Consider the following 144,179-nt stretch of genomic DNA (forward strand, 5'->3'; position numbering starts at 1 on the left):
TTTTCTGGTAGTGATATAAAACGAATTCTTTTTGTTAGCACTTGTAGTATTGTTATTACATACACAATGAACTCCCCTTGCGAAGAGATTATTACAATACCACTTTCAGGTTTTTAGTAAAATATCTGCTGCTGGGTTTAAAAGACAACATTGGTTTAAAAACATAGTAGGTATTTTGGTGAATAAAATCATATTGTTATGCATAATTAATACCACATATTAATGTCACATATACCCTAGGGATAACGTAAAATTCCGTATGTGCCTCAAAAGATATACCAACCCACACAAATAATATGTTTGCATCATAGGTCTTTATCCGGCGTCCAAAAAAATGTTGATTAATAGCAAGAGAAAAATTTGTTAACAGCTTAAGGGTGTCTAGTCGGACAAACTTTCATGTATGGGACACTGGAACAGGGGAAGTTTTAATTGTGGAACAGGTTAAAAATTTGGAACGTCAGACTACGAAAATGTCTCATGTATTTTGTCGGACAGAACTTCCAATTGATTTGTTGCCCTTTCTATAAATTCTCACGCAAAAATCAGACTGCTATTTATAACCAACGTAATTCCTGTTATCTGATATCCTCTAATTGAAAGTTCTGTCCGACAAAATACATGGAACGTTTTCGTAGTCTGACGTTCCAAATTTTTAACCTGGTGCGGGAGCACGCCAAATAGAATTTTATTTTACTATCATCACGTTGCCCAGCAACCGTCGATCCTCCCATTATGAAATTCTATTTTGTGACGTCAGCAAAATAGAATTCTATTTGGCGTGCTCTGGGCCCTGTTCCACAATTTAAACTTTCCCTGTTCCAGTATTCCCATACATCAAAGTTTGTCCGTGTAGACAACCTTAAGCTATTAACAAATTTTCAGCTTGCTAATATTTAACTGTTTTTTGGTACGCGGGATCCAGACCTATTAATTTAGCGGTAAAAACCACTCGAAACTCCATAAGATAACGTCCCATAGTAGTGACCCTGGCAACCAAATGCTTCAGAGGATCAGTTTTGATAGTGTTTTCATCAGAAAATGACGGCCTTAGCAGTAACCCTGGGCACCAGGTGCACTAGAGGTCGGTTCTGAATTCGTATTCATGTTCAGCGACCCCAAAAACCCACCGATTTTAACATGTTTATGCAGTTTTTGATTGAATTAAATTGCACTATAAATACAATTATTGATTTCCCTCCATGTTTCTATTGTAGACTTTTTTCCTGACGTCATCCCGAACACAATGCTAAAATAGTCCAGGGCCCATCTGTTTTGAGATGGACGTTGAGAGGTGACTCAAATTTTTTTGCAGAAATTGCTTGAAAATAACTCAAACAATAATTATTGAGTTATCCTCCCTCTCAAAAAGGTCCGGAACATTGTTTAAATAATCAAAATGTCAAAAAATGAAAGAAAAATTCGATTTTTTTCTTCGTTTTTTGATTATAACTTTAAAGTATTCATTTTCGAGAAAAGATATACTGACATAAAAGTTGCGTAATTAAATTTCCTACAATATAGAATTGGTTAAAAATTTAAAAAATAGTCACCCTTGTTGCAAAATAGCAATAATTGCGAAAAAACCATACAAAAACAAGTATTCGCATTTTACGTTTTTCAACAATTTTTGCTACACTTAGGACCTTCATATTTCACCCAGAAAAACTTTATGATACAGTTAAACAATACTGTAAATTTCATTAAGATCGGTTAAAAAGATTTTGCAAAATAAATTTTGCAATCCAGCTTTCGCAAAAAAATCCATTTTTTCAAAATATTACAGGACTGAAAATAAAGCAGATAGCACGTTGAAATTTTTATTGCTTATAGAAGTGTACACTGTACCTTTCATTTGCAATTTGCAAAATTAAAATCGATGAACTACCACAGCGTCAGGAATTTTTTTAAATAAACATTAATTATTGGTGCTACGCGCAGGACAGCGGTGTTCGATTCACACAAGTTGATTTCCACCAAAATTTCTTCCAATCTTTATCTAATCTATTATTTTCTTACTCTATATTTTGTTGTATTTTAATATTTTAATTTTACAAAAATCAAACTAATTTTATTATTGTTTGTGAAATATTGTTTAAACAATTAAATATGTTTAAAAATAATAAACTTTTATTCTCTAAATTAAAATAAATGAACAAAGAAAATGTTTGCTAAAAAAAGTGTTATTTCAAAGGATAGAGTATGGGTTTTTATTTTGCAATAAACAAATTTATTTATTTATATCGAAATGTAATAAAAATTAAAATGTATCAATAATTATCAAAGGTCATTGGAATGTCCAATCAGAGCAAACTATCCGCTGTCCTGCGCGCAGCACCAATAATTATTGTTTATTTAAAAAAATTGCTGACGCCGTGGTAGTTCATCCATTTTAATTTTGAAAATTGCGGATGAAAGGTACGGTGCACTACTATAAGCAAAAAAAAACTCAACTTGCTATCTGCTTTATTCTCAGTCCTGTAACATTTTGAAAAAATGAGTTATTTTGCGAAAGCTGGATTGCAAAATTTATTTTGCAAAATCTATTGCACCGATCTTAATGAAATTTACAGTATTGTTTAACTGTATCATAAAGCTTTTCTGGGTGAAAGAAAAAGGTCCTAACTGCAGCATAAATGGTTAAAAAACGTAAAATGCAAATACTTGTTTTTGTATGTTTTTTTCGCAATTATTGCTATTTTGCAACACGGGTGACTATTTTTTAAATTTTTAACCGATTCTATATTGTGGGAAATTTAATTACGCAACTTTCATGTCAATGCAACTTTTGTCGGAAATGAATACTTTTAAAGTTATAATCAAAAAACGAAGAAAAAAATCGAATTTTTCCTTCATTTTTTGACATTTTGATTATTTAAACAATGTTCCGGACCTTTTTGAGAGGGAGGATAACTCAAATATTATTATTTGAGTTATTTTCAAGCAATTTCTGCAAAAAAATTTGAGTCACCTCTCAACGTCCAAATGTACTATGTAATATTTTTACATATGCGCCCTGGTCTAAAAGTGGCAAGCCGATAGGTGCTGTATTTAAAATTCAATTTATTCCAGTGTTTTTAGTTATAAATGTCCTGGTTTATAGACTATGTTCATTGTTTGCCTTTATAAAAAAACCCGAAAACAAATGGTCAGATATTATATGGGTGGCCGTTTTTCGTACCGGTGGGTGTTTATTCAGATAAAAGGTAAACAAACATGTTGATGTTAGGACACCATATTTAAATATTTAAGAAAACATTTATGTAGTTTTAATAGTAATATAAAGTATCGTTTATCAAATAGGCATTATGGTATTATGTAATTACGTACATAATAACTTAATTTTTTTCGATAACTTGTGTTTACATTCTTTTTTTTGTGGTTATTTTTGTAATGTAGTTTATGTTGGCCCGAATATTACAATTTTCCAAATAGAATAAAGATAAAATTACAAATCTTGTTAGGCTTGTGTATAGGAACATTTTATCAGTCAAAGCTTTTATTATTCTCCTCTAATTGTTTGGTTCGTTAGGGTAAATTTTGACCTGCCTCTTGTTAAGAACTTTTCTTTTGTATCTCTTTTTGCCTGTCCTTCGGTATTGATGTAAGTGAGGTTGTATTTTCTACCGTTTTTGCTTTAATTTTTGTCGTTTCCTTTACCTTTTCATTCGTAGTATGTGACGTTATTAAATCTTTTTAATAAATGCACATTTTGGGAATTTGTAATATTTTTGTAATATTTGTAATACTTTTTAAATATATCGTTTTATAAAAAACAAGCTGAAAATGCGAGCATTATCATAACGAAAACTTTGTTTATTTACGTATTTAAATTCATAATATGGAAAATTACTATTACGAAAAGTTGTTTGGAATTGAAAATTATGTTTCAATTTGCAACTATATCATTCTAATTTAAATGTTGTGAACTATAAAGATACTTTACCCAAAATTCATATTTTTTATATACCTGATGAAAATGATGATTTAAATAAACCTTATTTCCGTTTTCAGCACCATCAAAACCTAAGGTTAGACGAAAATTAGCCATTTACCACACCGTGGTCAGTATCTTGAGAAATAAGCGTTATTTTACGAGTGCCATTCGTATATAAAGTCACATTACTTTTTTCTTATTGCATACTTTGATTTGAAATTTTCCAAATAACTTCTTCATGAACTCTACTTTATTCCTGCGTTGATGAAAATTATAAACTAAAAAGTTCGTCACTCAACTTTTTTAAGTAAACATGAAACTAATGAAATCTGACGCCAAAATATTTAAAAATTAACAACTCCTTTTTTGGTTTGTTTAAACAGTTTGAATAAAGCACATTGTTATTTAAATACTTCAAAGATGACACAGTCAAATTTTCAAAAGGAAATATTTACAGCGACCAAAGATACAGCGAGGTAAAATCTAAAAATCATTAAAATTGATTTTTCGCATTTTTGCATAAAATTTTATTTTTTAACATGTACCACCAAGTCTATACTCCATCTATAATTTACTTACCGTTGCACGTAATCCGCGTCATAGCCCGTGACGTCACATGATACCAACACGAAATATTTAGGCGGTAGGTGTGTTCTTTTTTAGAATCCTTTTGCCAAGTACACTGGAATTACAGCTACTAGACACATTTTATTATACAGGGTGCGCCAAACGTCTGGTCTTCTTTGATTACGGCTAAACTATGAGATATACAAAAAAATGTTTATAACAAAACTAATGTGTATCAAAGAGGTCTATAATTTAAAATTATTTTCAATTATACAGGGTGAGTCAGAATGACGGTATGAACCAAAGTTTTATTTTTTTAAATGGAACACCCTGTATATTAAATCATTTTTGAATATATTATTTAAAGATATGAAAAATTTGTATAAGGTCTTATAGGCCTAAAGTTAATAATTTTCGAAATATTTACATTTTTATTGAGAAAAATGGTAATATTTATAGGGTTGTGGATTATGTTTCCAAGGAAATAAAAATTTAGGTGATAGGTCAGAGTTTTTAAAATATAGTGTTATTTTTAAATAATTTAATATTTTTTACTTTTAGCCATAAAATATACAGTGTGATCACTATTTACAAATACAAAATTTTCTCATTTTTTTTAAATGGGACACCCTGTATATTAGTTTTGCGTTTGGTAGTAAATATTACAACCTTTCTTTTGGTATAAGGTTGTATGTACCTAGCATGTTTCGTTTTGAAGATATTTTTAAAAAACTATAGATTTTACGTTTTTGCGGATTTTTTATTTAAAAATTTTTTTGCAAAAAAAATAATTATAATCTGGTTTTAGAAACATACACTAAAATATAAAATATGAAAGTAAAAACGTAATTAAAGATTAAAATAAATCGTATGCTAGTACAATTCAATTGAATTTAATAACTTTAAATTATTTTACAAAAAATATTTTACCATATTAATGAATACATAAATTAGTTACTAAATTAAATAAACAACCAAATTTTAAATCAATCGTAGTAATTCTTCTACCGCGGCAACTTTCCTATACCAAATTAATTGTTAGTTATATTGTATTTACGAGTAAGATCAGTTAATAACTTTTTAATTTACCTATATCTTGAGAACGTATACAGTATGCTTTGAAACAAATGAACGTTATGGAAGTATATTAAGAAGTAAATAGTATCTATGTACCTACTCGTGTCACAAAATCTGGTAATAATTTCTAATGGTTTCGCCCAAAACAAATGTCATATTCAAAAATGTTTCGGTTAAAAAATTAAAACTTAAAATAAAAAAAAATTGTTACAAAAATTTCAACTACAAAAGTATTCCCAATTTTTGTGACACCAGTAAATACTATTTATATTAATAAATAATTTGGATGATACATTTAACATTCATTTGTTTCAAAGCATACTTTATAATAATTTTTATATTCTCAAGATGTATGTAAGTAAATTTAAAAGGTAAATTAAAAGTTTAACTAAATACAATTTAACTAACAATTAATTTGGTACAGGAAAGTTGCTGTAGTAGAAAAATTACTACGGTTGATTTAAAATTTGGTTGTTTATTTAATTTAGTAACTAATTTATGCATTCATTAATATGGTAAAATATTTTTTGTAAAATAATTTAAAGTTATTAAATTAAATTGAATTGTACTAGCATACGATTTATTTTAATCTTTAATTACGTTTTTAGCTTCATATTTTATATTTTAGTGTGTGTTTCTAAAACTAGATTATAATTATTTTTTTTGCAAAAAAATTTTTAAATAAAAAATCCGCAAACACGTAAAATCTATAGTTTTTTTTTAAATATCTACAAAACGAAACATGCTAGGTACATACAACCTTATACCAAAAGAAAGGTTGTAATATTTACTACAAAACGCAAAAGTAATATACAGGGTGTCCTATTTAAAAAAAATGAGAAAATTTTGTATTTGCAAATAGTGATAACACTGTATATTTTATGGCTAAAAGTGAAAAATATTAAATTATTTAAAAATAACACTATATTTTAAAAACTTTGACCTATCACCAAAATTTTTATTTCCTTGGAAACATAATCCACAACCCTATAAATATTACCATTTTTCTCAATAAAAATGTAAATATTTCAAAAATTATTAACTTTAGACCTATAAGACGTTATACAAATTTTTCATATTTTTAAATAATATATTCAAAAATGATTTAATATACAGGGTGTTCCATTTAAAAAAATAAAACTTTGGTTCATACCGTCGTTCTGACTCACCCTGTATAATTGAAAATAATTTTAAATTATAGACCTCTTTGATACACATTAGTTTTGTTATAAACATTTTTTTGTATATCTCATAATTTAGCCGTAATCAAAGAAGACCAGAGGTTTGGCGCACCCTGTATATGCGTAGAAATAATATTTGAAAATTTCTATTAATGTTAACTTAAAGAAATACACAATAATATGTTTTGTTTAATTGGTATAAATGTATTATAAAGCTTTTTTATAAAGCACATTTGTTTTGAATACACTGTAACTATAATCGAGCGAAGGTGACATTTTGGCATAAATTGGTAACAGATTTCTGACATAGATAATGACGTGCAACGGTAAGTACATTAGACAAACTGTAGATAAAAATAAACTTCATATTCAGATTCAGCGATATCGAAAATATAAAGAATCACCAAAATTGGTCATTCATCTTAAAGTTGATTTTCGTGGTCGGTATAAAGTAATTTTAGGAGTTGCTACCGCTCGCCTAACAATAGAACAGTCTGTTTATCATTAAAGGGGAGGCCATATACTCGTACAAACCTTTGTTGTTAATACATTATTGCTTTCAAAATATCCTCAAATTGTATTTTTGAACATCTTTTTATTTTATATAATAATTAAATTCACAATAAAATGTCATTTATATTTTATTAATAGCTAATTTAAAATTTAGTTTGATATTCACGAAGTGTCAAACTTAAATGTAAATACCAAATATCCTATGCTTTGCTTAACAAATTCAGATTAAAACTAGCCTACTTACTAATAGCAACGATTTCAGATGACGTTTAGTGAGTCGGAAGAAAATAACAGGATTGTGAGACGTCACCTTTTAGATTTTGAGGTCGGTTATCTCGAAGATGGTTAGAGATATTGAAATGCCGTTTTCAGATTTGAATTCTGTGAATCTGTTCTAGGTATTAGAGGAGCGGAGACGCAATAACATACACTTTGCGAATTTATAAACGAAAAGATTTCGTTGAAAGGTGTTGCTTTATTGTTACTTTTTAAAAAGTATTTAATTACAGGTAAATAAATTTTTACTTTTAAATAAATATCGCCAGTTCAGCCAGTAAAAATCTCTTTTTGTTGGGAAGAATACGACAAAAACTTATGTCCTCCATCATGTAGACCTTATATTTATCTACTATTCTGGTATGAAACTCTATTATCGCTGATTTTCTTAGCTCTCTATCTGTTTCATCGTCCTCAAAATAATGTCTACAATAATATAATGTTTTTCGCTAATAAATGTAACCAGGACCTGCACTGTGATCCTCTCACCTAATTCTTCTCTTAACTAGATAACTTCTCTTGAAACTATAGACCAACCTTGGTCCAATTATCCAAAAAGATAATATTTTGAACCTTACTGCTCATAAAATCAGGATGTTCTTTAAATATTAAAATAGTAATAACAATTGAAGTTAATATACTCACGGACCAAAATACTTCATATGCATGTGGAACGAAATCTTTTGTGCTGCTATCCTTAGCTCCCATGTATCATAGGAATTTGATTTTTTTGCAAATGCGATATTTTAAGGTATCACATAAATGCTATAATCGGATTTAAATCTGATTTGGGCTACGTACTGGCCAGTATAATTTTTTAATTGAATCTCATCAAGGCAAGTATTAACTACTATGCTAGCGATATGAAGACGTGCATTAGCACTAACATGTTATATCCAGTATGGCTTTTAAATGGCAAAATATGATGTAAAATGTTTTCAACGTCCATATCAGTTTACTTTCACCTAATCACCTTCACGTGTTCGGTAGGTCCTTTCAAAGCAATACCACTCCTTAGCACTATGCCGCCGCCCACCACCAAAACTAACGATCTGTATGAGATTACAACTGACATACTGTTCGCCAACTCTTCTATGACAAAGTTTTGTAAATCTGGCTTCCATATCGTGAACAGTATGCCAGATCTAACCTCATATAGAGTGTTAATTTTGGTAGTGGCTTCATAGTGCTATGGAGTGGTATTTCTTGGAAAGGAGATACCTAACTTGTGGACGTTATTGGGAGAATGACAGTGGATATCTACATTAGAAACATCTTAAAAGGTCATGTTTTGCCATTTGCCAGGCATATTGGATAACAAATTCGTGTTAATGAACCATGACGTAAGTGTTCACGTCGGTAGACCTGAGTGTGAACAAATGTTTTTTTTTCAGCCTCAGTGCACGAGATTTATAGCAATCGCCATAAAACCGGTTTCGGCACGAAACTAATGATTGCCAATTAAGATTAAGCATGAATTGTAATTTCGATGACCAAATTTGGATTTCCAATTATATGCTTAAAACTTCAAATTTTATATGTAAAAAGTGTGTAAAGAGTTTTTTCAAAAACCGTGGAAGATATGGGGAATGAGCTAAGGCTGTGGGAATCATGTAATTATTCGCTGAAATCTTTTGCTCACTTTGCTTTGAATAACTATGTTCAAAACATTGAAAACAATAATTTTTTTTGTAATGCTAAAACATGTTCCTTTTTGTAAAGGACACCGCACACATCTTATGGAAAATATTACAATGTTACTCAAATGCAATAAAATTGCTCTACTACTAAAATATCATTGCACCAAGTATAATTTTTTTTATAATAACGGAGTAAATTGTAAATTTTCGATAAACTTAATTCCAATTTATGCCGTTATTATATTTATCGACAGGGAATTTGAATTCGAAGTTTCGAAATCGAAATTACAATTCATGCTTAATCCTAATTCATAATCGTTATTTTAGTGACGAAACGCGGTTTTATGGCGACTGGAAAAGTTTTAGACAACTGTTTGGCAGCAAATATTTCTTGGGGATTTTTTGTCCGGAATTTTTTGTGGGGATATTTTGTCCAAAAAAGTTTGTGGGGATTATTTGTCCGGGATTTTTTGTGGACATTTTTTTCCCCAGGAGTTATTTGTCTGGGGAATATTTGTGGGGTTTAATTGATGGAATTGTTTGTTGGGATTTTTCGTCTGGTGAATTTTGTCCAGGGATAATTTGTGAGGATTTTTTGTCCGGGGAGTATTTGTCCGAACCCCGAGATGTGTTATCTGATTTATCGGTTTCATTGTATTTGTTGAAAAATACATGCTGATTACATTATATTATGTGTAATCACCATGTATTTATGAACAAACATATATTTATTTTATATATATTATTATATTATATGTAATCACCATGTATTTTTAAACAAACATATATTTATTTTTTTTGAAAAAACTTAAAAACAAAATAATTATATGTTTTTTCAAAAATACATGCTGATAACATATATTATATTGTAATCACCATGTATTTTTGAACAAGCGTATATTTATTTTATATGTATTATTATATTATATGAAATCGCCCTGTATTTTTGAACAAAAATATTTTTTTTTGAAAAACTTGCTATTTTTAAAATAAGAAAATCTACGGTTTCGTTTTAATTAAAATCTGTCTTATTTCATCCCCTGATAGTACTATTTCTAGGTCTACCTGTTGTCAAAGAGGCTCTGAGGAAGACAGATTTTTACCATCACGACCGTAGATTTTCGATATAAATTAAAACAATTTATATAGCAGTATGTTTAGAACGCTTTCTAACGGGGAATAATCGAGTCGTAATTCATTTTGCTATTTTTACTTTAAGTAAGTTGGATTATGTATATGTTATAGTCAAAGCCCGAATTTCAGGCACTCCTAGGTTTGACTAGGCAATCCTCAGGTCTGACTGACGGTCTTAGTCAAAGCCCGAAATAAATTATAGTTTCGGCCTTTGACTAGTCAAACCTAGGAGAGACTACGTTGGTCAGGCAAAGGTCGAAATTTAATTTTATGAAATCGGGGTTTGACTAGTCAAACCCCGATCAGCTATTAAAATGTCGTAATAAGTTAGACTAGGTTTAATAGAACGTCATTTTTAATTGTAATGTTTCTCATTTTTATATTCGCGTCATTAAAATAAAGAAATTAGTGTTTATTCTCGCATGTTGAGGCATTATGGCATTTAGAGTTGCATAATACGTTAGACCTTTTACATTTACATGGTTTTGAAGAGCAATTCTTATTGCAGTGGTATTTTATAAATCCTTGTCCTTCAAATTTAGAATCTTTTGTACTAAATTCTCTTAGAGACAGCTTAACGTCTGGAACATCTTCGAAATTAGGAAAATTCTCTTTGCATTCTCTTATTTGATTTCTTGAAAAAAGTGTGTTTATTGTTCCGTATTTCGTACCAACTCTATATAAACCGTCAATTATTGTTTTATCTTGTATGATATCCAAAATTTCGAGCATCTCCTTGGCACGCGTTCAAGCATGCGTTGTGCACAGACAGAAAAGATTAAAATAAATAAGGGAAATGCGATTGAAGGTCTTCATGCCCAGGCTAATGCTATGAAACAATTAAGTGATAAAAATATCCTCCAATTTCGACCGGAAAAACTGTAACAATACCTATCCCCAGCTTTGATAGAGCCAAAGAGGATGCTCGAACTATTTTGAGTAGCATACAAGATAAAATAATTGACGGTTTGTATAGATTTTATACGAAATACGGAACAATAAACACACTTTTTTCAAAAAATCAAATAAGAGAATGCAAAGAGAAATTTCCCAATTTCGAAGATGTTCCAGACCTTAAGCTGTCTCTGTCTCTAACAGAAATTAGTACAAAAGAATCTAAATTTGGAGGACAAGAATTTATAAAATGCTACTGTAATAAGAAATACTCTTTCAAATTACGTAAGTGTAAAAGGTCTAAAGTATTTTGCAACTCTAAATGTCATAATGCCTCAACATGTTAGAATAAACACTAATGTTCTTATTTTATTTACGATAATATAAAAATAATAAACATTAAAATTAAAAAACTACGTTTTCTTAAACCTAATCTAACAAATTACGACATTTTAATAGCTGATCGGGGTGTGACTAGTCAAACCCCGATTTCATAAAATTAGATTTCGACCTTTGCCTGACCAACTTAGTCTCTCCTAGGTTTGACTAGTCAAAGGCCGAAACTCTAATTTATTTCGGGCTTTGACTAAGACCGTCAGTCAGACCTGAGGATTGCCTAGTCAAACCTAGGAGTGCCTGAAATTCGGGCTTTGACTATAACATATACATCTATCATATGAACTGTGGACAGACGTACGGTACATTCAAGGTGGTGGGTTAATTTTGGAGAGAAGTGTATAATATATATATATATATATATATATATATATATATATATATATATATATATATATATATATATATATATATATATATATATATATATATTACTCCCAGCGTATGAAGTGAGCCACATATCAAAAGAAACTGCGGTTGAAGTGAGGTCCTGTACAAAGTGAGGTCCAGTATACGGACCTCACTTAGTCAATCAATGTAAGACTTTTTCGTAGACATGTACTGATAGCAAACACTGTTTTTTTACAAAAAAAAGTGGGACCTCACTTTGTATGGTCCACATCAATTTTTAGTTCAGAGATTTTCCGCATAGAGGCGCTGACTTTGGCGTATATTTTCTAACCATGTATATTCTATGCCCTGTTGAATAACTTACGATACACATAGTGAGGACCATACAACTGGCAACATCTGTTCAACCAATCTTTAAAACAGTGGATCGTCAATCGTCGCATAAATTCAAACAGTACAAAAATGTTTAATACTTTAATCCTTTTTGAGAGCGTAGGCGCAAAATTTCGGTCGAGTTCTTTTTAAACGCATTTATTTTTTTCGAATCCTGAGATAACTAATAGGTATTTTTAAAAAATTTAAACGCAAAATAGAAGACTACATTATTCCCGAGGGCAGAAAGTCCCTTATAATGAACACAAAGTTTCTTTTGTAATATATATTTAAAATTAAAAATCAGACTATTTTTTTCACTCCTGTGACTTATTAAAATAAATATTATAGAAGTTCTCAAGGACTTTCGACCATGGATAATACAGTAATATTTCTTTCTGCGTTTAAATTTTTTAAAAATAATTAAGGTTTTCTCAGTATTCGAAAAAAATGAACGCATTTAAAAATAATTCGAGCGAAATTTTTGCGCATATGCTCTCAGAAAGGCTTAAAATACTATAAATTTTTGTAATCAGTATTTCAATAGTTATTTATGATATAAGTGTTAAAAGTACACGTTTAAGGCACGCATGTGAAAGTTTGCAGAATGAGCGACAGCGAGTTCTGCAATTCACATGAGTGCCTTAAAAATGCACTTTTTAACACGCATATCATGCAATATTTTTTCTACAAACGTAATTACAGGACAATATCTACAAAAAATTTTACTTGAGCTTGACTGACATTCCATTTTTATATTTTTTTGATATTACATCAAAATTGCCTATACGATCAATACGAATTGCAGTGCCATAAAAATTTTAAAGCACTAGTGCCTTAAAGCAGCGCCGGATAAAGGGGCGGGCGAGCCGGGCGACCGCCCGGGGCGCCAGAATTTGGGGGCGCCAAATTTTGAGAGACGCTGATATATAAATATAATATTTGCCCCTATCCGTGGCTCAGTGGTAAGAGCGCCTGCCTTTGGATCGAAAAAATCCGAAAGGTTGTGGGTTCGAATCTCACCAGGGTCGGAAATTTTTCATTTATTATAAATTAATAAATGAATAGTTTCTGTCCTCGTGGGATCGGTTCTCACCGGAGGGACAGCAGACGTTCGGATACAATTAGCGTCTCTTTGCAAAGACAATGACGTCGACATTGCAAAGTAACAAGCCACTTACTCAACACACACACTACTTACACATGAAACTAGGTACCTAACTGTTCAAAATTACCGTACCTACCATGCCAATGGCCATTAGTTGCCGAGGCATTAGCTAAACAAAAAAAAATATAATATTTTTTACATTCACTATTTTTTTGGACTTTATAGATTATCTTTGGGCTAATATTACTCCTAAGACAATTAATATTAAATAATTGTAACAATAAGAAAACTATTTCTAGCTCACAAAAATTCTGTAATAAAAATAATGCAACCTAAAAATTGTTATGGCTTTTAAAGGTCATTTGTCAGGTAATACCTATCACTTTTATGGTATTACAATGTTATACATACATACTTAAAATACACGAAGATCAGATTTACGAAGTATCAACAAATTTATGAATAGTCAGTGATATTATTATACTGCTGCTTGTCATTATAGCCTCAATGGTTAAATAGTTTTGTCTTCCTGTTCTGTAAACTTTGCTTTATCAACATTGTCGTGTGTCCGTGGGTGTGTAATTTGAAATAAAAAAAAAACAAACCAGGTATATCTATATGAATTAGAATTGACAAGTTCTTTTTCATAATATGAATATATAGAAATTTATTTCGAATACTTTGTACGCGTTAAGATGTTTCACTTTTTGCATAAAAACGGCACGAACGACGTATGAAAAAAAGGAATAATAAATTTTTGTATATATCATAAATTGAACGAGTAATTCCAAAATGATTTGTTATTTGAAATATCTCAGTGGCATACTACGTTTTTGTTTAAAAAAATTCACACCATTTCAACAGTAGATATAAAATTATTAATTTTATGTCAAAAAATGCGCAATAATTACCTCTCAAAACACATCAAATTTCATTTGCATATCTGAACCGGTTTTAGAACAATAAAGAAATCGTCAGTTTGTAAGAAAAATGTCAACACCCCATATCTCGGAAACGAAGTATTCGCTGACATATGCTTATAGAGCAAACTGTCATTATTTTTTCATATAGAATTACCCTTTAAAGTTTGTCGCATTTATTTAGAAACATCCTGTTTTTTCTTGACCACCCTGGATTTCCATAGTTTTTCCTGTATTATTTCACTTGACCGTTATTTTCAGTTCTTTCTGTTTTTCCAGTCCTGCAGGTTTCTTTTCTAATATTGCTTCGTCCATTTTATCTCTAAACGATTTTCGGGGTCTGTCTCTCTTCCTTCTTCCTATCGGGCTCCAATCTGTTATTCTGTTTATCAACGATTTTGGTCTGCTCTTCTGCCATATCCGTACCAGGTTAATCTCTTTTGTCCTATGTTGTCTATTATCCCTTGAATTCATTGCCATTATTTTCTTAATCTCTATGTTATTTATTCTATCCCTTCTACAGCTTCTACTTAGGTATTCGATCTCTGTTGCTCTTATTTTGCATTTGGTTTTCGTATTTTTTATTCAATTTTCACACCCATTATTCACATTCAGAATACTTTTTGTCATGGTGTTATATTATATTATTCTTTTTGTTTTTATACTGATGTTCTTATCCCACAGTACCGGGTTTAATTTTAGTATGCAGCATATTGTTTGTCCTAGTAACTCGATGCCTAAAACCATAGCTTGGTTCTATAGGTATCGAGTCATAGAGATAATAAAAAGCTCATGAGATAATAAAAAAAAATAATGAATGATTTTATTTGAATTTGCATAGATGATTGTAAGGCCAAGGATATCACAACGGCTCTAAAAGGAAGAGAAAAAATAAAGATGTACAAGCTCGCGTTTGCAAAGAATATCCGCATGCTATTTTATGCTAAGTGGATGCCACTCCCTCAATTTAGTTACTGGGGATGCAGCTATATCTTGCGCACAATCAACATGTTTTTTGGTCTTGTAGAAGATTTTTACACACTAAATGATATAAATGAGTCAGATTAAATAAATTATTAGACGAATTTTTTACTAAGCCAGAACATTTTTGTTTAATTTAGTAGTATTTTATATTTTGACAACGACACCCGATTTGGGCGTTGAAACGATAATAAAATTATTTTTTTCAATTTAATTGTGGCTTATTTTCCATCTAAATAGTTATTTATACACATTTTTTACTGGTTGTTGATAATGTGCATTTATCTTTTACCTCGCTTCTTCGTCGCTTGAACTTAAAATGTGCTCGCTATGCTATGCCCTATGTTGGATAAGTTATAAGTAATAACTATCCTACTATTTTTTAAATAAATATATTTTTACATAGTTCTTCATGGTAAAATTTTGATTTTTTCCTATTTTTTTATATTTGCAGTAAATTTGTATATTCTTATATGAAGGGGCGCCAAATTTTATTTTGCCAGGGGCGCTCAGAACCCTAAAACCGGCCCTGCCTTAAAGTAGCATTTTTAACGCACGTATGGAGTTCTAAAAATTGCATTTTTAACACGGTTGTAGAAAAAAGCCTTTAAATGAGGTGTCACATGATGTACTTACTTTCCTATTTAAAAAAATAAAAGTTGTGCCTGTCACCTGAAGAAGAGGGATCGCGTAAAGTTCGAAACATTGACGCTATAATATACTATGATTATTTTAAAAATCGACCTATCCGAGCGTTTTTCTTATGTGCTAAAAATAAATAAGTTAATAAGGGGGGTAAAACTTATTCCAGCGAACTGTATTTGTAACAACCAAGGTAGGGATGGCGGTTGTTGAACAAAAAACCGGTTTTCGGTTATACCGGTTTTTTACTTACGGTTTAACCTGGCGGTTATAACTGGTCAAAAAAAGCGGTTGTTCCAAAAACCATTTTTCGGTTTTTTTTTAATCAGAAGCAAATACTCGATAGGTTATAATGTTAATATAATGTTATATGTTACATACATTTATATTGCAATTCAGTTTGCTCAATTTTCCTCCCGAAAAATTCCCCAACCAATTCAACCTATAAAAATTTTCCCATGTGCTTTCAAATTAGCCTAAAAATGGGCGAAAGTACACCAATCTGGCATCTCTGATTCGTCGGTCGTTGTAGACGGCGTCGGTGTATATTGCGTTGTCAATTGGGATATTCCCAAAACTCCCAAAAGTGATGATCCTACCGATCTACCGACATGTCCCTAGGATCTATCGAGTTTAAAAAAATATCCAAATGACATATTTTACTTAAGAGGAAACAGTAGCGATCAACAGGTAGCGAAAACGCGTTCCAAGATTGCGGCTGTAATTTTGAATATTTTTTCGAGATATGTGGCACACCTATTCGTAATATAATAAAGAATGGCGGTACAGAGCCCAATTTAAAAAATATATTAATATGTGGAAATTACTCTGTAATTAAATATAATATTAAAAAAACGAGCCTGTACCGCCACTAAGAAGAACAAAAAAATACATTTTCTTCAAATAAACTTTTTTATCCGATGCCTAGATTTTGTGTCATTTTGGAACTACTAAAATTTTTTATTTTATTAGTAGTTCCAAAATGACACAAAATCTAGGCATCTGATAAAAAAGTTTATTTGAAGAAAGTGTATTTTTTTTGTTCTTCTTAATGGCGGTACAGACTCGTTTTTTTAATATTGTATTTATTTACAGAGTAATTTCCACATATTAATATATTTTTCAAATTGGGCTCTGTACCGCCATTCTTTATTATATTACAAATACGTGTGCCAAATATCTCGAAAAAATATTCAAAATTACAGCCTCAATCTTGGAACGCGTTTTGGCTACCTGTTGATCGCTACTGTATCACCTTAAAAATAAATTCGATAAACCAATTCATCATTTATTGCCATCAAAAAATTTCAGTAGGTAGTATTTTTTAACACGTTTGTATAATACCTTTCATTTCCTAAGAATTATGTATTATTTAAAAATTACATAATGGAGATTCCTAATCGTATTTCGGTATTCACATTTCATACAAGTCTCAAAGTACAAGTATAAACAATTTTTAGATGATTTTGGGAATATCGATTTCAAGCAGATCACTTACCTTTTTAGGGAAATATTCATGTGTTTCATAAAAGCTGATGTGACACTTTCGTCCAGTTCTTTATTAGTAAATAAAAGTTGAATTATGGTTGTTTGGGTTAATAATTACTTCGCATATTATTTATAATAGGTACATATATAGTAGGGGAGCAAAGTATGCTAAATGTGCAGTCACTCGAGCGCTTTGAGGACCTATTGGGTTGTGATTATTAGGTTCTAAAACCAAAAAAGTTAAGTAAAATTTTCCATTTTAGTGGGGACTTTCCATATTTTAATTTAATTTTCCATTTCCAACACCCGTTTTCTCCGATTATAGCGCCACCTATCCGTAATTAGAAAAAACGTTTCGAATAAAAGTTGCTTATTTTTACGCAAAGAATCCAAATCTGAAATAAAAAAAAGGAGTTCCTATTTAAGATTTTAAAGTACCCCCCCCCACCTCTGTGGGGGTCGTGTTTGGTACCATTCGATAGATTTCAGAAAAAATATTCAGAAATTGTAGTGTATTACCTATAAGAAGTTACCGTTAAGCCGGGTCCAGACTATGTAACAAAACATGTTAAATAACAAAGTTTTGTAACTTGTTACAAAATTTTAAATAAACAAGTTTTAAAACACAGTGTTGTATAACATTTTTCTGGTTATATAGCATGTTTTATGTTATCCAACAGATGTTGGTAAACATCAAAGAAAGTTATAAAACCGCACCGCGACTGATCTACACCTAAAAACATGTTATTGAAACATTTCTCTGGCATAGTACCTACGCGAGCAGCAACCGTTGGAGTCATATCGCCTTGTTCATTCTGGAGTGATTGTGCTAGATTTTTCTTTGCTCTGTTCACGTAGGGTTATTTACGCGATGAAATTTTCGAAAGAACTGACTACTCATTTAATTGAGCTATTTCGTAAGTAGGTAACGAGTATTATGGGACTGCTATGGGATGAGCTACATTTATTGATTTAAAAAACAAATAAAAAACACGATGAATAGAGTGAAATAGAGGTGAAAATAGATACAGAAACTGTAGTTAAAACTAATGCACGTACGCCTATAACTCAAGCCAACAAAAGAAAAGCAGTACGCGGAACCTTAACAGCAAATCGGTGCAAATCAACTCTAAATTTGAAATAAATACCATTCTCTACAGAGCACAGTGTTCAGACATAAAACCTGTAACATTCACTTCATTCGCTACACAGATGCAGACTGTTTCATCAGCTACTCAATCATACAATATATCTGAGCCTTTCTATTCCGTCTACTACACCTACATCCGCTACTTCTCCAGCTACACCAATTCAAACAGACAGTGACACTCAATCATGAACAGGTGAAGACGATAATACTGAGGAATTAAATTTTACAGAAATGTTATACTTTCTCTCTGAAACAATGAGTAAAAAGGTTAAAAAATATACTTTGCTAATAATATAACTGTTAATCTTTCTCTTACTGGAATTGCATCTCGAAATGTCTTTCCTGCCTATTTTATGGCCGATTTCATTTATAAGAAATTCAAAATCAGAACTTTCTATTCTTAAGAAGTTTTTAAAACTGCCATCACATTTAATGTCTCCTGTCGATGGGTCTATGTTATCTCTTTCCAGATCAGCTAAAAGAGCTGTACCACTACCTATATTTTGCTCGAGCTGCTAATGAAGGACACATCCAAAATATTAATTTAACACGCCGGTGTCGCCTCCACAATATTACACAAGCTGCTGTTGCTATGAAGAGATCCTCCATACTTATATGACGCAATTTTATATACTACCTAACCTACCAGCTATCCATCTAAAATGCTGCAAAATTTATGCGCATGTTGTTGTTTTGTTTTTTGTTATATAGTCTGGATACTCATGCTATATTATAACAAGTTACATAACAAAGTTGTACAACAAATTTGTTGTACAACTTTGTTATTAGCATGTTTTGTTACATAGTCTAGACCCGGCTTTAAAAGTTCCCCGTTTCAGGAAAAAATATTGTCTAAGAGCGATAGCCTAGTGACCTAGTGGGTAGACCTCGTATCTCGGATTCGTAAAGCAGAGGTTTCGATTTCAAATCCGGGGTGTGGATCTCCGATTTTTTTATTTATTGTTACTGCAGTCATGTCTGTAGACAATGTTGCAATCTATTATGAGCACAATAAAAAAATATAGTAATAAAATAATAAATAAATATTTAAAAAAAAAACAAGAAAAAAAATACAATCACTGGAAGCGAAACTAAACAATACGGAAGAAATATAACCACTGGATTCGGAACTGGATATGGAACTGGATAATATTAGAAAACTGATATTATAATATGTAAGCACTACGAGCCTAGTAGGCCCATGGCTTGATGTACTATTCTTTTCCACTTCCTTTTGTCAGTCGCTTTTGTTTCCCAGTTCCTTAAGTTAATTCTTCTCATATCTTCTCTAACTCCATTACTCCATCGTGACCTCGGTCTTCCTCTTCGTCTTTTCCCTGCCAATGCACTAGATAGTACCATTCTGGGAATTCTAGATGGAATCATCCTCTGCACATGGCCCAACCATCTAAGTCTTTGCGCCTTAATTACTGCTAGTATGTTAGGATCTTGATAGAGCTCAGTTAGTTCCTTATTTGTTCTTCTTACCCATTGTCCATTTAAGTTTTTCCCACCGAAGATTTTGCGCAGTATTTTCCTCTCCCAAACTAATAACAACTCTTGATGTTTTTTTGTTGTGACCCATGTTTCAGAAGCATACGTTACTATCGGCCTTATTACGGTCTTGTAAGTTCTTAGTTTTGCTCTTCGTGATATATGTTTACTTCTTAACAACCCATTAAAAGCAAATATAGCGCGGTTGCCCGACATAATTCTCTTTTGTATTTTTTCTTCACAGTTAGGATCTCTTGTGAAGACAGTTCCTAAGTACTCAAATCTCTCAACTTCTTCGAATTTATACTGTGTTCCCTTCGCTGTTGTCATTGTTATGTATTGCCCCCGAACGAATTGCTTATTTGTCCATTCCATATACTTTGTTTTTGCTTCATTTATATACAATCCTTTGGTTGCTGCCCTCTCCTCGAGTTTCATGAGTGTTTCTATAAGTTCTATTTTGCTCCTAGCCAAGATTACCAAATCGTCTGCGAATGCCAAGCACTGATGTTTTTTGTGGTAGATCAGACCTGTTCTATTAATGTTTGCTTCCTGTATAACCTTTTCTAGTAATATGCTAAACATTATAGACGATAATGGATCACCCTGTCGCAGTCCTTGTTTGACCTCAAAGCTTTCTGTTATAGTATTGTTTATCTTGACTTTATCATACTGATAGATCATACTGATATTGTTTAAAAACACTAATAATATTGATATAAAATGTTAATCAATTTTATTTATTGTTATAAGAATCAAAGGTAAATATGATTAGGCGAATGAAGCCTTAGGTTTCGCAGTCAATATCCCAACCACACACACATGTTGCAATCTATTTCAATACGGTTTATAGTACAAACTATACATTTAATATCAAAATAATGGGATATATTTTTTTAGTTGAGGACACTTGGTCACATTGCATTGTTTCAGGATAAGGTGAAATATCTTCAATAAATGGAAAAAAGCATGTATGTCATATATTATAATACTTTCTATACTCTTAATATGCAGTCTCGTATAAATTTGTAGTGACATGATTTTAAGTATAAGAACAAGAAGCTTGCAACAATTTTCAGAGAAAATAGAAAACTAAAACTATTTTAAAATGATTATTCGAAATAAAACATATGCACATATTCACTGTATTTGCCATCTAGTGGAATAACTGTAAAATTAAGTCAGTAAAAAAGGTACATTAAGTTTAATTAAATTAAGTAAATCATCTTGTATACTAAAATTAAGGTTGGAAAATTGTCATTTCAAAATGAAAATCGACAGGGGCAACAGTACCTATACTAAAATACACTCTGTATAGATAATTATGTCAATGTTAATAATACTGGATAGAGAATTGAATATCCTTTTAAATCAGCTAGCACACGCCCCTCTTCCCTATTTAAAAATAAGGGGTGGGGGAAATGGAAGGGAGGGGGTTGACAAATGACAGATATGTATGTACCGTAAAAACTGTGTTCCCCTTAGATCAAAAGTCGGGCTTTTATATTTATATATTAAGTTCAGTATAAATTTCACATAACTGAACTATCACTGTATCCTCCATTTTGATTATTATTGTTCTCAACTAACGCTATTTTCAAAATTCTTGCTTTCCTATCCATCTTTAACGTAAATTATTAAAAAATATAAAACTATTTCTTTATTAACGCTAGTCTCCGATAAGGCTACCGTGATTTAATGATGAGGTACTAAAATGTTATAAAATTAACAAACAGTACGAGCAAGAACAAAGAGTCCACATCCTTCTTATAACTACGTGACTGAAACATCGAAACAATAATAATTCTTACTGTGTTATACAGAAAAAGGCAGTAGAAACGATTAATCTCATATTTATCGACAACACTGTATGGTCCTCACTTGATGAGTTGTAAGGAAATATACACGTAAAGTTGTCCTCACTTTGTGCGCATAACGAAAAAGTATATACAGTCTCACTTTAATAGCTGCGTATAATGGCCTCACTTGGGTGGCAATATACTTGAACCATACGGGGCACACATACGTAATTTTTTTTGTGTATACTCGTCATTTTTTAATTGCTATTTACTTGTCAAGGTCACTATGAAGAGTTGAAACGATTATGTCTACGTTTTCTACCGGTCCTCACTAAGTGCGCGTAATGTCAGGACCTCACTTTGATATCTGTGCATAAATATATATATATATATATATATATATATATATATATATATATATATATATATATATAACTTAAATATTATATTTTTACAATTAATTTAAAACAAGAACAGTCACACTTTTTAAAATATTCTTTGTGCGGACAAAAGAAATCCAGCATCGATGTTGTTTACGCAGATACAACAATGAAGTTTTGTAGTGGGTGTGGTAGTGTTTGTGGGGTAATCTCATAACCTAGCTTGAATTACTTTTGTGAAGCTGTCGCATTCCCATGTGTGCGCTATAATTTCAGAAATAGACTATGAATATAAAAAGAGAATGCATGCCAACTTTTTAATAATGGCTAAAAGCGTATGACGAAATACGGCACAAAACATCATATTATTATGGTAGAGTTCTAAAAGAGAGTTGATGAGACAGAGGCGATGAGAATCTTTCAGGAAGTCAGACAAAAACGTTCTGGTTGTAAATCGTAAAATATATGTCAAGTTGATCAAAGGACAGTAAATATACTAATACAGTGTAATACAAAGAACCGATTTATGCACTTAATAACATATTCAAAAATATAATTTCTTGTATTCTATTTCTGTTGCCTACGGAATAATTAATTTTGAATTTTATAAAAATAAAAAGAATTAAAATAAAATAAAACATACATAATATACAGTCCCTGACCTCCTTGATATCCAATCATATCAATTTTTACAAAAACCAGATATCCAATGGTTTTTGTTAAAAATTTATTTTTAATTTTTACCTTTTTTTAATATTTATTACAATATGTTTGATGAAAACCAGTAAAACATTATATGTTCCTCTTCTTTTTCTTATTGTGTAGACATATCTGTTTTTCAATGTGTCTCCAATAAGGTGTCATTCCATAGTTTTCGTGATCTTCCCACTGGTCGTCTTTCTATTGGTGAACCGTCTCGTCCTTACTAATCTATTTATTGCCGCCGTTCGGCTAATGTGATCGTTTCATTTTAGTCTAATGTTTTTTACCCAGTTATTAATGTTGTCCACCTGGCATCTACGTTGTATATCTGCACTTCTAGCTCTATCCCATAGTGTCTTACCATCGATTTTCGAAGTATTTACCATATTATCTGCTGTTTATAACATTCTTTTTGTCCTTTCTGTATCAGATCGTGTTTCTGCCGTTTATGTCATTATTGGTCTGATGACTGTTTTGGTAGTTTCTGACTTTCACTTCTCTTTCGCTATTTTAGAATTGATCCAGAAGATGGCATAACCCAGACATCCAAAGTGAAAGTTATCCTCCTACACCAAATTGTTCTATATGGTCCACATAATGTTTAGAAAAAAGTCGGTAAATTAGTAGTTTTTTTAAGTTTTTCGTCAATATTTATAAAACTATACTTTAGCGTAAATAATGTTCTATACAAAAATATTCTCCATAAAATTTAAAACAAAAAAGATCCGATATAAAATTGTTCTAAAATCAACGGTTCCAGAGTTACGAAGGTGAAAAGTGGAGGTTTTCGATACTTTTTGTATTTTTTGGGCAATTGATGATAATTTTGGGTGGTGAGGTTGACGTTTCTTCAAGGGCTTATCACTAACCATCGCCACTGAAATAGCAAATTTGATTTATAAAACACAATCCTGTTAAAGAAAATCAGTAGGGAATCGCCCATAAAATATAAAAAGTATCGAAAACCTCCACTTTCACCCTCCATAACTCTGGAACTGTTGATTTTATAACAATTATGTGTAAGACCTTTTTTGTTTTAAATTTTATGTAGAACATTTTTGTTTAGAACATTGTTTACGCTAAAGCATAATTTTAGAAACATTAACGAAAAACTTAAAAAAACTACTTTTTACCGATTTCTCCCTCATCTCCCCCCCAAACCGGACGCTCAAAGTGGTGTAACCTTTTACTGACCAATATGTGGACCATATCGAAAAATTTGGTGTTGGAGGAAAACTTTTACTTTGGATTTTTAGGTTAGGTCTTTTTTTGGACCAATTATACTATACTACCTCAGTAACTTTGAAACCGTTTATTTTAGAAGGATTGTGCATAGGGTCTTTTTTATTTCAAATTTAATGTAGAACATTTTTGTATAGAAGATTGTTTATGCTAAATCGTATAGTTTCAAAAATATTTACGAAAAACGTAAAAAACTACGAATTGACCGATTTCTCCCCCCTCTCCCCCAAACCCGACGTTCAAAATTTGTGACTTTTTTCTGAACATTATGTGGACCATATAGAATAATTTGGTGTTGGAGGATAACTTTCACTTTGGATGTCTGGGTTTGGGTCTAGTTATACCATAATAATATTTTTTCATTCAGAAAACCTGCGGCCCTGTTTGCTTTATTCACTTGATCTTCCACTTCTGTTTCTAGATTTCTGTATTTAAATTCCATGACTTTATCTATTATCAGACCCTCCAGCTCTAATTTACACCTTATAAGATTTGCTGTTATAACCATGCATTTAGTCTTTTCTGGGGAATTTAACATGTTTAATTCTCTAGCGGTTATATTAAATTGGTGCAGCATACGTTGTAAATCATCTTCACTTTGAGAGATTAGTATCGCGTCGTCTGCATAGCAGATTATTTTAAGTTGTTTTTCTTCCATTTGGTATCCTTTTTTGTTCTTACTTTTTTATTATTTCATGATCAGGTTATGTCTCCCTGTCTAATCCCATAGCCAGTTTCAATTTGGTCAGTTAGTTCTCCACCTACTTTTACATTTATTTTGTTGTTCTGGTAGATATTTTTCATTATTTTATTTATTCCTATGGGTACCTTTCTTGCGTACAATAAATGGATAACGACCTGTAATTTGACCCTCACAAATGCCTTTATAAGGTCCAAGAAACATAAGCATGCCGGTTTACACTTAAGGTGCACGAAACATTTTATACTAGATTTATATTTTTAATGTATTTTTGAGCTCTCTGTAGTTTCAATTACTGGTTATACACGTCTTGGCATAATTTGAATGTACTGAAAGGTACTTTTGTTCCATTTGCCGTTGTAGTTTAAATGATATATTAGGTTTTCAATTATCCACTTTTACAAATTTAGCATTCCAGTCTCCCATTATTAGTTTGATAGCAGATTTGGTGGTTTCCCAAATTATCTTTCTAGTTCTTTATATAATACATATTTGTCTTTGTTTGTGGCATCTTCTATAGATACATCACCATTCATTATGCTTATGTTTTATTGATTCTCTCTTAACTTGATTATATACATTCTATCTGATGTTGGTTTGAGGTTCACAACTCTGTTTTTCTATCTTTTTTTTTGTCATAAAGCCTGTTCCTAAAAATCTCTTTTTCTCACTACTTTAAAAAAAATTCTTAATAACCTCTTTCTACTATTTCTTTATCTAATTTTTTTGTTTCTTGTAAAGTTATGACGTCTGTTTCATATTTTTTTATTTCTTATATAGCTCTCTGCGTTCCATGTATACCAGATAGTTTTAATTTCCTTTTTGTCTTTAGTCCAAATCATTGTCTTTGTATGTGTTAATTTCGTGTCATTGGTCTCTGTTAGTTTATTTATCTTCTGCTTTGGTTTTCTCATCTCATACATCATAATTTATTTTTATGTTTTGAAATCCTATGTTGATATTTTTCCTTTCGTTTTGACTTGTTTGTTGTATGTTTCTTTTCCTTCAATTTCTCTCCATTTAATTTTTTCAGTATTGTCTGTTTATCCGTTGCGTGTAGGTGTCCAACTAAAAAAAATGATTTTCAATTTTCCTTGCGCCAATTGTCTATGTATCCATACCTATCAATTTTTAGGGCATTGCTTAACACATTTTTTGTTTTATTAGATTTTGGTCTGCTGTATCAATTTCTACTTTCTGTAGTATTATATTCTTTTATCATTTTTCATTCTATCTATTTTCTTTTTTAGCTCTTCCAATTTGTGTTTAGTACCTATCTTTGTTTTCGTGTTTCAGCTTTTTCTTTTGTTGTCTGAATTTCTTCATTTCAGCTCTATACTTTTTTTGCTCTTTTGCCGTAGTTTTCTTATTTTTATTAGTAGCATGTTTAAACTTTCCAGTGTTTTTCAATTAAGTATATTATTTTCCATGTTATAATTGTCGCTGTCAATTTTATTGCGTAGCGTTAATTAGGCACACCCGTTTCAACCACTTACAGCTATGCCTACGAATCCAAGTAGAGCTATTCCATGTCAAATCAACACACTTTGAATTAATTATTTTTTTTCCTGACCTATTTAGATTTTGCTAATATTTAGAGTACTCACAGTGGATGATTAGGTAAAGAAAAAGTAAATTTTTATCTCAAGCCCTTTCCGAAATATCGTTATGTAAAATTTTTCAAACAAATCTAAAAAACCTCGACCGTACTTTTTTCGAATTTTTTGGAATGGTTGTAGAAGCTTGTAAAATTTTCATAATATTCCTACAAATCAATAATACTATTGTTAATATATCAAAACTTTATTATGGGCTGGTGATGGGTTCAACATAAAAAAATTAATTTCACACACACATTATGGTGCAAATGAAAGAAATAAATTCGTTATTTCTACTAACAACTTTATGGAAAAATTATGGACTATTTATAGAATATTTATGGACATATTAATGGATTAAACAACTATTAAAATTTTGTATGGTTTAATGCATATGTTCATTAGAATAAAAGAATAAATAAAAAAAATAATATAAATACGTTGTACAAATTGAAGTATAATTTTAGTGTAGATGTAATTAGACTTAATTAATTATTTATATTTTATGTAACATTATTCTATCTTTCTAATGTATTACACGATATACACACTATTCCCGTGCTCGACCATTTTGGTTTTAACGGATAGTGCCAGATGTTTTTTGTTTTATGTGTAAATAACATAATTATTGTAAAATTCTTATACAGATACATGTACATGAAAACTAATAAACATATCCAGATTTAGCCATACGGCTCACACTCACTCTAAGGGGAAAATTGACTCATCCCAGATACCTACGGTATCAAAAGGATTGAGCTCTGGTGGGACTCTTTCCGTGTTATCGAGCCCTAGGTGAGTTGGTATGCTGGTGTATCTCCCAAGAATTTTCGTACACATCTAGCCGTTGCGAGTAGTACAGCTTTCTGCATGGTCTTGTAAATATGTTCATTTAGACCCAGCCTTTTTATGCTTTCAAGGAGGTTCTTCGGAATGACTCCAGTAGTAGACATAATAATAGGTATCGTCTGGGTAGTTTGCATTCTCCATTGTCTTCGTATTTGAATTTCCAGATCTCTGTACTTGGCGATCTTTTCAGTAAATTTACTACGTAGGTCATTGTTGTTAGGTATCGCCACATCAATTAGTGTTGTTTGTCTTGTTAATTTATTAACTCGTACGAGATATGGTCTATTATGTGCCACTGTTTGGTCTGTGAGCACAGTACGGTCCCAGTATAGCTTGTAGTTGCCATCCACAAGCATACTCTCAGGGACGTATTGATAATATGGGAGATGGTCCGTTTGGAGAAGTCCCAGCTTGATAGCTATTTCTTGATGAAGAATTTTTCCCACTGCGTCATGCCGTTCCTTGTATTCAGTTACAGCAAATGCCTGACAGCCCCCTGTAAGATGTTGGATAGTTTCTTGGGCTTGACATCCATATCGGCATCTGTCATTTTGAACCTGAGGGTCTTTGACGATATATTTCAGGTAATTTCTGGTTGGTATGACCTGATCCTGAATGGCCAGTAATGAACCTTCCGTTTCAGGGAACATCTTTCCTGATGTCAACCAATAGTTCGACGCTGTATTGTCGACATAGTCTTGGCTGACCTAATTGAGATATCGCCCGTGTAGAGGTTTACCCATCCAGGTGCGCATTTTTTCGTCTTTAGTGAGGTGGTTTATGCGCATTTCTGGTTGCTCATGATGTCTCAGCCTGCATCTGAAAATAAGTTCTTAAATTAGCAATCTGTTTGTCTAACTACTCACCTATATCCATAAGACTCCTTTATTCTAAATACCGCGGTAATGTCGTTCGTTCTACTGCACTTTTAGGGTGGTGTTTTTGTGCCTTTGTGAGGTGTGTTCGTACTTTTCGCTGAAGATTTTCTATATCCGTTTTTGTCCACTTAAAAATACCAAATGAATAGCTAAGCTCGGAACAAGCGTAGATGTTTAATAGTGCCTTAAACAAATTTTTACTGTTAAGCTGTGAACGAAGCAGCTGTTTCACCCTTCGCGTAAACTCAGTAGTTATCTCAGTTTTCATTTGCTTATGGTCAATTTTCCGCGCCTGCTTTACTCCAAGATATTTGTACATATCTTTTTCGTCCATGGCCTCAATGTTCTGGCCATTTTGCATATCGAATCCACCGGGCTGTACCTTTCCTCTGACTATATTCAAAACACGGCACTTGCCTAGACCGAATTGCATACTAATATTATTAGAGAATGTTTCTACAGTTTTTAGCATCTCTTCTAGGTGTTCTAGAGTGGAAGCCATTCATTTCAAATCATCCATGTAGGTACAATAGGTGATTGAGCTTCGCTATCACAGTATTATTGTTTTTAATACTAAAACCTGAGTAAGTGGAGTTTAATAGTTGGGAAAGGGGGTTCACTGCTAAACAGAACCACAATGGACTCAACGAGTCTCCTTGAAACAAGCCCCGGTTGATTGCGATATTTTCGGTTTCGATATTGTTTTCACCAGGTTTTTGGAGGTGAATTTTAGTTTTCCAATCTCTCATTATATGCCTTAAAAAGGTCACTATGTTATCATTGACTTTGTATATTTTTAATATATCTATTAGCCATCTATGCGGTACTGAATCAAAGGCCTTTTTGTAGTCAATAAAGGCAGTAAAATGGTTCCTTTTTTTAGTGAATGCCTGGTTAGAAATAGATGATAAGTTGTTTTTTGCAACCCATGGAACCCGTAGCGCATCCTTTCTGTTGAGGCTCTATGATATTGTTTAGAGCACAGTGTTGGTAGGTAAGCAGGGTTACACAGGATGTGACAAATTTATACAAAGTTGGAAGACAAGTAATTGGGCGTTACTTGGATGGATCTTGGGTGTTATTTTGATCCTTTGGTATTAAATAAGTAGTTCCCTGAGTTAGAAATGATGGTATATCTTGCGGATTAGAAATAACATGATTGATTAATGTTGATAAGCACTCATGAATACACCAAAACTTTTTAAGCCAGAAGTTCTGAATTCCGTCTGGTCCAGACGATTTCCAGTTATGAAGCTCTTTGATGACATTTGAGACCTCTTCAGCCGGGAATGGTTCGTAGTTAACAGTGACGTAGTGGTCATAGTTGTGCGTCGTATTTTCTATCCAGCCAGCATTGTTTTTAAAAGCAACCGGTGTGGAAAGTTGATTTCCCCAAAACTCATGAATTTCTTCTTGGCTTGGGTAAGACCTGTCGACACTTTCTACGGTGGAATTGAGTTTTCGGTAGAACGCCTTCTCGGAATTTTCAAAAAGTTCATTGTCACATTTTCGATTGTTACTAACTTTGTACCTCCTTAGTCGCCCTGAATAGACGGAGAGTTTTTGTTTTAATTTATCCAGACACTGTTGGGCTGTGTTATTTTCTGGATCGTATCTCGAGTGTCTTGCAGTGCTCTGTATTATTTCTTCAGCTCTCCTAATGACTTTTCTACTTGGTACTCCTCGTTAAATATTCTGTGACTTGTCCAATATCCCTACGCAGTAATTCAATCTTCCCTAGCAGTCTCTTTTCCCAGGGTGCAATTCTGTTACCAGTTTGTCCGTTATTACTACCTCGTCGTGTTCTGATCTTAACGCCCATTACATTATCAATTGCTGTTGCTGCAACAGTAGACGAGCATATGCAAAACTCTAATGTGTGAGCTTCTACGATGTAATTCGGTAGGACTTCAGTGTTCACAATTTGTAACAGCGCACCTAGTTTCTTACAAGAAATTCTTCTTGGTAGCGGTGGTCTGCTAAGTGGGTTTGTTCCATTAAACTCTTGTACGGCGCGAGACATTTCGTTTACTAGGCTATCACGTAACTCGTTGTTTTCCGGCGGTGTATTATCAATTTGAGTTTCCTGTATGGGAAGCTCAGGAATCTGCTCATCAAGGATTTCATTAGGGACTTGATCTAATACTAGCCCTTGGTTGTTAATCTACCGTTCGACTTCGCTTTTGATGGCATCGCGTCTAGTCTCTGGGATAAGATTATTTCTTATGATTACCCGGTATTGATCTGATACTCGTTGCTCCGATACTTGAATATCTGGGTACTCTCTGCAAAATTCGGCATACAGCTGTTGTCGGTAGCCCATCGTTTCTTGACCGAGGTGTGTCACCTTATAGTAGAAGCGCAAAATGTTTTCATTAATAGACACAGTCCATTTCATGCGCTGCCTCGGTCGTCCCGCTTGAGTGAGCGCCGGCTGATTTTCCAGCGCAGCACCTTCAGCGGGTGGAGCTCTTGCTGTTGTTTGGCTCGCTTGTGGTTGTTGTTGTTGGGCTGTAGCTGATTGTGTGACAGGGGCACGCCTCCTCAACACCCTGCCACTGACATCCCGCATGCTGCTACGTCCAGCGTCAGCTCCAGACGTGCCCTGGCGATCCCCAGGCAGCGGCCCTAAACATAAATTATGATTATTCACCATTTTCATGGGTATGAATTTTATACCTACTGCCAGGTGTCAGTTTTTGTTCCACGCCAAGTATTCCTGCTACCCTCTGGGTATTGGCACTACGAACATTCTCAGGGGCGCGCCTGATAGAAGAATTGACAAAAACTCCCACAGGATAAACATATTATTATTATATCATGTTATTTAAAATGCTGTAGAATTATACCTCTCGCAGCTGTACCTATATCTCAATTAGAACAGCTTCTACAACCATTAAAAAAAAGTAAGGTCGCAGTTTTAAGGAGTTTTTTCAAACTTTACAACAATATTTCAGGAAGGACTCGAGGTAAAAACTTCAAATTTTGTATTTTTGTTTCCCTTATTAGCAATTATGACTATTCCAAATTATAACCAAATCTGAAGAGGGGTTTATATCTAATGTACCTATAATTTCTGTTTAAATTAGATTTCGATTTTTGCTTCACTGTAGGGGAGCAAGGTATGCTAAATGTGCAGTCACTCGAGCGCTTTGTGGAACTATTGGGTTGTGAAGATTAGGTCCTAAACCAAAAAAGTTAAGCAAAGTTTTCCATTTTAGTGGGAACTTTCCATTTTTTTTATGTAAATTTTCCATTTCCAACAATCGTTTTTTCCGATTATAGCACATCTATCCATACTTCGAAAAAATGTTTCGAATAAAAGTTTCTTATTTTTACATAAGGAATCCAAATCTGCAATAAAAAATGGGAGTTCTCATTTAATATTTTAAAGTAACCCCCCACCCCACCTCCATGGGGGGTCGTGTTTGGTGCCAATCGATAGATTTTTCAAAAATATTGAACAAGTGTAGTTTTGAGCTTTTCGAGCTAATGTTCATTTCGCGAGATGTCTCTCCGTGGGAAGTCGTGTTTGGTATCATTCGATAGTTTTTTGAAAAATATTTAGTTTTTTAGTTTCGCGAAATTCATTTCGCGAAGTATTCGCTTTTTTCTTGTGAAACTTTGGGACTCACCCGTTTCCTTACGCCCCGCTCAAATCGTCAGATTTTTGAAATATACACTGTTTTGCATGTACTTAACTTACCTTATCTTAATCTGACGATTTCGAGTTTTTCTAACGATAGAATTTTTCGGCCTCCCTTAACGAACTCCCCTGCATTAAGAGCTAAATATATGGTAGATGTACATTTTCAGGGTACAAGGTTTCTCCCCATGTAATAATCTGACGCGCTCGAGTAACTGCAAAAATGCCCGCTTGGCTCCCCTACCATAATTTAAATCTTGACTTCTGCACTTAGTTTATATTTAATTTTTGATACATCGCGCAATACTGAGGGAAAAAGGAGAAAATTAAACACTTTGTGTACTACCTAATGCCTATTTTGTTTTAATAATAATATTTTATGGTAACAATGGAGGAAAACTTTCTTTATTTACCTAATTTGTCCCCTTATAATTTACGTATTTGCTTTGAAGCTATTTTACCTTACATGTCGAGGTAAGTGGAGAAATCACACGTCCCATTCCATGCTTTTCGGTGAGAAGCTAGTCTCCCTGCCTTTCTCCATCCAATATTCCTTTTTGGGCAACTCTTTCCAATATCCGCGTTCCATATTCTTGCTGGCCTACTTTTTCTTTATTTTTTTGTTGGATGCAGTTGTCCATACCCTCTTTACAGTTCTACCTTCACTCATTCTGGCCATATGTTCCACGATAACTGTTTCGTTTCAAGTATGTCTGAGGTCATTCCGATACCACACTTTTCACGTATCTCTCTGTTTCTTATACGATCACTTCTGGTCACCTCTGTTTTCGAAAATATCGCATTTAGCATGCTTGAATTTTATACAAATTTTGTCATTCACTAACAACGTTTCGCTACTGTAGACTAGCAACGGATCGTATAGAGTTTTAAGGTGATTCAGTAGCGATCAACAGGTAGCCAAAACGCGTTCCAAGATTGCGGCTGTAATTTTGAATATTTTTTCGAGATATTTGGCACACGTGATCGTAATATAATAAAGAATGGCGGTACAGATCCCAATTTGAAAAATATATTAATATATGGAAATTACTCTGTAATTAAATACAATATTAAAAAAACGAGCCTGTACCGCCATCAAGAAGAACAAAAAAAAAATACACTTTCTTCAAATAAACTTTTTTATCTGATGCCTAGATTTTGTGTCATTTTGGAACTACTATGAATAAAAAATTTTAGTAGTTCCAAAATGACACAAAATCTAGGCATCAGATAAAAAAGTTTATTTGAAGAAAGTGTATTTTTTTCTTCTTCTTAATGGCGATACAGGCTCGTTTTTTTAATATTGTATTTAATTAAAGAGTAATTTCCACATACTAATATATTTTTCAAATTGGGCTCTGTACCGCCATTCTTTATTATATTACGAATACGTGTGCCAAATATCTCGAAAAAATATTCAAAATTACAGCCGCAATCTTGGAACGCCTTTTGGCTACCTGTTGATCGCTACTGTTTCCTCTTAATTAAATACTTTCATTTTTGTTTCATGCTTATTTACTTCTTACTAACAAAACTCTTATTTTGTGCATAGTATAAGTTTGTTGCACTTATTACCCTGCTATTTATTTCGGGTTCTATATTACCTTGTCCATTAATTGTTGATCCTATGTAGATACTTAAAGACCTCTACTTTTGTGACGGTTTCATTATTTTTTAGCTTTAAATTATTTATATTTTCTTGAGTTTTCGATATTACTAAAGCTTTTGTTTTTTCGATCTTCATTTTCATCTAGAATTGTTTAAAGCTTCATTCGAAATATTCACATTCACTTGTAAGTATTTTTCTGATTTTGCCAAAATTACTAGGTCATCTGCATAGAGAAAGGAAAACCCTTGTCTATTATTAATCAAGTAAACCATGTAAAAAAATTTCTTTCACACCGATATCTACAAAAGATAATTACTAATAAAGTTCTATTACTAACAGTCTTATCAAATATAATGATTAACAAAAAATTGTCAAACTGTCGTAACCATCACTAAAATCATTCATCACTAAATCATCTGTCAATAAAATCATTCATTATTGTACTCATTTGCGGCAGTAAAGTAACACTTTATTGTACTCAAAGAATCGATTTGACCGAGATTTAATATTAGTGGTCGATGGCAGTAATCGATTATTTATTTGAGTGAACATAAAATTTATTTACTTGAATTATTAAAATGTTGCACAAAATTTATGGCATTTTTAATTAAATTTATGTCTAAAAGTGCAATTCTGTAGTATTTTGTAATTATTATATTCATATAAAATAAATCAAAACTTTATCGATTTAGTAATTATTCAATATTGATATCTATCGACTAAAAATTGAAAGCGACCATTATGTAAAAGTTTGCCATAAAAAATAAAAAGATTAAACCAAATATGACTATTTGTTAATGTTTTTTATGGTTGGTCAATAAAGACTCTTTATCGAACTTGTCTGTTACTTGCCTTGCTCGCACTGCTCGTCATATCAGGCTCGTTCGATAAAGAGCAATTTTTCTGACTTGCTACATAAGTAACTATTTCTTTACGCATGTTGCATTTATTCTGAGTAAAAGAGTTGACGCGCTTCTCGAGTATCGCATAAAAATTGCTATAACTTTTTGTTCAATTTAAAAATCTGAAAATGTGCAGAAAACTTCTTTAAATGTTATATTCTAATGTAAAATTGGTTAGATATTACAATTTAAAAATTTATAACACAAATTTTAAATTAGAAAAATATTCGACAAGTATCATATTTCTTTATCGTCATTTTGATTATACAGTCAAACCCGCTCATTGGAATAGTCTTTCTGCCATACAAAAGTATTCCTATAACAGGGATATTCTAATAACCGATCATATCTACCTATTAAAAACGTTTCGGGACCTCAAATTTCTATTCCTTAAGCGGGGATATTCCTATAACTGGTATTCTAATAAGCGGGTTCAACTGCAAATTAAGAGTTTCGATGCACCTCTAGCAAATGAGTCAGTTAGGCTCATATAACCTTACACTAAAAATTAAGAACAAAAGAGCTAGGCTTAATACTTACTTAGTTTTTGGCTGCATAGACTAATCCTAAAGAAAAAATAAAACAAAAATAAAACAAAAAATTCATCTCATTGTTTGCAGAAATCTCAATGGTATATTGTGTTAAGCTGGTCACTCACGATACTGCGGTGTCGTTCGACAAAATCGTCGATAATATCAATTCTGCAGTATTGCAGCATAAAAACCAGTTTCTCTCTGGTAAAATCGTAACGATTTTGTTGGATGCACGGTTACACGATCAAAATTTTTGTTAATTAGACGATTTCAACAAAATTGAACAACGCCGCAATATCGTAAGTGGCCGGCTTTCAAATTAAAAATTAAACTATTTAAATCGATCCTAAATATCGTCAGTAAAAAAAATGTTTTTTAAAATTCACAAATCCAAATATTAGTTATTTTCTTGTTTACTTATATCTGGCTCCACTTCAGCTTTAAATATTTTATTTAGAAAAATTTTGCAGATTTGTGTTCGAAATATATTTTTGTAACAAATTTGCCCGATGGCCAGTTATGGGTTTTTTGAAAACTAAAGCACTTTATAGGTTCGCCGCTCGATAATCACTCCTCCTCTATCTTTTCTGCTTCGTAAGGATGTAGTGGCGTCATGTAAGTCGTTTGACTATTTCTGAAAATTCTCTCTCTCCTGCGCGTGTTGTTTTGCTTCGGAGAATGAGTAATCCGTCATGTCCTTTATTTGGTCCGACCATCGTAATGGAGAACTTCCTCCGGATCTTATGCCCTCTACGTTGCCTGCAACTATCATTTGTTTCATGCCTTCTCTTCTTCTAGTTATATGTCCAAAGTATCTCAGTATATATATTTTGGTTGATAGTTGTGGTGAGTCTTTATGTCAAGTTCGGCTAATATTGAATTATTTGGGCGATCTGCGGTCCATGGTATGTGCAACATTCTCCGGTAGAGCCACATTTCAAATGCCATTATACGTTTGAATCTGCTTTTTTGATGGCCCAAGTTTCTGAAGCGTACAAGGCGTAATTTTGTGTTTTTTGTAATGTCAGTATTGTTCCATATTTTTGTGAGTTTAGCTGTTACTGATCTGGTCATTACCATGCATCTACGGATCCCGTCTTCGCATCTTCCACTGTTAGTAATAACGGAGCCTAAGTAATTAAATTGACCACTTCGTAACCTGCCAAGTCTCTTATCTCCGGTTGGTTGTTTCTGATTCTATCGATGATCATTACTTTGGTTTTCTGTATATTTATTTTCAAACTATATTCCGTACTCACTGTTCCTAGCCTATTCATAATTTTTTCCAGTTCTTCTGGTGAAGACGCCAATATAACAGAGTCATCAGCATAACGGAGGTTTTTGATTTTTCTTCCTCCTATAGTTGCTCCACCTTGCCATTCCTCAAAAACTTGACGCATAATGTGTTCACTATATATATTAAATAGAATTGGCGATATTATACATCCCTGTCGCACTCCAGATTTCAATTTGAAGTTTTTCGAAAATACATTAACAACTCTTACATTAGCGGTGTTATTTATATAAAGTTCTTGTAATAAATAGATTACTCTGGCGTACTCTGATTATATTGTTCTGTCGTACCCAGTTCTCTAAGCACATGCCACATTTTATCCCATTTTACGTTATAGAAGGCCTTGGAGTAGTCGACAAAGCACAAATAAGTTTCTATGTTGAACTCTCGAAATTTTTCGATAATATGACGAATATTAAGAATGTGTTCTCTTGTTTCTTTACATGGGACGAATTCGTATTGTTCTTGGGAAATTTGCGGCAGGAGAATTGATTTTAATCTTTCATTAATGTACTGTACGCTAATTACTGCAATCTGTCGGAGGAGCTTTTTTATATATGGGAATAAACGAGAGTTTACCCCAGTCATTTGGCCACTTTTCGATATTCCAGAATTCTAAGTATTACTTCCGTCCCTAATTCTCCCATTTCTTTGAGTATTTCAGCTGTTATTCCATCTTCTCCTTGTGCTTTTCTACATTTTAGGTTTTTTTATCGCCGACCCAATTTTTGTTTTCAATATTTGAGGTTCTTTTTCATAACTCATTTAATCTGTATATGGTCCGGGTCGTTGTTAGAAATATTATTTCACAATATTGTTTCCACACCTCTGCGATACCGTCTGGGTTTGTTATGGTATTTCCACTATTATTTTTGATGATCTGTGTCTGTGGTTTGAATTCTCTCGCTAGATATTTGACTTTTGAGAAAAGTTCTCTAGATTCTTGGCGGTCAGCATGTTCCCCTGGTTGTTCACATACGTTTTTTATATAATTATTTTTGTCCCTTTTGCGCAAGTGTTTTAGAGTTGTATTTATGGCGCTTATCTCTATTTCTTTTTGTATTGAGTTTGATGTGCCGTTTCTAAGTTTTCGTCTTTCTTCTACAAGGTTGAGAGTTTTTTCAGTCATCCAATGTTTTCTCCTACCTATTTTTTCTTATTTCTTCTTTATACAGGGTGTTTCATTAATAATTGTCCATATAGTAACTGGAGAAACCGTAGCACAAAATACAAAGATTTAACCTAAAACACTTAAATAAAATGTGGTCCCTTACTGAGTTACAGGGAGTTTTACCTAAAAATTTAAAAACCATTTTTGCTCAGCCTTTTTGAAACTATTTGACGTATCCTTTTCATAATTGACAAGAAGTATAGGTACTGTATAAACTGCTAAATTATGTTAAACAAACGTTTCTGGCTATTACCAGAGGCGTACGGCGGGGGAAAGTGAATGGTTAACCCTTTTCAAAATCTACACCATTGGCGGAATTGCTATTTTAGTTCAATTTTTGGATTATCCAATACTTTCTATGAAAATAGTATACTCTTCATTCGTAAAGATAAAGTCATTAGTTTTCGAGATCTTTGAAGTTAAAAATGAAACGACATGGTTATTTTGATTAATGTATTGTGTCGCTTCATTTTTAATTTCAAATATCTCGAAAACCAATCATTTTATAGTTACGAATGAAGAGTATATTATTAACATAAACGAGATTGTAAAATCAAAAAATTACACTAAAATAGCAATTTTGTCAGTGGCGTAGAATTTGGGAAGGGTCAACCAGCCACTATCCCCTGTCGTACGCCTCTGGTAGTAGCTAGAAACGTTTATTTATCTTAATTTAGTAGGGTGTACAGTACTTACACTTTCTGACAAATATGATAAGGATACGCCAAATAGTTTTAAAGTACTGGGTACAAATAATTTTTAAATTGTAATGATATGAATCATATCATACTGTTATCAAAATAACTGTGTCGTTTTATATTTAACTTCAAATATCTCGAAAACTAATAACTTTATCGTTACCAATGAAGAGTATATTATTTACGTAGAAAGTATTGGAGAATCTTAAAATGGCACTAAAATAGTAATTCCTCCAGTGGCGTAGAATTTGAGAAGGGTCAACCATTTACTATCCCCTGTCGTACGCTTCTGGTAGTAGCTAGAAACGTTTGTTTATCATAATTTAATAAAGTGTATAGTAGTCGCACTTTCTGCCAAGTATGAAAAGAATAAGTCGAATAGTTTTAAAGTACTGAGCAAAAATAATTTTTCAATTTTTTGATAAAACACCCAGTAAATCAGTAAGGAACCACATTTTATTTAAGTGTTTTACGTTAAACCTTCGTATTTTGTGCTAAGGATTTCCAGTTACTGTATTGACAATTATTACTGAAACACCCTGTATAATCACTACTCGCTGTTTAGTTATGATTTACAGTAGATAAAAACTGCAAATCAATCCCAAAATACATCTAGGCGTTCAATGTATTATTCTCATATTATATAATTTTAAATTTCCCAACCGTTAGCATTATATTTACTCCAACACTGGCATCATGTACACAAGTACTTATCGAAATAAGCCCTACCCTTATATAAATATTGTTTGAACGTAAGATTTTCTCCCAAATACCATTTATAAATAAAGCCGACCCTGGACAAGTGGCGAAGGAAACAAGGCACAGCGCTTATACAGTTTGTTTTGTTGATATTATCCTCCTTAATGGTTCGCAACGCTTCGCGCGTTTTTATTTTCAACATAGAGGACAATGTTTGCTTTTAGTCAAGATATATGATATTTGTATACGGTTTTTATAAGAAAAGCTTGCTATTGTGCTTTACTATGATATGAAAATCGGTTATTGTATCACGTAACCGAAAGAGTAACTCTAAGTGTAAGTGTCACTGGAAAATTCTGGAGAATTGATGTCTAGTTTAGGCGAAATAGGAACTAAAAGTGTAAATTTAGTTTTATAAACTTAATTTATTATACCTAATTTTATAAAAAATAAATTTTTTTGAAGTTTTACTTCTTTAGGCGCGATTGGGAAAATTGTTGAGAGTGAATTTTTATAAATATAACAGTATGAAGTATGCGCCCACTGACATTAGTTGTTAAATCTTTCAAGGTACGTATGAATCACATCAAATAAAGTGTGAAAAAATATATTGGTGTTTGTAGTAAATATAGTTATAGTATGATACAGTTGATCCAAAAAACGGCGCAACCCAGACATCCAAAGTGAAAGTTATCCTTCAACACCAAATTGTTCTATATGGTCCACATATTATTCAGTAAAAAGTCATACCATTTTGAGAGTCGGGTTTGGGGGGTAGGTGGGGGAGAAGTCGGTAAATTAGGAGTTTATTACGTTTTTCGTCAATATTTCGAAAACTATGCGGTTTAGCGTAAACAATGTTTTATAAAACAATGTTCTTCACTTAATTTTAAACAAAAAAGGTCCTATGCGTAATCCTTCTAAAAGAACGGTCCCAAAGTTACGGAGATAGTATATTATAATTGACAAAAAAAGGCCTAACCCCGTCATTACAAATTAAAGTTTTCCTCCAACACCAAATTTTTCTGTATGGTCCACATATTTTCCAGTAAAAAGTTACACTATTTTGAGCGTCGGGTTGGAGTAGAGGGGAGGGGAAATGTAGGTAAATTGTTTTTTAGATTTTCCGTCAATACTTTTGAACCTAAGAGGTATAGTGTAAAAATATTCTATACAAAAATGTTCTACGTTAAATTTGAAACGAATAAGGTTCTATTCATAATTGTTCTAAAATCAACGGTTCCGGAGTTACGGAGAGTGTAAAGTGGAGGTTTTCCATATTTTTTACACTGTTTGGACAAATTATAACATTATTAGAGAAGAAACTAATTTTTTAACAGGATTCTGTTTTCTAAATATAATTTGCTATTTCATTAGCTGGTGGAATGTTACTGATAAGCCCTTGAGGGAACATCAACCTCACCAAAAGGCTTCTACAGGCCTAGATCATATAAATCTCTCGTACGGAGAAACTTAATCTGAACTTTCTATAGACAATATCGCATAAATATCTTTCTAATAGTAAAATTTTCGTCTTAAATTTAATGTAGAACCTTTTTGTATAGAATATTGTTCATGTTAAACTGCTTAGATTTACAAATATTGACGAAAAACTTAAAAAACTACTAATTTGCGGACTTCTCCCCTCCACCTCCGTCCAAACCCGATTCTCAAAATGGTGTAACTTATTATTGAACAATATGTGGACGATATAGAACAATTTGGTGTTGTAGGAAAATTTTATTTGGATGACGGGTTTAAGCCTTTTTTTGGACCAATTATTATATACTACCTGCGTAACTTTGGAACCGCTCGTTTTAAAAGGATTATGCATAGGACCTTTTTTGTTTAGAATTAAATGTAGAACATTTTTGTATAGAACATTGTTCACGCTAAACCGTATAGTTTTGGAAATATGGACGAAAAACCTAAAAAACTCTTAATTTACCAACTTCTCCCCCACCTCCCCCCCGCCAAACCCGACGCTCACAATGGTGTGACTTTTTACTGAACAATATGTGGACCATATAGAACAATTTGGTGTTGAAGGATAGCTTTTATTTTGGATGTCTGGGTTTGAGTCTTGTTATACCATACTGTTATTATAGTTTTTGTGTACGTAGGTATTTGGGAATTTTGGGAATGTAGGTCTTCGTTGGGAATAGGATAATTAGTATTAAAATATGATGAAAAGAAAATTAGAAGAGCAATCTTAAGATTATTTGTACAATCTGTCAAAATAATTAATTTTTGCACACTGACTACATCGGTTGTCGCCTGATAACCGTAGTCAAGCAGTATCGACTGCCGTTTTGTTTTGGATGGTCGACCGTTTGCGAACACCTCATGTTGAGGTCTTGCCTTATTTTTTTGATTTTTGATATTTTTTAAGTATTAAAATTAGTTTAATAATTAAATAAAAATCCCAGTAAACCATTTAACAAATATATTTATTTTGTTGAAATCAGAATAATAGATCACTTCTTACGTGAGTATAAAGTGCACACACTATTTTTTTCCTATTTTCTACTCAACCATTTTTGTTCGCGTTAACGCCACATTGCCTATTTGAAACTTCTTTAGTCCTTGACTACTCGGATGACCCAGACTTACGTAATCACTCGAGTAGTGTCTGTCAGACACATATTTGCAATGAACAAAAAAAGTGGGAATGAATAACTAAACATGAATTTGTTGTAAATCTCTTTATTAAACTGTAAATAAAATACATACATAAATAAATACATGAAACTCGCAACTTTACACTCAATATTAACGCTTAACAATCTGAGGGTTTCAAACCCCAAAAACCTGAAAAAATTAATGAAACAAGAAAAAAATCAGTCTTCGTGTCCTACAGCTTTGCAAACTTCACATAGCGTAGCGGATAAGTATGTGTCAAAAAAGCCCTTTTAAACACATTTTGCAAAAATATTGTGATTTTAGTTTTGGTCAGTAGGCAAAACTTCCATGATTCTTTTCCAGCATTAGGTGAAGAAGGGTAGGGGCAGATTGGAAATCTTATGTGCTTAACTGCTTTTTTAATGCGTGATTTCATTGTTCGAGGAGTTAGATTAGTCTCAAGAAGAATAAATGCTACATCTTTTAGAAACAGACGTCTTTCTTTGATTTTTTTTTAGTATTTGAGTTACTTTTATATGTGAACAATATAAATAACTGGGTCAGAATCAGAAGAATAGAAATACATGACCATGTAAGCCAAATGCCAACAAATAGAATAGTAAGGACGGCGAGAGACGGTTCTCCAATAGGAAGACGATCAGTGGGAAGGCCACGAAACGATGGAACGACAACTTACTAGAGGCACATGGAAGGGACAGATTCATGTCTATACAAAAGAAGAAGAAGAAGAATGGTCACTTTTACAAATTAGAAGAGAATTTAATCCAACAATATTTAGTATGTTGCAAAAAATAGTAATAGGCCTTAGCAGAGTGCGTCTGTGTACACTATATAGCAGCTATTTTTTGATCCGCAGAGTCAACACTTTCCTTTGTTACGTTATAAGCGCAGAAGAATGAACCACTCGGCAGAACTTATCTGTGGTGCCACAAATTGGCTTAGACAGGAGATTTTGTAACGACAGTGGCTAGCTGTCTGGCCACAGTCTCCGATCCTCGCTGGTAGTGGCGTCCATTACAAAATCATTGGCGCTACAAAATCGCCTGTCTAAGGGCACAAACATACCGAAGATACATGGATGAGCGCGGTGTAGGTCGCGATCGCGGTCGAGGTTTACATCGATGGCGAGTAAAACATACCGAATATACCTTCCTTTCAGTGTTCTTTGCAGTTTCCATATAACCAAACAATAGAAATGAATAAATACACCAGCCGTATCTCCGGCGAATGTCACGTGGTTTAAAAACTACCAATAAACTTTAATTTACCACGCGATCAGCAGCTCGATCGCGATGTAAAACAAACTATTTTGTTTTGGCATCGACGTCGCTCTAAACCGCAATGATAGGTCGCGAGGGTGAACGGGTGACACATCATTGGTAGGTGCGATCTCATAAGAAAATGAAGGTGTGTTTTGATATCGATGTAGCGACCGCGATCGCGATCGCGACCTACACCGCGCACATCCATGTATCTTCGGCATGTTCGTACCCTAAGACATTTTGTGACGCCACAGAATAGCGCTGCAAAGTGGTTTGTCTCTTTCTGCGCTAAAATATGATCATTTCAGGTTTACACTTTTCGTTAGCCGATGGGTCAATATTATCTTCAAAGTGAATTGATGAGAGCACAAAAAACCTTTGAAGCGCTCATGCAGTTTGTTTTGTTGATATTAAACTGCTCGTCAAAAGTTAGGGATATAGAAAATTCTGCCGATATTCATAGTTGATTTTTTCGCGAACAGACGGACTCCGCTATTTTTTTTTTATTTTAGCCTTTTCTTTCGTATTTACACAGTTGTGCAAAGGTTAACTCAAACTCATTTTTTGTACTTATACCGGGTGCAAGAAAACATATGTTTATCTTGTGTTAAATTTGAGACACCCTGTAGAGAGAACGAGGTACAAATGTGAGTATACATTAGAATAATATTGTAGTCTTAAGTTTTGTGAACATGCTGTTGTTTGAATGTCCCTGATATATTTAGAAACAAAAAAAAATAGACGGTTTTGTAATTTAACATGTGTTTTAACCGAAACAAAAGTTTGAGACACCTTGTAGGGAGAAAAAGACACAAAAGTGAGTATACCTCGATATTATGTTTTAGTCTCATATTTTTTGAATATTTTATTTTTTTAATTTCTCTGATATCTTTAATAAAAAAGAAACTAGACGGTATTACTTTTTAATATGTTTTCCTATGTTTCACATATTTGTGATGTCACGCATGTCGTCGGTTAAAACACATATTAAAGAATAATATCGTCTAGTTTCTTTGTTATTAAAGACACCAGAGAAATTAAAAAAATAATATATTCACAAAATATGAGACTACAACAAAATATCGAGGTATACTCACCTTTGTGCCTTTTTCTCCCTACAAGGTGTCTCAAACTTTTGTTTCGGTTAAAACACATGTTAAATTACAAAACCGTCTATTTTTCTTATTTCTACAGATATCAGGGACATTCAAAAACAAAATGTTCACAAAACATAAGACTACAATACGGTTTTAATATATACTCCCATTTGTACCTCGTTCTCCCTACAGGGCGTCTCAAATTTAACATACGAAATCATTTATTTTCTTCCACCCGGTATAAGTACAAAAAAAAGTTTGAGTAAACCTTTGCATAACTGTGTAGATACTAAAGAAAAGTCTAAAATAATAAAAAAAAATTAGCGGAATCCGTTAATTTGTTCACGAAAAAATCTACTATAAAAATTCAGCAGAATTTTCTATATCCCTAACTTTTGACGAGCAGTATATCCTTCTTAATGGTTCGCAAACCTTCACGCGTTTTTATTTTTAACATAAGGGACAATGTTTGCTTTTAGTCAAGATACATGATATTTGTATATGGTTTTTATAAGAAAAGCTTGCTATGATATGAAAATCGGTTATTGTATCAAGTAACCGAAAGAATAACTATAAGTGTAAGTGTTAGTGGAAAATTTTGGAAAATTGATGTCTAGTTTAGACGAAATAGGAACTAAAATTTAAATTTAATTTTTTAAAGGGCCTAGCCGGGTAAAATGATGAAAAATCCCCTTAACTCGATTCTAATTCTATATAGGTCACCGTTTAGCACATATAGAGAAACTCACTTTCTGAAATTTTTAGCCCCCTGGGTGGTCACGTGACCCACCTAGAGCCTAATTAGGCTTTTTATGTTTTTATTTTTATCTCAGCCGCATCGAGAGCTAGCAGAAAACTTTAAATAAAAAAGTTGTAAATTTCAAAAAGTTCTGCCCGGATTTTTTTTTTTTATTTTTGGCGAGAAATTTTAATTTTAGGAAGATTTTAAAATTTTAAATGAGTATAAAAACATAACTAAGACATTCGTTTTCACGAAAACGTTAAGGGGGAAAAAGTGGGTTACATCTGAGGGCATGAATTTTGCAACAAGATACTGTACAGTCTGTTTCAACCAAAATTTGACCCCTCCCCCCCCCCAGAAACTCATAAACCAAGAGCTTCTTCAAAATTAAAAAACCACGTTAACTTATATTGGGAAGGGGACGAATTTTCATGCAAAATTCATGCCCTCAAATGTAACCCCCTACTGCCCCGCATCAACCACAGTTTTTTTTAAATAGCAAGTGTGGTCGAGCCGCACATCTTTAAAAGGCAATTTTTTTCTCTATACGACACTATTTTTTTAATTTACGTAATAGGTTTGAAGATAATTTTTGTCTTAATAAATTTATTGTAAATTAGTTAAATCCAAAATTATTTTTAAAGTTACTACACAAATTAAAAAAAATAAAGATTCGTGTAGAGAAAAAAATTACCTTTCAAATGATGTGCCACAAAACTACAATTGCCATTTATAGAAATCTGTGGGTTAATGAGGGGCAGTAGGGGGTTATAGGTGAAGAAACCCTATTTTTCTGAGTTTCTGTTAGCTGGGGTCAAATTTTCGTTATAACACACTGTATAACAGGTTACATAGAATTTTTTACTTCATAGTAAATTTGGTTATTAGTTCTACAACATTTTTAATCTTACATGGATATTTGGGTAACATAATATTTGTCTTGATTAGACTAACAACAGCTGAAAAATAGGATTACATAGATCCAAACTTAAACAGAAGACGACTGTATGAATTTCTTTAAAGAGAGTTTACAAAAAAAGTATTTTGACAAATAAACGAATTATAGTCATAATTTATTGTATGAAAACCGATCATATTGGGACAATACCAATAAAATAAAGTAGATTTTAAAAACGGTTTATGCAATTTTTTTTTGGGAATAAAATTAAGTAAAACTACCAAACATAAAAAACATTATATTTCACCATGAGACTAAAAATTCTTATTTTTAAAACACTTTTGTAAAATAGAGAGTTAAAAACTTTAAATAAGGCTGCATATCGGCCAAAACATGAAGTATATAAAAAATCATTTATATTAAGTTAGAGCAAATATTCTAAAAATCATTTATGGACGCAAAACAGGGAGAAGATCAAACATGGAAAAATAATTGGCAAAAGATAAAAATAGGATGGAAACAAGGAAAGTCGTTCCTCATTAAGCAACGTGTAACTGATACTTTTAAAAGCGACATTTTATTGGTATTATTGAAACGTACAAAAATTATCAAAGTGTTATTTAAAATTTATTTTCTCTGCAGTAAAAGTCACTCACTGTCTGTCCCCTTCTTGTCATTTCCATAATATAAAGAGTGTAATGTTCTTTGTCGTATCGACTTGATGTATTTTTCTATGCGGCTATTTATTTCCATATTTTTCTGTGAATAATTTTCTGTAAGAGCGTTCTATTCCAGCATCGGCGCCGCACAAGTTCACATAGTTGCAAAAGCTGCATCACCCAAAATTATCGCTATTATTTTCACTATTTTCTATTTCACTTTTATAAGAAATTACTGTTGCAGATCATATATAAAAAATATAACGTTGACACATATTTTTTGTTTTGAAAAAATACTGCTTTTTTTTAAATAAAAAATTAAAACTAAAAAATTTGTTTCTAATTAAAATGTTCCTAACACTTTTAATATCATATATGTCACATTTCCACTGGAGAGCACATGTATGTTCAGTGAGGTTCGTATCTGGGGTTATCGCAGGCCACTCCAAATGGCGAAAACCTTCTGTCTCAAGATAGTCATTAACCACTTGAGTCCTATGCGGTCATGCTATTTAACAAATGATCATGGAGTGCTATTCTTCACTTTTTCAAATAAAAAAACATCACCACATTCAGTAACTGATTTCTTTTTATTTGTTTTTAAATACAATCTGTTACATCACAAAGAAAAAATAACACTAAGGGCCGGTTGTTCGAACGCTAATCAACAATGATCATTATCAAATAATTAATTACTGACAATGTCAATTGTTAAAACATAATTAATTACAATTCTGAGACTATAATCAATTAATATAACAATAATTATTAACATAATTAATAATAAATCTCATAATTGTAATTAATTATATTTTCCGCGACCCAAACAAAGTTGACATTGACAGTTTTGGTGACAGTAATTAAATATTTAATAATGATCATTGTTGATTAGCGTTCGAACAACCGGCCCTAAGCATTTTTTTGAACGAACAAATGTGAGAGGAGTTTTAGTCCAATGACTATCAACTCCTAGTAGGTTTGTTATTAATAACTATACTAAGTCACTTATTTTCGCTTAAAAACCCTTAAACACTTTAAAACACTTATGTTCTAAATGGCAAGTCAAGAGGAGTTCTAATTTTCATTCTATTTAGTTGTGTAGAATTGTCCAATAAATTCACTGCTAATTCGTTGGGGTACTTTTCCAGTCGTTTGAAATAGTTATCACTGCATTTGATGATCATCTGCTTTACTGTCTCCATCTTCAAGCCCCTGTAAATGTCTGCATTTGGAATGAACCACGGTGCATTTGTGACAGCACGAAGAACCCTGGATTGAAACCGCTCCAGTATTGCTAGGTTGCTGTCCAGTATTGCTTTATACACTAATATTTTGTTAGATAGAGATAAGGTAGATTTTAGTCTGAGTAACCAGTAGTGTTTTTTGTATTTTATCCCTAATTGCTTCCTCTTCATCCAGATGTGCGTTCTCCATCTTAGCTCCTTGTCAAGGTGTAATCCGAGATATTTTACAGTATTATTTTTAGGAATATTTTTGTTATGCATTAGGATATTCGGTGTTTCTTTGTGACATTTAGTGAATACTACGTTAACTGATTTTGCTTCGTTGATCTTTATCTTCCATTTCTTAGCCCACATTTCAATTAGATGTATGTTTGGTTGCAATATTTCAGCTGTCTGTATGGAATCTGGGTTTTTTACCAGAATTGCAGTGTCATCTGCGAATGTTGCGATTGTAGATTCTTCTCCAGTTGGGAATTCAGCTGTAAAGATTGTGTAGAGAATTGGAAACTGGATAAAAAAGCTAATAAATCAAGAGAAATCGATGCTGGGGTAATACCAAGACTCGCCAAAAGTTTGTCTACGATGTTGAAGTACCTTTTATAAAACCACGACATATATTTTTTCGCTGAACCTTCTACTGAATATGGTAGCAAAAGTTTGCAAAATTAAAAATATCCTCGTAATAAAACTACGAACTTCGTAGCTTTTTATACATACGCTCAAATATTTGCATCCACAAAGTTGATCTATAGTAATTTTTCATATTATCTTGTACAATATTTTTTCTAACTTTTTAAGTTTTCTTCAGAATATCAAAATAAATTTTCTTGACCTAATCCTATGGCTGGATACTTGCGCTCACTCAGAGATCAGTACTTATCTATAATGGAAAAATCTTCTTACCCAGCCTTAGCTTGGCAGACATGTCGGCTAACATAACCTTCTTAATTGCTATTCACTTTTCCATTCGCTGCCTAGCACCTTAGTAATTTTTGCGGCGATTTTTTGATGTCATCTACCAATCACAATTGTGGTCTACCGCTTGGTCGTCTACCTTTTTAAGATCTTTACTTAGACAAGGGCGCATCTGTAAAAATGTAAGTACATTTGGATGTTGAGAGGCGACTTATATTTTTTTGCAAAAATTGCTTAAAAATAACTCATACAATAATATATGAGTTATCCTCCCACTCAAGAAGGTCCAGAACATTGCTTAAATAATCAAAATGTCAAAAAATGAAGGAAAAAACGATTTTTTCTTCGTATTTTGATTATAACTTTAAAAGTATTGATTTCTGAGAAAAGTTGTACTAACATATAAGATGTGTAATTAAATTTTCTATAATACCGGATCAGCCAAAAATTTTAGAAATTGTCACCCTTGTTGCAAAATCGCAATAATTGCAAAAAAAAAAACATAAAAAAACAAGTACTAGCATTTTACATTTTTCAACTATTTATGCTAAACTTAAAACCTTCAAATTTAATCCAGAAAAACTATATAATATAATAAAACAATACTGTAAATTTCATTAAGATCGGTTTAATAGATTTTGCAAAATTTTGCAATCCAGCTTTCGCAAAAAAAATTCATTTTTTAAAAATGTTGTAGGACTGAAAATAAATCAGATAGCAAGTTTAGTTTTTTTACATATAGAAAAATACTGTACCTTTCATTTGAAATTTGCAACGACGTCAAGAATTTTTTTAAATAAACGTTTGCTCTGATTGGGCATTCCAATGACCTTTTATAATGATTGATAAATTTTAATTTGTAGTATATTTCGATATAAATAAATAAATTTGTTTATTGCAAAATAAAATCACGTACTCTGTCCTTTGAAATACCATTTTTTTAGCAAAAACTGTCTTTGTTAATATATTTTAACTTAGAGAATCAAAGTTTATTATTTTGAAACATATGCAATTGTTTAAATAATATATCACAAACAATAGTCAAATTAGTTTGATTTATGTGGATTTAAAATATTAAAATACAACAAAATATAGGGTAAGAAAATAATATATTAGATAAAGATTGGAAGAACTTTTGGTGAAAATAAACTTGTGTGAATCGAACACCGCTGTCCTGCGCGTAGCATCAAAAGTTAATGTTTATTTAAAAAAATCCTGACGCCGTGTTAGTTAACCGATTTTAATTTTACAAATTGCAAATGGAAGGTACAGTATTCTTCTATATGTAAAAAAATTCAACTTGCTATCTGCCTTTACTTTCAGTCTTGCAACATTTTGAATACAGGATTTTTTTTGCTAAACTGGATTGCAAAATTTATTTTGCAAAATATATTAAACCAATCTTAATGGAATATTCTGTATTCTTTTATTATATTATACAGTTTTTCTGAGTAAAATATGAAGGTCCTACGTGTAGCAGAAATTGTTGACAAAAGTAAAATGCAAATACTTGTTTTTTTTATGGTTTTTTCGCAGTGATTGCTATTTTGCAACAAGGGTGACAATTTTTAAAATTTTTAACCATTTTGATATTGTAGGAAATTTAATTGCGCAACTTTATGTCAGTGCAACTTTTCTCGGAAGTGAATACTTTTAAAGTCATAATAAAAAAAAACAAAGGAAAAAATCGAATTTTTCCTTCATTTTTTGACATTTTGAATATTTAAACAATGTTCCGGTCATATTTGAGTGGAAGGATAATTCAATTATTATTATATGAGTTAATTCCAAGCAATTTCTGCAAAAATATGAGTCACATCTCAACGTCAATATCAAAATAGGTGCGCCCGGAAATAACTGTCGTATTATAGCATTTCAATGTTGGCAATTTTGTCTAGCAATGAGTCCTGCGAAGCTCAATTTGAGTTTGGCAATTTTTCTTGTGACATTTCCAAAATTTAATTTTAATTTAATGTTTTTAATTTTATCCTGTCGTTCCTGTGTTTAAATGATAGTCGTATATTTAAAATGTCCCCTTTCACGGCTTTTTTTGTGGCTGGTTTCTTCATATTTTATTTAGTTAGGGTCCAAGTTTGACATCCATATGTAATAATAGAAATGATGCCATGATTGAAAACTTTGCCCTTAAGTATTATGGTATTTTGCAGTTCTTAAGCATCCAACAGAGTTTTATAAATGCTGCCCATGTTTCTCTTGCTCTTCTAGTGGTTTCTGCACTTTGGTTCTCTTTGTTAAGTTTCTATATAGTCAATATAGTTCAATATATTCTAGGCAAGATATATTCTTGGACTGGTTTTATCTCACTTCCATTTATACGTTGGGAGTCATCTGTTTTTGTTATTGTCTTTATTGTCTGTTATTATTGTCCTATCCAATTTTAGTGCGCGACGTATGAGGAGTTGTTTGAGGTTCCTCCACCATAGATTGGTGGTGGTTCCTCCACCATAATTACCATTTCGTCAGATATCTGGATAGGGATTCCGAGACGTGTAGAATTCTATTAATCGCGTCGTTTCTATACGTCTGGTCTTTTAATACAACAATAGGGCTTTTCAACAACAGTAATTTGTTTCGAGCTTGTGTCATCTGTTGTATAATCCGTGTATATTAATATTATACACAGACCAGACAACATATTATGACAGTTGATGGAAAAATACAGGAGTGAAGAAACAAACGCTCATATGGTATTCATTGATCTTGAGAAAGCATATGATAGAGTTCCTCGGGAGATTCTGTGGTGGGCACCCAATAAGAAAGGAGTCCCTGGTGAATATGTAAAAATTGTGGGGATATGTATGATGGAGTAACGACTAGTGTTAGGACAGGTGTGGGAGAGACTGATAAATTTCATGTGAAAGTAGGATTTCACCAAGGCTCAGTGCTTAGTCCGTATTTATTCTCATTAGTTTTGGACCAGATAACAGAGAAACTACAGGGTAGAATTCCATGGTGTCAAATGTATGCTGATGATGTAATGTTAATAGGATATAGTGAAAGAGACTTAGAACAAAAACTGGAACAGTGGAGACAAGCTCTGCAGGAAAAAGGTTTAAAACTTAGTAGGACAAAGACAGAGTACTTGCAATGTTCATTTAAAGATGGAGTTACTACAAGTAAAATGGTACCTTTGGATGGTGAACTGATTGTAAAAAGCAATAGTTTTAAGTACATGATATCGGTATTACAGAGTAATGGAGTGACAAAAAAGGATAATATTAAAAATGAGTATATTAGGGGAAGTCTAGGTGTGGCACCAATTGATGCCAAAATGAGAGAGCAAAGGTTGAGATGGTTTGGCTATGTTTAACCTCGAGACGCTAATCACCCAATACAAAGAAATACTGATGTGCAGATTACTGGAAGGAGTAGGAGAGGAAGAACAAAGAAGACGTGGGGGGAGACGATTAGGCAGGACATGTTGGTAAAGGGATTAATATTGATATGATCCAAGATAGAATTTTATGGAGAATGTAATTAGGGGAGCCGACCCCGCATAGGGATAAGGCAAAGAGAATGATGATGATGATGACAGAAGATCGAAACAAATGACAATCGATTAAAAGCCGTATTTCGTGTATCAATATATTCGCCTTAAAGCGATCGCCAGAAAACGAGGTGTCGAGACGTAAAGTTTTCTATCATAATCACCACGTGACAAAGAAAGAAGGTATGTTGTGTTCTACGCCAAGTAACAGCTGTTTTTACTGTGTGGAACATCAAAAATAGCGGACAGGTGCATGCAAAATTTATTATTTTGGTGAATTTCAGCAATATTTCATTTTAATCCAGTATGCTAATAAAAATATTCTGAACTTTACCATACTAATATGATATAAATAAAAGATTAGTACAAGAATATAATTTTATTTTATAAAAATATGTCTCAAATTAGAATGGAATATAAATCGTATGGCATCCATCTTCATCCTATTTGTAAATACAGGGTGTTTGGTAAAGAATGGGCCATAGCTTAATCTTAGATTCCTGAGCTTAAAATAGGTCGAATTAAGCTAAGTTACCTTCGTACGAAAGTTGATAACCGAAATACAGGGTGTCAAATTTAAACTTTTATTTCATTTATTCTTGAATATTTTCTAAAATCTATGAGCTAATAAAACGAAATTTGGTAAGCGGGGTTTTTTTGGAACGAGAAATCAAAAATGATGTATTACCCAGAGGGCGCGACATATGTCTTTCAGCGCTCATTTAATACGTTCAATTTTTTTATGCATCACTCTACATAATTTTTTAATAAACATTTTTATTCTCTTACTATTTTTACTTAAAAAACATAATATATCACGTTCATATCGATAAAATTAACCGTTTTCGAAATAAACGCATTTTAAATTAGCGATGCAACATATTTTTTGCATAATATCACTGTAGTTACACCCGAAAAATAAACTTACCATAATAATTGTGCAAGTTTTAATATTTATAGACCTGGAACCCGCGTACAGAAAAAAAGTTAATCAATAGCAAGCTGAAAATTTATTAATAGCTTAATGGTGTCTAGTCGGACAAACTTTGATGTATGGGAACACTGGAACAGGGGAAGTTTTAATAGTGGAACAGGTTAAAAATTTGGAACGTCAGGCTACAAAAGAGTTCCATGTATTTTGTTGGACAGAACTTCCAATTGATTTGCTACCATTTCATTAAACTCTCATGTAAAAATCAGACTGGTGTCTATCACCAACTCGGCATTTTAATGAGTGGAACACGAAGAACATGTCAAATGGCAGGAATCATGTTGGCTAGTAATAGCAGTCTGATTTTTACATGAGAGTTTAATGAAAGGGTAACAAATCAATTGGATGTTCTGTCCGAGAAAATACATGGGACGTTTTCGTAATCTGACGTTTCAAATTTTTAAACTGTTCCATAATTAAAATTTCTCCTGTTCCAGTGTTCCCGAACATCAAAGTTTGCCCGACTAGACACCGCTAAGCTTTTAAAAAATTTTCAGCATGCTATTAATCAACTTTTTTTTTGGTACGCGGGATCCAGGCCTATTATGGTATTGCAACGCAAATTCCATTAGAATAAATTTGCGATACATTTTTGGGAGTTATTATGGTTTTAAGTTTATTTTTCGAGTGTAGCTACAATGACATTATGCAAACAATTATATTGCATCGCAGATTTAAAATGCGTTTATTTCGAAAACTACTAAGACAATAAAAATTTTGATTAAAAAAGTATGTAGATTGGGGGATAAAATAAATTAAACGTATTAACTGGGCGCCATTAAAAAACTTCCGTTTACCAAATTTTGTGTTGTTAGCTCATGCTTGTAAGGAAATATTTAAGAATAAAAAATGAAATAAAAATTAAATTTTGACACCCTGTATTCCGCTAATTATCAACTTTTGTACTAGAATAAGTTAGCCTAAATCGACATTTTTAAAGTCAGGAATCTAAGGTTAAGCTATGGCCCATTCTTTACCAAACACCCTGTACAGTAACACACTGACAGTGACAGTATTTTAAATACGAATATGAAGAGAAAATACTAAATGTCACCAGATTTACATAAATGTTTTTCGTTTGACTGGTATATTGCCGAAACTTTCCGAAACGTAGTCGATACGTGCATAGAATTTTAAAGCTACTATCGCTTTCGAGAATAGAAAGCGACAATAGAAAGATGTAGTAATCTACATTGCACGGAATCTAGGTCCCGAACGTTAATGTAATGTTGACCAAGTTGTAGTTTTGAAGATATTTTCTAAACTAAATTAAACAGCATTGGCTTTATTATGTCGCCTGGTCAAACTTATCTCTTAATGGAGATGAGATTTGTATTTTTGTACCCGTAGGTTCTTTTTTGTAGTGATATATTGGTTAATATAAAATGATATAATAGCTTGTTCTATGGCCTACATCTCGATACTATCAAATACTTTTTCATAATCTGTGAAGGCAAGAAATACGGGTAGTTATTCATTTGTTTTCTCTATCAATGTCAGTAGATGTTTTGATAAACTATACCCTAAGCGAAAACCACCATATTCTACCGGTTTTCCACAAGCGAAAACCACCATTTTCTACACTATTCATTATTACTTTTTATATTTGAGCATTTTCAAAAGTTTACTACTAATGTTCTTTTTTTCTAATCATTATCGATTGATAAAGTCAGTTTTTCGGATATACTTAGAATACATGGATATAACTTCCTAGGATATTTGTGAAAATGCACTAAGATTGTTGCACCTCACAGTTGGTTCTTCTTTAAACTATGGAATATACGAACACATAGAAATTGACAGCTAGTTCTTTAATTTTATCCTACTTTTGGTCAATATTTAAATCGCACTTATTTCTGACATATTTCCAAATAGGAAATATTATTATGATTCTTTAATCTTCCGCACAATTGAAATATAAATACGGTTTAAAACTTGTGTTATATTCAGAAAAAATATTTTGCTGTGTGTACTGTAACTGGCATAATATTCAGTTCTCTCGCACACAGCACATACAAATCTTTATACAGTCTTGTAATGTCATAATATAGCAATTCAGATATTCATTCCTTATATTTTTAGCTCTATTGTTTTTAGTGACTCTGGTATTTAGGCATAAAGAAAACACGAGCTTTTACTTATTAAATCTTTTCCTTTGAAAGTATACTTAAAAATATTCTCAAGTTCTCCACGAGATTTTTTTATTCAGCGATATATTCTCTTCTAGAAATGGTACTGTTCTGTTATTTCTTACGATCTATTTTTATCTTTTCTCTTCTCTAATACTTCCAGAGAGATAACTGGATGTAGTTATGCATGAAAGAACCAAGCCAAAATATATGAAAATGAGCTACGCCAGGTTTTATGTATTTCAATTGCAAAAAATGTAGCAGTGTAGTTGAATTATGTAAGCGTTCATTTATGGATAATAGTACATTGTTTACTGGGTAGGAAAAGCTTAACATTCCTGGACGACTGTGAAGATTGCTAAGTCAAGGCGCAAGCCGAGACTTAGCAACACAGAGTCCAGGAATGTGGCTTTTCCTACGAGGTAAACATACTATTTTTCCGCAAATCGTTTAAAATTCGACAGATATTGATTGATTTAAAAAAAACGCGATAATTTTATTCACAAATAAATGGTGCTTTGAAATTCCTGATAAAATTACTTGGGTTACTATGGAAACGTATTGAGGTTGAATTGTCAAACTTGACGCTTATAAATTTAATTGCTGGTGTTCTCGAAAGTAAAATGATAAGTGATGATGAAATTTCCATTCCTGGGACTCCTCCAGAGCTGGTTGAGGCAGTGAATACTGCTTCATTAGAATTATTGCCAAAGAAATCAAGAGAAAAGTACGAAAATGCATACAGACGTTTTATGGATTATTGCATGAGTAAAAATACGAGTTCTTTCTCAGAAAATGTTGTAATGGCATACTTCCTAGACCTTTGTTTAAAGATGAAATCTCCAACATTCTGGGCCAATTATTCAATGCTGAAGTCAACCCTTGCACTTAAACACAATGTAGATATATCTACATACTCAAAACTTCGTTCTTTATTGAAACGGCAAGCTCAAGGTTATAGGGCAAAGAAATCTAAGATTTTAACGAAGGAAGAAATTGAAAAATTTATCCAAGAAGCTCCAGATAAAGAAAATTTAATGATTAAGTTAATTTACTTACAAGGTTTTAATAGCAATGTGTTTTCTATCATTTATGTAGAACACTAACAACTGTACGGAAATATCATTTCCTTACAGTAAGGAAATGACATTTCCTTACAGTAAGGAAGTCTTGACTTTTTCTTCAAGAAATTTTGACAGGAATGTCAAAATTTCCTGGCGATTTGCGGAAAAACCTATTTATTGGCATAAATGTAGGCTAATGTAATGACAATAATTTAAAAAATGGTATTTTGTTTTTGTTATGTGGCTTGGTTCTTTTTTGCATAATCTGAATACCTGAATTGTAAATTCGAATACTGGAAAAATTCTTATATTTATTCAATATGGATAAAAAGCAACACTTTGGAAGGCAAAATATTTCATATATCAAATCAATAAACTACAAATACTATCCGTCAAATTCAAAATATAAGTTAGCGTCGTAACCATTAAGATAATCTTCAACATTAGTATCACTTGTCAGAGTAGTATAGTGGTGCTTAAAGTCTTCAAGAATAAGATGTAGTAAAGATGAGATGTCTTCAAGCTTTTTGAGTGATATTGGTTTGCCCACAGGCCACAGTTGAGTTACAGATGGTGAAAAGATATACTTTGTATTAGGTATGTAAGTAAGTTCCGCCTTTTAATTTCTTTGAAATATCTACTTGAACAACATAGTCTTCCCTGTGTGATTTTGACACACGCAATTCAAATGGTTTGTCTTTATAAATTTTTATTTATCTCAAATGAAGCCATCTCCAGAAGCAATCTCCATCTCCAGACGGCTTCATCTCTTCAGACGTATCTATCTTGCGGTTGGTAATAAGCTTTCAGTATCTTTGATAATTACCAAAGAAATTTTCCATTTGCATTTTCATAACCTGCGATGGATTTTTTTACGACAGTTTTTTAAATGTATGTAATCGTCTTCACTGTAGATTATTTGCTGTAACTTTAATGCCCTTTCCATGTAACCAAAGGGAACCAATTCCTTTGGTTCCTTTATGCAGATTTCCGGAACCATGTGGAATAACTAAGTATGAAATTTGCATAAAGGAACCAACCCCTTTAGTTCCTTTATGCAGAATTTTGTAATTGCGTTTTAGTTTATACGTAAAGGTACTATCCCACAGATGGAGCGACTACGAACATGAACAAGTTGGTTCTGTTTAGCATTTTATAGAATACGAATTTTTATAATCGAAAACTTCATTATCTCTAAACTGCAAAAATGTGGGTTGGTTCTTTATGCAGAACTACATCCAACTGTTTTAAAGGTAGAATGAGCCGAACTCCAAAAATGTCTTAACTAAAAAATGTTCATAATAACCTTGCAGTTTCTCTCTACATTTATGTTTACAATTACACAGTTCGCCAACCAATTTCACGTGAACTAAAAATCGTCTTAGTTTTTTTTCGAAGTGTACTGCTGTCCAGAATTATGGCTTCGTTTATATTTCAATAATTGTTTTCCTTATTTCTTCGTCTTCATTTCCCGTAATTCTTCCTAATACAACAAAAAATGATTGTATTAGACTCTAGAATTTATTTCAAAATTTTTATACCAGTAACACTATAAGCCACATGCCATACCATATTTATTCATGTAATGTAAATGATGGGTCGGGCATGTTGCCCGAGATAATCCCGAAAAACTGACACTGAGATTTTCAAACTGGAGACCAATAGAGAACAGGCGAGGAGTGGGCAGACCGCAGAAGAGGTGGACAGATGATATCAAACAAGTCGCGGGCAAGCAGTGGATGAGAATTAACAAGACTAGAAATCGATGGAAGCAAATTGAAGAGGCCCATGTCAAGCAGCGGGCCAACATAGGTTGAAGTAGAACAAATGAAATATATTTTTACAAAACCATAATAAGCCAAAAATATAAGACAAAAGGAGCTCATTAGATTTAGACGAAACATAATCACTACTGGGACTATAGTCTTTGTCTCTGTCCTGCCATCACTATCATCAATGAAATTTACATTTAAACTACTGCTTTGGCTGAATGCTCATAATTTAGTCTGTGTGTTTCTGAAGACACGATTCTGATGTGGATTACTACGTTTTATGCAAAATAGTGGACAGAAACGGGTACTTGCAATAATATGCATCAATAGTTCGGCCATCTACTACGATAATGGCGAAATAATTTTTTTCATCTACCTCTACCGAAAGTATACTTTTCCGGACCTGATTGTACGAAGCAAAGTCGTACTTTTTCTCCCTAGAGAGTAAAAGCACTTTTCCTCCCTAAGGAGTAAAAGTAATAGTGACGTCATGGTATGTGATTGATGAAATAACTTATTGACGCCCTTATACAATATTCTATTACCTATTACGTAAGTATCTATATATTTTAACTTTTATTTATAGAAAACCCTGTATTTTGCAGAATGAAAAAATCAGTAAATTGTTATTTTGATTTTTAAACAATGTTTAAATTAATAATTTAACTTATATTTGACAGTTGACTGCTGTACCTACTTGTTGTTTTAGTTTTCTAATAAATTGTTTTAGTTACATAAATAAATTATTTAAAAATGAAAAAATGACTTGTTATTTGAGAGAGGTGGAAAAATCATATGTATAACAAGGGAGTAAAGTGCCTTTTCCTCCCTTAAATGATTACTACCCACCGCTACGCGTCGGGCAGTAAACTTCATTCTCGGGAGGAAAACTAGCACTTTCCTCCCTTGTTATACAAATAACTATTTTGTGGCTTAACACAGGTTTCTTTGTATACTTAATGCAATAAAATATAATTTTGAATTTTGTAAAATTCTGCTTTGATTATCATAATTTCTGTCCATGGGAGAGAGACATTATGTTTTAATAATGCATTTGGACCACGTCCATGAAACAGAAACTTTCCACTATTTTTCATTATGTTTGTTTATATATTATTTCAATAAAATATTGTAAAATTTATTTTAACTTGTAAATTCACTTAACAACATGTTTTAACCTTCACTGAGAACAAATCGTAATACCTATTTACATCTATATTGGCTGTCATACACATTATAAATATATATGTATTATTAAGTAGCTTTTAAAATGTACTCGCATGTATGCCATTTCATTAATTGTATAATGTACCTTTTCAATTTCGGCTTTATTTTTTGATATTTAGAATTTCCAACCAATGCAATGCATTGAATTATAATCTGTCCGTCAGATATTTGAAACAAAATACTTATTTTCCTATATAAATTTTTCTTAAAGATATTTTTATGAACAACCTCTAACTCTTTTAATATTTCAATAAACATTTTAATAAAATTAAGGAATATATTTTATCTGGTTGGTGATCGGAAAAAGGAAGTGTGGGTCGCCGTACAATTTTTTGGCTAAAAAGCCTTCGCCAATGGTTTGGGAAAACTAGCACTGAACTATTTCGTGCGGCTGTAAATAAGACAATGATTGTTAATATGCTGGGCAACATGAGAGCCAACGATCAACAAGCAGTCTCGGAACCCTAAGAAGAAGAAAGTTTGTGATCAAAATTCAACCTTTCTGGACGTCGTTTTACATCTTCCAGTTTCTTTTTAATATGTTAATTTTTCTTAGGAATTTCACAGTTATCTTGTTAGTTCTTCCAATTGAATTCTCAGTTCCCTTATTTCCTCTCTATATTACTGGTTACTGGTTATCGGCAACATGTAGAAGTTTGGATCAAGGAAAAGTACTAGTAGTCTACGACTTTTTCCTGGCTATCCAATGGCGACCCTTACTTTGAACTTGACCTTCAACGGACGTCATCATCTAGAGTTTCGTGGGGTTTCGGCATTAAATTGATATAAACAGATTACTCATGGGTTTTTGGGATCGCTTAACACGAATATGATATCAGAATTGACCTCCGGAGGACGTAGTAGCCAGGGCAACTGCAAGGGAGGTCATCTTCTAGTTTTGATGGTTTTCTAGAATTACTGGAAGGTTTTTTGAGGTCGCTTAACACGAATATGCCACCACAACCGACTCCCGGAGCACCTGGTTTCCAAGATCAATGAAAGGCGCTCCTGTAGTTTCAAGGGTCTTTGGTACTACATTAATACAAATGGATTAGTTATAGGTTTTTGGGGTTGCTGAACACGAACACATGATCAGCACACACACAGGAGCACCTGGTGCCTACGACAGGTTTTCTTCTGGAGTTAAAAACTTAAGAGTAATCCATTTGATTCCTTTGAAACTGCAGAAAATACACTGTCTTAGGCACCAGGTGCTCCTGTGTCTCTGCTGATCACGTACTCGTGTTCAGCAACCCCAAAAACCTATAACTAATCCGTTTGCAATAATGTAGTACCAAAGACCCTCGAAACTCCAGAAGTGCCTTTCATTAACCTTGAAAACCAAGTGTCTAGGAGTCGCTTGTTGTGGCATATTCGTGTTTAGAGACCTCAAAAACCGTCCAGTAATTCATTTGCATCAATTAAATGCCGAAAACCATCGAAACTTTAGAAGATGACATCCCTTGCAGTGGCCTGGCCACCACGTCTTCCGGAGGTCAATTTTGATAGCATATTCATGTTTAGTGATCCAAAAAACCCATGAGAAATTTGTTTATACTTATCAATTTAATGCCGAAATCCCTAGAAACTCTAGAAGATGACGTCCGTTAAAGATAAAAGTCAAAGTAAAGGTAGTTATTGGATAGCCTTGAAAAAATCCTAGACTACTAGTACTTTTCCTTGATCCAAAATTCTACATGTTGCCAGATAACGAAATGAAAGTTACCATCAGAAGAGATGAACTAAAAAAAGCTTGGAAGAGGGAAGTATAGCCATCTGGTACCCTCGTGTCTCATTTTTTAGTAAAAACGAGGATACCAACGAGGCAGATGGATCCTCAGAATCAGAATTAATAATACAAACACTGCAGGCCCAAAATTTAAACATTTACTATCAAAATGTACGAGGCCTACGCACTAAAACAAGTGCACTATATACCAATGTTCTTAGTGAAGATTTTGATATAATCCTATTAACTGAAACATGGCTTATAGATGGAATCTCCAATGAAGAACTTTTTGATAATCGCTACATAGTCTTCCGCAAAGATAGGGCCAGTGGCAAGACAATGGGTGGTGGAGTTATGGTAGCATTGAAAAAGAAATATATTGTAGAAAGTATTAAAGTTAATTGTAATATAATTGTTGAGTGCTTGTTACTTAAGGTAAGGTTTAAAACATATTCATTTTATGTCTCCTGTGTATATATACCTCCTGGTGTAAGGTTAGATATCTATGAAGAACTTTTAGAACTTTATAACCAAGTATTGTCAGAAAATGTTAATATTATTATATTTGGAGATTTTAATATTCCTGGATTTATTAACTTAAGTTCTGAAAAGAGCAGCTTGCTTAAAGAATTTCAAAATCTAAATAATTTAAATCAATATAATACAATTTCAAATTGTAAAAATAAACTGCTTGATCCTATACTGTCAAACAAATCCATAACTAATCTAACTAGGTCTGGGTCTCCTTTGGTTTCTGAAGATTATTATCACCCGGCACTAGAAATGTTACTAGAATTTAAAGATAATTCATACACTCAGAGTAATATACAACAGTCTTATAAGTATGATTATGCCAGGGGGAACTTTAATCTTTTGTATCAATTAATAAGAGACACTGACTGGTCAGATATGTATAATTGCATAACTGCTACAGATTGTATTAATCAATTTTACGATAAATTGTATGACTGCATTGATCAAGCCATCCCAAAGAAAATTATTAAAAGTAGACAAAAACAGAAATATCCAGCTTATTTTAGTATAGACCTTATTAGAAAAATCAGACAAAAAAACAAATTAAGCAAACATATAAAAATAGGGAAAGCTAGTGCTGTCGATAATAATAAATTCAAGAGTCTTAGAAATACTATTAAAAAGCAAATCAAAAATGAATTTATGCAGCATCAAAATAATATTGAAGATAACATTTTGCATGACCCAAATAGTTTTTGGACATTCATAAGAAATAGGAGACACACCAGCGGTTTTCCTCACGAGATGTCTTTAAATGATCATACATATACAGGCCCTCAGGATATTGCCATGGCTTTCTCTCATCATTTTAGCTCAATTTATCAGGTATCATCCACACATCAGGGTAGTTCACAGGGATCTTTTAACTTTTCAGTTATTAGTGAAGAAGATGTGAAGGTTAGTATAAAAAAATTAAAGCCAAAAAAGGCCACTGGTAGTGATAATATCCCTGCCTATATCTTTAAAGGATGTTCTGATATATTTCAAAAACCATTATCACATCTATTTAATCTATCTCTTAAAACTAACACCTTTCCAGACAAACTCAAAGAGGCTACCATTACTCCAGTTTTTAAATCAGGTAATAGAAACAATATAGAAGACTATCGTCCAATAAGTATGCTTAATTCCCTGGCTAAAATATTTGAATCTATTCTCTATATGAATATACTGATAAAATTTGGAAATGAATTTGCTCCAGAACAACATGGTTTCTTGCCTGGGTTATCCACAACTAGTAATCTGTGCATTCTGTCTAATTTTGCTAGTGAGGCAATAAATAATAAACTTCAATTAGATTTAATAATGACTGACTGCTCAAAGGCATTTGATATGGTTGACCATGGCGTTCTTTTATCGAGATTGAATGAGTTTGGTTTTTCGCCTGATGCTTGTACATTTATAAAATCGTATGTGGAATCAAGGTTTCAACGAGTCAAAATTGGTAGGTGTTTTTCAGATAAATTTCAGGCTACATCTGGTGTCCCCCAAGGGAGCAACTTAGGGCCTTTGTTTTTCTTAATTTTTGTCAACTCACTACCACAATCTCTTAAATTTTCTTCTAGTTTGATCTATGCTGACGATTTTAAGCTTTTTAAGACTATACATAATCCAAATGATTGTCAGTTACTACAGGAGGACCTGACCTCAGTTATAGAATGGTTTAGGGACAACAATATGATCTTGAATATTAAGAAATGTGGAGTCATATCTTTTACTCGCAAAATCGACTACATTCAAAATAATTATAGAATTGACAACTGTGTAGTATCTAGGAAAACCAAATGTAAAGATTTGGGAATATACCTACAGGCTAACATGAAATTTAATGAACACTATATACATATTGTTAATAAGGCCTACAAAATATTGGGATTTGTAATAAGAAATTCCAAACACTTTAGTATAAACACAACCATTAGACTATATTTAACGCTTTAGTCAGACCAAACTTGGAATATGCATCAGTGGTATGGGCTCCTGAAGCCAAATTTCATATTAATCATATAGAAAAGGTACAAAAAAGATTTCTAAGGTATTTATACCTTAAGAAATACAATGTGTATAGTCACCTTACGCCATCAAAAGAGTTGCTTCAAATATTTGGCTTGCAGTCATTCGAGCAAAGAAGAAATATGCATTGTGTTGTGTTTATACATAATATTATTAACAATGTTAAATATAAGACATGTGGTTTGATCAATTTTATTAGGTTTCATGTGCCAAAGGTCAACCTAAGAGTAAACAGTAATGACCTATTTTCTTGTAGTCCATATAATCCTTGTGCAATAATAAACTATATGCAATATCAGTGTAATGCATTAATAAAGATCTGTGATATAGACCTCTTTAAATGCAGTGTAAGGGATATTAAAAAATGTTATCATCAACAGATAAGTAATGGGCTCAATTTTAAAATTTTATTAACTTGTGTCTTTTTTTTTAATGTGTTTACTTTCTGTACTTTTATTTTGTATTTGTGTGTATATTGTATTTTTTGTACTTTTTGTGTGTATATTGTTATACCAAGTAATGAGCACTCTTACATGTAATTACTACCTAGGTGGTGTTTGTAAGTTTTAAATAAAATAAAAAAATAAATAACTAACAGGGAATTGGAATACCCAGTAAATCATAATTTTCCGAGTTTGTGCTTCTATATCTTGAAAATCCTTCATACGATTGAGTGGTGCCCATGAGAACTTTTTATCAGGATGCTTCAAAGCGTATTTTCCCAAAGTATGAACCAAATACACTGGGACCTAATTTCCATAACGTTTGTGCGGGTTACTTTCTCATTTTCTTTGCACTTTGGAAGTAAATTTTACTTATGCATAAAATAAAATGTTCATTCTACCACCGTGACTTTTATTCACAAACTTTCCTGACACTGTCTCGAATCGAATGCAAAAGGTTTCATAGGGATTCATGGTGCTACGAAAAATTGGTATAGTCCAGAAAGCCACTGCGCATCCGCTAGGAAAAATATTCTAATCCGGATTTTTTGCACAATCTTACTCAAAAAGGACCCCTTTTAACAAATTTGCATGTTGGCAGGACCAAAAGTTGGTCAGAAATTTTTTAAACGTTTTTTTTTTCTAAAATTATTTTTTTGCAGGGAACAAAATTTTCTTAGGTTACTTGGATCATTCCAAACATAAAAGGTCTTTAGTGACTTTTCTCTAAAGTTTATAGTTTTTGACATATAAGCGATTAAAAATTGAAAAATTGGGAAATCGGCCATTTTTAACCCTCAAAAACTATGTGAAAACCTGAAAATTTGAATGTTGCCAAGGTAAATAGATACTCTTTTAACATCGATTGATGAAATCCCGAAAAGATTTTTGCAATGCAATATCAAAAACCCCTTTGTTTTTTAATTGCCAATCAAGCGTGCGCGACACTATTTTCCACCGTTGCATTTGTATACAATATGATGCAAATGAAAGGAATAAATTCGTTATTTCGTAAATCGGCGACTCTAAGGAAAAATCCCGAAACAGGTTGATTTTTATTTTTAAGTTATGATATTGTGGCATAATATGGTATACTAGTGACGTCATCCATCTGGGCGGGATGACGTAATCGATGATTTTTTTAAATGAGACTACGGGTCGTGTGCTTGCTCATTTGAAAGTTTCTTCAATTCTCTATTCAGTAATATAAACATGTACATAATTATTTTTACAGGGTGTCCAAAAATTTTTTATTAAATTAAATCATTTGGCAAATTGAAAAAAAAATTAAATTATTGGACACCCTGTATAAATAATTATGTAAATGTTTATATTACGGAATAGAGAATTGAAGAACCTTTCAAATGAGCTAGCACACGACCCCCATTTCTCGTTTAAAAAAATCATCGATTACGTCATCACGCCCAGATGGATGACGTCACTAGTATACCATATATGTCACAATATCATAACTTAAAAATAAAAATCCACCTGTTTCAGGATTTTCCCTTAAAGTCGCCGGTTTACGAAATAACGAATTTATTCCTTTCATTTGCACCATACTGCATACACATGCAACGGTGGAAAATAGTGTCGCGCACGCTTGATTAGCAATTAAAAAACAAAGGAGTTTTGAATATTGTACTGCAAAAAACTCTTCGGGATTTCATCAATCGATGTTTAAAGAATATCTACCTACCTTGGCAATATTCAAATTTTCAGTTTTTCACATAGTTTTTGAGGGTTAAAAATGACCGATTTCGCGATTTTTCAATTTTTAATCGCTTATATGTCAAAAACTATCAACTTTAGAGAAAACTCACTAAAGACCTTTTCTATTTGGAATGATCCAAAAAATCTAAAAAAAATTTGTTCCATACAAAAAAAATAATTTTAGGGAAAAAACAAGAAAAACGTTTAAAAATTTTTGACCAACTTTTGGTCCTGGCAACATGCAAATTTGTTAAAAGGGATCCTTTTTGAGTAAGATTGTGCAAAAAATCCGAATTAGAATATTTTTCCTAGTGGATGCGCAGTGGCTTTCTGGACTACTAGGTTTAGTGATTCATTGCCTCGTCTATAATTTTATCCAACGTCTGTAATTTATAATGTTTTTTTAGAAACATATCGAAATTTTATTATTTAACTACTTTTTATTTTTAAGTCTTAGGTTAAAATTTTTGTTCACATTATCCCTTGAGTTAGCCACTACACCTATTGTCCCACGTACTTTTATTCGACCGTTGTGTGTTTTGTCGAGTTTTTTTACAGTGGACTTGATGTAATCCATTAGCCGAACTGAAATACTCGACGGTTATCTACTGTGACGAGGTGCATTTTTTTTAATCATGTACACAGCGAGCGATAGAAATTTTTGGACATTCACTATGTGTTTCATTATTTGTGCTTATACTAGACAACGCTTTAATTCCACAAACGAGTTTTAACTGTCGAAAACGAAGAAGCCCCATTCCAATAATGTTAAATTAAGCTCTGTTTTTATTTCGATGGATGTTATTCCCTTTAAATAAGAGTAGCTATGCTCATCCCCGATTTTGTATTATAATCTTTTTACGTTATACGAAATTTTCATTTTGGTGTACAGTGAAAAACTGAACAAGCCACTGTAATAATATACTAAAATCACAATATGTATGCACTAGAAATAAACACACCATGACACGTTGATTGTTAAAAGGAGTACTTTAAAATCATGAGGTACAATGTATATACATTGTAAATCCAAAATTATGATTTACAAAGTTTGTACATTGTAACTCATGATTGGGGAGTGCTCCTCGTAACATTATATGTGACCTAATTTGTTTATTTGTAATGCATACTGGTAAATACCCATATGCACGCCAATGGTAAGTTGGTAAGTACAAAATTCTTAATTGTATGTTAAAAAATTTGCAATAACGACCTCTTAAATCCTACCCAATTTCATTTAAATATCTCAACCGGTTTTAGAGCAATAAATAAATCGTTAGTTTGTAAGAAAAAATTCAACACAACATCCCATATCTCGGAAACGAAGCATTTGCGGACATATGTTTATAAAGCAAACGGTCATTATTTTTCATGCAGAATTACCCCTTAAAGTTTGTCGCACTTATTTAGAAACACCCTGTATTGATGAAGAACATAGCTAGTTGTTAAGGTACATAACTCTTTTATTATCTAACATAAGCGAATGAATCAAAAACAGAATTTTAAGAAAACCTGAGGCTATAGTTTAGTATTAATTTCAGTATTATATACATTCTAGAATATTCCACAGGATGTGGTGAACTTTGAGAGAAAACAAAGTTTGATTGGTACAGCCGGTACACGACAATTTACATCTCTAGCAACAATATTGTTACAACGATATTGTTAAAGAGTCTGCCTTAACATATTAAAAAATCACTTAAATCGGATAACAGGTATATGAAATTCGAGATATAAAAAATGACCCATTTTGTGGGGTGCCCGTTTTCTCTGACGAACTGTACAGTAGGTAAATATTCACTTCGTATATTCCTGTATATAAATACAAATCGCTAAGTATAGTGCTATTTAATCTACTAAAAGGTGCTTCCCGTAAATTTTTAACAAATCAAGTTGTCTTGATCGGAAACATCAAAAGGAAAAAGTACAAAATACCATATATTATATCTACATTTTAAACGTACGTACTGTCACCAATATATCTGGAGAATAATATTATGCTCCAAACCCTAAAATAAAAACAAATGCAAATTTTATAAATATGAAATACATAGGTAGCACAAAGAGTGCTACCTATATTGAGAATATTGAGGGCAGCAGAGGCCATGGACGTAGACGTATATCCTGGCTGGCCAATCTTAGGAAATGGACTGGTCTAACATCAACTGATCTATTTCAAATATTTCGAATATTTATTTTTATTGTATTCCTATGAGAATTCGAGAATTTGGTCAAGTTTGGAGCGCTGTAAAACCTAGATAATAAATAAAATAAAACAACTTTATCCTGAAAATTGTTCACTGAAAAATCCTCTACAAAATCGCTATGATGTTATTTTATTGTCAAATGAACGGAAAAAAGTTATAACCTCCAAAAGGAAACTTCTTACAAAATTTTCTCTTATTTTTGTTTATAACTTTTTTGTTGGTCACTTGACGACAAAAAGTAATAGACATAAAATTGTAGAAAATTTAATTTTATATATTTTATGTGTAATTAAATTTTCTGTAGGATTGCTAGTTTAGGAGATACAGCGCGAAAGCCCTTTGCACCACTTTTTCCTATATGGCTGCCGGGGGACAAGGGTGGCGACCACAAAAACTTGAACTTAAGCTTCTACTGAACCCCCCTACACATTAAAAAAATAAAATTGACTCCTATAAGAAATGCAACCTAAATGTAACATTTCAATGGACTAATAAATATATCCTATTTTATTATATTAAGCCTAACGATAAACGATAACAATATTTTTGTTTTTATAACATTTATTTATAATTATTAAAATGACTATTGGACTATAAATACTTAAATTTAACTTTACTCAAAAACAGAATAAAAGTGGTCGTACAAAATAGCGATAGTTTTTTACCTTCTTGTGTCTATTGGCATTGAACCTGGTTCAACTGAACCATAGATTAAGGCAGGTATGAGAAATCGACCCTTAAAGCCATCATTGTAAGAATAAACCCCACACCGATGGTCCGGATGGTTACGCTTTATTTATTCATTATTTTAAATATTTAAAAATTTTTAGATGAAGAATGACGCAACTGTAAAAAGGGTTGAAATGGGGGGATTAAATTAAGATAATTAAATTCGAACCATTAGGGATAAAAATAAAAGCCATCATTGTAACAATAAACGTCATACCGACGCTCCTGAACGATTACTCCTCATTTACTCCCTATTTTAAATATTTAAAAATCGTCTTTTTCCTCTCCTGGAAAATTTGGCTTTTTGCAGTTACGTCATTCTTATTCCGGACCAGCGATATGGTATTGTTGTCAACCTTGAGTCCCTTCTTATGGGTGTTGCTGGATTGCTTGTTGTTTTGTGTAGTTCTCCTTCTTCTATCTTGTTGAATTTTTTGTTCTTTCAATAGGTAGTCATTTTTTGTCAATACCTTTGTTTTTAAGGAGATTTTTTCTTCATCAAAACATCCATAGGGCATAAGATACAGCCAAGGTGAATAAAACATCCACCCTCAGATCTTTTCAGCCAACGAATGGCTGTTGACTACAACAACATGGAGAAATATATGAACCTCAATTTTTTAATAACACATAACCTCCGTAACACCTTGGTGGTTATACATTCTCCAAACAATTTTCCTAATATCCTTTTTTGAAAAGGATTTCCTGAGTGGAAATCCAAACGTCAAATCTTTTTAGACCAATAGGTATTTATCATTACAATCAGCTGTGGCTAATCCCATATAAATACAATACACATAGTTTCAAAAGTTATGCCCCGTCGTATTCACGATGTTTACGCTTTTATAAAGTCGTATCTTTATCACATATTTAATGGGCCTTTTTATAAAAAATTTACCATTTTTGGTTATTTATTTTATTGGATTACCCATTTAATTGACCTGGTTTTGCCAAGGTGTAAACATTTGAAAAATTTATTCTGGTAAAATTTTTGAAAACGTGATTAAAAATGAATCGCACTTTAATTTCTGAGTTGGACCGTATAAGAATTATCAATTTAGTTGAAGAAGGCCATTCACAGCGGTTCGTGGAGGAAAGAGTGGGTGTTTCTCAGAGTGATGTCTCACGGATATGAAATAGGTTCCTGGAGACAAACTCGATACGGAATAGAGCTCGGTCTGGTAGACCCCGAGTTACCAATGATCGATAGAATAGATATATCAGAATTTCCACCCGTAGAAATTCTTCGATGTCTGTACCAGCACTCCAGAGAGAATTCAGGCATGCTACAGGTGTCAGAGTATCGTTGTCTAGAATAAGAAGAAGAATTTTGGACTCAGGTTTGAGGAGTCGTCGACCAATAAGGGTTCCTCAGCTACAACCTAGACATGTTTTGGACCGCCTCCAGTGGGCTCAAGAATACATAGAGCTCCTCAACTGTTTTGTAATTTTGTCCTTTTCTCAGACGAGACCAGAATCTGTTTAAATAGTGATAACCGGCGAATTTGTGGGTAGCGAGAGTCAACAAGAGCTGCACAACTAGCCACACACGAATTCGCCGGTTATCACTATTTAAACAGATTCTGGTCTCGTCTGAGAAAAGGACAAAATTACAAAACAGTTGGGGGAGCTCTATATATTCTGAGCCCACTGGAGTCGGTCCAAAACATGTCTAGGTTGTAGCTGAGGAACTCTAATTGGTTGACGACTCCTCAAACCTGAGTCTAAATTTCTTCTTCTTATTGTAGCCAACGATACTCTGACGCCTGCAGCATGCCTGAATTCTCTTTGGAGTTCTGGCACAGACACAGAATAATTTCTACAGATAAAAATTCTGATATATCTATTCTGTCGATCATTGGTAACTCTGGGTCTAGCAGACCGAGCTCTATTCCGTATCGAGTTTGTCTCCAGAAACCTATTCCATATCCGTGAGACATCACTTTAAAACACACCCACTCTTTCCGCCACGAACCGCTGTGAATGGCCTTCTTCAACTAAATTGATAATTATTATACGGTGCAACTCAAAAATTAAAGTACGATTCATTTTTAATCACGTTTTCAAAAATTTCACCAGAATAAATTTTTCAGATGTTTACACCTTGGCAAGACGAGCTCAATTAAATGGATAATCAAATAAAATAAAAAACCACAAATGGTCTATTTTTTTTAAAATAAAGTCCATTAAAGATGTGATAAAAATACGGATTTATAAAAGCGTAAACATCGTGAATGCGAGGGGTGATGCATAACTTCTGAAACTATGTGTATTTAACTTGAAAATACCACAAGTAAACAGTCTCAGCACCATAAACTTTTTTATTTTGAATTTTTTAATGTCAATCTTTGAAATAAGTGCCGCAAAATCTAAACGTGGTGTAACTAAGTGGACTTTAACTCGTTCTGCTAGTTGTTTTAACAATCTTACGGATCCATCGAAAATAAAAACAATTTGTGAGATTCGCAGAAAAGGCAAATTGAGAATTTCTTTTTTATGTCCATGTATAACTTCACGTTAAAATTTCTGACCCAAATATTATATAAATGATGATTCAAATATGTTCTGCATTCTGTTTATTTGCACACGTTTTTGTTCATTTAGTAGGATGAAGCTGCTTCTTTAAATTTTCTCTTTTTTATGTCTGTTTCCTTCAATATTATTGATTCATCTTTCCATTGTACTCTGTGTTCATTATCCAAGACAGATTTGCATATGTGTGATTTGGCGAAAATTCCTGTTTTTGATGCTCGTTTATCCTGACGCTTAGTTGCCTTGAAGTTTCTCCCACATAGAAATGTTTGTATTCATAAGGAATTTTGTAGAGGTTTGTTCCAACTCTATAAAAAACCGTTCTTGAACGGTTCGTGAACCGCGCAGTAACGAAAAATGTGTTACTGCGCATAATTAATCGGTATTGCTCATGCGCGTAACGATTCAAGAACGGTTTTGTATCGAGTTGGAACAAACCTTAGATGCAGTTCTTAGGTGCTATCCTTTTTAATTTTCACGATAAGCCCTTGACATTATATTGCCGATCCGGCATAAGAATAACGCAATTGCAAATTTTGTCAATTCCTGTTTATTGCGTAATTAACTTCTAAAATACTGTATACAGATGATACAAAAGCGACAGAACTGTAACTATGTGCTAAACCACTACAGGGTAGTTGCGTCGGTATTGAAATTTGCACCATTTTAGACCTTGTTTCAGATGAAGAATGACGCAACTGTAAATATGATTGAAAATGGGGGGACTAAATGAACATAATAAAATTCGGAACAATATTGATGAAAATAAGAGCCATCACTGTTGGAATAAACGGCATAATAAATATTTAAAAATAGTTTTTTTACAAAAAAATTTTCATATCAAGAATAACGCAACTGTAGATGGGGTTGAAAATGGGGGGATTAAATTAAAATAATGAAATTTGAACTAATGGGGATGAAACTAAAAGCCATCATTGTAAGAATAAACACCATAGCGATGCTCCGGATGGTTACTCTTTATTTAATCACTATTTTAAATATTTAAAAAAATTTATATGAAGAATGACGCAACTGTAAAAAGGCTTGAAATGGGGGGATTAAACTAAGATAATTAAATTCGAACCATTAGGGTTAAAAATAAAGCCATCATTGTAACAATAAACGCCATACCGACGCTCTTGGAAAATTAGGTACTCCTTATTTAATCCCTATTCTAAATATTTAAAAATCGTCTTCTTCCTCTCCTGAGCAATTTGGCTCTTTTCAGTTACGTCATTCTTCTTCCGGACCGGCGATATGGTATTGATGTCAACCTTGATTCCCTTCTTATGGGTTTTGCTGAATTGCTTGTGGTTTTGTGTAGTTTTCTTTCTTCAATCTTTATGAATTTCGTGTTATGAAAATAGGTAGTCATTTTTTGTTTAAACCTTTGCTTTTCAAGCAAATTTTTTCTTCCTCAAAACATCCATAGGGCATAGGACACAGCCATGGTGAATAAAACATCCACCCTCAGATCTTTTCAGCCAAAGAATGGCTGTTAACTACAACAACATGGCGAAATTTTTTAATAAACTCAATTTTTTAATTACACATAACCTCCGTAACACCTTGGTGGTTATAAATTCTCTAAGTCATTTCCTGAATAACCTTTTTTGAAAAGCATTTCCGGAGTGAAAATATAAACGTCAAATCTTTTTAGACCAAAATGTATTTATCATTACAATCAGCGGTGGCTAATTCCATCTAAAAATCCAATATTTAACTTGAACATACCACAAGAAAACAGCCTCAGCACCTTATATAAACTTTTTATTTTGAATTCTTTAATCTCAATCTTTGGAATAAAATAAGTGCCGCACAATCTAAACGTGGTGTAATTAAATGGACTTTAACTCGTTCTGCTAGTTGTTTTAACACTCTTACGGGTCCATCTAAAATGAAACCAATTTGTGAGATTCGCAGAACGGTCTTGAGCAAATTGAGAATCTCTTTGATAATTATGTCCGTGTGAAACTGCTCGTTAAAATTTCTGACCCAAATATTATATAAATGATGATTTAAATCTGTTTTAATATTAGTTTAAGAAATTATTTATGAAGATATACTTACTTTAATCTTTTATAAACCATATTTTAGCTTTGGAATGAAGCGAAAAGCACTAAGTGTCTAATTACCTTCCATAAAAATGAATTTTAATAGATATATAGTGAGGAGCAAAATTATGGAATAAATTAATTTTCTCTAGAATGGTCGATTTTGGAGATAAATCGCGAAAGAGGTCGATTTTTATTTTTGAATTATAATTTTTTGGTATATGTATCATACTATTGACTCCATCCTTCTGGGCGTGATGACTTAAGAGATATGTAATTGTTTTAATGCGATTAGGTGTCGCGTGGTAGCTCATTTGAAAGGTAATTCAATTATCTACTGAATAATAAACAACATAATTATTCGTAGAATTTGTCCAAAAAAATTATTTTTCAAATTAAATTAATTGACACCAAAAGAAGAATATGCGTAATATATTTAAATCACAATACATTTTGCACCTGTCAGAAAACAGACATCAAATATCTGTTTCACAAATGAACATTGATTTTCGCTTAAATTAAATGTCAAACAGCGTTTCACGTGACTCTTGACAGTTTAAACATTTAATTTAAACGAAAACCAATGTTTGTTTACCAATAATCATTTTTTTCTTTGTTCTAACGACACTGAAATGTATCTTGACATAAATAAATTACATACATTCTTCTTTTTACGTCAATTAATTTAATTCAAAAATTATTTTTTTGGCCACCCTGTATAAACAATGATGTTAATGTTTATATTACTAAATACAGAATTGTACAACCTTTCAACTGAGCTATCAGACGACCCCTGTTCCTAATTATACAAAATCATCGATTACGTCATCACGCCCAGATGGATGAAGTCACTAGTATAATAAGTATGCTAAAAATTATAATTTAAAATTAAAATTCGACCTGTTTTGGGATATCCCCAAAATCGCTCATTTTAGCGAAAATGAATTTATTCTATAATTTTGCCCCTCTCTGTATATTCTCAATAACAGAAAATTCTTTAAAAAACTAATTTTACTGTAATATTCTTTCTGTTACATTTCATACATATTTCATCTCAACATGTCTTAGAAGATCCAGAGTTCAATGGTTTTTTACCATTTTTTTTTCTATCTTATTGATAAAATGAAGTTTGGCTAAAAACGAAAAAATGATGTTTTTGCGGTAGTGTGAGGGGTGAGAGGCTAAAATTGGACTGAGACTTAGTTTTTAGTCACATAAAACATGTAAAAGAATAAAAAATGGATTCGGGTTGTATAGATCTCAACAATGTTAATAATCCTGCAAAGACCCTTAAAAACCATGAGAAAACATAATAGTCGAGGAAATGAAGCTGGAAAAATGGCAAAACCTCGCATTTTTTTCGTCCAGCATTGATTTGTACAAAAATTTGGGATTAGGCTCATTTCACCCTCTAGTTCATTTTCTATATTGAGCCGTTGTACGCTTTTGACTTTTTAAGGGTGAAAACCATCCCTAATTTTAAAAAATTATAAAATAACATTTTATACTTTAATATTGTCAACATTTGCTTCTTATTAGTTACATAATGATTGTTTTGTGCTTTAAGATATAATATCACAATATGTCAACCCTTAAAACCACCATTTTTGGAGCTATATATGAAAAGTTTACTTATCCTAAAATAATAATTTCGGCTTGCATCAATTTACATAAAAATTTGGGGTTAGGATCATCTTACCCTGTACTTCATATTCTATATCATTCTCAAGGGCGTTGATTATTTTTAGGGGTGTAAACTACCCTTATTGTCAAAAATTATATAAAAACATTGTAAACTTTAATATTGGTAAAATTTGGTTTTGACTGGTTAAATAATGATAGTTTTATGCTTTAGGATATAATATCATAATATTTCAACCCTTAAAACCACCCTTAATAACATTGCAATCTTTATAAGTAACCAATTTAATAGATCTAGACAGAAAAAAAAGTAGAATTAAAGAATTATAAAACATTTATTTACACAAAAATACGAATTTACAAATATTATATAAAAATACACATACAAATAGTTTTTTAGTCATCCAGTATACGAATCGGGGGATACATTGAAAATGATCTATAAGGGGACTATTTGAATTTTTCGAAAAAAAAAATAGTTTTATAAACATAGCTCCTTCCTTTTTGGCGGTAAAAAGTTTTTTCAATAATAGTTTTGTAGGATTCTTGAAGAGTAATAGGACTATGTAAATTAAATTCCGTAAGATCCCTTAATTTTTAATTGAGGTGGGTTTAAAGGGCTCGAATAAGGGGATGTTTGTTCGTAAATAGATGTTTAACAGTTATATCTCGCTAACTGTTCGCTATAATGAAAATCTATGCATAAGGAAAGTTTAGCTATTGAAAGCTACAATTTAGTACTCTATCATTTTTTTTTGCATCTCCAGTATTTTCGGAAATATTTTGAAGAAAATGATAAAAAATGCAAAATTGCAAAAATCAATTTATTTTTAAACTCCAATTTTTCTAAAATTAGGCCTTTTAAATAGGTCAAACTTCTTGGGTGTATTGATAATATAAATATAAAAGGAATTACAGAAAGGGGAAGACCATTTTTTTGTTACAAGGGTAGTTAGGGGGTTGTTTTCACTGTTTTTTTTATAGAAAAAAACAGATACCTACTTTTTTTATCATAAGTTGCTCAATTTTTATGCTATAAACTTTTTATTATTTTTTTTAAAAGATCTAATTGTATGCTTGAAAAACATCATCTAATTTTTGCTAGAAAAATGCAAAGTTTTCCCGTTATTTGGCTTTGATTATTTGAAATTGACGAAATGCATTTGACGAAAAAAGCTAACCTTTAACATGCCGTATCTCGGATTGTATTGGTCGTAAAAATATTATAGAAAAACTGTTTCGTTTGTGTTACTAAAAGATACAATTTGGATATCTACAGTTTTTTGACTAAATGCATATTTTTCGAGTTATTCTCAAAAAACCCTCTAAAAAAGTCGATTTTTCCGTCGAAAAACTGTTACTTTCAGCAACGAATAACTCGAAAAATATTAGTTTTACGAAGAAAATGTAAAAAACATTTTTTTCTTGAAATCACGTTTTACATCCATTTACATGGTTAAAATGTAATAAAAAATTCCAACCCCCGAGATGGGGTGGCAACTACCACCAAGGTTTTAGCGTACAGCAGCATGATATAGAAAATGATTCTTGGACTATTTCATAAAATGCTTCATTTCCTCGACTGTAAATGTTGGAGAGGTTGAACCTGTTTCTCCCATTTTTGAATGTCAAATGGACTCAGATATTTCATTTTTGAATGGACTCGGATATTTCAAATTACATTTCATCTAATGATCAAATCATTCATTTTATCTACTTGGATGTAGGGATGGGAAAAGCCTACCGGTTTAAACCTAAAACCGGTTTTTTTACTTCGCAATAACTGGTTTTACCTGTTATTTTTTGCCCCTTTTTAAAGTAAAAACCGGTTATTAAGTTTTTACGGTGATTAGGATTAGGTTAGGTATTATTTTGGATCCCAATCATAATTATTATCCTCAAGTAATTATTCCAAACAAAATCATAATTCAAATTTTCGTATATTATATAAATACAGAAGCAAACTGAAAGTGCAATCTCACGTCAGCCAGAAACATTTATTAAGTTTTATTATAATATTTCCTTGAAAAGGAAATTGTAATCACAATATTTACGTAAGAGGTGATCTGGTTGGATTAGACGCAAACATCATCCATTTTGTACACTTAACTCTTGACATTGAAAGTGGGTGAATGACTTTTTCTGATTACCAAAAATAATGCTCTGGCTATGAATACCGAATTACTGATTACGAATACGAATCTCCAAGAATTTCCCTACGTTTTCAAAACGATACACCCATACAGGAATTATTAAATGAGTTAAAATGTACCTATTCTACAAATATACAAACGTGTTAAAAGTAATACATGATAAATTTTTTTTTGATGGTAGTAAGGATAAAAGAAAATTTGCATTATCCAATTTATTTTTAAGTAAAATATTTATGTTAATATTATTTTTTTTAGATCCCATTTCTTGTAACCTATTGGATTAAAGAAACCGAAAACCGGTTTTTCCGAAAACCGGTTTTTTATGGCCGGTTATAACCGCCAGGTAAAACCGTAAGCAAAAAAACCGGTATAACCGAAAACCGGTGTTTTGTCAAAAACCGCCATCCCTATTTGGAAGTCTACAAAATGGAGAAAATCGCCAACAAATTACTAAAAAACAGTTTTTCAGGTTTTCGAAGGTGGCACACCTTACGAAATTTTTTTTTGAAACGACGAGGAATGCAGTCTTATAAGTCCGATAAGAAATTTGGGTAATATCACCACTGAAAAGTGGTGATTTCTTTTTAAACGTAGTCTCCTTTTAGCTCGATACACTTGACCCAACGATGCTCCAACCTCTTTAACCCGTCTGAAAAATACCTTTTCTCGAGGTCTGCAAAGTAGGCTTCCTGCAAAGTGGCGGTGATGAACTCCTCATTCGACTTAAATTTTAACCCGGCGAGTGACTTTTTTAAATTTGGAAACAAAAAGTCCTACAGGGCCAATTCTGGATAATACGGTGGATGGGTTACAGTTCGTAACCCAATTCGACCAATTTGGCCACAGCGAAGTTGTGAGCCGGTGCGTGGTCATGGTGCAAGAGTACTTTTTTCTCACCCAATTTGGGCTGCAATTGTGTGAGATTACTTTTATGCAATGAGGCATCGAATGAGCCGAAAAATGAGGCATAATAAAAACCTGTGACCGTTTTGCCCTTTTCCAGGAAGTAAATACAGGTCACACCAGGTAAATCCCAGAAAACGATGCCATCGAATTTCCGATAAATCGGACAGTCTTCGCTCTCTTCGGAACACGTTCGCGGGATGCCGTCCACTATACCCACTGTTCCTTGGTTTCTGGTATGAACCAGTGAAACCATGTTTAGTGTCTCATGAGTAAACTGGTTGCATCAATTTAGTACCGAAAACCTTCGAAACTTCAGAAGATAACGTCCCTTAGCAGTGACCCTGGGCGCCAGGTGGTCCGGGGTCAATTTTGATGGTATGTTTGTGTTCAGCAACCCCAAAAACCGTCGAGTTTGTTTCAAAATCTGGCCCTCAATATACTGATTTAGATATGTATATGCACTTTTGGATGCATTTTATGCACTGTAAATTCAGTTATGGATTTCCACCTATTTTTCTATTGTAGACTTTTTTCCTGATGTCATCCCGAACACAATGCAAAAAGTTGCCAGTCTATATTTAAAAATCAATTTATTTTATCCTAAATGCAAGAAATATTATGTAGTTACCAAAGATTAACTGTGATATAAAAATTTTAGCAGTTTATGAAACATTTAAAAAATTATTTTATATTATGAGTCCGGCACTGATATCGAATAAGCACACATGCTTTTTGATCGATCCTGACAAATAGTAAATTTAACTTAAAAAAACCAATCATAGTATTCTTACACTACGTTAACATCAAGTATAACAGGGTTAGTTAAGTGTGTATAGAAAAACATTTTCTGTGAGTACATATTTTTCTATTAATAAGTATTTCATAACCAAAGAATTTTATAAAACCGTCAATAAACAACACCAGTCATTGATCGACACCAATTTTTTGTCTTTAAAGACAATTACCAAAATCCGAAGCGGAACAGGTCCGTACTTAGGAAAATCAAATGGTGTTGAGAAATGGAATTCGACGTCACTAATAATAGCGATGAATCATTATCGCAATCCACATCACAAAAACCTTTATCTTACTCTGCTGCAGCTAGTAGCCAAAAAGAAACAATCTATCCATCCAAGCTACAAGCAGTAGTTTTTAATTCTCTCAACGATGTTAAATTAGAAGAATACTTGTTAGCGGTAGGAGCTTTAGTTAGTCCAAAACACATTATTTTTTCAGCAATAATCACCAACAATCGTATCTGTATCTATTTCTCAACCAAACAAGTCGTAGATGAATTTTTTTCAAACAGTAGAGGTTTCATCACTGTAAACAATACACAAATTCAAGTCCGTAGACTAATTACTCCAAGTGAAAGACTCCTAATATCCAATGTTTCTCCCACTATCCCGCATAAGGTAATAGAAAACGAACTACTGCTCTTAGGGCTAAAACCAACTTCATCAATGTCATTTTTGCGAATAGGAACCAACAATCCTGAATACAAACATGTACTCAGTTTCCGTCGACATATTTACGTATCTCCACCCACAGGTCCAATTCCCGATACCATTTTAATAACTCATGAAGATACTACAAATCGAATTTTTTTGACATTAGACAACTTATGTTTCATTTGCAAACAACATGGCCATATTTCCAGTAGTGGCTCAGTAAATGTAAATCACTCAGAAACAGCTGTCCCAACTGCTACTTTCAAACAGAAACGAACCTAGTACAGTAACTTCAACAGAAACGACTGCTATTACACCTTCAACAACATGCACTTCTACAAACATATCAAATAATTCAACGCCACTAACAAAAATATTATCTACAACCAACCTAACACCTCTTGATACATCAACTACAGACAATACAATGCCAGTGATATCCAAACCAAATATATCCACCTCATCAGCCCCCTCACCTCACATAGTCATAACTAACCAGCCTTCATCTTCCAGTCTAAGCAATAATTCTTGCTCGGTTAATGAAAATAAAGAGAATCCAGCACCAAAAGAATTTAGCGTATCCAACGAAGAAAATACATCTAAATTATCCTCCAAACGAACTGTATCTGAAGCAATATCACCCCCGATTGAGATATCAGCTAGTGACGATGTATTTTCAAAGCCAACTCAGAAACAAAAAAGAATAAAAACAAAAATATCAACAATACCATTAGAAACGCTAATGCAACCAATTAACGAATTATTCAATTCCGAAAAGCAAATATTAACTTTTGAGGAAACAGTTGATTTATTTGAAAACGCTCATGGAACAAAAGATGTTATCAGCGTTGTAAATAAATATACAGTAGACATTCTAGGATTTAAAAAACTCATAACCAAAATTCATTCATATACATCCGAACGCTCATTAAAATTGAAATGTACGAAGCTTAACAAAAAAATTACGAGACAGCTCACAAAAGACAACTACGAGGATGAAGAACCTGACACGGATACATCGACTGAATTATCCCAGGAGCTGAACATTCAATAATTATAACTATAACATGCAATTTATTACAATGGAATATAAATGGGTTCTATACCCATTATGAAATGCTAAAACTTTTAATTAATGATATTACCCCCGCTATCATTTGTCTCCAAGAAACGAATTTCAAAGACCAATATTGCCACACATTTAAAAAATTTTCAACATTTTATAAAAATAGAAACAACCAGGAAAAAGCAAGTGGTGGAGTGGCCATTTATGTTAAAAATACTCTTGAAGCACAAACGATTCCACTAAAAACAGACATCGAAGCTGTAGCCGTCTCAGTTAAAGCTTCCCAATGCATTAATATATGTTGCATCTATACTCCCCCAAACACACTTATCACCTTAACCGACTTAAAAGCACTCATTTCACAAATACCTATGCCCAGACTAATAGTAGGAGATTTCAATAGTCACAACCCAATGTGGGGCTCAACAAATTTTAATATCAAAGGCAGACTAATCGAAGACTTGTTAACTGAAGAAAATTTAAACATTCTCAATGATGGAAGACCAACCAGATTTAATGTACATACTGGTACAACATCGGCAATCGATCTATCGATTTGTGACCCAACTCTTTCAACTGCTTTTAATTGGGATCCCCTACCCTTTTTGTATGGGAGCGACCATTACCCAATAAAAATGTCTGTATTTTCTGATGACAATATCTCTGAATACCAACCAGTCCGAAAATGGAACCTGAAAAACGCTAATTGGTACAAGTATGCCGATGCCATAGAAAAAGGCATAGAATCACAAGAATCTAGTTTTGAAAACACTGATATAAATGAAACTCTCAACATTTTTACGAATATTATTACATACGCGGCAGAAACACATATAGGAAAAACTAAAATATTAAGGAAACACAGACCTCTACCATGGTGGAATACGGAATGTCAAAATGCAATCAAGCAATATAAAGCATCTTTTAATAGAATGAAAAAACATAGTATAACACAACTCACATAACTGAATACAAAAAACAGAGAGCACATGCTCGATATATAACAAAAAATGCTCGAAAAACCAACTGGAGGAAATTTGTCTCAAATATAAACAGTACAACACCTTTATCTACAGTCTGGGCCAATATTCGTAAAATATCAGGAAAAAACAAATTTTACCAAGTGCCTTTTATTACTCATAATACTAACATAATAACAAAACCTAATGAAATAGCTGATGCTTTTGCTACATACTTCGAAAAAAACTCCAGCAATAGCAACTATTCCGAAGAGTTTATACAACACAAAATCATCACAGAAAAACAACAGCTCGATTGTGAAGATAGAGATAACAGTTCCTTCAATATCCCTTTAACCTTAGATGAACTTAACTTTGCCCTTAATACTACAAAAAACTCTGCTCCTGGACCCAATAATATACCTTTAGTATTCTTGGAAAAACTGCCAGACAATGCAAAGTGTACTCTTCTAAAAATTTTCAATCGAATATGGTTAAATAATGTCTTTCCAACCTCCTGGAGTGATTCAGTAATTATACCTATTCTCAAACCTAACAATGCACGAACTAAAATTTCCTCATATAGACCCATCTCTCTCACCAATGTAATGTGCAAAGTCATGGAAAAAATAGTTAATAAAAGATTGCTATGGATATTAGAAGAAAATCACCTCCTGGTTAACGAGCAAAGTGGATTTCGACAAAATCGAACTACTACTGATAACCTCATTGATTTAGAATCTGAAATTCTTGAATCTTTCGCAAACAAACAGGAAACTATTGCAGTATTCATAGACATTACAAAAGCATTTGACACAGCATGGCGTTACGATATTATCAGATCATTACACACTTGGAATATTAGAGGTAATATCATTAATTTCATTTCAAATTTCCTTAAACAACGCAATTTTCAAGTAAGAGTCAATCACTGCACATCTTCAATAAGACTTCAAGCAAATGGCACCCCTCAGGGGTCTGTAATAAGCGCAACGTTATTTTTAATTGCCATTAATAATATTATAGCATCAAACTCCAGCTTAGTTCATGGCAGATTATATGCGGATGATCTGGTATTAGTATCTTCAGGAAAAAACATCTCATCAGTACAGCGTCACTTACAAACCTCACTTCATGAACTCGAAAACTGGTCGAAGAAAACAGGATTTCAGTTTTCAGTCAGCAAATCGAAGTGTTTGTTATTTTCAAAGAAACGTGATCCGAATAAACTGCAACTAAAATTATGTAACCAAATCCTGAATTATGCCGATGACATTAGGTTTTTAGGGATGATTTTTGATACGAAACTCACATGGAAAAAACACATTCTACAAATAAAAAAAACATGCCAAAATGGAATTAATCTTATGAAAACTCTCTCTAATAAAAACTATGGAGCTGACTATAACTGCCTAATCCATATTTATAAAACCCTAATTAGATTTAAAATAGATTACGGTTCCATAGTGTATGCATCTGCGAAAGAATCCTTATTACACCACCTTGACGTAATCCAAAATACAGCATTAAGAATAGCTACAGGAGCATTTCGGACCAGCCCAATAGAAAGTTTACGAGCAGAAACTGGAGAGCCATCACTTGAATATAGAAGGATGCACTTAACTCTTACATACGCATTTGCTGCTAATTCTAATCCAAACAATCCATCTAGAAATAACATATTCACTGATCGTTTTAAAAACCTATATACTGAAAATAGGAACATGAGACCGCCATTCTACGAAAGAGTTAGGCAAACCCTTAGGACTTTACAAATTCCGATACCAAATACCTATTCCAACTTCATAGAAATTCCTCCTCTTTGGACATTAAGCATTCCTCAATCCGATACATCCTTAAATATCTTTAGAAAGAACGATACTCCACACTCTTTAATAAAAAATACTTTCATCAATAAACTAACAAAATTTTCTAAATCCTATCATATATATACAGACGCTTCTAAAACATCTACTGGAGTTGGGGCAGCTGTCATTACTCCAAATAGTACACTTGAGTATAAACTACCATCCTTAAGCTGTATACATACTGGCGAGCTATACGCCATCTATCAATCTCTCGTTCATATTAACTCCAGTAATATATCCAATGCTCTTATAATTACCGATTCCCTCAGTTCCATCCATACCATTAACCAACTGTACACGAAGCATCCAATTGCTCTCCTAATTAAAAAAGAACTAGCTACCATTCAAAACAACAACCATATTGTACAATTCCTATGGGTTCCTTCACACATTGGCCTCCAAGGAAATGAAGCGGCGGATCGGACAGCCCAACAAGCCAGAGACAGTGAAACCGCGAGTGAAGTGAGAGATGTAGTTCAAAAATCTGTGGCAAAACCAGTGGGACAGTTCAACTTCAAAACTTCGCGAAGTGAAAACGTTTGTAAAACCGTGGAAATCTCAAATTTACAACAGAACTCACCATGTCATTGTTACTCGCCTTCGTCTAGGACATACCCGACTTACCCACGGACACATAATTGGTCACACTAATCCCACTTTATGTGAAAACTGTAATATCCCACTAAGTGTTAAGCATGTACTTGCAGAGTGTCCAAAATACCAGTTGCAGAGACAGAACAACCACATCATCGGATCAACAAGTGAAATCTTAGGAGAAAATTGTAAAATTGAACACTTGGTAAAATTCCTTAGAGATATCAATGTATTTAACAAAATCTAACATTTGTAAATAAATTACCTTATGTATATGTATATGTCGCTAATAACCTCCGAGGTTGATGCGACTATTTTGTAAAATAAAAAAAATAAAAATTTTTATATTATTTGAATATCATGTTCTTTTTACAATATAAAATAAAACATATACAGGGTGTTTCATTGGTAAAGTAACATACGTTAAGTGTAGAAAGAGGATACTTCGGCGGTCTCAAAAACACCATACTTACTGGGTCTTACTCCATTAATAACAAAGATACTGGGTGTTTTATCTATTTTGCCATTTTGTTAATTGGTTCATAGCTTTTTGACCACACTGTATAATAACTTTATATTTGGCACGCAAATATCATTTAAGGCGTACAATAAACTAATTTATTTACAATTGTAAAAAATCCAGGTCCGGCTTAAAAAATATTGGAAAAATATTCCGACCCCAAAACAACACCCTGTACATTAAATTTTTTTAAAATGGATTTTTCAGTTGAAAAGAGGATAAAAAACTAAATTCAGTGGCATACTTTGAATTTTCGGCAAAATGATTTTTCTGGTGAAATTTGGAATTTGAATTCTGAAATCAAGTGAATTGCGAGAGCTCTAAGTAGAAAAAAAATAGAAATACAGCTTACAACTTGTCAACCACACTGTATATTGATTTTATATTTAACACGCGAATATTCTTTTAGGTGTCCAGTCAATTAATTTAATTTCAATTATAAAAAATCCAGGTCCGGATTAAAAAATATTGTATAAATGTTCCAACCCAAAAAAACACCTTGTATATTAAATTTTTTTAAATGGATTTTGCATTTGAAAAGAGGATGAAAAACAAAATTAGTGGTATACTTTGAATTTTCGGCAAAATGATTTTTCTGGTAAAAATTTGAATTTGAATTCTGAAATTATGTGAATTGCGAAGCTCAAAGTAAAATAAATTAAAACATGACTTAGTTTTAATTAATACCATTATTTAATCTAAATTGGTAAAATATTAACATTTGCACACATAACAATAATTTTTGATGACCCCCTCTGTGGCTCAGTGGTAAGAGCGCCTACCTTTGGATCGAAAGATCCGAATGGTCGTGAGTTAGAATCTCACCAGGGTCAGAAATTTTTCGTTAATTATAAATTAATAAAAGAAAATAGTTTCTGTCCTTGTGGGATCGGTACTCACCGGAGGGACCGCAGACGTTCGGATACAATTAGCGTCTCTTTGCAAAGACAATGACGTCGACTTTGCAATGTAACAAGACACTTACTCAACACACACAGTACACAGTACACATGACGCTAGGTACCTAACTACAAAAATTTACCATACCTACGTATAAAAAAAAATTTTTTGATGGTGGTAATTTTGAATAAGTACTTTAGTTTTGAATAGTGATTATGCTGCAAATTTTCGCTGTTTTGTTATAATTTTTAGCTATTTTGTTGATTAAAGTGATGTATTCTTTATTGACCCTTTATTATTTATTCATTATTTAAAGATGAATATTCGCCAAAAGTATTTTTCACACATAATAAAAAATCACTAAAATATTAACATTTTACCAATTTAGATTAAATAATGATATTAATTAAAATTAATCCGCATTTTAATTTTTTCCACAAGAGATCTCGCAATTGACATAATTTCAGAATTCAAATTCAAAATTTTACCAGAAAAATCATTTTGTCGAAAATTCAAAGTATACCATTAATTTTGTTTTTTATCCTCTTTTCAAATGCGAAATCCATTTTAAACAAAATTAATCTACAAGGTGTTTTTTTTGGTCGGAATATTTACACAATATTTTTTAAACCGGACCTGGATTTTTTATAATTGTAAATAAATTAATTGATTGGACACCTAAAAGAATATTCGCGTGTTAAATATAAAATCAATATACAGTGAGGTTTACAAGTTGTAAGCTGTAATTCAATTTTTTTCTACTTAGAGCTCTCGAAATTCACTTAATTTCCGAATTCAAATTCAAAATTTCACCAGAAAAATCATTTTGCCGAAAATTTAAATTATACCACTGAATTTAGTTTTCATTCCCTTTTCAACTGAAAAATCCATTTTAAAAAAAATTAATGTACAGGGTGTTGTTTTGGGGTCGGAATATTTTTCCATTATTTTTTAATCCGGATCTGGATTTTTTCTAATTGTAAATAAATTAATTTATTGTACACCTTAAATTATATTTGCGTGCCAAATATAAAATAAATATACAGTGTGGTTAAAAAGTTATGAACCAATTAAAAAAATGGCAAAATAGATAAAACACCCAGTATCTTTGTTATTAATGGAGTAAGATCCATTAAGTATGGTATTTTTGAGATCGCCTAAGTGTCCTCTTTCTACAGTTAACGTATGTTACTTTCCCAATGAAACACCCTGTATTAATAGATGCATACAAAATATGCATATATGTATTTTTACTACAAAAGCAAGATTACGTAGGTCAAAATTTCTGACGTAAGAGCACTGTCAAAACATTAGAATGTGACTTTGCAACATGGCCACGTTTATGTCATTACTTGTCAGAGATATTTTCTTTTTTTTTATTTACTATAAAAATAATATCTATTATTATTTATTCTAATTAATAATGTCAATTGGTTTTCATTACTTGCCGAAATATATTAATTAACAACAATATTATCATAGTGTAGGTATAATCATTAAAATAGATTATTTAATATTTTTTAAACTAAATACCTACTGCAAACGCTAAAATTCAGAAGAAAACTTTCTGATTTTTCTAATAATGATCTTATTTCTAATAAACCTAATGTAAGAAATTTATATTCTTTAACTTACTTCTCTACAGTTAATGGTAATAGAGAATAACATTATTTCGTTCTTGTTCAAAATAAAGATGCATTTTGATTTGCATATGTTTCTCAGTACAAAGACAAATACAATATTATATAGGTACACAACAGTAATTACAATAGTTTTTAAATTAAGCTATATTTAGTATGAAGGTATTTATAAAAACTGCACTTACAGTGTTTTAAAGCTATATTTTGAATCAAATTGTGTACGAAATGAAGTCAAAATACAGCAACACAGAACTGTCATATCAGTAGCGTACGATTATCTAATATATTTAAATACAATTATTATTTTCTGGAGTATTTAACTTAAAGAACTATTTCATAAAATATATATTGTTATTAATAAAAAATGTTTTTGGTTATTCAATTAATATAATTCTAAAATTCACAACGTAATCGTGATTACGTTTTTCTTATTATAATACCATGTTGACACTTTTGCAAGATCGGTCAAGAGAAATGTCAATTTTAAAGTTAATTTTTATTTACGTTAATTAAGATAACAATTATTTCGGCGTATTATTAATATATTTCGCCAAGAAATGAAAACCGATTGGCATCATTAATTAGAATAAAGAATAAGAGATATTAGGTTTGTTCTAGCAAAGAGTCATACTAGTCAGAAACCGTCAACAAACAGTTGGTCAGTCAGAGAACATAATACAGTCACCACTGCTATCCCCTATACTCGCGCTGGTTCACTATTCGCTGATGGTTTCAAACCGTTTGAAACTGATGCTAGAACAAACCTATTATTTGTACAGTAAACCAAAACAAAGAAAATATCTGACAAGTACTTAATGACATTAACGTAGCCATGATGAAAAGTCACATTCTAATAATTTGGCAGTGCTCTGACGTCAGAAATTTTGACCTACGTAATCTTGTTTTTGTTGTAAAAAGACTATATTTATATAGTCCAGAAACCGAAGCATTTCACCTCGCAATTTTTACAGAATGGATCGATTTGCTTGAAAATTTGAGAATAAGTAGTGAACAGTCCAAGGATCAAAATCTATATGATGCCGAAAGGCGCTTTTACCATGGGGGTGGTTGCCACCCTATCTCGGGGGTGGAAATTTTTTGTTATATTTTGACCGCAAAAGTTGATAAAAACATTCATTTTAAGCAAAAATGGTCTATACTTTTTTTTTGATAAAACTAATGGTTTTAGATTTATTCGCTATCAAAAGTGTTAGTTTTATATCGAAAAAATCAATGTTTTTCGATATTATACTCATTTACGATTCACTCAATTTTTGCCGTAGAAAAAATTTTTTCAAACCACGTTCTTGGGAATTAAATAACCTACAATTTTATAATTAAACATTTTTTCGTATCTCTGATGCTAATCTTTCTATTCTGAAGAAAATGGCATTTTTTACCAAACTACAAAAAATCGTTATTGGCTTTTAATTCTACTTTCTAAAAACTAATATTTCTAAGCCAGTCAAACTTCTAGAATCTATTAATAATACATAAATAAGGAAGAATGAATAAAGCCAATGACTAAAAACACCGGTAACTTACATTATTATGCGTCCAATTGGATTTCTCCTTTCATTTTCAAAAAAATATATTGATTTTTTAAGCGTAACTTTTTTATTTTTATCTTAGAAAGTTTGTTAAAAAATAAGTAGGTTTTTACAAGATCTATAAGACTATTAATATTAAATCCTTTTAAAATCCTCAGTCGCAAAAATAGGTGACTTTGAAAGGATTGGTAAAGGTGGTGTTTGCGTGTTATTACAAGTTTTAATTGTCAATAGCTCACTCAATGTTTGCTTCAAAAAAAATTTTTGCCAACCAAGTTCTTGGGAATTAAATAAAAATAAGCTACAATGTTATATTTAAATATTTTTTCGAATCTCTGATGCCAATCATTTTATTCTAAGAAATGGGCATTTTTGACCAAACTACAAAAATTCGTTATTCGATTTTAACTTCATTTTTATTAAACTAATCATTCTAAGCCGGTCAAATCTCCAGAACTTATTATAAATACATAAATAAAGAAGACCAAATAATGTCAATGAGTAATTTTAATTAGGGTGGTATGTAGGAGGAAGTTTTCGATCACTTTTTCGTTGAAGAAAATAGTGACTGACATTCTTTTTATTATGTCATTTAATTTTTGAGATAGACACTATTTTTTTATTCCTAGAGATAGAAATTTTTAAATACTTTAAATTAGTTTAAACAAGTTATCCTCGAAAAATGTATAGTTTTCCCGTCTTCTGACTTTGAAACTACAATATTTAGCATTTGACGAAGAAGAGCTAACGTATAATCAAGTAAAGCTTGATTACTATTGGTCTTAAAGAAAATATAAAAAAATAATACGATTTTGTTTATTTTTTCAAATGGTACATTTTTATTAGGCAAAGTTGTTTTGATGAAACGAAAACTTTTTGAGTTATTAGCAGACAACTGATTAAAAACATTGATTTTTCGATATAAAACTAACACTTCCGATAGCGAATAAATCGAAAATTATTAATTTTATCAAAAAAATTTATAAAACTTTTTTTGCTTAGAGTGAATGTTTTACCAACATTTGCGGTCAAAATAAAATAAAAAATTTTCACCCACGAGATGGAGTGACAACCGCCCCGATGGTAAAAGCGCCTTACGGCCTCATATAGATTTTAATCCTTGGACCATCCACTACTTATTCTCAAATTTTCAAGCAAATCGATCCATTCTGTAAAAATTGCGAGGTTTTGTCCTATTTTAAGTTTATTACTTGGACTAATATTGTAAACTAGGTTTTCTGTAAATTTTATTTTATATTAAGGTAATGGAAAGTATACAGCGTCATGATCAATGACCACATTCCAATAGAAATTGCTGTTCCAGTTAATAAAATAAACTAAGCTTAAAATGGTATGACTAGAGTCCGGATTGACAAGCATAAAAAAGTTAAAAAACATAACATTTCACTTGAAAAAAACATGGAATATGCATAAAAAGGCATAACAGTTTTAAAAAAGTTCGAAATTAAACAAATTGTTGGTTGGAATGTTCAATTGTACAATACAATTTTGTCTTTTATCATTTAAAACCTTTTTATAAATATGCTAAAAATTACTTTTTTCTACAACCGTGTTAAAAACGCAATTTTTAGCACTCCATACGAGCGTTAAAAATGCTACTTTAAGGCACTATTGCTTTAAAATATTTTAAAGGCACTGCAGTTCGTATTTTTTTTTTCTTTTTTGGCTTGGACTATGGTCATTCAGCCAGTCTCAATCAAAAGTAAATGTATTAAAGATATTGCCAATTAGTGAAACTTGGTTATTATAATATTATTACAATTTTTTACTTCTTATTTACCTACTCATTACAGCTAATATACATACTATGTTAATAAATATAAATATATTATATTACTTAATGTTTATCAAGAACACATAGTGTATACATTTTACAAATAAAAATATTAATCTTAATATTAAAATAAATGCATTCTTTTTTGTATTTTATTTTAGTTTTTTTTTGTTTTTTGTTTTGTTTTTTTTTGTCACTACGATAGGATGTCAACCCGGTTCATCCCCGCGGAGGTTTAAATCCTCTTAGTGATTTTTTCTTTATTTTTTTTTATTTTTTTAAATTTTTTTTTTATTTTTTTTTTATTTTTATTATTTTTTTTTTATATTTTTTTAAACATATTTTACAAATACTTATAACTAATTACAATAATATTTTACTATCCGACAAGAAAGATACCAAACAGTCAAAAATTTGCTTTTTATTCAGTGACAGAATAAAGAGAATATTTACAGGGAGTGGGATGTTCTGGTCTATAATTCTTTTAATTAGGTGATTGGTTAGGTGTTTATGCTTTTTGCATTCAAAAAATATGTGGTTCAAGTCACTTTTAACCTCACATTCTTGACAAATATTCGAATCTAATATGTTTATTTTAAATAAATGTGCAGAATAACATGCATGTCCAAATCTAATTCTACTGATGGTGAATATGTATTTGCGAGGGAGGGTGAAATTCTTATACCAAGGTTTTTCTGGAATAATCGGTTGTATCAAACTGTATTGTGTTGTGGAAATGTTACAGTACCTTTCCCAGTGTGTTTTCCAGCTCTTCATCTGTTCAGTTCTTAAACAAGCAAAAGCATCTAGAATGCAGGGCTGATATTTGGTTACTGTTCCATGGATGAGGAAATTTTTAGCTAATTGGTCTACATGCTCATTATGTGTAAGTCCTGAATGTGCTTTGATCCACATAAGTTTTATTTTTGGGGTGTGTTTATTAACTTCAAATAAGATTTTTTTTATTAAAAAAATGTATGGATTAGAAGTACTACAAGGTAGGTGAGGTGTTTGAATAGCAGTAAGTACAGATAATGAATCAGATAAAATTACTGCGGAATTATGGGATGCCAACTTGAAATAAATTAAGGCCTCATATACCGCCGCAGCCTCGGCAGTAAAAATGGAGAAATTTGAGGGCAGTTTAAACATTTTTTCTATAAATTTAACTGGAATATAAAAGGCACAACCAGTACCATTTGAACTTTTGGATGCATCTGTATAAATACAAACAGATTTTGACCAATTTGTAAAGTAGTTGTTTAAAACAATACTGTTTAATAAAAAGTGCTCATGATAACTGGGTTGTATAATATCTACTTGATTTAGTAACTTTAGTAATGCTGAGACTTCTTGTACTTAAATTCTATTTTAAATTTCAAAGCAATTGGTCAAATAGTTTAAAAGTAATTTAATTTGTTTTTCCCAAATTCATTTTTTTATAAGTCAGAAAATTATGAGGTTAGAATAATACATCGGACAGCTTGTGAAAGAACAACATTTATACTATTAACTTAATTAAAAAAAAAATGACAAAAAGTAATTTTAAACAGTGTAAAATTATCATCTATATGGGCCACGAAATACAAATAAGTAGAGACAACCAAACATGCGAATTATCTCGAAGAATAGCTTTATGATGGGCAGCATATGGCAAACTAAGAGACGTGTTCAAGGAAAACATCCCAGTAAAGCTAAAAAGAAAAGCATTTAACCAGTACGTACTTCCGGTGCTTACTTATGGAGCTGAAACACTGATATTGACTAAAACATCAATAAGAAAGCTACAAGTAGCACAACGAAAAATGGAAAGATCCATGCTTGGCCTAATTCTGAGAGACAGAATACGAAATGATGAGTTACGGCGAAGAACTGGAGTGGAAGACATCATAAAGCGCATTACGAAGTTGAAGTGGAAATGGTCAGGACATGTCGCAAGACAAAGAGACAACAGATGGACAAGGAAGATCTTAAAGTGGCGGCCAAGGGCGGACAAACGAACTCGTGGAAGACCACCTACCAGATGGACCGACGATATAAAGAGAATAGCGACAAACTGGATTGAAGCTGCCCAGGACAGAGAAGGGTGGAAACATCTTGAGGAGGCCTATGTCCGACAGTGGACAAATTTGGCTGGGTGATGATGATGATGATGAAAATTATTTTGCAAAAACATGTCGATTTTTTGCTTACCTATAAACAATTAGAATAACTTTTTAACCGTAACCTGCAGAAAAATTATTTTTCCATATTCAAAAAGACTGAATTTTTATACATATTTAGAGATAAAACAATTGTCATAGGACAATTAGGGACGAAGTTAGTCCCCGCCCCCTTTTTTAATTCACATGTTCTTGCAAAATAATTTTGCAATATTTAGAATTATTTTTTGTCAATTTTGGTTGTGTCACCAACAGGATATTTTTTTCCTTATTTTTCTGAACTAATATTAAATCTGGCATTTCACACTCAAATATTATAAAAGGAAAATTCCTAAAGGATAATTAATGGAGCTTAAATATCAGTGAGAGAACGTATATATAGATAGTTAGAAAATCTTGACTCACGTAGCTTATTCAGCAGACGCATTCCTTGCCCAGATTATATTATAATTTTCTGGATAATAAATTGATCCTCTGTAGCCGTGTAGCTTAACTAAAACTTATTTCAACGGCTGAACCTAAACTTCGAACAAAAGGAGTAGGTATTAATCACATACTGTATATACAGTTTTCGTGAGTTGATGCAGATAGACTCAATTTGCGAGTGACATATTCCATTTACGGCCGTTCATAAATCTACGGCCTAGACAGTACCGATAAATATGTATGAAATATGTCGGCCGCACACATACAACAGCTTCTTATAATACGATTTTGCGATTTTTGCGTGTAGGTGAATTATTAATTTCTTGTGAATGTCGATGTTCACAACAAAGTAAAAAAGGGGTTGTAAAGAATAATTACACATGGATTTTTTTGTACTAAAAAGTTATTTTTTCTCCACAAATTGTGCAAATATAGTTGTCAAGTATGTAAAAATGGTCAGTTGAAATAAATATTAAGCTTGAATTACTTATTCGTGTCATCTTTCTTCTTTTTCCTGACTTTTTCCATTTTTAGGCGTCGCTGTTGCTTACTCTTCTTCGCAGCTCATTCCTGTCTATCTTGTCTTCTTCATTAAACGTTTCTCTCTCAAGCCTTCTGACACACAGTCCTTCCATCTTCTTCTCTACTTCTCTTTCTTTCAACTTTTAACAGCTTTATACTTCGTCCGATACAGTTCTCCTTTCTACGTCTGACGTCACCAAACCCTTGCATTCTTTCTTATCGAATCTTTTTTGAGACTGTATTCACCCCGGATCCCTCCTTAATCGCGTTGTTCCTGATGTTGGTCGATCTAGTCTTTCCCAAAATACACCGTAAAATGTTAATTTCAGTTACGTCAATCTTCTTTTGCTGAACCCTCTTCACAGGCCACACTTTATCACTGTTCCTACACAAATACAAACCTCACCACACTCTTGTATATCTTTGCTTTCAGCCCTTCACTGATTTTTTTAATCACAGAGTATTTCGCTCATTCGTATCCAGTTAAACCAACCAGCCTGTATCCTGTAGGTAATTTCTCGATGAAGTGTTCCATTTTTCGTTATGTATGAACCAAGGTATTTAAATTTTCGTACTCCCAAGTAGTGCCAGGTCCCCAACCATTTCTGTTCCTCAAAACCACATATACTACATTTTCAACCTTCTAAGTCCTTCTTCTTCAATAGCACTTCTTCAACTCTCTAATGTTTCGTCCAACATTGCTTTACCAACCTTTGCTAACACAATATCGTCCGTAAAGAGCATTGAGGAAAGAGCCCCTCTCTTACTTTCTCTCGCAGTAGATACATCCTTATTATATTTCTGCTTATATATAATTACTTGTAATTATTATTAACTCAGTTATTCGCCTCAGCTTAAAAACGAAATATCAGTGATCATGGGTAATGACTTATGATGAATTATGCTGAAACGCCAGGTAATGCTGAATGGCTAGCAATCAGTGCCGAACATAATTCCCTTTTTTCAGATAAGAAACCAAAGTTTTTAACACTTAAAAATGTATAAACATTTTTAATTTCTTTGCAACACGAAAATGACGCAGCTGCATAATACTCTGGTTAAATCGGAGAACGCAGGAAGAGTCTATACCGGTTTCGGAGGTCTTTCCCCCCTTATCAGTAGTCCCATATCCTCTTCTCTCCGACTTATCCACGTATCATACTTTGGGCCCTTCCGAATTGCAAAGAAAGAAATGTCACGGATGAACTAGAGCCATCTACCGAAAAACAAAGTAAGTTATCACTCGAAGTAGCACAGAAAACGACAATAAATATCGTCTCCATACCACCAGATTGACAACAGGTGGAATAATTCCTTGTGTTACACCTCCTGAGATTTAAAAAAAATATAAATCAAACAGGATGCCGAGGAAATTAAGATGAGAGAATTTTAAATAATTCACCACTCATCTGCTCAGCGTGGTAAGTTCCAACAAGAAAGATTCTTTAATACTCCTACAAAAGTGTAAATGAATTAAAAATGTATAAACATTTTCAGAGCTGGGCAATACCCGGGTACAAGTACCCGAATTTTGTACTCTAAGTCTGCCAAAATCCGCCACCTGTACTTACGGCCGATTTCAAAATTCCGCAAACCAGTTATATGAAAATTATATAAAATATTAAATTATATTTATGACCTACTATTTACGGCCATCTTTCTAATACGAACTCGGCCAAATATTCACATATTTTTAAAGCCCATTTTATAGAAGTTGAATGTGAATGTTAGTCAAAATAATTTTGTCTATTTGTTGATGGAAATTCCCAGTACTATTTATTAGGACCTATTGTACCTACCTAAATAGGAGATTAAATAACCTTCATCTCAATAGGTGGTCACAATAAGTTCTTAAAATTCTATAATAAAATCTCGTAAAAGTGTTGTAATAAAAGAGAAACGTTGGTCACTATTTACGTTCACTAAATATGATTACAATTCACAAAAGTCGGCCGAAAAATATGGTGTAAATCTCAAATTATCAAAAGATATAAAAAAAATAAAAGTGGGTTGAAAAATTCTTTAAAAAGCTTAACATCAATATGTTTTTTCCGTAGTATAGTTTTGTTTTATATTAGGATATTAGTAGTTTTAGTACCGTCGAGTCCACGAGTTTTTACCCGTGCGTCATCATTTAAAGCATACGAAATAAGTCGGAAATCAATTATTATTAAATAAATAGAATGTCAAATTTAAGTTTGGCTTAAAAATTTTGGTGCATAATTACAGCTACATTTGAAGTAGCTTAATAAATTCTTTTATTATCATTGATTAATCAATAAATAAACAATTTATAAAAAAATCAATAACATATTTTCTTTCTGATATTTTATTCACTTTGGCGGAACATTAAACACAAGCATTCTTTAACTGTATCACTGAGGTTAGCTTTGTACGTTGTCAAAATTTATCGTAAAATAACACAAACTTATAAAATTTTTAACTCCAATATAAAATTAGTTGTGAAAGCAACTGTTTGTATACTATAAAAAACTTAATGCAAAAATTCGACAAAATAACAGCAAAAATTCAACAAACTGACAGTCACAAAAGTAAACAAACCCAAACGTCAGAAATTGTACTTAAAATATGTGAAAACATCCCCGATCGTCTTTCTTTGTACCTATCTCTTTTCAATGCACTGAGTCTAGATCGTTCATAAAAATGACATGCGTTTTTACTTAATAACTGGCGGCAGCTGGTTTGGCATTAGTTTCATGCGTAAAAGAGAATGATGCTAAATAAAAGTATGTATCATAGAAAAAAGTGTGTGATTTGGTAGAATGCGATCTTACCCTTCAAAAAATATGTCACGTATTTCAGCACCTGGAAAATTGGAAGGATACTACAAATCTGGCCTCCACATAAGTGGTCTGTAGCTTCGACATGATAGGTGTGAAATTTTAAACGTTCTTATTTACTGTTGATTGGATAGGAAGGGTAGCGTTATCTAGCCTCCACGCTAGGTACACCATAGCCTCCATACGGTACTTCCAATATTTAATATTATTTTATTCAAGTGGACAATAAAGGTAAAACACAAACAACTTTTGTTTCTTAATTATTTATTTATACAATAATGTGACATTTTACATAGAAATATGAGTATTTAATTTCGATTAAATATATGTTTACTTGTTGAATTTATCGGCTGCACACAACAGCTGATCGGCCATTAGACCCAACAACAAAACGCGAAATAAAATGTGTATTTTAAAACTGTTGGATAAACAGTACCTAAAATCAGAAAAACTTACCTTTAAAAAGGTACTCGATTATGAAATAACAAAAATATCAAAAAACACGACTGAATATCAGCTTTTTATGGTGACACAAACTAAACACAAACCATAGAGAAATTATTTCTCTATGACACAAACACCAAACACATCACATAACCGACCATATAAAATAAGTGAACGACAACGAACGAACGAACACGAACACATATTACAGATTCACAGATAGCGCAGGATTTGTCAAACGTCATGTTCCACCAATCACAATGCCGACATCAGCGCCTCTGACTAAACGGAAGGAAAATAAATACGATTACATGTTTTTTATTAGAGTTAGCGGGGCATGGTATGTATGTTTTATCTCGCTAGGTATAGGGCTTTTCATCGATTGTCATTTGTTTCGAGCTTCTGTCATGTGTCACATGATACTAATATATCTCCGTCATACGTCTTTGGTGTGTATCATTGGTATATACCAATAACGTACGACGTAGATATATTAGGTAATATTATGCGACACATGACAGAAGCTCGAATCAAATGACTGTGAATGAAAAGCCCTATTAATGACGCACGGGTAAAGACTCGTGGATTCAAGTTGTAGTTTCCGTTTATGTATAGAAGTATATTTGTTTTTATTAACAAAATAAACAAAGTTCCAATTATCTTTTATGTATTTGTGGACTACAAAAGCTGGAAATACCCGCCACCTTTCTATATGGTCTGAGCTTCGCTGGTGTCGCTCCTAGCGGTTACTAATTCAACTTTCACTGGTAATTTTTAAATTTATTAATTAATTGTTATCGCTTAATATTTACAACGCAAAAAAGTAATTAAATTTTAATCGATTTTTTTAGGATTTTGCTAATCATTTTGACGTTCTATTGATAAAATATGAATTTCTTAGTTTGGATACTTTTACAATTATCGTGTAGATGGCGCTAAGATTAATTTATAATTACATATTACGGAACATTAAAAAAACTTAAATTCAGTATTTAAAACGTAAGTATATTTAAGGTAAAAATATATACCACAACTTTGACCAACTAATATTTTTTATAATTAATGTTTTTAATTTTAATTTTAAATTAATCACTTTGACATATATGTCAAAATTTCCGGTAAAAGTTTATATACTTGTCACTACTGGCGCTCGCGACTTTGTAAATATCCCCTCTACGTACGAGCTCACAGCGTATATCCGCCAATAGTTCCTTCATTTTTAGTGGCCGTCACTGACAGGTTTTATTGTATTAATCAATGATCAATTTTTAAAATTCTTATTTTTTTATTTAAGTTTGAGTTGTATGTTATTTTATGTTTTCATGACTCATAAATAAATATGTTTAGAGAGGCAGAGATAATTATTACCTTCTTACCTTTTTTGGGTTCTATATTAAAATTTACTCGAAATATGTACCCGAGAAATCCCGGTAATAGTACTTTGAGTATTGTACTCTGAGTACTTTGAGCAATGTACTCGGTATTCTGTACTCGTTCCTCAAATATAAAAAGTACCCGGTACTCTGTACCCGAGTACAATTTATCAGTACCCGGCCCAGCTCTGAACATTTTCAATTTCTTTGCAACACGAAAATGCATCAGCTGCATAATACTCTGGTTAAATTGGAGAGTGCAGGAAGAGCCTATACCGGTTCGGAGGTCTTTTTCCCCCTTATCAGTAGTCCCATATCTTCTTCTCTCCGACTTATCCACTTATCATACTTTGGGCCCTACCTTTTTTAATTAATTTACTCTTTTGTAGTAGTCTTAAAGAATCTTTCTTGTTGGAACTTACCACGCTGAGCAGATTAGTTGTGAATTATTTAGAATTCTCTCATCTTAATTTCCTTGGCATCCTGTTTGATTTATAATTTTTAAAATCTCAAGAGGTGTAACCAAAAAAGTATTCCACCTGTTGTCAATCTGGTGGTATGGAGACGATATTTATTGTCGTTTTCTCTGCTACTTCGATTGATAACTTACTTTGTTTTTAACACTTATTGGTAATACGATTGCACTATGCCCTTCCGGTAAACTTCACCTACACCTCTTTTTCTTTAAACGAGAACCAGCAACTTCTTACTGTGATATGAGCTGAAGAGTCTTTATCGGTGCCGTTTCCGGCTGGACGGTCTATGTCAGTCTAAGATTACTATGGGAATATTAATGTGTACGGTAACATCTTCAGGGGGGTTTGCATTGTCTGTACCATAGATTACTCACCTTACCTATGATTTATAGGCAATTTCTTAGTCGTCAAGCTCTTGCTTGATAAAATTTGTCAGATTCCTCACTCGTCCATTGCCACAGTATAAATAGTCCAGAATAGAGAGCTCCACCCGGAGAAGGTGCTGCGCTGGACTCAAGCAGATAACAGAAGCAGTACAAGAAATGATCAGCTTTCACGAACAAATATATTTTGCACGTTATATGTATTGTGATAAAACTTGATCAGTATTCCATCGGTTCTAGACCACAGGGCCCATACTGAATTTGGTAGGAGCAACCGCATATTCAAATATTTAAACTGGGAAAAGCAAATACATCTCGTATTATCATAAGAAATGATCTTGTTTTGTCTTATTAAGAAACTTAATCTGGTAATGTACCACAGGCCAGCTGGGAATCAGACGAACACCTGGTAAATGAAATGGCACAAGCTGAACACAAGTATAATGAGGTAAACCCACTGAGGCCATAATCACTACCAAGAACTTAACTACTGTAAAAAGCTAGACAACACTAAACTTACAAATTGATTGGACTATTTGCACATGCTGACGTCAAGAGCATTAAGGTCATAAACATGAACTGGGTCTCATAATATCAGATGGACTAACCAGAAAATCCCATCTTAAGAAAAACGATTGGTAAGAAAAATTAAACTACTGCGTAGACGACATATATAGACAGATGAAAAAATATATTTGAACTGTAAAAACTACTGCAGTATCAATGTATTTCTAACAAAATAGGGGTAACTATCATTCTTATATTACAACTGAAGTAACAAAAATATCTGAAAATCAGTTTGGATTTACGCAATAGAGATAAACACTTCATTTAATGCAGCTAATAAAGCAATTACCACTTTCATTATTAACACAATTATCAAATACTTATATGATACAGTACATTGAGATATTCTATTTGGCTTCTGTTATGCTTGCTGTCAAGGCTCCTTTGGCTCAAGGGCTTGCTGCAATAAGTACTTGAAGATTTTCTTCGGTGCGCGATTTAGGCCCACTATTTGGAGGTTTTTAGGTCTTTGCTGAGCTTCATTGTCGTTTTGCTATTCCTTTTCTCTTTATCTTTGGAAGTAGTCCTGTTTCGAAATGTAGCTTAATATTTTTGGTTGGCTACGACCATTTTATTCCATTGGTATTGGCCTATCCTTTCTCTGCAAAAGCTAGGGAAAACATGGTCGCTCCCGGTAGAGGTCTGTCTGTCGGTATAAAGCCAATGACACCTAAGTCTCGCTTGAAACCGGCAGTTGAGCCATGCTTAGCCAAGTTAGGAACCGGGATTTAAAGAGTCTCCAAAGCATAAAGGTCTCACCACTGTCACGAAGGAGAAAGGGCAGGTATAGGCGAGGGAGAGATGACAGGATAATTCAAATGAAACTGAATAAAAAGACCGCTTTAAGACTAGTTCTAGACTAACAACACTATAGCAACATTAGCTAATGACATGGTGGTCTTGGTATCTCATACCAATTCGGCCTCCATCTTAACCCATTCGCTGCCGATCACGCACTAGCGCGTGACATGGTTACATCAGGCAGGTGCCGTTCACGCGCCAGCGAGTGATATGGTAACTTCAGTCAGGTGCCGTTCAACAAAATAGCTCCTAGATAAGTTACATCCCCTTCGATAGGCAGCGAATGTGTTAAACAACCTTCAGACAAACCTTAACAAAACCTAAATATGGCTAAGAACATGGTATATCAGGATTAATGACACAAAATCTACACATGTAACATTCACTTTACGCAGAGAAGCATGTCCACCAGTAAAAATCAACAACTGCCCTCTTCCACACGCTGAAGGTGCTAAATATTTTGGCATGCATATGAATCGACCGCGACGGCTCATTTAGACAAAGCATATATTCACCAAAAGAAAATAGCTAGACCTTTTTAGCAAAAATGTATTGGCTAATTGGACGCCAATCTAAATTTTCATTGGACAACAAATTAATGTTGCATAAGGACATTCTCAAATCTGTGTGAATCTATGGTATAAAACCTTAGGGGACCGCAAGTAACTCCAACATTGACATCCTTCAAATATTTCAAACCAAACTCTTGTGAGTCTTCATTGATGCACCTTACCATATCTCCAACGAGGTCATTATACATACATGATATCAAGCTGGAATCCCTCAATGAAGTCATCTACCAATTCAGTGTTCGTTACAGTAAAACAGTGTCAGTGCATCAGTGCACCCTAACGTATTGACCAAGCGTCTAAATGTGCCCGATGACAAGGAAGTGCGTAGATTAGACGCCTGCTACCGGTCGACCTGTCTACAGGACCCAGATACCTTTTAGCTTCTAAGGAAATACAAACACTAATAAGTGACACAGTCCAAAAACACTAAATTTAAGTTTAGTTACAGTTTAAAGGAGGTCATTCACTAGATGGCTACTCTACACTTCAGTCTCACTTTTGTCATAGAAAACGCTCATTGCGCTTTCAGCAGATTTCAGAATCCGTTGGGGGTTATATAAGAAAAAATACTATCTCTGAGGTAGAAAACAACAGGATTATTTAGATAAATTAGTGCAGCGGTAAAAAGGGGTTAAAGTTCAATTGAATAGTTTTGATGAGGTACCAATTATTGATATGAAACTAACACGGCGTAGGTTAAAATAATGAGGACATCGTAAGTGCTAAAATTTTAGTACTTACATAATAGTAGTTATTATATTTTCAGTAAAAACAAACAAGAATTTATATTTGACTGGTAAAAACTGGTATTTAAAAACGGCAATTCCAATAATTGAATATCGCATTTTTATTTTTAAATTTAAAATTTTTATTTTTTTTCTGTATAATAGATTGCCTACATACCTAAACATCTATATAAAATATTACTTTTGATGACACTATTTTTCACACATCGTTATTTTTCATATAAAATGATTTCCATGGAATATAACTTAACACTAGATTATCTTATATACTTGAAATGCATTATTGACATCAGAGTCCCATTTACTCACTCAAGAGTAACATAAGGGGAATATCTTAACCGTTTTTAGGGTTACGCTGAGAAACCATTTGCCAGAGTTGGTCCCCTGGTGAAAGTTCTCACTATCTTATAACATATAATATATTATAAGCTTACAGCCGTATAACTGTAAGATTTCTTCAACTTTATCCTCAGATGTACTTTTATGGGTTACGGGTTACGTGTTTAAAAATATACTTAACGACCAAAAGGTAATTACTCTAGCACTAGCACAACTTGATCTCAACCAACTATATCATGTAGGGGTTATTAATAATAATACCTTGCATATGAGCATATTTACTTACATATTTATCATAAATGAGTGCATGTTTTGGATAAATATCAGTGCATAATTGCGCATATTTCTTGCAAATTCGAATGCATATAATTCGAGCTTTAGTTATTATGAATAAAATTCCGGTATTGGAGAGTGTGTAATTCCGGTATATTCTGGAATTAAAGAGTGTGGAAGTCACTTACGGCATAAAATTGAATGTGCCCTTATTTTAGAAAATAAAAAAAAAACGCTGGTACACGCTACGCTTTAAATTCAAATGTGCGCTTTTTACATATAAATATAAATTTTAAAATTTCACTCTGTATTATCCATAATAGACCCTACATGATCTAGTTCGTTAAGATGGTTTGTTAATCAATATTTAAAAAAATGAAAATATACAGGGCATTCCATTAAAATGAATCAATATTATGAACATATTGTCATACAAAACTTGCGTCAATTACCCTGTACATTTAAATTTATGATTAGAGACGTCACATTAATAGATTCCATACAAGTTAGCGGGTTTCAGGGTTTTTTATATTTTTTTGCTTATGCTAGACTTGCTTGAATCACCCTGTACATTTTAATTGATGCTTCGAAAGGGCATACTTATCTTAAGTTTTCGGGTCTCTACGCTTTTTATGACTTTTGAAAATAAGAACACAAACTACATAAGTTTCAAAAGATTTTCATCACCCAAAATTATTATTTCGCAATTATTAACTATTTTCAGAAACTATACTGTTATAGGTCATGTTTCTTTGTTTTGAAAGAGATTCTGTTTTTTAATAAATAAAAATAAGAATTAGAAAATTTATTTCTAATAAAAATGCATTTTTTCTATTATCCCGTTTTTTTATAGCGCTCTCTGCCTTCAGGTTCCTAGTTTCCAGCTTCGTCTAAAAGCTTTCTAAAAGAACTATGAATACGTAATACAGCGGGTCAAAAATAGAAAGCAGTCAAAATGACCGCTCTGGTGCTTCTAGTGTTTAAGCATATCACTTTTTAAGAACAAATTCTATCAGAGCTAGCGGAGGCTCATCTATATAATATATAATATTTCTAAAGACCACTATTGTAAAGAAGTACACTTCACTATCACACTAGAAGCTATTGCGGTTACTCTTTGGTGCCCAAATAGAATTACTCTCTGTAGAATTTACATACCACCTTCCCACAGTCTTACTGAATCGAAACTAATAAATTTAATTATTCAACTTCCAGCTCCCTTTAAATATTTAAATAGGTGATTTTAATGGCCATAATTCTATTTGGGGATCGGAACAATCATTTGGTAGAGGAAAAGTAGTTGAAAATGTTTTAAACTCCTCCAACATCTGCATCTTGAATACTGGATACAAAACACACTTCAACATTTCAAGTGGCACTTTCTCCCCAATTTATCCTAACTTATGTGTTCCAAGGTTAACATCACTTCTAACTTGGACAACAATGGTTTGCCTTTATGATAGTAATCACTTGCCTTTCTCGATTTCTAATTCTATCAGCAAACACAGAGCAAAAATTTTAAGATGGAAATTATCTCAAGCTAACTGGAAGCATTTTTCAGACCTCATTGAAAACAAAATCAACTAGCTACAACTGTCAGAGGATCCTGATAAAACGCTAGACTCCTTAGTGAGTTTAATCAACCTAGCAGCTGAAATACACATCGGAAGATGCACAATATCGGCTTCTCGCAAAACTGTACCCTGGTGGAACACTGAATGTAAGAAAACTATCCGAAGAAGCAAAATGGCATTAAATAAATATCGTAGAACGAGAACCGAGGCAAACCTGATCAAATTCAAACAACTAAAAGCTATAGCGCGACGAGTGATCAAACAAAGTAAAAAAGACTGTTGGAATAAATATATATCCTTCATATCTGTAGACGCCCCTTTTGGTCAAGTTTGGAAGGAAATTAAACAAATGAAGGGGAAAAGAACACAGTTGTCAATTTCGGCCCTCTTAGTTTTCATAATTCAATAGTAACTAAAGATGATCAAATTGCTAATATTATGGCAACTAATTTTCATGATAAAAGCAAAAACGACAAGTACAAAAATACTCTAATTGCCCATAAAGATATTTCTTCTACTACAGATCTGTCAGATGACCTTCACGCTTTAAATTCACCTTTTACCATTCAAGAGCGTTCCTTTGCGATATCCACGTTAAAAAATTCTGCAGCAGGAATTGACAATATACCGTCTATATTTCTCAAAAACTTAGCAATTAGATTTCATTTTATAATTCTTTTTGGATCAACGAAAAGTTTCCCAACCTATGAAGACAATCAGTCATTCTTCCAATTAAAAAACCCGATAAACCTTTAATAGAGCCATCCTATTATAGACCCATCTCATTAACTTGTTGCATATGCAAATTAATGGAAAAATTAATCAGTATAGGGCAGTCAAAGAGGGTATTTGGCTCCGAATTCCATCCTCCTACATCGATTTACTTGATATTTTCACAGTAAGTAGGGAATAGCTCGAGAAATAAAGTCTATTCTATCCCGATGTGCGCTTTTATCTTGGGGGTGGTTCTCACCCCTTCTCGGTGATGAAAAATGTTTTGGTTAAAATACCCACGGAAGAGGCTATAGAATCTAATTCTAAGCAAAATCTGCTTTATAATTTATTTTTCGAAAACTCAATACTTTTTGAGTTATTCGTGGTTGAAAATTGACCATTTTCATTGAAAAATGACATCTTTTCGGACGGATCTTTGCAAATACCTTAAAAATTATACATGTAACAAAAAAACTATATGACATATTTTTGTAGCACATAAAAAAACAAAGAGATTCGTTCCTTCATAAATCTTCTAGTAATAACACAAAAAGGGATAGGGTAGGTGAAAAAGTTTGTTTTTTTGGTACATGCTCAACTCAGAGTATTCAACTTAAAATAACAGAGAAACGGTCGATTTTAAATGTATGATGATACAAATAACTTTTTTAGTGATTAAAAGGACCTTTAAAATGAGCAATGTTAGATGTCTATTACATTTAAACTTAGCGAGATATGCTGCAAAAAATTGATTACTTATATATTTTAAGAAGAAATTAGAAGTATATTTTTTGCGCCTTATCCATTAGAATGTAAATACATCTTTTTCCTTCTACAATACTTTTTATTATAGTGTTGTTTTTATGTTCAAAAAGTTGGACTGATTTAAAATAAATAGTTTTTGAAAAAAATAAGATCAAATTATGGAACGCATTTTTATATATTTTTTTAAAATGTTCCTTTCTCTCCATGTAACTCGAAAATAATAAGAGATACGAAAAAAAGCAAGCATACAAAAATGTAGGAGTTATTTTTTTTCATAAACCATTCATTTTAAACCCGTCCAACCTTTTAAACATAGAAATAACACTATAATAAAAGGTATTGTAGAAGTAAAACGATACATGTTCATTCTGGTGGATAGAGGTTGAAATTATTTCTCATTTTTTCTTAGAATACATTAGTTATCAATTTTGTTTGCAGCATATTTCGTTTAGTTTGAATGTAATGGACGTTTAGTACTGCTCATTTTAAAGATACTTTTAATCACTACAAAAGGTATTGGTACCATTATATACCCAAAATCGACCGTTTCTCTGTTATTTCAAGTTGAATACACCGACCTTCTGAGCATGCACCAAAAAAAAACAAACTCTTCTCACCTACCATATCCCTTTTTGTATTATAAGTAGAAGATTTATGAAGGAACGAAACTTTTTGTTTTTTATAAGTTAAAAAAATATTTTTTATAGTTTTTCGGAGAAATCTTAAATTTTTCGCAGAAATTTTATATATTATCGCAAAAATACGTCCGAAAAGTGTAATTCTCAATGAAAATGACCAATTTTCAACCACGAATAACTCAAAAAGTGTGAGTTTTCAAAAAATAATTATGGAACAGTTTTTTCTTAGAATTGGTTTCTCTAGCGAATTCCGTAGTTATTTCAACCAAAAAATTTTTCACCCCAAAATCTAAAATACTAAGATTTACCAGAAAGCAATCAAGTGCTCACAACCCGGAAATATATCTAAACAATGTTGATTTACCTACAGTAAATCATCATAAAATCTTGGGGCTAGTATTCCATCAGAACTTAAAGTGGAAAATACACTTAAAAAATCCAAAGGAAAATAATTGTGCTTGTAAACTAAACATCTTGAAAACACTTGCACATCAATAATGGGGAGCAGAAGAGAAAATGATACTGATAATATACAGATCCCTAATTCGTTCCAGGTTAGACTAATGTTGCTTTATGTACATGACTGCATCAAAATCTGATTTAAAGAAGCTGAATCCGATACAGAACAGTGCTCTGAGATTATGAGTGTTAGCATTCAGATTCAGTCTCTCAGATAGTTTACACGTTGAAGCTAACAAAGCTTCACTTTGGGTCAGACGCCAGCAGCTACTACTTAACTACGCTGCTAGGATATCAGCCACTCCCAGTAACTTAGTACATTTTTTGATAGCTAACCCAAAAGAAACTATTGGTCTTACTTCGGGCAAACTACCCACAACTCGACAGCTACTCTCACCTCTTTTACAAAATATGGACTTGACAGCTACTTCCCCCAATAATATCTCCTCCGTTCCTCCTTTGAATAAAAATGTCCCTAAAATAAATACCATCCTAAGTCAATATTATAAGCATGAAACTCATCCGTTAACTCTCTAACACATGTTCCTAAATTTACACTCTGATCGAATAATCTACACTGATGGCTCTAAGAATAATGACGGAGTTAGTTTTGCAGTCACAGCGTTAAAAGACGTCATCAAAACCATCTACCCTTCCATCGTATTGTAGCATTCATACAGCTGCATTAGTATACTTTAGGCTATAAACTCTCTCTCACCTACTTACGTCTCTCCAGCAATTTGCACTGACTCCTTAGCATCTATCAACTCAATAAATAAAAAATATTTTCTCTAGACATCCAATTGTTCAAGCCCTCCATTACTCAATCAACTTACTGGCCTCTCAAGAAGTCTTCCTGACAATCATCTGGGTACCGTCCCATATGGGTATTCAGGGTAATGAAAAGGCAGACGCCATAGCCGTATCAGCACTACCATCAACCAGTGATCCTGAAAGTATTCAAGTAGACATAGACATAAAACGTCATTTTAAACGTTTAACACACAACTGCTGGCAAACTCATTGGAACAGGCCTTCGAAATTGAAAGGAATTCAACCAAATATTGATACATTTAAACCGCCGAAAATGTGCAGAAAATCAAACACAGTAATTAGAAGGCTAAGAATTCGGCATACGAGACTAACACATGGTTACTTAATGGCTTCTGAAGACCCTCCTATGTGCCAGTATTGCAAATGTCAGCTGTTAGTTAAACATCCTAATCGATTGTCCAAAATACCAACATGAAAAACGACTTCATGGACTCAAAAGTAACCTGAGTGAAGTACTAAATTCACCAAGTGACGTACTCCACACCATAAGCTAACTCCGGAATGCTCATGTAATGTATCACTTAAAAACAAATACAAGATTTGTTGTAAAAGGTATATTTTAAAATACTCTATAAAAGGGTCACAAGACAAAACGTTTCGGATTAAGAGATTCATCATCAGTGTTCTAACTCACTGTTCTAAATCACTTAAATTCTGTTATATTACTGTTTAATACGGTATGTATTGTATATATTAGAACGACGTAACCGCAAATTTTGTCAGTTCCTGTTTATTGCGTAATTAACTTCTAAAATACTGTATACAGATGATACAAAAGCGACAGAATTGTAAATATGTGCTGAGCCACTACAGGGTAGTTACGTCGTTATTGAAATAAGCACCATTTTAGACCTTGTTTCAGATGAGGAATGACTGAAAATATGTTTGAAAATGGGAAAACTAAATTAAGATAATAAAATTCGGACCAGTAGGGATGAAAATAAAAGGCACCACTGTAAGATTAAACGGCATAGTAAACATTTAAAAATAGTTTTTTGTACAGACAAATTTTCAGATTTTGAATGACGCAACTGTAGATATGATTGAAAATGTGGGGATTACATTCAGATGATGAAATTCGAACCAATAGGGATGAAACTAAAAGCCATGATGCTTCGGATGGTTCCTCTTTATATAGTCACTATTTTAAATATTTAAAAATTTTTCGATAACGAACGACGCAACTGGAAAAGGGTTTAGCAAGGGTGGATTAAAATAAGATAATAAAATTCGAACCAACATTGATAACAACAAAAGTCCCATTGTAAGAATAAACGCCATACCGATGCTCCTGGACGATTACTCTTCATTTAATCCCTATTTAAAATATTTAAAAATAATTTTTTGGAACTCCTGAAAAATTTGGCTTTTTGCAGTTACGTCATTCTTATTCTGGACCGGCGATATTGTTTAACAATGTATAATAGTACGTTCTTTAACGATAAAATATTGCAAGACCTCTAAATTCTAAAGAACCGCTCCGATTTAGAAGAAATTTTGCAAATCAGCTCATATGGTCCTCCTCTTCAAAAGTAATATGACTACAATGTGTGCTTTTTATTTTTAAGGGGTAAAAATTACCCTTTTTTACCAAAAATTAAAAACAGCCGATATAACCGTTATTTAAATCTAAATTATGTGTATAGGTATGTTAGTATGTTAAACATAGGAATTTGATTGTTTCTCATATTGAAACGTATTTTATAGTTTCTAACTGTTTTTAAACCGTTAAAAACTACCCTCCAAATAAGAATTTGTATAAAAAATATATTGTAACTTTAAATTAGGTAAGCATGTATTTTGTAGTGAGTTAAACTTTATTTTATGTTAGTAATTTAGTTTATTAAGTATTTAATGTTTTCAACTCTTATAAACTACCCCTACAAAGACATTTATTAGATCATTCACTCACGGTAAAATATTCCAAAACCTGTGAATTTTAAACAACCGCTTGGGTTGACATAAAATTTGTCATTCGCATAGCTAATAAATCAAAGAAAAAAAGTGATATAGGACCGATGTGTGCTTTTGCCCTGGGGGTGAGTTTCACCCCTTCTCGGGGGTGAAAAAATATAGGTCGTAAATAAGTACGGAAATGGATAAACTGACTAATTTTAAGCAACTTTTGTTTTATAGAGTTTCTTGACTAAGTCAATACTTTTCGAGTTATTTGCGAGTGAATATGTTCATTTTTCAACAAAAGAACCACGTTGTTAGACGGTTTTTCTCAAATAACTCAAAAAGTAAGTATTTTATCGAAAAAATATTCCGAGCAGAAATATAGATTATGAAAAACTGAAAAAATCTGTGTATGTATGAAGTTTGGAGACCTAGTAGAACCAGAGTCGCAGCTAATGAAATTCCAAGGTAAGGGGTGTTTTGATTTCTCTTACAAAGTGAAGATTTATTGATTGCTCTAAAACCGGTGGAAATATGCAAATGAAATTTGGTGGGTTTTAAGAGGTAGTTATTACGCATTTGTTGACAGACCTATTATTAAGAATTTTATATTCACCATTGACGCGCATACGGGTACTATTCTGAATTTAAAAACAATAGTACGCCACTGAGGTATTTCAAATTAAAAAGCGTTTTTGAGTTACTTATTTAATTTGCGACAGAAAATATATCTTCCCTTGTTTTCATACGATGTGCCTTTTATGAAAAAAAAAAAATACTTTTATCAACGCTTAAGACATAAGTTTCAATATGGTCTTTTAACGATAACTTCTGTAATTTTTGAGACAGTTCCAAAGCTTATTTTGTGGGTAATTATTAGTGCTAAAAGTTTTCAAAAGTTGGACTTTCTGGAGCTCTTTGATTTTTAAAGCATATGATTCAAAGTGCTTAGAAAACTGCTTCTCACACTTACATGCAAATTTAAAATATAAATATCTCACTCAGTTTTTATCATAGAGACATTGAAAAAACTGAAAAAGTTTTAGTATGAAAAATACAACATTTTAGTATTAATATATATTTTTCAAATTTCTTTTAGTTTTCAAGTAATTTTAAAAAAATGGAAAACATTTATAAAATATCAAAAAATAATTTAATACTAAATTGAGATTTTTATCAAACCTAAGCACTTTAAACTGGTTAAAATCTCAGAAGACGTAGTCAGTTTATAGACAAACCTAATTATGTATGGAATACTGTTAATTTTTATTTTTGTGGAAAATTCACCAATTTAAGTAATTAGTCTTTTGTTTTTTCAACGACATAATCGTTTTGTTTTTGTAATAACTCTGCCATTTTTTATCCAAATCTTTTTTATCGTAGCACCTTTTAAATGTATCAGTAAAATCTTTAAAAGATGTCTCCATAATTTTCTTCTAAAAATCTCTATTTCTTGCGTTATTTAATGATAAAATGTTTGATTCATTGTTAATTCGAAAAAACGCCGATATTAAGTAGGCTGTAACTTGCATTTTTCATGTAGGAAATCATCAATTTCGATCGTGAATAATTTGCTAAGTATCAATTTACCGAAAAAGTCGTATATAAGATTTTTTACTCGGAATTGAAATATGTATCAATTTCCCAGGCTATTTTGAGGTTAAAGATTTCCACCCCCGAGAAGGGGTGGTACTCATCCCCAGAGCAAATGCACACATCTGCACAATATCACTTTTTTTTTGACATATTATGTGTATGCCAAATTTCAGGTCAATCCTAGCGGTTCTTTAAAATTTACCGCAAAAACCGTCAAAGAATGTACTATAATTGTACCTGTGTCAATGATCATTGTAATCGAGACACGTTACACGTTAATTCAATAAAAAAAATTATTTAAATTTTTTACTAGATCAAAAGTTTTGTATAGCTATATTATACTATAAAAGTGACATTATTTCTCTTCAGTAATTTCCAAGTATTACTCCACCACAACAGAATATCAGTTTTCTATCTAAATAACTATTTCGAATTGACCTCTTATTTTTCGAAATAAATAAAGTTATTTTTATATAACAATGCGTAAATGTGCATCATTATATTTTTAATTTAAAACGCATTAGCGACGAAATTACATAAAATATCTTCTACTTTACCAAACTTATAACTCTTCGACAGTAACCAATGGGGTTAAATTGTATTAATACTTTAAAGGGAAGTTTCACAGTGAAAACGAGGGTAAGTAGATTATAGATAAGAGCGAACGAGGATAACAAAGGCAAGCATTAACGGAGGTCTTCCGAGAATTGTATTGAAACTTTACAAAAGTTTTTAACACTTAAGAGCTTACCTTTATTTAGAGAAAGAAAAAACTGGAAAAGTGTGCTTAATATATTCTTAATCATTAAATACACTAAAATATTACATATTTTTTCCAATAACAAAGGATAAAAATTGCTATAAAATATACAGTGTGGAAGGCACTTACGGAATAAAATTATTTCTGCCCTTGTTTTAAAAAAAACCTTAAAAAGTGCCTAGACCCGTCGATTATTAAATAAAAATGTGCACTTTTTAAACATAAATTTAAATTTACAGGGCGATTCATGCAAGTCCAGCAGAGTCCATAAGCTTTATTTTAATGGAACACCCTGTATATTTTTATATTTTTGAAAGCTGCTTGACCACCTGATTTCAACTAACTATATCATGTAGGGCGTAGGGTGTATTATGAATAATACTGGGTGAAATTTTGAAATTTTAAAGTATGGAAACCAATTATGGAATAAAATTGCTTGTGTCCTTATTTTAGAAAATTATAAAAAATGCTGGAACGGAACACGTCTACTTTTAAGTTCAAAAGGTCGGTTTACAAACATAAATTTAAATATACAGGGTGATTCACGCAGGTACAGCATAGTCCATGATCTTTAGTTTTAATGGATCACCCTGTATATTTTTATTTTCTTAGAACTTAGAAGCTACTTTACAACCTCCTCTCAAAAAAGTGTATTATGCAGGGTCCATTATGAATAATACAAGGTGAAAATTTGAAATTATTTATAAATTTCGTCAAGACTTTAAATACAAAACCCAATAGATTTATACTTTTAGTTTAGAAACTGTATGTCTTTATTTAGCTAATTTAAAAATTATACCATTATTTAAAGTATGATAAATTATTAATTTCCAAATTTTATATAGGTTTTTAATATCTTGACGAAAATTATACATAATTTTAAAATTTTACCTTGTATTATTCATAACAGGTCCTACATAATACACTTTTTTGATGTGACGTTGTTTAGTAAATTCTAAAAATATAAAAATATACAGGGTGTTTTATTAAAAATAAAGATCATGGACTATGCTAGACTTGCGTGAGTCACCCTGTATATTTAAATTATGTTTAAACAGTGCATATTTAAATTTAAAAGTTGACATATCTTATAACGTTTTTTATAATATTCTAAAATAAGGACACAAACAATTTTATTCCATAAGTGGTTTCCACACTATAATTTCAAAATTTCACTCTGTATTATTCATACTATACCATACATGATGTAATTCGATGAAATCAGATTGTTAAGCGGCTTTTAAAAATATAAAAAATATATAGGGTGTTCCATTAAAAATAAAGTTTATGGACTATGCTAGATTTGCGTGAATCACCCTGTACAATCAAGTTTAGGTTTAAAAAGCGTATATTTATATTTAAAAACGGACTGGTCTTCGCGATTTTTAAAATTATTTAAAACAAAGACAGAAATAATTTTATTCCATAAGTGCCTTCCACCCTATATTTATTACTATTATAGTATTATATTATAGTGTATATTATATTATATTAGTATATACTACAGTATATATTATATTATAGTATTATAATAATACTAATGTATAGTTATATTATCGCCATAGAAATCAAATGTGTCAAGTTCAATAACTAAAAATTAACGTAAAGACAAAAAAGTTTAAAAATATTGTGGATTGAATAAATTAAATCGCTTTAAAGCTTTAGGATAAACAATATTTTTTGTTTTTTTGTGGTGCATAATTATACAACGATGGTAATTTTCCGACGCGCGAAAACACGACGTACAATTGTCCATGCAGTAAACATGGAAACTTAAATTTGATTTTTCAAACTTCTGACGAGACTAGATGCTTAAAATCAAATGGTAAGACAGTTGGAATCAGCGATATACGCGGGATCAAGATAATATCCTCTCTTTTGTATTTGACCTTGATGACATATTCATTAGCTTTTTCATGCTGCCTCAATGACATTATTCATTAGCTTTTTCACAGTCCTACTTTCATTGCACAGACGAGGCTGATTAATGTTACGTAGCATAATGACAACTGATGCTATAATGCAATGCTGGCTGTTGTGGCGGACGATGTGCACAAACTCATTCAGTTCTAACTATTTCACTCTAGAACGCAGTTTTCACGAATGACGAACGCAATATTTTTAATCTGAGATTGAAATATTATCCTACTACACCAAACTTATGCCTTTATCGTGTTTCAACATTCTAACATTACCAATTTATGTACTTACCAAATCATGAAATAATCGACCACGTTTAAAAATACGGCTTTATAGTCCAGAGTAATAAGATTTTCTCGGGACATTCAAAGATTCAGGTAGCTGACTACCTAGTTATTGTAGACCTATAGGAAGAAAACCTACCTGTTTCCAGCCTAGAGTTCGCGTCCGTTTTTTAATTATTATCAATTAAGTGCAAAAATCGCAATTTTTTCGATTTTTTGCACTCCATTCAAAAGCTAAAGAGTTGACATAAAATTGCAAAATTAGGTTTTTTAGAACATTGAAAAACCTTCAAAATGCCGATTTTTGAAAGTTAAAAAGATAATTTTTTGGTACTCAAATTTCAAAATAAATGAAAATGGTTATACTCCAGGCTGTGGGTGAAAAATAGGTCGATTTCAGGATATAATTTAGGAATTTTTGAAACCTATCAGGTGTTGTAAAGGACGATGCCAGGAATAACTTCTACTAAAATGTGACCAAAAATATTGTGAGCTTTTTTTGTTATTGCGATTTTCATTTGTTAAATTTGCAATTTTTAAAAATTTTTAATTTTGCAGCTTAGGATATTGATTTTAGGGAAAACTTTTTAATAGAAAGTTGTAGTAAATTAAAAAACCTACAATTTGAGCTAAGGTAAGTTTAATTTCGTTTATTGGTTATTGCAACACAGCCTGCGAAAGTCCAAAATGGCCGTTTTTTACAATTGCGTTATTTATTGTACAAATATTTTTTTTTATTTTCTAAAGCTTTAAAATGAAGATCTTTCAATTCCAAACATAAAAAAAATTGTAAGGCCGGATTAACGAATTTGTTGCTTAGATATTATAAATTGTTTATCCCAAGAGGTCAAATGTCGAAGGCTATAACTTTTTGAAAAAAAAATTGTACAGAGTTGGTGAAACATCCAATCTCCTTTTAAAGAGTTATATTTTTATATTCTGATGTAAATAAATGCGTAAAACATTTTTAAACTTCTAATTTTTGGGTTTGAAAATATGGGAGCAAATTTCGTTAAAACATTTAGAGCTGAAGCGGCCCTGTACATCCTATGAGTTTTTAACTTACAGATTATTATTGCTAAAAACGAAACGAAGATTTATAAAAAAATAAAAAATTTCTACGACCAACTGAAGCCGAGCTAAATGTTGGGCTTGAAAATAAGGGGGCAATTTTCGTTATAAACATTTAGAGCTGAAGCGACCCTGTACATCCTATGAGTTTCTAACTTACAGATTATTGTTGGTGAAGACGAAACGAAGATTTATAAAAAAATAAAAATTTTCTACAACCAACTGAAGCCGAGATAATTGTTTCTTATTTCTTAAATCGTAGTGCTTTTATTTACAACAATTAAGAAATTATTTTACAGTCATTTACTAAAGAAAGACTTATATTATCTTAAATTAAAAATAGTTATAAAATATAGTTACATTTAATTATTAAAAATTATTTTTAAAACCGGTGCTTTTGCGAGCGTCCGAATTTTGCAAATCGCCCGGCTCGCTTCAAATCCGCGAGCTCGGAAAATTTTTACTTAACTTGTATTAAATTTTGACCGAAAACAATTTAATAATATTACCATTATAATATACAGTCTATTTACCACTGTATTTGTTTTTCTTGATAAACTTTTATATGTGTTTTCTCATTTCTGAAGAAATAATATTACAAAAATGATACATATATATTATGAAATATATAACTATATTTTTAATTTTTTCATTGTTATATAAATATAATAATAATAATGTTACTTGTTATTATACAATATAAAACTTTTTCTTGTTGAAGTGACTATCCGTTTCGGATGTTGGCGACCGTCATGGCAATCTGTACTTGCACACTAAATCGGTACGGCTGCTCTAAAAAGATTTGTAGTTGTTGTGTTGAGCGACGTACGTAAATTTTCTAGCAAGGTAATCCTTCGCCTTCCTGGTTCTCAGTTTCCAAATGGGGTTTTCCAAATTGCCATGATGGTCGCCAACATCCAAAACGGATAGTCACTACAACAAGAAACATTTTGTATTGTATAATAAGAAGTAACATTATTATTATTATATTTATATAGCAATGCAAAAATTAAAAATATAGTTATATGTATCATTGTTGTAATATTATTTCTTCCGAAATGAGATTTCACATATAAAAGTATATCAAGAAAAACAAATACAGTAGTAAATACACTGTATATTATAATGGTAATAGTATTAAATTGTTTTCGGTCAAAATTTACTACAAGTTACGTAAAAATTTTCCGAGCGCGCGGATTTGAAGCGATCCGGGCGATTTGCAAAATTCGGACGCTCGCAAAAGCACCGATTTTAAAAATAATTTTTAATAATTAAATGTAACTATATTTTATAATTATTTCTAATTTAAGATAATATAAGTCTTTCTTTAGTCAATGACTGTAAAATAATTTCTTAATTGTTGTAAATAAAGGAAAGGATTTAAGAAAAAAGAAACAATTATCTCGGCTTCAGTTGGTTGTAGAAAATTTTTATTTTTTATAAATCTTCGTTTCGTCTTCAGCAACAATAATCTGTAAGTTAGAAACTCATAGGATGTACAGGGCCGCTTCAGCTCTAAATGTTTTTAACGAAATTTGCCCCCTTATTTGCAAACCCAAAAATTAGAGGTTTAAAAATATTTTACGCATTTATTTACATCATAATATGAAAATATAACTCTTTAGACGGAGATTGGATGTTACAACAACTCTCTACGATTTTTCTTCAAAAAGTTATAGCCTTTCGCATTTGACCTCTTGGGATAAACAATTTATAATATCTAAGCAACAAATTCGTTAATTCGGCCTTGCAATTTTTTTATGTTTGGAATTGAAAGATCTTCATCTTAAAGCTTTAAAAAATAGAAAAAAATTATTTGTACAATAAATAATGCAATTGTAAAAAACGGCCATTTTGGACATTTCGCATGCTGTTTTGCAATAACCAATAAACGAAATTAAACTTACCATAGCTCAAATTGTAGGTTTTTTAATTTACTACATCTTTCTATCAAAAAGTTTTTCTCTAAAATCAATATCCTAAGCTGCAAAATTAAAAATCTTTAAAAATTGCAAATTTAACAAATGAAAATCGCAATTAAAAAAAGCTCACAATATTTTTGGTCACATTTTAGTAGAAGTTATTCCTGGCATCGTCCTTTACAACACCTGATAGGTTTCAAAAATTCCTGAATTATATCACGTTTTTGCACCCACAGCCTGGGATATTATTTGTTAATAACTTTTACTAAAACTACCTTAGACCTTTAGTCTTTCACCGAAAGTTGGGTATTGGCGTACTTAACAAACCTTCAACATTTGAGACCGATCCATTAATTAGTTTAAGAGTTATTCGATTTTTATCCAAGAGACCTTTATTTTGCAATAAGATAAGACAGAAAATAATGAAGATAGGGCAATTATGAGTATGCCAAATGAAAGTAGAAGAGAGATATTATCAAAATGTATTAAAAAAAGATAAAAATATAATTAATGTAGTCAAAAATCCGAATGCCAAATTTTTGAAATTTTGTAGTTTATAAACATTTTGAATAACTTTAAAAATGTTGTCCGTAGAAACAATCTTTTTATATATTCGAAAAAATAGTATTTTAACACCAATTTTCAAATAAAAAAAATATAGCCGGGGTTCATTTGGAACAAAGTTAGTCATTTTTTTAATTCACAGCTAATTTGTTTATAATAACTAAGGAATCTCATTAATCCCATTTTTAAGGATGAGATTTTTACTTTTTCTTAAAAAATGTGCACAAGCATTGTACCTTTACATTGTACCCTCTGCGATTTTTCAAAAATGTAGTTCAAACGATTACTAGGGGAACCTACAAATCCACCGAGTTAAAATACCGAAAAAGCAATTTCAAAACTCAATGGATTTTGATCTTTCTTTTTTTAATTCGTATGTAATTTCTACGTACATTACAAATATGCATTTTTTCTATAAATTTATTAATTATTAAATAGTCTAATTTGTTTAAACAATTCTTGAAAAAATATTTTTTTCACAAATATCTATTTTTTTAATCGTAGTATCATTAATGATCATAGAAAAAGTTAAAGTACAGTTTAATAAATAAATGATTTTTATTAGATAAGTATTTATTGAAGATAATTTATTTATTAAAGTATACCTTAACTTTTTCTATGATTAATAACGAGAGTATGATTAAAATCATGGATTTTTGGGAAAAAAATTATTTTTTCAAAAAATTTTTAAACAAATAAGACTGTTTATTAATTAATAAATGTCTAGACAAATCGCATATTTGTAATGTACAGAAAAATTACATACAAATAAAAAAAAACGATCAAAATATATTCAGTAGATCCCGAGATACAGTTGAGTCCGCGAATCTTTACCACTGCGTCATCATTTAAAGCATACGAAATAAGTCGATGATAAGTTGGAAATTGAAATTTACTAAACGCAACAGCAAGAGACAGTAAGAGACTTGCTGTTGCGTTTAGTAAATTTCAATTTCCGACTTATCATCGACTTACTTCGTATGCTTTAAATGATGACGCACGGGTAAAGATTCGCAGACTCAACTGTATAGAAAATGATATTAGTTTTAAGTTACCTTTTTTAGTTTTTGAACTCGTGCATTTGTCGGCTCACAGCTCCCTCTTCACTTACCACGCCTAGTCACCAATTGAACTACATTTTTAAAAATTCATGTAAAATACCAGATTTTCTAATATGTAATACATAGTATATTATTACTCACGATGATGAAGTTTGCGACACGAGCCGTAGGCGAGTGTCGTAATTCATCAGAGTAAGGAATAGCCATTACATGCGAGTAGAATACTATACTTTTTCTACGACCTTTTTTATTTTAATTAGTAAAAAATTTAATTATCAACTACTCGAGATTTAAATTATAATAATTTAACGTGGATGAATAATTGGTTGCCTACTATTAATAAATTATTACTTATTGTAAAAATACAACTAGAAATAGTCAATATAAGTTCTATTCGTTTCCGAAAAATCATAAGCTTAAATTTGTACCTACTCTCAATTAATCTAATAAATAGCAAATGGTTGTTGTCGGTGGACGTATTTCAATAGTTATAATGTATCATTTAACTATATATAATATAATAATATAACTATACATAATATGTTATAACATATTTAAAACAATATAACTTGAAAAATAAACACAATATTAGTTATAAATTCCAATTAACAAACAAAATGAGCTAATGTCACTGTCACTAAAATAAATGATAAACGTCAAAATTTTTAGTAAACAAGATATAAACTTAAAAAATATACTGACATTGTTACAGTTAAAATTCCTTTAAAAATTTTTCGAAGTTAATTATTGATATAAATTACAATATTTATTGTATTAAGTAAACAACCTTAAGTAATTTTATTTGCAGTTTATATACGATTAATATTAAAAGTGGAATGCGTCACTTGAATCTAACTTCAGCCCGTGAGTAATGACCCGTGAGTAACTTCAGCCCGTGAGTAATGAAATATTACTCACGGGTACAGTAATGGGTGCTACTATCTATGAAAAAATAGCGAATAATGAGCATGTTATTAAACGGTCGTGGAAAAAATGATTTTTTCTACGGACAATATTTTTAAAGTTATTCTAAATGTTTATAAACTACAAAATTTCACAAATTTGGCATTAGGATTTTTGACTATATTAGAAATTATTTTTACCTTGTTTTGGTACATTTTGATAGCATCAGTTTTCTACTTTCATTTGGCATACGCAGAATTGCCCTATAGTCATTATTTTCTGTCTTATGTTATTGCAAAATAAAGGTCTCTGGGAAAAACAATTAGAATAACTCTTTGTTGTCAATACCCAACTTTGGGTGAAACACTACAGTTCTAAGGTATCTTTAGTAAAAGTTATTAACAAATAACGATTTTCACTTATTTTGCAGTTTGCATAGCAACAAATTAACTTTTTAACTTTCAAAAATCAGCATTTGAAGGTATTTTGTAATTTTATATCAACCATTTTGCTCTTGAATGGGGTGTAAAAAATCGAAAAAATCGCGATTTTTGCACTAAATTGATAATAATTAAAAAACGGACGCGAACTCTAGGCAGGGAACTGGTAGGTTTTCTTCCTATAGGCCTACAATAACTAAAAAAGTAGTCAGCTACCTGGATCTTTTAGTGTTCCGAACATTGTCTATTTCTAGCTTATTACCCTGGAGTATTATAGTTCTGTAGTGGTATGGCAAAACGTGATAAGTCCGATTTTTTGGTGTCCGATTATTTGCTTGATATATTATTTGGTAACATTTTTTCAAGTTGGTAGTGTTTGGTATGTCTATCGTAAAGGTAAAAAAAATGAGAACGGTAATATATTTTTTATGATATATCTGCTTTTTACTTAGTAGGTAAGGCAAAACTTGATATGTTACTTGATCTCTTATGTTAATTATTTTTTGTTTTTGACAAAACATAACCCAAACTTTCAAAAAGCTCTCCTGAAAAATTTGGTTAAACGAAAATAATAGCAATTTTTGCCAAAAAGTTAAAAGGCCAAAAAACGCTATAGATTTAGATTAAAATGAGCACATAAATTTAAAACATGAACTGCTTAAACAAAGCAAAACAAGGCAAGATACTGAGTCTGTAGTACGCTTTCTATAAATTTTGTATATTTAGTAAATAATTTACAATTGGGTGGCCTAACACAATGTAGATACACAGTAAAAAATGTCCCTTCATTTAGACCTCTCTGGTACCCTTCTCTTAATTTTTTTACATTAATAGTTTTCAGGTCATCTTACACGTTATCCAACCATCTAACATATGTCCTAAAAGTTTTGGCACACAATTCATTGGGTTTAATTTTAACAAAAACAAAATAATATTAAGTTGCCTTTCGAAACAAAATCTTGTTTACATTGTCTACTATCAGTTAAAATGTATTTATTTTTAAGTTCTCCCTTTAAGATGTAGTATAAATTACAAAAAAAGTATCTTCAAGTTGGTTGGGCGGGCACTCAAAGCTGAAAGGACCCCGCAACACTCCTTATGGAAAAGTGGTCCCGGTCAAATTTAACGAAAGTTTGGTCAATGATACTTCTCGATGTGTAGATTAAAAAAGTCCATGAGACCTGGGTCTGAATAACTACTATTCTCGAGCTACAGCCTTCTGAAGTTGTTGGATTAGAGTGCTCGGTTTACGTTAAGTGCACTAATTCACAGTCAATTGATCGAAAATATTTGTTATTGGAATAAGACAGATTCATTTTCTTCATGCATACTTGCGTATCGTATATGAATTCGTGGTCAAAAATAGATGCATCGTATTTTAGTCTTCAGAAAGCCTCCGAAAAGTCCTCAGAAAAGTAAAGAAGGGCGATATAAAATGTGTTACTAGAGCGATATAAGAATTATCATGTTTTCATGAATGCTTCACATTTATGTAGTACCAGAAAAGCTGCAATTCCGCTTTATCTTTAGAACACTATTGAACAGTGGCTGATCTAGGGGGAATTGGGTAATTCCACCCGTAACATGCTTCAGAATTACAGAAAAAATTGTTCTTCATTTAACGAGAATGAACGAGATCCTGCCGTCAAAACACATTTATAACCAAAGACCGGATGGTGTGAGGAGAAGACGTAGGTCCAGAGTACGATTTAAGAACCAGGTGGAAGACGAGTTAAGGGTGTCGAAGGGGAGTCCGAAATTGGAAAACCAAAGCAAAGGATAGGAATGAATGGAAGCTGATTCTTGCCAACAGGGGTTCTAGAGCCATTGATGATGAAATTTTTAATACAAAATATTGTACAATGAAAGGTGCTACAGCTGAAGATGCTCAACAATCATTACAGAGGTTATTAATTCCCAATGTTGTACAAGCTAGAGTTGAGACTGATAATCTGATTAGAAAAAATGGTCAATGAGGAAGGCTTCATAATAGCTTTGCCAAGCTAAAACACCAATTATTCTTTCCTCCATTGTTGATGAAGATGAACCTGCAGAAGAACCGATTAGCGGGTAATTGTACCTGTTAATCTGGTGCGAGAACTGTGGGTACTTAAGCTCATATAACTAGTGTGTTAAGCATCCTGATAGGTCGTTAGTTAACACGACGAATGATGCATCTAACCGAAATCAGCAAAATCTTAACTTAAAGATAGTCAAAGATGACTTAAACCCGATTATTCCATAGAAAATTTTAATTAATATTTAGCGGTTACTGACTACCAGCTACTTTGCTTTTTCTGATATGCAGGACAAGTTTCATGTCAGCCAATGTATTTTTTATGTTTCGACTTTTTATTTAGTCCTAGACCGTGTTACGGGAGAAATTCCCCAATTCCCCTTAGATCCGCCACTATTCAGTAATATTCTAAAGATAAGGTGGAACTGTAGCTTTGCTGGTATTGCATAACTATGAAGAATTCATGAAAACATGATAATTCTTAAATCGCTCTAGTAGAAGATTTTATATCGCACTTCTTTAATTTTCTGAGGACTTTTCAGAGGTTTTCTGAAGACTAAAATAAGATGAATCTATTGTTTTACCACGAATTCGTATTCAAGACGAAGTATGCATGAAGAAAATGAGTCTGTCTTCTTCCAATAATAAATATTTTCGTTGACTTTACCGTGAATTAGTGCACTTAATGTAAACCGAGCACTAGAATCCAATAACTTCGGAAGGCTGTAGCTCGAGAATAGTAGTTATTCATACCCAGGTCCCATTAGTCTAAGAGCTAGTGAACCCTCCGACTAACGGTCGTCCTGTAAGGCTAGAAATTTTTCTAGTGATAATTCATAGCACACCAAGGCTAAAAACCATGACCTGGCAGGCCTCAGCGGTGCACGTGTATCTACCAGGTGAATCGAAAAGTGCAAATTTAGGGGGTAAAATAAACTTTCTCCTGTAAGGTTTAAATTTAAGTATGTGTTTGAGTAAGTCATTTAGAAGAAATGTGTACAATGACAGGCGATTCTGAAGAGCATAAGACCTTGCCAGGCGAGGGGAAAGATTAGGGGTTTTTCCTAAAATTATTCCCTTTGCATCGAACAAATTTTTTTTAGGTTTTTTGAATCATTCCAAACAGAAAACGTCTTTAGTGATTTTTCCCTTAAGTTAACAGTTTTTGTTATATAAGCGATTGAAAATTTTGAAAATTGCGAAATCGGCCATTTTTAACCCTAAATCGGACATTTATCTGAAAATTTCAATGTTGCCAAGATACATAGATATTCTTTAAACATTGATTGATGAAATACCGAAGAGTTTTTTGCAATAAAATATCGAAAACCCCTTTGTTTTTTTAATTGCTAATCAAGCAGGTGCGACACTGTAGTATAAGTGAGGACGTTTGAGTTTGCATAAATTCATTATCTAGAGAATGGGCAAATTTCAAGAGAAATCCTCAGACAGGTCGATTTTTATTTTTAAATTAGGACTTTTTGGCATATATATAATACTAGTGACGTCATCCATCCGAGCGTGATGACGTAATCGATGATTTTTTTAAATGATAGTAGGGGTTGTGTGATAGCTCGTTTGAAAGGTTATTGAATTTTCTATTCACTAATATAAACATTAACATAATTATTTATACAGGGTGTACAACAAATTTTTTTTTTTACCTTTGATTAAATTTGATAAATAAAAGAAAAAAATTTTTTGTACACCCTGTATAAATAATTATGTTAATGTTTATATTACTGAATAGAGAATTAAATAACCTTTCAAATGAGCTATCACACAACCCCTACTCTTATTTAAAAAAATCATCGATTACGTCATCACGCCCAGATGGATGACGTCACTAGTATTATATATATATATATATATATATATATATATATATATATGCCAAAAAGTCCTAATTCAAAAATAAAAATCGACCTGTCTGAGGATTTCTCTTGAAATTTGCCCATGCTCGAGATAATGAATTTATGCAAACTCAAACGTCCTCACTTATACTACAGTGTCGCACAAGCTTGATAAGCAATTAAAAAAACAAACGGGTTTTCGATATTTTATTGCGAAAAACTCTTCGAGATTTCATCAATCAATATTTAAAGAATGTGTACGTACCTTGGCAACATTGAAATTTTTAGATAAATGTCCGATTTAGGGTTAAAAATGGCCGATTTCTCAATTTTCAAAATTTTCAATCGCTCATATAACAAAAACTATCAACTTAAGAGAAAAATCACTAAAGACGTTTTCTGTTTGAAATGATTCAAAAAACCTAAAAAGAAGTTATTCGATGCAAAAAGAATAATTTTAGGAAAAACCCCTAATCTTTCCCCTCGTCTGGCAAGGTCTTATGCTCTTCAGAATCGCCTGTCATTGTACACATTTCTTCTAAATGACTTACTCAAACACATACTTAAATTTAAACCTTACAGGAGAAAGTTTATTTTACCCCCTAAATTTGCACTTTTCGATTCACCTGGTAGATACACGTGCACCGCTGAGGCCTGCCAGGTCATGGTTTTTAGCCTTGGTGTGCTATGAATTATCACTAGAAAAATTTTTAGCCTTACAGGACGACCGTTAGTCGGAGGGTTCACTAGCTCTTAGACTACATGGACTTTTTTAATCTACACATCGAGAAGTATAATTGACTAAACTTTCGTTAAATTTGACCGGGACCACTTTTCCGTAAGGAGTGTTGCGGTGTCCGGGGTCCTTTGTCGAATATTTCAGAATGAAAACAATTCACGCAGAGCCATTTATAGAACAATAACTGAGTGCAAGTAGAGAATACCATGGCTGAATGTGCCAAAATGTGGAAGAACACGTGCATTTACTGCACAGAAGTCAGAGATATTGGTTGAAAAGAGCCAAAAACCAGCTTGGAATGGAAAAGAGAAGATTGGCTCGTCAATACAGATTATCTAAGAATATGATATCGTTGGAATTGAGAAGGAATGGTGTCAAATATCTAAAGAGACGTAAGTGCCCCAAATACTATTAAGCGCAACTCCTTCAGACCTAGTATCACGCTATTACTCTAGAGATACCCAAAACTGGCTTCTACAACACCAAATACCATTTGTTCCCTAAAACGATAATCCTCCAAACTTGCCGCAGGCTCGCCAAATAGAGAATTTTTGGGCTTTACTGTCTAGGAAACTTTATCATGGATGCTGGGAAGCCCAAGATAAAGAACAATTGAGACGGAGAATTTATAACAACTAAGGGAAATTTATCTGAATTCCGTCCAGGAGCGCATGAAAAACATTAGTAGACATTTGCCTCTAGTAGAGAAGGATGGCCCACTTCACATAATTTGAGAGCATAGCTTAGTTAAGCATCGAGTTGTAATTTATGATAACTAGTTAGTGTTTAAATAAAATGTCTTCATTAACAAAAAAATTCGATAAATATTTTGTGTCAAAACTTTTAGGACATACGTTAGTTCCTTTTTTGGTTTTTACTTTTTTCGTCTTCGTTTGGTTCCTTTGTTCAGTAATTTCGATGTCAACAATCTTTTGTTAGCGTATATGTGCAATTCTCGCTAGAAAATATGAATTATTTTCGCTACTTACGGAATTATTTTGATTGATTTCTGTGCTTAGATATTCGAAGAAATTCACACGTTCGATGATGGAGTTGTCTATTTCGATATTATTTTAATTTTCAGGGATTTTCTGAGACAATATGCGTAGGTATGCTTGGTATATTTCACTGCTTTTGTACGTTTTTTTATTCCACCAGTCTACTGTTCATAGCCTATAGTTTTCCCAATAGTTACCACAGCTAATTTTATTGGAATTGTAGTAAATATCTCAACAATATCACTGACGTTACCTTCTAATTTTCAAAACTCAAGTAAAGTATAAGGTTGATCTGTACACCACCACCAAAAAAACTACACATTTAAAAAATTCGAAAAGAATTGAGAAGGTAAATATGATCACTAGAACTATTTTGACAATTTTGTTAAGTTTCTTACAGCATGAAGATTTACTCGTAAAGAAATATTTCTGAATTTTTTGAAAATTTTTGAATGTACAGTTTTGCCACAATAGGAAAAAATAATATGTTACGGTCTATAATAAAGCTACCGGTAAGAAACCGGACAAAATTTTAATAACAACATATTATGTATAAAACTCATAATAGACAAGACAAAAACGGCGGGTTCGTTGGAAAAAATATTCCCATAAGATTTTTTTTGCATAATCACAGTCGTGAGATATCCCAGAATAAGATTCAAGAAGTCGCCCACGCGAAAATTGTCCAAATTTTTTTAAGGATTTTTTTAATTAAATTGCAAAAATCAATGTTTTGGCCCGGACAACTGTTTTTTTAGATATTTCGGACCATTCGGGACAAAAAAGGTCTCTAGTAATTTTTCTCTCAAGTTGATCGTGTTCGAGTTATAAGCAATTTAAAATTTAAAAAACGCGAAAATTGCCATTTTTAAGACTTCTAATAACTCGGTTAAAAATTATTATTATGAAAGTCAGAAAGTGACTAAATCAAATTTAAAGCCCCCCTACATGATGCTAAGAAGTTTGTGTCATTAATTTATTACTAAGCTGTTATTTTTAATTATTAATAATGAGCGGTAACATCGTATTGATGCAGCTGTAAATGTGAGTGCGAGTGAGATCCGCCGTTGGACTGCCTGAATGCTTTCTCTTTCGCACTCATCATGGACGGCCGCCTAATACGTGCATGGCGCTCATTATTATTACTTAAAAATAACAGCTTAGTAATCAAATCATAACAAAAATTTCTTTAAGATCTTGTAAGGGGGGCTTTAAACTTTGATTTAGTCACTTTCTGCCATTTTTTGTTTTTTTTTTCAATTTTAAAATGCTTTTACCTCGAAAACGATCAACTTAAGAGAAAAATTACAGGAGACCTTTTTTATCCAGAATGGTCCAAAAAACCTAAAGAAAATTATCAGGGTCAAGAATATTGATTTTTTGCAATTTGATAAAAAAAATTGTTAAAAAAAGTTTGGACCAATTTTCGCGTGGGCGACTCCTGGAGTCTTATTCTGGGGTGTCTCACGAATGTGATTATGCAAAAAAATCTCATGGGAATATTTTCTCCAAAGAACCCGCCGTTTTCGCCTTGTCTATTTTCTAGAGTATCTGAGTAGAGTGTCTGCTGTAAGAAAATTATAAAAATTGTTTGTTTGGTTTTCCCGCTTTATACTAGGAAAAAAGTAGTTTTTTTGAGCTTTTTCAAAATCGAAAACATGCAGTTGGCTTAAAATTTGTCAAAATATTACTAGTGATCATATACTTTCTCAATATTTTTAAAATTTTTTGAATGTGTAGTTTGTTTGGGCGGTGCAGTTCAACCTTTACAATGCTCATACTGCATTTTCTTTTTTTCATTTTTTTGAGAAAGTTATTACGTTTTTTTTTTAATTTATTGTTTCTTATTATATGCACCAATGGTCGCTACAATATCTATTATATATGTGATAATACGTCATAGCTTAGAGTAAGGCCGTCCGCACATGGGGCGACGCTCGAACTACTCGACTCGATTCCAGTCGCGTATGTCTTTCCACGTCAGTCAAATTCCTTCGTTGTGGCATTGAGCTCCGTACACGGAGCGTTTAGGATTGCAAATCTCCTCGTCTTGTACGACTCTCGTCGCTTGCGATCCGTAGCGCACGAGAAAGTTCGAGTGAGATGCACGTTTCCAGTCATATACGTAGTTATTTTATTTGTTTTCTTCGTTTTTTTGTTGTTTTGTTGTTTTTTGCGCTTAATCAAATTTTAGTTTTATTTAAAGATCGGTGCATGATATGTTCGTTGATTGTAGTACAATCTATTAGCTTTGTGGAAATATATTGTTTGTAAGATAAATTTCTGAAAAAATTGGAACTTCTGTTTCTAGGTGTTTAATATAAAATTCGTTGGGGAAGTAGAAAAATGTCCTCAGTATAATGCTCATTGTATTCTAATTATACTAAAAATGTAACAATACCGTACTTTTCACAGATTCAAATAGTCGTTTTGGTTGATATACAGGGTGAGGCAGATAAAGGGCCTATTAGAAATATCTCGAGAACTCAAGGTAAGAAAATTATGAAAATCGGAATACAGGGGTTTTGAGGTGTGAACTATTTAATGAAAATATTTTGGTCTCGTTGCTACTTCCGGTTATACCGGAAGTTGGTTGTAACTTTGTTTTTTTAAATGGTATATTTTTACATTTTTGGATTCTCCTTGATTTCTTATTTCTTAAATATAAGTTTTTGTAATATTATACAGGGTAGGTTAAAAGATAATTACGTTTTTTTATTAAGTTCGTAGCAAAATTCACACCCTGTAGAATTGTAGTAGTTTGACATAATAAACTCTGTTTATGTTCAAATGATTTTTAATGTAGTCTACTATGTTAAGAATTATTGGTATAGCTAAATTTTTCCTTTTTTGTATACAGGGTTAGTCGAAACTCAGAATGAGTATTTTCTGAGTTTTCTTAAATGGAACACCCTGTATTTTAGTATTGCAATGAAATGTTATTTTGGGATACTTTTTAATTTCTTAAGCAATCCCTATACCTAACTGTTTCAATTTGTGAGTTATTGGTGATTCAAGCCAAACATTAATTGCAACACAAAATACCTGAAATTTTATTAGGTTGGCCGTAAAAATATTCAATCACAAATAATTTTTCGGAAATAAATGCATACTAATCGAGACTGATACTTAAAATTGCCAATAATGGTTGAGCTTTAAAAATATCTACGTAGTTAAGATTGTTGGTGTGATTAACAATTAAGCACAAATTAAAGCAGTTGGGTATAGGGAATGCTTAAGAAATTAAAAAGTACCATAAAATACCATTTCATTACAATACTAAAATATAATGTGTTCCATTTAAGAAAACTCAGAAAATACACATTCCGAGTTTCGACCCACCCTGTATACTAAAATTCAAAATTTAGCTATACTAGTAATTGGTAACAATAGTAGACCATATTAAAAATATTTGAACATATAAAGGGATTTTGATATAAAACTACTACAATTCTACAGGGTGTGAATTTTGCTACGAAATTAATAAAAAAACGTAATTATCTTTTAATCTACCCTGTACAATATTACAAAACCTTATATTTTAAAAAATAAAAAATCGAGGAGAATCCAAAAACGTAAAAATGTATAGGGTGTCCCATTAAAAAAACGAAGTTACAATCAACTTCCGGTATAACCGGAAGTAGCAAAGAGACCAAAATATTTTCATTAAATAGTTCACACCTCAAAACCACTATATTCCAATTTTCATCATTTTCTTTATTTTCGTTCTCGAGATATTTCTAATAGGCCCTTTATCTGCCTCACCCTATATAAAAATGCGTTCTTCCTAGTTGGAAGATATGAGCAAACTGAAATAGACTAGTGTGCGGAGAACAATCTCTTGTGCCGAAGGGTTCGTACAAGACGAGCAAGACGCGCGAATATCGAGACGTGTCTTCGATCGACCCATGTGCGGACGGCCTAAGGGGCTTTTGCATATGGTCAAATCCAAAGCAAAATGATTCCCCGTAATTTAATTAATAAAAGTATTCCCGATCTACTTAGTAGCCCAAAGTATGTTGTTTAGAAATTTTTACAATTTTTAACCCATCTCAACTGCTGTGAGAGTCACCTAAAATAATTCTAAAAACACAATGGACATATGAACTTAAATTTATGGGCCTGTATCCCGCTTACCAAAAAAAGTTAATTAATAGCAAGCTGAAAATTTGTTAAAATCTTAACGGTGTCTAGTCGGACAAACTTTGATCTATGGGAACATTGGAACGGGGGAAATTTTAATTGTGGGACTTGTCATCCTGAAAAGTTGATAATTTGTGAAAAATTTTGTTGTTTTGAGGTTTATTCAATAGCAAACTTTATATTATAATATAAATATGAAAACATGTTTGTCCAACAAATATGTTGCGCTATTTATGGTAGGGGAGCAAAGTGTGCTAAATGTGCAGTCACTCGAGCGCTTTGGGGACCTATTGGGTTGTTATTATTAGGTCCTAAAACCAAAGGAAGTTAAGTAAAATTTTCCATTTTAGCGGGCGCTTGCCATTTTTTAATTTAATTTTCCATTTCCATTAATCGTTTTTTCCGATTATAGCGCCATCTATCCATAATTTAAAAAAATGTTTCGAATAAAAGTTGCTTATTTTTATGCAGAGAATCCAAATCTGCAATAAAAAATGGGGGCTCCCATTTAAGATTTTAGAATAACCCCCCACCCCACCTCCGTGGGGGATCGCGTTTGGTACCATTCGATATATTTTTCAAAAATATTAAATAAGTGTATTTTGCAGTTTTTCGATCTGATGTTTATTTTGCTAAATATCGCGGGATTTGTATTTAAAATTTTAAATTTACCCCCACCCCTCTCTGTGAGGGGTCATGTTTGGTATCTTCCGATAGATTTTTAAAAAATATTGCACGTGTAGTTTTTGGTTTTTCGATCTGACGTTCATTTCGCGAAACATTCGCTTTTTCCTTGTGAAACTTTGTGACTCACCAATTTGCTTACTCCCCGCTCAAATCGTCAGATTTTTTAAATATACACTGTTTTGCATGTACTTAAGTTACCTCATCTTAATCTGACAATTTCGAGTATTTTTAAGGATAGATTTTTTTTTTCGGGCCCCCCTAAACGAACTCCCCTGTGTTAAGAGCCAATATATGGCACAGGTACATCTGCAGGGTACCACGTTTCTCCCCATATGATAATCTGACGCGCTCGAGTAACTGCAAAAATCCCCGCTTGGGCTCCCCTACCATTAATAATTCCGACACGTAGAACATGTCAAATGGCAGGAATTATATTGGTGGTAAATAGCAGTCTGATTTTTGCATGAGAGTTAAATGAAAGGGTAACAAATCAATTGGAAGTTCTGTCCGACAAAACACAAAGGACGTTTTAGCAGTTTGACGTTCGAAACCTGTAACCTGTTCCACAATAATTAAAACATCCTCTGTTCCAGTGTTCCCGTACATCACAATTTGTCCTAGACACCATTAAGCTATTAAGAAATTTTCAGCTTGCTATTGATAACGTTTTTTTTTGGTACGCAAGATCCAGGCCTTTTACATGAAGACTATTATATTTGATGTGTATAATTTCAAAATTATCATTCACTAGATTCTGATTGTGTGTTTTCTATTGATCAAATAAACTATAATGCATATTAAAATTATAATATTACATTCCATATTTATTTTTCAGGTAAGGAAGCTGTCTTTTAAAAGTAAATCGTATGTAAGTATTTAAATAATTATATCTTTTACACGTTATTATAATACTTTATGCTTCATGGTACCTCCTTACGCTACAAAAAAGAAAAACTTATTTTTTTTATAAGTGACATGAAATATTATAATTTGGCACTTCTTTTTAGTTGCTGAACTGAAACGTCAACAATTTATGAGTTAGTATTGAAGGAAAATTACAATAATTAGTATGTTTCTTCCTTTTAAAATGACAAAATTTTCCTTGAAACAGTGCAGGATGAAGAGATGAGAGTATTTTCCTCTTACTCAGGTTCAAAGGATCAGACAAGCTCTTAAAAAGTGGAAAACTACGAATATGATAAGAACGGGGGTCGCTCCAGTAAAATCAAACATGGTAAAATGGGGGAAAATAGACCAAAATAATGTGAACTGTGCCTGTGGACAAACACACTTATTCAAAAACATGTGAATATACAGGATATGGAATATCTTCTAACATGCAGAAACTGTCCTTACCGGTGTACCCTCAAAGATTTGTGGCTCGCTAATAAAGATCCAAACGGCGTAGCCCGATACTTGGCCAAAATTATATAAATGACATGTCCGGACACGACAAAGAGAAAGAACACCTTTAACAAGAGAGACAGCTTTCATAGCAACCATTAAAAAATAAGATTAGTTATTGATTATATTATAAGATATCAACTGTTACACAACTTAAATCAATGAATCTCTAACTATACTCTGGGCTAATTAGCAAAATACCAGGAAGAGTTATTTACCAGCAATTTTATTGCCGGAATCGAATCTTATGATTGTATATATTAATAATATAGGTATTCAAAGTTCGCTGAGAGTGTACTACTTTTTTTATAAACAAAATGGCTCCCGAAAATCGTGTTTTTTCAATTTTTGCTCTATATCTCCAAAGATTTTAACTTTACACCAAAAACACCCAAATAAAAATTTACTGTAATTAAATTTTGCATAGAGACGTGTTTTTTCGTGAGTTCCTTCGACGAAAATTTTCCCCGGAAAATGCGGGTTTTTCCAACAAAATCTTTAATTTTCAACTTAAATTTTAGGTAAGCAGTTGTTTATCAATAATTTCTGTTTGTGATCTGTGATGTTGGCAGGATTTTTTTTTCGTTCGTCTGCGGCCAAATTCTGCCGGTTTATTTAGCATTACACAGGGTGCACCACGTGGAGGCGAACTAGCGTTACACCCCAATTCCCACAATAACCCCGGCGTTACACACCTATTCTAGACCGGACCTTGAGCTGGGTCCCTCCAACAAGCAAACATTACGAGAGGTTTGTGGGTGTAGTAATAAGCGGTGCCAAGGAAACCATCCCAAGGGTGTATCGCGAAGAATATGTGCCCGGATGGACTGAAACATGTGAAGACTTATACGCGAAGTTTCTCGAAAGTGGTCACCGAGAAATAGCCGAGGAGCTTTTACACAACATCGATACAGCTGGACGCCAAAAATGGATAAAGACTGTCGAAAACCTTGACTTCAAAAAATCAAGCCGGCAAGCATTGTTCGTGTTCCGGAAAATTGAAGGAGCTAACCAGCTGGAATCCAGAGACTCTAAAATGGTGTCGCGAAAAAAGGTCGCCAACAATTGGTCGAGCGAAAAAATGTCGCGCACATTTGAGCGCGTATCAAAAGGTCGCCGGCGAAAAAACAGCGCCGACGAAATAAGGTCGCGTGCAATTGATCGCGCGAAAAAAGATCGCGTCATGTTTTACATTATTAAAACCATTCAATTGGTTTTCAAAAAGGTTCTAAAGAAATTCTATTTGCATACTTTAACTTTATGCATTATGAGCCGATTAGTCTTGGAATTCCATCTAATTACTTTTTAATGTATTTTGGATGTATAAGAAGATGGGAAAAATAACGTATATCTAAATACTTTTTAATGTATTTTGGATGTGTAGGAAGATGGGAAATATAGGAGAATGGGAAATTATTTCATATGGTATTTTCAGGTTATTCAAGTGAATATATTTGAAAATTGAACAATTTTTAACATGAAGAAAATATTTTTTTTGTTCTACGTGAATAATTTTAATATATGGATCTAAATTCAGAAAGGTACTTTCCTTCACACTTTTTACAGGCTTAGGACTGTCAGCAAAAAACTGGCGTGTTTAAAAGTGTTTGCTCTTCCTAATCGGATATCGTTAAAAATGTACAGTAATAATAGTTCTATTTACAGTATATATTACATACAAACGAATACCAGGTACCAGTTTACCTATTTTTGGTATTTTCAGAGACCGGTAATTAGCATAATTGGTTCTTAGTAGAAAGTCGTTATGCAGATTAGTGAAGAATAAGTAGTTTAGATAAGGGCACCTTATTGTGTAGGTATTTATTTGTGTAGGGTCATTATTTAACAGCAATCCTTTAGTTCTATTGCATCATCTAAATCTGACCTAAGCCTGGATTAAGTGTGAAGGAAAGTTAAAGTATGCAAATGAAAACATATTTTCTGACGCGACCTTTTTGCGCGCGATCAATTGCACGCGACCTTATTTCGTCGGCGCTGTTTTTTCGCCGGCGACCTTTTGATACGCGCTCAAATGTGCGCGACATTTTTTCGCTCGACCAATTGTTGGCGACCTTTTTTCGTAGATCCCTCTAAAATGTCTCCTAAAAAGGTTGCCTCCCATATAGTATCTCTATCCAGAGCTCCATGAGATCGAACACATACTATCAACGTGAAAAGAGACTTAAAGGCATTAAAGCAAATGAACAGAACGAACTCCGAATATTCAGGAAGAATACTTATTTCTGAAATCACACATGCGCTGAAAGAAATGAAATCAGGAAAAAGCACCTGGGTTTGATGGTATCCATCCTTGTTCTTGATACACAGTGGTGCATACACGAAACAGTGGCTTGCAATGTTCTTTAATGATATACATCAGTCAGGTAACATTCCTTTCTCATTTAAGCGAACAAAGATAATTTCAATTCCGAAACCGGGCAAATCAAACGATAAGCCAGAAAATTACCGGACCATAGCACTTCTCAGCAAGGTATATAAACTATTAGAAAAGCTTCTCCTCCACAGAATTAGTCACAGTATACTAGAAAACCTCCCTACTGAATAAGCTGGCTTCCGCCCTCATCAAAGCTGTACGGACCAAGTGCTCTCATTAACAACTTTTATATAAGCTAGTTTTCAAAAGACACAAAAGACAGCAGCAGTATTCATACATCTAACAGCAGCATTTGATACTGTTAGAAGACAGAGATTAATATATAAACTGGCCCGTATTATCCCCTACAGAAAGATTTGACAACATGCTGACAAACTGAGGTTGAATTAACCTCATTGACAATATGCTGACAAACAGAGCGTTCCAGGTTATAATGGGAAAGGAAACGAGTAGACAGATGAAACTTACCAATGGCTTTCCACAGTGTTATGTCCTTGTCCCTTTACTTTTCAGCCTCTATATTGCTGACATACCTAAAACCGAATCCCGGAAATTTGGATATGCTGACGACTGGACCCTTGCAACAAGCCAGCAATCTTTAGAAACTACAGAAATCACTCTCACAAATAACTTACCCATCCTCAGCAAATATCTTAAAATGGAGACTACAACCAAGTACTATAAAAACTGAAGTATCAGCTTTTCATCTCAACAACAATCTGACAGAGGATTGCGAGTGTATTTTAATAACAAGCTGTTGAAACACAATAAATACCCGAAATACCTTGGGGTTACTCTAGACAGAACACTCACATATAGAGAACACCTGACGAAAACAGCATCAAAATTGAAAACACGCAACAATATAATACAGAAACTCTGCGGCACTACATGGGGGTCCACAGCATCAACTTTAAGATCCTCTGCTCCTGGCCTGATATATTAGGTGGCAGAGTACTGTGCACCAGTGTGGCTAAACAGCAGGCATAACCACCTGGTCGACACTCAACTAAACCGTGCTATGCGTATGATAACAGGCACAATTAAGCTCACCCCTACAATGTGGCTACTTACCCTTAGTAATATAGCACCGCCCAATCTACGCCGCGAACCTGCATTGGTTAAATAATATAACAAAATAATGTATAGTCGCCAGCTTCTAGTCTACGACATCCCCGATATTCTTGGAAACCCTCTCCGATCCAGGTTACCCCCTCTACAATCTGCTCAAGCGCTGCAGCAATTCAACTTTGACTTAAATACCCGATGGAGAGAAGATTGGGAAAGTAAGACAGATCCGCATTACCATAGTCTACCGGATATCATAGAAAAACCTGGCGCAGTTGAATGTTCCCGTAAGATTTGGGCAGCCCTTAATCGAATTCGAACAAACTGTGGAAGATGCGCTGACTCCCTCTAGAGATGGGGTAAACTTGGGACTGAAGAAGATTTGGAAGCGTTGGTGCTTCTAAAGAAGTTTATAATAGAACAAGAACCAGAACAACCAGAGAAATCATCAGTGAATCTATCTAGTGCGATTCTAGAAAAACTCCCTTCTAATCAAATTTCAGAGGGGCAAGATTCTGTTGCAATTAAACGGACACGTGTAAAGCAAGGTCTTGAAAATTAAGCGAAGAAAATGTTTAAAACATCAACGAATAGCTGTTGAAACTTATTGTTTTTATTTCATCATTTATTAAGGAATTGTGGTCACCGCTGGTTCAAAAGCAATGTACTAACTACCGGGGAATAACACTCCTAAATACCACCTACAAAGTCCTTGCAAACATCCTGCTAGAAAGAACCAAAACATACACAGAAGAAATCGTTGGGATTATCAATGCGGAACAATTCGCCGTGTGCAAGTACTTGGAGGGGATACGAGAAACGATCGTGCGCGAATAGCGGAGAAATTTTGCAACTTTCTCAAATAATTCATTGTCAATTTAAATTGTCAAATTGACGTATATTTCATATCTATTGTCAATGAACAAGAAAAATTATATGTTGCTCCACAATATCGATATGATATGCAATTATTATATAAAAGTAAATTTAATTAATCGTATTATGCTTGTAGTAGTGCATTTTAGTAATTCATTTTATTTACTACATAAAATTGTTTACCTTTTAATAACATAACCTTCATATTATTTTTCCTTCTTATAGTTTTTTTGGGCTATGGCTTTGACAATTATCCAGTAACCAGGACCAATATGATTGGCCAGTATAATTAAAAGTGCGAAAAATGTTGCCGAGCTACGAAACCAGGTGTCGCTTTTCCGAACTTGCACGGCGCAATACTGGAAGGCATTCGAAATAAACGATGGACTAAAACAGGGAGATATACTTCCACCACAACTCTTTAACTTAGCTCTGGAACACATAATCAGAAGGGCAAGAATCGAAAAACCGACTACAGTATTTCATCGAGAAGGACCAAACTTTGCTGTGAGCATTTACAGACGATATCTATTTAATAGGAAATACCAGATTAAGGATGAAAGACACTTTCATCAGGTTTGAGACGGAAGTATAGAAGATGCAGCTCCTAATAAATGAAAATAAAACTACGTAAATATTTCTCTGTGAGCCGCAATAATCAAAGCAAAGACACAATCGGTCATAACATCACCATCAATAATAGCTCAGTCGGGATAGCATTTGACCTTTCATTAGGAGCTGTCCCAAATTTTATTTTTCTAATCTTTAGGGAGGATCAATATTAGTATAAATTTAAAATCTCGACTGAATTCCGCCGTTGCGTTAGCCACCATCTTGATTTTAAACGAGAACCGTTCTTGCTCAATATCTCCGCCATTTTCAATTTTTTGACAAAAAGTGTAGAAACTGAAATTGTTTAAAATGCGATTTTCTATAGTTTGATTTATTATAATTTTTTTCGTGCGGTCGATATTTTCCGAGTTATGAGGGGAAAATTGTGACAGTTGTAGCATAATTATTGAATTATTGAATTATCTCGTTTATTATTAGTTTTACAACAAATATATACCTATACAAAAATGAAGAGAATTAAATTTTGTATAATTTTGATGCCATACATTTTTTTGATAAAATCAATATTTAAGTTAGTACGTATGTGGTAAAAGTGCGAGCGTAAGACCTGATTGAATTTGTAGCAATGGTTTTTGTTCAATATCTCCGCCATTTTCAACTTTTCGACAAAAAGTGTAAGAACTGAAATTGTTGCAATTACGATTTACTACAATTTTTCGAGACAACCAGTGGCGGGTCTACAAGGGGGGGAAACGGGAAAATTCCCCCCAACAGGGTCCAAAATTTAAAAAGAAATTGTTGAAACATCACGATATATTAGGTGACATAAAACTTAAAATATCGACAGACAAATTCAACCAATCAAACCCGCTAGTTAATAAAATTAAGTGAACTTAATGCATATAATGTCTTTTTATGTCTTTTATATACTTAGTTTGGTTGATGTTTCATTGGAAGTTTCAAAAATTGTATAAAATATAATTCTCTTTATTTTTGTTTATGTACTATTATGTCGTAAAGTTAATAATAAATGAGACAATTCAATAATTATGCTTCCCCTCCGCTTTCATTATTTTCCCCCTTAACTCGGAGAATATTGATCGTATAAAAAAAAAATGTGCCAAAGAAATTGTAGGAAATTGAATTTCCAACGATTTTCTTTCCCACCATTTAGGTTGAAAAGTTGAAAATTGCGGAGATATTAAGCAACAACAGTTCTCATTTAAAATCAATATGGCGGCTAATGCAACCGCGGAATTCAGTCGAGATTTTAAATTTACACTACTATTGATCTCTGCTAAAGGATATAATTATAAAATTTGGGGCAGCTCGAAAACAAAATTCAATTCACTAATTATGCTTCCCCCACCACTTTTTACTATTTTCCTATGTAACTCGGAAAATATCAACCGCATGAAAAAAATTGTTAAAAAGAAATTGTAGGAAATTTTATTTTGAACAATTTCAGTTGAAAACAGCGTAGATATTGAACAAAAACAATTGCTATAAAATCAATCCAGTCTTACGCTCGCGCCATTACGGCATACGTAGTACCTTAAATATTAATTTTAGCAAAAAAATGGAAGAGATCAAAATTGTGTAGAATTTAATTCTCTTCATTTTTGGATAAATTTTCTCTTTTTGTTGTAAAACTAATAATAAACGGGATAATTCAATAATTCAATAATTATGCTCCAACTCTCACTATTTTCCCCTCATAACTCGGAAAATATCGAACGCGCAAAGAAAATTATAACTAATGAAATTATAGAAAATCGCATTTTCAATAATTTCAGTTTCTACACTTTTTGTCAAAAAATTGAAAATAGCGGAGATATTGAGCACAAACGGTTCTCGTTTTAAATCAAGATGGCGGCTAACGCAACGGTGGAATTCAGTCGAGATTTTAAATTTGTACTAATATTGGCCCTCCCTAAAAATTAGAAAAATAAAATTTGGGGCAGCTCCTAATGCAAGGTTAGGCCTGTTATTCGTCTAACCCGACTGGACTATAACTTTAACTTTAAGAGCGTTAGAGAATTTAAGTATCTTGGAATAACAATAACTGAAGACAACAACGGATCACAAGAAATAAACAGTAGGATACAAGCCGATAACAGATGCCTTCATGCCCTTCAAAACCTTTATAGCCCGATCAGGGAACGCAAAATTTTACGAAAACCTCCAAAAAAATAAGGGAAGGATGAAAATTTGGCAATAGGTAGTTGAAATTGTCTATTATTATATAAGAAAAAGTTTACAATTCTACATCCCCTCCATTTTACAAAAATTGGAAAATACGAGGTGAAAAATTTTTTCTCGGGGGTGAAAAAATATACGTTCAAAATAAGTCCGGAATTGGATAAAATGACTAATTCTAAATAATAAAAAAGTAACTTTTGTTCTATAGAGTTTTTTTACTAAGTCAATACTTTTCGAGTTATTTGCGAGTGAATGTGTTCATTTTTACCCAAAAAAATGTTTTTGGACGGTTTTTCGGAGATAACTCAAAAAGTAAGTAATTTAGCGAAAAAAATATTCTTAGTAAAAATATAGCTTATAAAAAATTGAAAAAAAGTGTATGCGTGAAGTCTGTAGACCCAGTAGAAGCAGAGTTGCAGCTAATGAAATGTAGGTTCTTCTTCATCAAATTCCAAATCGAATATTTCAATGTGAAACTAACAAAAAACGGAGCACTTTTCGGGGAAAATTCATTACAACTTTTTTAAAATGTTCAAATAAAGGTTTATTTTTGTTTTTTAAAAAAACTTCTAACATTAAAAGTAAGTGAGTTACGCTCAAAATATTGTTGGTCCATTTTATTTTTTGGTAAAAAATGGCGATTATTTCATTCATAGGAGATTCTGACCAATAGAAAGCTACAGAAATCTGAATTAAATCGATAATTTTTGATAATCTCCCGTCGTTAAGTATATTACGCCAGATGCCCTTCGTTGCTACGAAAAAATACATTCAGTGACATTAATGACAATTAATGTTTTAAAAATTATAAAAGTGATGACTTTCAATCGTCAAATATTTATAAAAACTGTGTGTTTAATGGTACCTACATAAATAAATTACAATAAAATTTTGGTTTTGAACACTTTTATTCATGAAATAATCGCAACAAATTGCACTCAACCTCTGAAATTAATATAGAATTTTTGCTCTCGTGACACTTTGACATAATTTCACTCGCCTTCGGCTCGTGAAATTAAAACTATCAAAGTGTCACTCGGGAAAAATTCAATAATTTCAGAGCTCTTGTGCAATTACTACTGAAAATCACCCCTTAATTAGCTTCTCAAATAAAAATAATCGTTAACGCTTTACAAGTTGCTTTTCTTATGTATTGTTTATATTATCTATAAGTTTCATTGGTTCAAAGTGCTCGGTTTTGAAAAAAAATTGGGTTTAAAATAAAACATTTTTTTTAATTTTGAAAAAAAAAATCGTAATTGTTTAGGGAATTATCTTAAAAACAATTGGGAATACCAAAAATCTCAAAGAGTAATAAAATGTACGTTTTGCTTTTCTGAATATTTTTGGTCTTTCGTTTTCTTGTTAGACAAAAATTGGTTATGCTATGGCTCTTCAAAACTTGCCTAAACTCGTGATTAGTTACTCGTTCAAGCCATTTTAACTACAGCTTTTTCAAAACGAAGCACTTTGAACCGATGAAACTTACAGATCATATAAATAATTCATAGTCAAAGTAACTTGTGAAGTGGTAATGTTAAAACGTATTTGTGTTGCTAATTAGCGAGTGATTTTCGTGATTTTTTTACCAAAAGATAAAAGGGACCAATAATATTTGGAGCGTAATTCACTTACTTTTAATATTAAAAGTTTTTTTTTTAAACAAAAATAAACCTTTTTTTAAACACTTTAAAAAGTTAAAATGAATTTTCCCCAAAAAGTGCTCCGTTTTTGGGTTATTTCACATTGAAATATTCGATTTAGAATTTGACGAAGAAGAACCTACTTTTCATTAGCTGCAACTCTGCTTCTACTGGGTCTACAGACCTAATGTTAACACCATTTTTTTCAATTTTTGATGTGCTGTATTTTTGCTATGAATATTTTTTTTGCTTAAATACTTACTTTTTGACTTATCGCCGAAAAACTGTTCAAAACATGTTTTATTTTGTTAAACATGAACACATTAACTCGCAAATAACTCGAAAAGTATTGACTTAGTGAAAAAACTCTATAGAAGTTGTTTAGAATTGGTCATTTTATCCAATTCCGGTCTTATTTTGAATGTATTTTTTTCATCTTCGAGAGGGGGGCATTCCCCTCCATTTTACAAAAATGGAGGGGATGTAGAATTGTAAACTTTTTCTTATATAATAATAGCCAATTCCAACTACCTATTCCCAAATTTTTATCCTTCCTTTATTTTTTTGGGGTCAGAATATTCTTTGATCAGGCTATTAGTTGCTGTCACTGAAGGTGGATATTACCTCCGATTTCGTTTAACCTCCATCGATTTGCATGAAAATTGGTGAGAGGTTGTCAACTTGCGCCTTTACCCTGGGGTGGATGCCACCCCTTCTCGGTGGTGAAAATAATTTTATTAAAAATTACCACATAATTAGATAGGTGGACAAATTCTAAGCAAAATTTGTTATATAAAGTTATTATAATAAATCAAATATTTTTGAGTTATTAAAGATTAAAAATTTTAATTTTTCGTGAGAAAAGTGCATATTTTTAACTGATATTTCATAAAGAAATCCAAAACTATAAGTTTTTACGAAAAAATTATGATTATCAAATTTGAAGCTAATAAAAAATTAAATGAAGCGTTTGCTAAAAAAATCTTTTATTATTAAATAAAAGTGAGTTATAGGTAATTGAATGTATATTTTTTTCATCGAGTACCCAAATCTAAGTACTCAAGCTTAAATTACGGGAAAATGATGCATTTTATAACATAAACTTATAAATCATTTGTGAAAGTACTTAGAAATATCTATCAAATGGGATCCCGAACAAGTTGATAGCATTAAAATTTATGCTCTAAAAATTTTTCAAACTTTATCTTTTAAAAATTTTTCCCAAAAATTTTATCGTTTTTTTTAATAACTCCCTTAATTTTCATGATATTTTAAGTTCATCTAAAAACAACTTAAAAGATAATTCCAAAGACTATTAAACCTCGTTGAAATTAATTTTTAAACCTCTCGCGTTTGTAAAAATCAAAGATTAAATTGCCACGGTTACATGGTTCTCGCAGCAAAATTTAAGCTTTAATCGCTTCTATTTCGGTTATTTTTCACTCTACAGAAATAGTAAAAACGGTAAAATATTTTATATAGAAAAGACTAAAATTTGGTTAGATACCTTTTTTACGCATACTGAGCATTTTTGGAGTTATTATCAACAGAAAATTCTTTAATCAAAAAAAATTCTTATTTTTTAAGTCATACCTTTTTTTTTCAAAAATATGCATTCTAAACCGGTGAAAATTGTTGAAATCATTACTTATCCTAATACAAAAAAATGATTGTAAGGATTACTATAAATTTTAATTTTTGTGGAAATGGCGTATGTTTTATTTTTCACTTTTTCCTAAAAAGTTCGAAAGGATTCTTTTATTTTCATCACAACTTGCTTAATTTTGATGCTATTACCTTATTCTGGAGATCATTTGATAGGTATTCCGAAGTATCTTGACAAGTATTTAGCAGGTATATTTTATAAAATGCATCGTTCTCCCGTTATTTAAGCTTGAATACTTTGAGTACTCACCAAAAAAAATATTAATTCAATTACACATAACTCACTTTAAATTAACATTAATTTAGTTCTTTAAGTGAAAAGTTTTTTTTATTATCTTCAATTTTGGTAATTGTAACTTTTTTGTAGAAGCTCATAGTTTTTGAGTTATACGTGAAAAACAGCATTAAAACATGAATTTTTTTAAGAATAAATAAAATTTTTGATCTTTAATAACTCAAAAAGTATTGAGATCTGTTAATAACCTTATATAACAAATTTTGCTTATAATTTGTCCCTCTATCGATTTGTGGTATTATTTTTAAGAAAATAATTTTCACCCCCAAAAAGGTGTGGCATTCATCCCCTGGGTAAAATTGCAAGTTGCAAGTTGCAATTTTACCCTGGAGCTGAATCAATTTGCAAATCGGAGGTGAATACCTTCAGTGACTGCACTACTTATAAAATCGAAAAACTAATAAGACGTACGAAGATACAAGTATATAAAATAATCATACGACTTGTTTTGATGTATGGAAGCGAAACGTGGACAATAACAAAGGCAAACGAAGAGAGATGTTTGGGAAATAAAAGTCCTAAGGAAGATCTTTGGGCCTGTGCTTGATGAAGCAGCAGGATAAGGACTAACAAAGAATTTGAACAACTTTACCCAGACGCCAGCATAATAATAGAAATTAAAATCTAGAAGACTCCAATGGACAGGGCAACTCAGAAGAAATTTTGACCAAAGAACAGTAAGTCTGGTATGGGAGGAAGTCCCAACTGGAAGGAGACCACGCGGACGCCCTCGACTCCAGTGGCGAGATAATATAGCAGGAGACCTAAGCGCGATGGGCGTGGAGAATTGGATGGAGGTTGCTCAAGACAGAAAAGAGTGGAGGCATGTTGTCGAGTCGGCTAAAACCCACGAAGCATTATAACGCCACGGAGTAAATAAGTAAGCTGGTCCCATCCCAGTAAAAGTAGATAACTAAAAATAAGTTCCTACAGTTGCCGTCAATTCTGGTAATTACATACAATTACCATTTATCTACTTTAACCCTCGCAGGACCAACCTTTTAGTAGAAACAGCGAGGACCAAGGAGGGTCAATAAATGTCTACACATAAATTAATCAAAAACTGCTTCTTTATTTAAACTAATTTAAAAATAACACTTTTATATTATTCCTAGGCGTTAATGGAACAATTAAAATTTACGAATTTATAATTTACCCGGAGTCTTCAGCTTCAGTGGAATTAGCATTATCGTAAGATACAGATACATTTTTGACTTCTTGCTGTGCTTACCGCATACATACTTGAATTTTGAACAAACTATGGTTGTTTTTTCCCACTTATTGGCCTTTTTCCTTTTATCTAACAATAAAACATTGAAAACGTTAGTTTTCTATACTTCCACACAATTTATTACAACTAAGTTACTACAGCCGTTTCGGCTTCTCAAGTGATATAATTTACAATGTGTTTGCCTTTTTAAGTCTTTAACTGAAGAGGTTGAGGAGTAGGGAGCTGTTTGTCTCGAGTTGGTCATTCAGAATTATATCCGTCTTTTTCAATTTATTAATTTCCATAGATTCTAAAAAAGATAGCTTAAGGCCTTTATTTTGAATATGCAGAATTTGAAACTCTTCATTGAAAGAATGATTATGATTTAGAAGGTGAAGTGCGTATGTAGAAGTGTCTGTTTTTCTATTGTTGAAAGCCCTTTTGTGTTCTGCTATCCGTTTGACAAAGGTTCTGCGAGTTTTACCGATGTAAGTTTTCTGACAGTCACCCCACGTTAGTTTGTACACACCACTCTGTAGTTGCTTTCTCTTTCGGCCTTTATTGTTCTTAATATATTTGCTTAAGTTGTTGTTAGTTCTGAAAGCTGGTGTTATTCCTTTCTTTTTTATGAATCTGGCTATTTTTGTTGTTATATTGCCAATGTATGTGAGAGAGCAGAAGGTACTGGGTTCTTTCTGTGGTGGTGGATACACTAATATAAATTTCAACAATAGAAAAACAGACACTTCTACATACGCACTTCACCTTCTAGATCATAATCATTCTTTCAATGAAGAGTTTAAAATTCTGCATATTCAAAATAAAGGCCTTAAGCTATCTTTTTGAGAATCTATGGAAATTAATAAATTGAAAAAGACGGATATAATTCTAAATGACCAACTCGAGACAAACAGCTCCCCACTCCTCAACCTCTTCAGTTAAAAACTTAAAAAGGCAAACACATTGTAAACTATATCACTTGAGAAAGGCACTCTGCCAAAACAGCTGTAGTCACTTAGTTGTAATAAATTTTGTGGAAGTATAGAAAACTAACGTTCTCAATGTTTTATTGTTAGACAAAATGAACTTCCATCAAGTAACGGTCGAATCCATCAACTTTTTCCTTTTAGATTTTGCTAATTTGACACATGAA

Source organism: Diabrotica virgifera, chromosome 2 (genome assembly GCF_917563875.1).
Source record: "Diabrotica virgifera virgifera chromosome 2, PGI_DIABVI_V3a".
Classification (NCBI taxonomy): Eukaryota; Metazoa; Arthropoda; class Insecta; order Coleoptera; family Chrysomelidae; genus Diabrotica; species Diabrotica virgifera.